Here is a 144,179-nt window from a genome sequence, read left to right as displayed (position 1 = left end):
AGAATAGGCTGACGAGTTTCAGAAGAAAGTATTTTTTTTGACCCTGTAATTGAACCTACAAATGCTGATGCTCCAGATACTCAACTAGTCTAAAGCTAGAATAGTCATTTACAACATTAACTACACTTTATTTCTGATTAATTTCATGTTATTTTAATGGGCAAAAAATGTGATTTTCTTTCAAAAACAAGGACATTTCTAAGTGACCCCAAACGTTTGGACAGTAGTGTACAGTCGTGGCCAAAAGTTTTGAGAATGACACAAATATTAATTTTCACAAAGTCTGCTGCCTCAGTTTGTATGTACTCCAGAATGTTATGAAGAGTGATCAGATGAATTGCAATTAATTCCAAAGTCCCTTGTTGCCATGAAAATGAACTGAATCCCCCCAAAACATTTCCACTGCATTTCAGCCCTGCCACAAAAGGACCAGCTGACATCATGTCAGTGATTCTCTCGTTAACACAGGTGTGAGTGTAAACGAGGACACGGCTGGAGATCACTCTGTCATGCTGATTGAGTTCGAATAACAGACTGGAAGCTTCAAACCATGGTTGCCTGCAAGGAAACACGTGCCATCATCATTGCTTTGCACAAAAAGGGCTTCACAGGCAAGGATATTGCTTCCAGTAAGATTGCACCTAAATCAACCATTTATCAGATCATCAAGCACTTCAAGGAGAGCGGTTGAATGTTTCAGGGCACCCAAGTATGTCCAAGCGCCAGGACCATCTCCTAAAATTGATTCAGCTGCGGGATCGGGGCACCAACAGTACAGAGCTTGCTCAGGACTGGGAGCAGGCAGGTGTGAGTGAATCTGCACGCACAGTGAGGCAAAGACTTTTGGAGGATGGCCTGGTGTCAAGAAGGGCAGCAAAGAAGCCACTTCTCTCCAGGAAAAACATCAGGGACAGACTGATATTCTGCAAAAGGTACAGGGATTGGAATGCTGAGGACTGGAGTAAAGTCATTTTCTCAGATGAATCCCCTTTCCGATTGTTTGAGGCATCCGGAAAAAAGCTTGTCCGGAGAAGACAAGGTGAGCGCTATCATCAGTCCCGTGTCATGCCAACAGTAAAGCATCCTGAAACCATTTATGTGTGGGGTTGCTTCTCAGCCAAGGGAGTGGGCTCACTCACAATTTTGCCTAAGAACACAGCCATGAATGAAGAATGGTACCAACACGTCCTCCGAGAGCAACTTCTCCCAACCATCCAGGAACAGTTTGGTGACGAACAATGCCTTTTCCAGCATGATGGACCACCTTGCCATAAGGCAAAAGTGATAACTAAGTGGCTCGGGGAACAAAACATTGATATTTTGGGTCCATGGCCAGGAAACTCCCCAGACCTTAATCCCATTGAGAACTTGTGGTCAATCCTCAAGAGGCGGGTGGACAAACAAAACCCCACAAATTCTGACAAACTCCAAGCATCGATTATGCAAGAATGGGCTGCCATCAGTCAGGATGTGGCCCAGAAGTTAATTGACAGCATGCCAGGGCGGATTGCAGAGGTCTTGAAAAAGAAGGGTCAACACTGCAAATATTGACTCTTTGCATCAACTTCATGTAATTGTTAATAAAAGCCACTTATGAAATTCTTGTAATTATACTTCAGTATTCCATAGGAACATCTGACAAAAATATCTAAAATACACTGTAACAGCAAACTTTATGAAAATTTATATTTGTGTCATTCTCAAAACATTTGGCCACGACTGTACATATCTAACACAATTACCTCGTACCCCTGCACATCGACGAGGTACTGGTACACCATGTATATAGCAAATTCATCACTTATTGTTAATTTTTTCCTTGTGTTATTATTTTATACTGTTTTTCCTCTGCATTGTTGGAAAGTAAGAATTTCACTTAGTCTCCACCTGTTGTGTAACGAAGCATGTGACACATTTTTTATATACACTGCTCAAAAAAATAAAGGGAACACTAAAATAACACATCCTAGATCTGAATGAATGAAAAATTCTTAGTTGAATGTGCTGACAACAAAATCACACAAAAATGATCAATGGAAATCAAATTTATCAACCCATGGAGGTCTGGATTTGGAGTCACACTCAAAATTAAAGTGGAAAACCACACTACAGGCTGATCCAACTTTGATGTAATGCCCTTAAAACAAGTCAAAATGAGGCTCAGTAGTGTGTGTGGCCTCCACGTGCCAGTATGACCTCCCTACAATGCCTGGGCATGCTCCTGATGAGGTGGCGGATGGTCTCCTGAGGGATCGCCTCCCAGACCTGGGCTAAAGCATCCACCAACTCCTGGACAGTCTGTTGGTGGATGGAGCGAGACATGATGTCCCAGATGTGCTCAATTGGATTCAGGTCTGGGGAGCGGCCGGGCCAGTCCATAGCATCAATGCCTTCCTCTTGCAGGAACTGCTGACACACTCCAGCCACATGAGGTCTAGCATTGTCTTGCATTAGGAGGAACCCAGGGCCAACCGCACCAGCATATGGTCTCACAAGGGGTCTGAGGATCTCATCTCGGTACCTATTGGCAGTCAGGCTACCTCTGGCGAGCACATGGAGGGCTGTGCGGCTCCCCAAAGAAATGCCACCCCACACCATGACTGACCCACCACCAAACCAGTCATGCTGGAGAATGTTGCAGGCAGCAGAACGTTCTCCACGGCGTCTCCAGACTGTCACGTCTGTCACATGTGCTCATTGTGAAGCTGCTTTCATCTGTGAAGAGCACAGGGCGCCAGTGGCGAATTTGCCAATCTTGGTGTTCTCTGGCAAATGCCAAACGTCCTGCACGGTGTTGGGCTGTAAGCACAACCCCCACCTGTGGACATCAGGCCGTCATACCACCCTCATGGAATCTGTTTCTGACCGTTTGAGCAGACACGTGCACATTTGTGGCCTACTGGAGGTCATTTTGCAGGGCTCTGGCAGTGCTCCTCCTGCTCCTCCTTGCACAAAGGCGGAGATAGCGGTCCTGCTGCTGGATTGTTGCCCTCCTACGGCCTCCTCCACGTCTCCTGATGTACTGGCCTGTCTCCTGGTAGCGCCTCCATGCTCTGGACACTACGCTGACAGACCTGGCTAACCTTCTTGCCACAGCTCGCATTGATGTGTCATCCTGGATGAGCTGCACTACCTGAGACGCTTGTGTGGGTTGTAGACTCCGTCTCATGCTACCACTAGAGTGAAAGCACCGCCAGCATTCAAAAGTGACCAAAACATCAGCCAGGAAGCATAGGAACTGAGAAGTGGTCTGTGGTCCCCACCTGCAGAACCACTCCTTTATTGGGGGTGTCTTGCTAATTGCCTAGAATTTCCACCTGTTGTCTATTCCATTTGCACAACAGCATGTGATATTTATTGTCAATCAGTGTTGCTTCCTAAGTGGACAGTTTGATTTCACAGAAGTGTGATTGACTTGGAGTTACATTGTGTTGTTTAAGCCCATTTTCACTAGAGCATTTCCAGAGCAATATGTGCATTGCACATCAAGCTACTGCCAAAAATAATCTGTGGCAGCAATTCTCCCTAGGCTTTGCCACCGCATGTTAATGGTTAAAACCTGGGCATGTATGTTGACATAATTGGAATTCAAACCCAACCCTCGTGTATGTCATGACGAACTCACAAATGATTGGACGTGATTGACGTTATGACCAAAGTTATCCTATCTACACGTTGTAGCAAGTTTTGACACTAGAATACATGTTTCTGACTCACGTCGATGCCATATAGGCTGTTTTCAAACAAAGAAATAGCTTTTTTTTTGGTGCAGTCAATCATTAAAAAGAGTCTAGTCCATGCGAAGGTCTCCTTTACAAGGAGGAAATATACAGCTCTATCCTTGAGAGGCACAGTTTTCAAGTGTCAGCAGGTTTGATCATGACTGAGGCTGCTTTAAAGGCTTTTTATACCTGCCATATATTATGACTTTGTTTTGGCCCCATTTGGTTTGAAAAGCTTTTTCCCTTTTTGGCATTGCTTCTAACTTGCATCAATTTGTCATGGCCTGTCTCGTTTTAGATTTGGAACGATTAACATGTCCCTCAGCCCGAACCTCTACAACTTTCTGTAATGTTTTATTGAACCCTCATTTAACTATGAAAGTGTCAGTTAATAACAAATTCTTATTTACAATGACAGCCTACCCCGGCCAAACCTTAACCCGGACATCGCTGGGCCAATTGTGTGCCGCCCTATGGGACTCCCAATCACAGCCAGTTGTGATTAAGCCTGGAATCAAACCAGGGTCTGTAGTGACACCTCTAGCATTGAGATGCAGTGCCTTAGACCGCTGTGCCACTCGGGAGCCCAATGTTGTTTTATACTTTCTGGCTCCTTCAGGGTCAAAAGCTGAAGTCTTAAAGGGATACTGAGAGATTTGGGGATTTAGGTATTTTGTCTAGTTACACAGAGCCAGATGAACTCATGGACACCATTTGTATGTCTCTGTGTGCAGTTTGAAGATCATTGACGTTAGCATAGCACAATTCCTGGAAATCTCCAGGTAAAGTAGCCAGCTCCTCTCAAGTCAGGGAAATATATATTAACTACTCCAAAGCTATGTATTTGTATATATGAAGTATATATGAAACTATACAAAGTTGATTATAGGTGTTTTAAATGCAGTTTATTTTGTAATTATTTTCTCCAAAGTACGCATTTCATTCATTTGCCCGTGGGTGGAAAGATAGGCTGTGTGTGGTGACCTCTCAAGTCAACACAGCTAGCCAGCTGCGACACCGGGACTGCTTCAGTTTTGAGATTGCTGGTACTATCATCGTTTTTGCAATATGGTTCGTGAGTGTGCTGTGAGAATTGATAAAATATCGACTACTATGTAAGACTATAAATGACCAACCACCCAGCTTTGGAGTACTTAGAACAGGGATGGGCATCTGGTGGCCCCACTTTTGTAGGCTTGTGGATAAATAATAATAACAATATACACTGAGTGTACAAAACAGTAGGAACACCTTCCTAATATAGAGTTGCACTCCTTTTTGACCTCAGAACAGCCTCAGTTTGTGCTTCCCACAGTTGTGTTCAGTTGGCTGGATGTCTTCGTGATACACATGGAAACTGTTAAGCATGAAAAACACAGCAGCATTGCAATTCTTGACACACTCAAACCAGTGCTCATGGCATCTAATACCATAGTCTGTTCAAAGGCACTTAAATATTTTGTCTTGCCCATTCTCCCTCTGAATGGCACACATACACAATCCATGTCTCAAGGCTTGTCTCAAAGGCAATTGTCTATAAAAATCCTTCTTTAGCCTGTCTCCTCCCATTCATCTACACTGATTGAAGTAGATTTAATAAGGGATCATAGCTTTCGCTGGGATATACTTGGTCAGTCAATGTCATGGAAAGAGCAGATGTTCCTAATGTTTTGTACACTCAGCATATATATATATATATATATATATATATATATATATATATATATATATATATATATATATATATATATATATATATGCACTGAACAAAATATAAAAGTTGGTCTCATGTTTCATGAGCTGAAACAAAAGATCCCAGAAATTGTCCATATGCACAAAAACATATTTATCTCACATTTTGTGCAAAAATGTGTATACATCCCTGTTAATGAGCATTTCTCCTTTGCCAAGATAATCCATCCACCTGGCAGGTGTGGCATATCAAGAAGCTGATTAAACGGCATGATCATTACATAGGTGCATCTTGTGGTGGGGACAATAAAAGGCCACTCTAAAATGTGCAGTTTTGTCAAACAACACAATGCCACAACTGTCTCATGCTTTTAGGGAGTGTGCAGTTGAGATGCTGACTACAGGAATGTTCTCCAGAGTTGTTGCCATATAATTTAATGTTCATTTCTCCACCATAAGCCACCTCCAACGTCGTTTTAGGGAATTTAGCAGCACGTCTAACCGCAGACCATGTGTAACCACGCCAGCCCAGGAACCTCCACATAAGGCTTCTTCACCTGCGGGATAGTCTGAGACCAGCCACCCAGACAGTTGATGAAATTATTAGTTTATACAACTGAAGAATTTCTGCACAAACTATCAGAAACCTTCATAGGGAAGCTCATCTGTCTGCTTATCGTCCTCACCAGGGTCTTGACCTGACTGCAGTTCGGAGTCGTAACCAACTTCAGTGGGAAAATGCTCACCTTCAATGGCATGGTTTCAACAATACCGGACAGATGGCAGACATCGTGTTTGGTGTTGTGTGGGCGAGCGGTTTGCTGATGTCAACATTGTGAACAGAGTGCCCCGTGGTGGTGGGGTTATGGTATGGGCAGGCATAAGATACGAGCAACAAACACGATTGCATTTTGTTGATGGCAATTTGAATGCACAGAAATACCGTTATGAGATCCTGAGGCCCATTGTTGTGCCATTCATCTGCCGCCACAACCTTATGTTTCACCATGATAAACCATGGCGCCATGTCACAAGGATTTGTACATAATTCCGGGAAGCAAAAAATGTCCCAGTTTTTCCATGGCCTGCATTCTCACCAGACATTTCACCCATTGAGCATGATTGGGATGCTCTGGATCAACGTGTACGACAGCATGCTCCAGTTCCCGCCAATATCCAGAAACTTCGCACAGCCATTGAAGGGGAGTGGGACAACATTCCACAGGCCACTATACACAGCCTGATCAACTCTATGCAAAAGGAGATGTGTCGCGCTGCATGAGGCAAATAGCGGTCACACCAGATACTGTCTGGTTTTCTGTTCCCTGCCACTACTTTTTTTTTGAAGGTATCTGTGACCAACTGATGCACATCTGTATTCTCAGTCATGTGAAATCCATAGATTAGGGCCTAAAGAATATATTTCAATTGACTGATTTCCTTAGATGAACTGTAACTCTCAGTAATTTATATATATATAAAATTAGGAACTCAGTCGGGGTCTCAACTTACTGTTGAGAGCTAGAATAGTAGAATAAAGGTACAATCCAGGTAAAATTTAAAAATGTGCTTGTGCATCAGCGGTTTTTGTTTGGTTATGACAGTCACTCAATTAGCATATCAGCAAACATTTTTAAGGTTAGTAAGTTAGTCTAGCGGCCAGCTATCCAAACTTGTAGTAATCATGGTCGAATTAATTTTGTTAGTCACTTTCACTCAAATATCATATTAAAAATGGCAAACATTTCTCTCCACTTTATGGCAGAATGTGTAGAATTGCAGCAAACTTGATTTAAAACTGCAACATTTTCTCTACGCCCCATGGCAAAATGTGTAGAATTGCAGGAAAATAAACTCTAAAACAATTTGTTCTCTCTAATGTCAAGAGGAGGGCCACTAAAATGTTTTGCTCGCAAGGTGGCGGGGCCCCGCAACAACATTTTTCTTGGGGCCCCCAAAAAGCTATGGCCGGCTCTGACTGCATGTGTGGGTATACAGACCTGCGAGCTACTGCGGACCCTCATGATGAGATCAGAGTTTTTTGTGGCCCCCACCCCCATCAAAGTTTACCATTCCTGAGTTAAAGGTCTATTTCCATGATTTTGAGAGGAGGACCTGGAAACGTCCAGCAATTGCGCTAAGCTAACGATATACCAACGTCAATTATCTTCAAACTACAAGCAGAGACATACAAATTATATCCATGAGTTCACCTGACTCTGGGTTAGTAAAAAAAAAAGACCTAAATCCCCAAATCTCGCAATACCACTGTACTGTAAGTGGATTTTATTTCTCCCTATAATATAGATCATATTCCCACACACCCAAACTGACCTTCCTCGCATGCACACTTGGACATGTGGCAACGTGGTGTGGCAGGTAGTCTAGCGGTTAAGAGCACTGTGCCAGTTATCGAAAGGTCGCTGGTTTGAATCCCTGAGTCGACTAGGTTGATGTGCCCATGAACAAGGCACTTAATTTCGCTAAATTACTAACATTTTAGGTATATAATATAAACATATATATATATATATATATATATTTATATATATATATATTTATATATATATATATATTTATATATATATATATACATACAGAAATACATTTCTGGTGACACACTGACAGTTATTTAGCGCTTTTAAAACAAGTATGCTTATTTCCATATTCACAGGAGGCCCATCTTATCTATGCAGTCTGCCTGGTATGCCATCCCATGTACATTGCAATCACAGATGGCCAGCTCTGTTGGGATGGAGAGATGAAGGGAAGGGAGTGTTCTGGCTTACCCAGGTGATGCAGACCTGGCGTGGTGAGTTCATGGTACCACAGAGAGTGGCTTGGGGGATTAGGACTGACCGACGGAACCGACCAGGCTCATGGTGTGGCTGAGCCACCTGGTCATCAGTGGGGCCGCAACGGTCCATCTGCCTGTCATCTGGTAAACATGTAGGAGGCCAAGGCTATTCTTACATTTGGTGGCAGCAGTGAGATACAGGCCAGTATCTCTACATCTTATTTGTCTACCTTTCTACTTAAGTGTGAATGTGTACACTCTTCACTATGGATTTAAATGTACCTTCCTTTAAAATCTGTGAATGGAATTGAACAAACGCACACTTAGGGTAGACAGTTAGAGAATCACGACGTTGCATGTGTCATCATAGAGTTCATTCTTTGTTCCACAAGCGGTCTCATCCTTCTTAAAGCAGCTAGAGCATTCATAACAGTATTGTTGCCTATAGTAGAGTATTTCAACCAAACTCGAGACATTTATTCTGGATTTCTGCCAAATCCATGACAACTATTGTTGTTGGTGGCTGTCAAAAATAGTTTTTAATTTCTGTCTCAAGAGTAGGAAGTTGCACAAATGAGAAATGCACAAACAGAGGAAAGAGTGGGAAGAAAACATCAACAGTAAAAATGAAAATGTCTCAGTCTGGCTTGACACGATAGTTTGAACTGTTTGTTTCGACATCAATATCTTTTAGCTGGAAATAGAGCATGAAGAAGTGAGATAAACAAAGTCATGACATTGTGTAAGTGGTCTAGCTTTTTGGATGTCACCTATTTTGTAAATGACTGTCTCTGCATGGGACTACTATATTGAATGTGTTATAATAATTGATTGACTAGATTGACTGATGTTTTTTTGTAAGATTGTCATTGCTTTATTTGTATGGCATTATAATCATATAGTGAAACTAACTACTGTAAAAGCAGGGATTTTGGCAAAATACCTCGTTTCTATCACACATTCCTTGGGAAGCATTGTCTCTCTTAATTGTTCAAAAAAGAAAGAAAGAGAAGACTGGGAAAATGACAAGCTGTCAGACAAGCTGTCAAATATTTTTTATCTCATACACACACACACTAATTAAAAAAATATATATTTTACAGATGAATTAAATATTCTGTGAGCAGGTCAATTTGTGGTTGCGATGCACACGCTGGGAAAGACACACAGACAGTCATATTCATTTTGTCACGTATTGTCATGTTGTGTCTTGTTTCTGTCCTTTCCCTTCACCCTGTCTCCCTCTGCTGGTCGTTATTAGGTTACCTTTTCTCCCCCTCTTTCCCCCAGCTGTTCCTTGTCTCCTCCTAACTACCTCGTCACCCCTTTTCCCACCTGTTCCCTTTTTCCCTCTGATTAGTCCTCTATATCTCTCTCTGTTTTTGTTCCTGTCTTTGTCGGATTCTTGTTTGTGTTTTTCATGCCTGAACCAGACTATCGTCATGTTTGCTGCAACCTTGTCCTGTCCTGTCGGAATCTGCCGGTCCATCTAAGCCTACCTATGTTTTGTTATTAAAGAAGTTCTGTTTACGTTAATTCGCTTTTGGGTCCTCATTCACGCACCGTAACAGAAGAATCCGACCAAGAATGGACCCAGCGACTTCGGATCCTCTCCACTCAGCCGTCGAGATCCAGGGAGCGATGCTTGGCAGACACGAGCAGGAATTGTCTGCTGCTCGACATGCCGTTGAGACCCTGGCCACCCAAGTCTCCAACCTCACAGAACAGGTTCACCATCTCCGCCTCGATCCACCGGCCACTTCCAGGGCTTTCGAATCTCCGGAGCCCAGAATCAATAACCCGCCGTGTTACTCTGGGGAGCCCACTGAATGCCGCTCGTTCCTCACCCAGTGTGATATTGTGTTTTCTCTCCAGCCCAACACTTACTCCAGGAGCACTGCTCGTGTCGCCTACGTCATATCTCTCCTTACTGGACGGGCTCGTGAGTGGGGCACGGCAATCTGGGAGGCAAGGGCTGAGTGTACTAACCAGTATCAGGACTTTAAGGAGGAGATGATACGGGTTTTTGATCGATCTGTTTTTGGGGAGGAGGCTTCCAGGGCCCTGTCTTCCCTATGTCAAGGTAATCGATCCATAACAGACTACTCTATTGAGTTTCGCACTCTTGCTGCCTCCAGTGGCTGGAACGAGCCGGCTTTGCTCGCTCGTTTTCTGGAGGGTCTCCGCGCAGAGGTAAAGGATGAGATTCTCTCCCGGGAGGTTCCTTCCAGCGTGGATTCCTTGATTGAACTCGCTATTCGCATTGAGCGACGGGTTGATCTTCGTCACCGAGCTCGTGGAAAGGAGCTCGCGTTCTCCGTTGCCCCCCTCTCCGCATCACTACCATCTTCCTCTGCCGGCTCGGGTGCTGAGCCTATGCAGCTGGGAGGTATCCGCATCTCGACTAAGGAGAGGGAACGGAGAATCACCAACCGCCTCTGTCTCTATTGCGGTTCTGCTGGTCATTTTGTCACTTCATGTCCAGTAAAAGCCAGAGCTCATCAGTAAGCGGAGGGCTACTGGTGAACGCTACTACTCCTGTCTCTCCTTCAAGATCCTGCACTACCTTGTCGGTCCATCTACGCTGGACCGGTTCGTCAGCTTCCTGCAGTGCCTTAATAGACTCTGGGGCGGAGGGCTGTTTTATGGACGAGACCTGGGCTCGGGAACATGACATTCCTCTCAGACAGTTAAGGGAGTCCACGGCCTTGTTCGCCCTGGATGGTAGTCCTCTCCCCAGGATTCAGCGTGAGACGCTACCTTTAACCCTCACTGTTTCTGGTAATCATAGCGAAACCATTTCTTTTTTAATTTTTCGTTCACCTTTTACACCTGTTGTTTTGGGCCATCCCTGGCTAGTTTGTCATAATCCTTCCATTAATTGGTCTAGTAATTCTATCCTCTCCTGGAACGTCGCTTGTCATGTGAAATGTTTAATGTCTGCTATCCCTCCTGTTTCCTCTGTCTCTTCTTCACAGGAGGAGCCTGGTGATTTGACAGGGGTGCCGGAGGAATATCACGATCTGCGCACGGTGTTCAGTCGGTCCAGGGCCACCTCTCTTCCCCCACACCGGTCGTATGATTGTAGTATTGATCTCCTTCCGGGAACCACTCCCCCCCGGGGTAGACTATACTCTCTGTCGGCTCCCGAACGTAAGGCTCTCGAAGATTATTTGTCTGTAGCTCTTGCCGCCGGTACCATAGTCCCCTCCTCCTCTCCCGCCGGAGCGGGGGTTTTTTTTGTTAAGAAGAAGGACGGGTCCCTGCGCCCCTGCATAGATTATCGAGGGCTGAATGACATAACAGTGAAGAATCGTTATCCGCTTCCTCTTATGTCTTCAGCCTTCGAGATCCTGCAGGGAGCCAGGTTTTTCACTAAGTTGGACCTTCGTAACGCTTACCATCTCGTGCGCATCAGGGAGGGGGACGAGTGGAAGACGGCGTTTAACACTCCGTTAGGGCACTTTGAATACCGGGTCCTTCCTTTCGGCCTCGCTAACGCTCCAGCTGTCTTTCAGGCATTAGTCAATGATGTCCTGAGAGACATGCTGAACATCTTTGTTTTCGTTTACTTTGACGATATCCTGATTTTTTCACCGTCACTCCAGATTCATGTTCAGCACGTTCGACGTGTCCTCCAGCGCCTTTTAGAGAATTGTCTTTTTGTGAAGGCTGAGAAGTGCTCTTTTCATGCCTCCTCCGTCACATTTCTCGGTTCTGTTATTTCCGCTGAAGGCATTAAGATGGATCCCGCTAAGGTCCAAGCTGTCATTGATTGGCCCGTCCCTAAGTCACGCGTCGAGCTGCAGCGCTTTCTCGGCTTCGCGAACTTCTATCGTCGTTTCATCCGTAATTTCGGTCAGGTGGCAGCTCCTCTCACAGCCCTTACTTCTGTCAAGACGTGCTTTAAGTGGTCCGTTTCCGCCCAGGGAGCTTTTGATCTCCTCAAGAATCGTTTTACATCCGCACCTATCCTTGTTACACCTGACGTCACTAGACAGTTCGTTGTCGAGGTTGACGCGTCAGAGGTGGGCGTGGGAGCCATTCTTTCTCAGCGCTCCCTCTCTGACGACAAGGTCCACCCTTGCGCATATTTTTCTCATCGCCTGTCGCCGTCGGAACGTAACTATGATGTGGGAAACCGCGAACTGCTCGCAATCCGCTTAGCCCTAGGCGAATGGCGACAGTGGTTGGAGGGGGCGACCGTTCCTTTTGTCGTTTGGACTGACCATAGGAACCTTGAGTACATCCGTTCTGCCAAACGACTTAATGCGCGTCAGGCGCGCTGGGCGCTGTTTTTCGCTCGTTTCGAGTTCGTGATTTCTTATCGTCCGGGCTCTAAGAACACCAAGCCTGATGCTTTATCTCGTCTCTTCAGTTCTTCAGTAGCCTCCACTGACCCCGAGGGGATTCTCCCTGAGGGGCGTGTTGTCGGGTTGACTGTCTGGGGAATTGAGAGGCAAGTAAAGCAAGCACTCACTCAAACTCCGTCGCCGCGCGCTTGTCCTAGGAACCTTCTTTTCGTTCCCGTTCCTACTCGTCTGGCCGTTCTTCAGTGGGCTCACTCTGCCAAGTTAGCCGGCCATCCTGGCGTTCGGGGTACGCTTGCTTCCATTCGCCAGCGTTTTTTGGTGGCCCACCCGGGAGCATGACACGCGTCGCTTCGTGGCTGCTTGTTCGGTCTGCGCGCAGACTAAGTCCGGTAACTCCCCTCCTGCCGGCCGTCTCAGGCCGCTTCCCATTCCCTCTCGACCGTGGTCTCACATCGCCTTAGATTTTGTCACCGGACTGCCTTCGTCAGCGGGGAAGACTGTTATTCTTACGGTTGTCGACAGGTTCTCTAAGGCGGCTCATTTTATTCCCCTTGCTAAGCTTCCTTCTGCTAAAGAGACGGCACAAATCATCATCGAGAATGTTTTCAGAATTCATGGCCTTCCGTCAGACGTCGTTTCGGACAGAGGTCCGCAATTCACGTCTCAATTTTGGAGGGAGTTTTGCCGTTTGATTGGGGCTTCCGTCAGTCTCTCTTCCGGCTTTCACCCCCAGTCTAACGGTCAAGCAGAACGGGCCAATCAGACTATTGGTCGCATCTTACGCAGTCTTTCTTTTCGCAACCCTGCGTCTTGGTCAGAACAGCTCCCCTGGGCAGAATACGCCCACAACTCGCTTCCTTCGTCTGCGACCGGGCTATCTCCTTTTCAGAGTAGCCTCAGGTACCAGCCTCCGCTGTTCTCATCTCAGTTCGCCGAGTCCAGCGTCCCCTCCGCTCAGGCTTTTGTCCAACGTTGCGAGCGCACCTGGAAGAGGGTCAGGTCTGCACTTTGCCGTTATAGGGCGCAGACTGTGAGAGCTGCTAATAAGCGTAGAACTAAGAGTCCTAGATATTGTCGCGGTCAGAGAGTTTGGCTCTCCACTCAGAACCTTCCCCTTAAGACCGCTTCTCGCAAGTTGACCCCGCGGTTCATTGGTCCGTTCCGTATTTCTCGGATCATTAATCCTGTTTTAGTGCGACTTCTTCTTCCGCGATATCTTCGTCGCGTCCACCCGGTCTTCCATGTCTCCTGTGTCAAGCCCGTTCTTCGCGCCCCCGCTCGTCTTCCCCCCCCCCCCCCCATCCTTGTCGAGGGCACACCCATCTACAGGGTCCGTAGGATTTTGGACATGCGTCCTCGGGGCCGTGGTCATCAGTACCTAGTAGATTGGGAGGGGTACGGTCCTGAGGAGAGGAGTTGGGTTCCCTCTCGGGACGTGCTGGACCGTGCGCTGATCGATGATTTCCTCCGTTGCCGCCAGGTTTCCTCCTCGAGTGCGCCAGGAGGCGCTCGGTGAGTGGGGGGGTACTGTCATGTATTGTCATGTTGTGTCTTGTTTCTGTCCTTTCCCTTCACCCTGTCTCCCTCTGCTGGTCGTTATTAGGTTACCTTTTCTCCCCCTCTTTCCCCCAGCTGTTCCTTGTCTCCTCCTAACTACCTCGTCACCCCTTTTCCCACCTGTTCCCTTTTTCCCTCTGATTAGTCCTCTATATCTCTCTCTGTTTTTGTTCCTGTCTTTGTCGGATTCTTGTTTGTGTTTTTCATGCCTGAACCAGACTATCGTCATGTTTGCTGCAACCTTGTCCTGTCCTGTCGGAATCTGCCGGTCCATCTAAGCCTACCTATGTTTTGTTATTAAAGAAGTTCTGTTTACGTTAATTCGCTTTTGGGTCCTCATTCACGCACCGTAACACATTTGGTGGATGAGCGCCCAGATTTGAGCATGGTCCATCCATGGCGTTGTCCAAAAGACAGGGTAACAGCTTTATCATATGTGGCATCATTAGCCTGTCTCATTGTCAGGAGGGGAACATGTATCATTAGCTTTAACCCTGGACGAGGCAGTGTATTACACCTTTTGACTTTCACTGTGCAACACAAAACATGGCATATACATTGAGTTAGGGAGTGAGGCACAGTTGATTGCGAAATATATTATTCAAAGCTAAACATGGACACACACATGTGCATGTATACACAGACATACACATGTGCATGTGCCAGCAGGGTGTGGGAAGTGCTGGAGCATGGCCCTCCCCTCTCCCCTCTGCAGCAGCCTTCATCTATATTCATGACCTCCCAGAGCGATGGAGGGAAGGAGGAATGGAGAAAGATAAATTATCAGACACACACCTCTCACACATACACTCCTGCCCAGAGGCAGTGTCAGAGGTCTCCCCAGCAAGGGGAAAAGCATTCATTTATAAAGTCAAAATCCCCTGCCCCTTCCCTCCCTTTTCTTACCTCTTATCTGATCACTTCTTATCTCCTCCTCTATCTCTCTTGCCCTCTTTTAACTGTCTATAGCTGTGTATTCTGACAAAAAAAAGACAACTGTACATGTTTTAACTGCTTGTGATAAGAAATGGCTCGGGGTGCATGCACACACCCACAAACATACACATACTGTATCGAAATGCACACACACAATGTATGTACATACAGTACCGTTCAAAAGTTTTAGAACACCTACTCATTCAAGGGATTTTCTTTATTTTGACTATTTTCTACATTGTAGAATTAGCAACAACTTCACAACTACGAAATAACACATATGGAATCATGTAGTAACCAAAAAAGTGTTAAACAAATCAAAATATATTTTATATTCTTCAAATAGCCACCTAGCATTCGCGATTAAACAGCGATTAAACTGAATAATCATGTAACTGTAATTAACTAGGAAGTCGGGGCACCAAGGAAAGTATTCAGATTACAAAGTTATAATTTCCCAATATAACCTTTCAGATATTTTCATATCTGATCACGTTAGTCTCATTCCAAACGTCGTAAATTGTTAGTTATCTGCACAAACCCAGTCTTCACTATGAGTCATCCATACATCAATTGTCGTAAATCATTTATTTATTACTAACTAAGTAATTCATAGAAATGCATAAACAAACAAACATGGTAAATGTGGTTACATGAAATGATAGGAAAATGTGCCCTAGTGGGCTGAACCGGCATGGCGGCTTGTTAGGCAAAGGGGAAATGGGGGGGTCGACTAAGTCGTCACTACAGAGTTAATTATAACAATTAAAATGCTAATCCTTTACACATGAACACTCACTCATTCGGGAACAATTGCAATCAATATATATATTTACGCTCAGTGTGTCGTCTTGAACGCTTGTGAAAAGTCTTTGTCTTTCGTAGGATTGTCCGTCTCTCTCCCTCTCTCTCTCTCTGTCTTGGTTAGAGGGGATAGTTCAAAGTGACATTCGTTGTACAATGGATGTTTTGGCGGTTGTCGTTCTTCTCGTTCAATGATACCGAATTCCTAGCTGCACACTAGTAATCAATATCAAAGACTTGTTCTTATTCTGTTGGTATCGATAGTCTAAGAGTTTAACCACGTGGTATGGTTAAAAGATTCAGCAATGGTCTACAACCTTTGTCCTCCTCTAATGGAGAAAAACGTGGTCTGGTGATAATTTCTCAAAGTTAGGTTTTATTCGGAATGGCAGAAAAGGGCTGTCCCAGGATGTCTAACCCTAACTGGGCTCAGGGGCGGTCCTCTGATTTATTTCAAATTCAATTCCCTTTTTGAGTTTTCCTTCATTAAACAGTCCAAAATCACATTGTAAAATTGTGTAAACAGTATCATACTCACTCATTCATCTTATACAACAATTAGATGTAAACCTCATATCTGAGGCTATTATATAAACAGCGTTATGGTAATGTGGCCACACCGTCTTCCATGAGCTTCCCAAGTTGTGACAAACAGACCAGTTCGTAGCTGGATTCTTCACCGATCTTTTACACTTTCTCCGGAACATGAAATTTGTTCGTACCTCAAGTTTTGTGAGGTGGAAGGATTTCCTTTGACCTCTATGAAAGTTTACCCTATCTCTAATACTGTGTGGCCATGAGGCAGGGTCTTCTGAGGAATTTACGACCTCTGACCACAGCAGCCTAGTTGAAGGAGGAAAGGGGGGAGGCAGGGAGAGGGGGATGGGGTTGCTATACTCAAAGAGGCCAACGTCATGACACTAGCTAACGTTATGTGTATGATCTGTGTAGTAATATAATTCGTATCTCAGAGCCATTTGCATTACTAGTTATAACCTAATGTTAGCCAGCTAACATTGAACCTGGTTGATTAGTTACCTGCAGATTCATGCAGGTTAGTAACGTTATGAGTTGGGATAATGGTTCATTGTTTAGTTCATTGTTTAGCTAGCTAGCTACATGTAGAATAACTGACGGATTTATGAACGCTGAATATGGCCAGTGTCAGTTAACATTGGCAAAAAAGCATAATTAAATTGTTGCCAGCAGCACAGTTGCAGTCACCAGTCACACTCTGGATAACATAAAAACAGCCTAACCAGCTCTGCTAGGGTGAGTAAAATGGTCAGAGTGAGCTGTTCTCTCATTTGTGTCTGGAAGTAGCTAGCAAGCTAGCCAACATTAGCCAGTTGCTTGACTGCTGTTGTTTGGACAGAACGCTCAGATCAACCCTACTCCTCGGCCAGAGCGTCCAGTGTGCGCTCTGAACGCAACGAGAGCTAAATACTCCGAATTTACAAACGGCCAATCTGACAACGCTCTGAATTTACGAACGCACAGAATACACTCTGGCACTCCAGATTACATTTTCATACTCACCTGTAGTATAAGCCAGCCTTCAGTCTTGAAATCTTTGGTTGTTTAGTACATAGCCTCACATGTGAATCCTTAAAGAGATGGATGGGATGTGTGCTCAGCCCCCTCCTGTACTCCCTGTTCACTCATTACTGCGTGACGACGCACATCTCCAACTCAATCATCAAGTTTGCTGATGACATAACAGTGGTAGGCCTGATTACCAACAACAATGAGATGGCCTACCGGGAGAAGGTGAAGAAATTTGTCTTGGCCGCTAAGACCTTCCAACTTTTACAGATGCATCATTGAAAATCAAATCAAATCAAATCTTATTTGTCACATACACATGGTTAGCAGATGGTAATGCGAGTGTAGCGAAATGCTTGTGCTTCTAGATCCGACAATGCAGTAATAACCAACAAGTAATCTAACTAACAATTCCAAAACTACTGTCTTATACACACAAGTGTAAGGGGATAAAGAATGAGTGATGGTACAGAGCGGCATAGGCAAGATACAGTAGATGGTATCGAGTACAGTATATACATATGAGATGAGTATGTAAACAAAGTGGCATAGTTAAAGTGGCTAGTGATACATGTGTTACATAAAGATGCAGTAGATGATATAGAGTACAGTATATACGTATACATACAAGATTAATAATGTAGGGTATGTAAACATTATATTAGGTAGCATTGTTTAAAGTGGCTAGTGATATATTTTACATAATTTCCCATCAATTCCCATTATTAAAGTGGCTGGAGTTGAGTCAATGTGTTGGCAGCAGCCACTCAATGTTAGTGGTGGCTGTTTAACAGTCTGATGGCCTTGAGATAGAAGCTGTTTTTCAGTCTCTCGGTCCCAGCTTTGATGGACCTGTACTGACCTCGCCTTTTGGATGATAGCGGGGTGTACAGGCAGTGGCTCGGGTGGTTGTTGTCCTTGATGATCTTTATGGCCTTCCTGTAACATCGGGTGGTGTAGGTGTCCTGGAGGGCAGGTAGTTTGCCCCCGGTGATGCGTTGTGCAGACCTCACTACCCTCTGGAGAGCCTTACGGTTGTGGGCGGAGCAGTTGCCGTACCAGGCGGTGATACAGCCCGCCAGGATGCTCTCGATTGTGCATCTGTAGAAGTTTGTGAGTGCTTTTGGTGACAAGCCAAATTTCTTCAGCCTCCTTCTTCACAATGCTGTCTGTGTGGGTGGACCAATTCAGTTTGTCTGTGATGTGTATGCCGAGGAACTTAAAACTTGCTACCCTCTCCACTACTGTTCTATCGATGTGGATAGGGGGGTGTTCCCTCTGCTGTTTCCTGAAGTCCACAATCATCTCCTTTGTTTTGTTGACGTTGAGTGTGAGGTTATTTTCCTGACACCACACTCCGAGGGCCCTCACCTCCTCCCTGTAGGCCGTCTCGTCGTTGTTGGTAATCAAGCCTACCACTGTTGTGTCGTCCGCAAACTTGATGATTGAGTTGGAGGCGTGCGTGGCCACGCAGTCGTGGGTGAACAGGGAGTACAGGAGAGGGCTCAGAACGCACCCTTGTGGGGCCCCAGTGTTGAGGATCAGCGGGGTGGAGATGTTGCCTGCCCTCACCACCTGGGGACGGCCCGTCAGGAAGTCCAGTACCCAGTTGCACAGGGCGGGGTCGAGACCCAGGGTCTCGAGCTTGATGACGAGCTTGGAGGGTACTATGGTGTTAAATGCCGAGCTGTAGTCGATGAACAGCATTCTCACATAGGTATTCCTCTTGTCCAGATGGGTTAGGGCAGTGTGCAGTGTGGTTGAGATTGCATCGTCTGTGGACCTATTTGGGCGATAAGCAAATTGGAGTGGGTCTAGGGTGTCAGGTAGGGTGGAGGTGATATGGTCCTTGACTAGTCTCTCAAAGCACTTCATGATGACGGAAGTGAGTGCTAGTCGTTTAGCTCAGTTACCTTAGCTTTCTTGGGAACAGGAACAATGGTGGCCCTCTTGAAGCATGTGGGAACAGCAGACTGGGATAGGGATTGATTTAATATGTCCGTAAACACACCAGCCAGCTGGTCTGCGCATGCTCTGAGGGCGCGGCTGGGGATGCCGTCTGGGCCTGCAGCCTTGCGAGGGTTAACACGTTTAAATGTTTTACTCACCTCGGCTGCAGTGAAGGAGAGGCCGCATGTTTTGGTTGCAGGCTGTGTCAGTGGCACTGTATTGTCCTCAAAGCGGGCAAAAAAGTTATTTAGTCTGCCTGGGAGCAAGACATCCTGGTCCGTGACGGGGCTGGTTTTCTTTTTGTAATCCGTGATTGACTGTAGACCCTGCCACATACCTCTTGTGTCTGAGCCGTTGAATTGAGATTGTACTTTGTCTCTATACTGAAGCTTAGCTTGTTTGATTGCCTTGCGGAGGGAATAGCTACACTGTTTGTATTCGGTCATGTTTCCGGTCACCTTGCCCTGATTAAAAGCAGTGGTTCGCGCTTTCAGTTTCACGCGAATGCTGCCATCAATCCACGGTTTCTGGTTTGTGAATGTTTTAATCGTTGCTATGGGAACGACATCTTCAACGCACGTTCTAATGAACTCGCACACCGAATCAGCGCATTCGTCAATGTTGTTGTCTGACGCAATACGAAACATATCCCAGTCCACGTGATGGAAGCAGTCTTGGAGTGTGGAATCAGATTGGTCGGACCAGCATTGAACAGACCTCAGCGTGGGAGCTTCTTGTTTTAGTTTCTGTCTGTAGGCAGGGATCAACAAAATGGAGTCGTGGTCAGCTTTTCCGAAAGGAGGGCGGGGCAGGGCCTTATATGCGTCGCGGAAGTTAGAATAGCAGTGATCCAAGGTTTTTCCAGCCCTGGTTGCGCAATCGATATGCTGATACAATTTAGGGAGTCTTGTTTTCAGATTAGCCTTGTTAAAATCCCCAGCTACAATGAATGCAGCCTCAGGATGTATGGATTCCAGTTTGCAAAGAGTCAAATAAAGTTTGTTCAGAGCCGTCGACGTGTCTGCTTGGGGGGGAATATATACGGCTGTGATTATAATCGAAGAGAATTCCCTTGGTAGATAATGCGGTCGACATTTGATTGTGAGGAATTCTAAATCAGGTGAACAGAAGGACTTGAGTTCCTGTATGCTTTTGTGACCACACCACGTCTCGTTAGCCATAAGGCATTCGCCCCCACCCCTCTTCTTACCAGAAAGAGGTTTGTTTCTGTCGGCGCGATGCGTGGAGAAACCAGCTGGCTGCATCGACTCCGATAGCGTCTCTCCAGTGAGCCATGTTTCCGTGAAGCAAAGAACATTACAGTCTCTGATGTCCCTCTGGAATGCTACCCTTGCTCGGATTTCATCAACCTTGTTGTCAAGAGACTGGACATTGGCGAGAAGTATACTGGGGAGTGGTGCACGATGTGCTCGTCTCCGGAGTCTGACCAGAAGACCGCTACGTTTCCCTCTTTTACAAAGTCGTTTTTTTGGGTCGCCGGCTGGGATCCATTCCGTTGTCCTGGGTGAAAGGCGGAACACAGGATCCGCTTCGCGAAAGTCATATTCTTGGTCGTACTGATGGTGAGTTGACGCTGCTCTTATATTCAGTAGTTCTTCTCGACTGTATGTAATGAAACCTAAGATGACCTGGGGTACTAATGTAAGAAATAACACATAAAAAACAAAAAACTGCATAGTTTCCTAGGAACGCGAAGCGAGGCGGCCATCTCTGTCGGCGCCGGAGAGCATCTTGTCTGGCTGTATCACCGCCTGGTACGGCAATTGCACTGTCCGCAACCGCAGGGATCTCCAGAGGGTGGTGCGGTCAGCCCAACATATCACTGGGGGCACATTGCCTGCCCTCCAGGACATCTACAGCACCCGGTGTCACAGGAAGGCCAAAAAGATAATCAAGGACCTCAGTCACCCAAGCCACGGCCTGTTCACCCGCTACCATCTAGAAGGTGAAGACAGTACAGGTGCATCAAAGCTGGGACCAAGAGACTAAGACACAGCTTCTATCTCCAGGCCATCAGACTGTTAAACAGGCACCACTAGCTGGCCTCCGCCCATTACCCTGCCCTGAACCTTAGCCACTGTTACTAGCCGGCTACCACCTGGTACTCCACCCTGCACCTTAGAGACTTCTGCCCTATGTACATAGACTCATTGAACAGTGGTTACTTTAATAATGTTTACATTCTGTTTAACCCACTTAATATGTACATACTGTATTCTAGTCATGGCTCATCCTTTATAATTTTTTATTTTTATTTTACTGGATTATGTGTGTATTTTTATTTTATTGCTAGGCATTACTGCACTGTTGGAGCTAGAAACACAAGCACTTCGCTGCACCTGCGATAACATCTGCAAATCTGTGTACGCGAATCTTTGATTTGATTAGGAGGCTCTTCCTGTGCCTCTGACACCTAGATGTTGAGTCTCTCATTAGAACCTGCTGTGTAAGGGCCTGTGGACTAGTCTCACCTGAGCCTATGTGAGCAGTACAACTCTCACCTCACTCTTCCTCTCTTCTCCCTTCCAGCCCTCCCTCTAACATCTCCCAGCCCACACTGCAATCCTACCATCACATCTCCCCCTCCCCCTTGCCCTGGTGTCCCATGGCAACGCGCTAATTAGACCCTGCCACGGCAACAGAGGCGGCTGGGTGTCTCTTCCTCCTCTCTTCCTCCTGTACCTGTCACACCAGCAGCTCCCACCAGCCCCATGCCTGCGGGTAGTGTGTGGGGCCAGATAGGGAGGGGAGTGTGGGCGCTGAAGAGACAGGGGAATGTGGGGGCGGATGGGGAGGAGGGAGCGAGAAGGCCACTGCATGCCACTCCCCGCGGCCACTACAAAAATGCCTTTCAGACCTCCTGATCGATTGAGCGCGCTTTGGGCTGACGCCCTGCGAAGTCTCATAGATAAATGAGACACATCTGAAAGTGAAGAAAGAGGGGGAAGGAGAAGAAACAGATTTGTGTCACTTTTGTTTGAGGGAGGGAGGGTATAGGTAGTCTAAGACAGGTGGATTACGACCAAGGCCAACGCAGAGGAGTTTAATTGACTGATTAGCTATGTATAAAAACACAAATATACAGCCCTTTTATGTTATGGGGATACTCATTAGTGTTTAGTAAGCTATATATTACTTCACTAATTTGAGAGTCTTTGCCTTATTGTCTCATGGATGCTTACATTACTTTGATATGATGAAAAGATGGAGACAGAGAGGAAGAGGGAGAGAGGGATGTATTGTAGATAAAGAAAAAAGTGTTGAAAGGAAAAGGAGAGAGGGTCACAGACATGGGAGAAATAGAAAGAGGTGGAGGAAGCAGGAGCAGGAGGTAGAAGGACACAGATAAGGAAGAGCGGGAGTGAGGAAAGGGGGCATCATTAGTGACAAAAGAGCTCTAGTATCATCCAACAAATGTAAACGCCTGGAGTTTGCTAAACGGTATTGGCACATCGATTGGAACCGGCGCTATGGTCAGATGACATGAAAATAGAGCTCGTTGGCCATGCACACCAGTGGTGGGCTTCACATCGAAATACGGATGCATTAGCAGAAACAAACCACATACCTAGTGTAAAATATGGTGGTGGATCTTTGATGTTATGGGGCTATTTTGATTCCACTGGTCCTGGGGCCCTTGTTAAGGTTAAAACACACACACACACAAAGTCATAAACAAATATGAGAATAATTCCAGACACAAATAAACAGAAACATGTCCTACAAGTCCAATAAAGTGAAAACACATTTCATAAATATGTCAACATTAAAAACACTCCAGTTACAATAACATATACATGCTACACACTATGGTTGCAAAATTCCAGTAAATATTCCCACAAGTGTCAAGATTTTCTAGAAATTCCAGTTGGAAGATTCCTGGAATCAGATGTGAATAAGCAGGAAATCTGTGAATCCTTCAACCGGTATTTCTGGAAAACCTGTGAATAGGGAAAGTCACCAGAACTTTACAACCCTACTGCACATACACACCTCAAACACACATATTTGACACCTCAAATCTCTCCATCCTTGTGAATGATAGCGAATTTCATCCAAGGTAACATTTGAGACAGAGCCTCTCTTCTCAGTGTTGACATCCACAGTATGAAGTGTATACAGCCAGTCAGGCAGTATGCCAGGCCCAGAGAACAGACAACAGGGTTTGAAGAGCTCCTGTTCAACACACAGGCTTTGCTCCATCCATCATAACACCCTGGGCTCCTAGCTACTGTAGCTCCCCTGGCTGGCCCTGTCACTACCAGTCAGCCAAGGTAACGCTCATATCCCTCCGCTTCACCAAACAGGGCCCTGTGGAGAGATATGACTCTGCAGACTTGTGTATTACTCCACTACAACTGTCCTGTGGAGAGTTTTGATTGGGCCTCAGGATGCCTTGGCTTGGGTTTGATTGATGTGGTGGATGTTTGGGTGTTGCTTGTGTTTACTATGTGGATAAATTAGGGCAAGCTGGATATTGTGCTTTCTTCTATGAGGGTTTTTTATAGGTGTTATCTTTTTATCTTGTATCTTGTCTGCAGAAACTGTGTGGCGTAGTGAGGTTAAGGGTGCATTGAAGAACGCTGTGCTGTTTTAGAAGACTTTAGAAGACACTTTGCGAGCTGATATCTGTCATTGACATACCACAGAGCAAACACACACACACACACACACACACACACACACACACACACAGAACGGATGGTTGTGTACACGCGGGGTCAAGTAAATGGATACACACACTGACCACAGCTGTTGACCTCTGCAGATAAACGATGGAAGAAAAACACAAGGGCAGATGAAAAACTTTATTCCTCTCCGTCCCTCCCTCCCATAGCAGCTCGTTCATCATAGCACCTCAGTGGTGATTGGGTGCGGCGCAAAATGTATCCTAGCCTAAAAATATTAAATATGTGTTACGTTTCTAGCGGGCAGGTGTCTCAGGCAGCAGTGAGGCTGTAATCTTGCTGGCCAGCAGAGTTAATTGGATTTATTTGTGTGGGCTTTAATGATGTTGGTGTGAAAATAAACACAGCAGCCATGTTTTTCTGTTGTATTTTTTTGTTGTTGCCACCCCTCTCCTCTGGCTCTGTCATGCCCAAATGCAGAGTTGTGCTGTCGGGAGTGTTGACATTGCGCTCATTCTTTTTCCAGCGAGAATTGTCCGATTTAAAGGCTGAATTAAATGGTAGGTCAGGAGTGAACACTCCTGTAGCATTGTGGAAAATGTGTTATATATGGTGTTTTATTAGAGACAAGCAGGCACACAGAGCTGTTAGAAGCTTCTCCGCTATAGTCAGGTCATTCCACGAAAAGAGTGCCTTTTGAGTCCCTTTGATATGTTAAGTAGAAATAGTGCACCAATAAGGAATTGTACAAGTCTGATATACAGTGCCTTCAGAAGGTATTCACACCTCTTCACTTTTTCCACATTTTGCTGTGTTACAGACTGAATTTAAAATGGATTCAATTGAGATTTTCTGTCGCTGGCCTAAACACAATACCCCATAATGTCAAAGTGGAATTATGTTTTTCGAAATGTTTGCAAATTAATAAAAAATGTAAAGCTTAAATGTCTTGAGTCAATAAGTATTAAATCCCTTAGTTTTGACAAGGCTAAATAAATTCATGCGTGAACATTTGCTTAACAAGTCACATAATATCAATACACTCAGTCACTACAAAGATACAGGTGTCCTTCCTAACTCAGTTCCCGGAGAGAAAGGAAACCACTCAAGGATTTCACCATGAGGCCAATGGTGACTTTAAAACAGCTACAGAGTTGAATGGCTGTGATAGGAGAAAACTGAGGATGAATCAACAACATTGTCGTTACTCCACTATACTAACGTAAATGACAGACTTCAGTCTGTCAGAAGGAAGCCTGTACAGAATACAAATATCCCAAAACATGCATCATGTTTGCAATAAGGTGCTAAAGTAAAATGTCCCCAAAAAGTTTCAATAAATTAACTTTATGTCCTGAATACAAAGCATTATGTTTGTGAAAAATCCAATACAACACATCACTGAATACCAAGTATGGTGATAGCTGCATCATGTTATGGGTATGCTTGTCATCGGCAAGGATTAGGACGTTTTTTGGGGGGGGATTAAATCCTAGAGGAAAACCTGGTTCAGTCTGCTTTCCAACAGACACTTGGAGACAAATTCACCTTTCAGCAGGACAATAACCGAAAACACAACGGCAAATATACATTGGAGTTGCTTACCAAGAATGTTCTTGAGTGGCCTAGTTAGAGTTTAGACTTAAATCGTCTTGAAATATATGGCAAGACTTAAAATGGCTGCCTAGCAATGATCAACAAACAACTTGACAGAGCTTGAAGAATTTTTAAATAATAATGTGCAAATATTGTACAATCCAGGTGTGCAAAGCTCTTAGAGACTTACTCAAAAATGTCTTTATGTCTTTAATGACAGAATGTTAAAATGATGTGAAATCAAACATTTATTTTTTTCTCCAAGATACACTTCTCAAAAGGCACCAAATTGGCACCAGTCGTCAGTCACCCTCCCTCTCTCCTTTCTGGTCTTACAGTCCTGGCAACTCAGGACTGTAAAAGCCCACTCTTAGGCTACCACACACATACACATATGTCCACGTTGGCACATGAACACACACACACACACACACACACACACACACACACACACACAAAGCCCAAAATGAGCGTCAATGTAACCTACAGTAGGAGTGTTATTTTCCCTGTTTTAGCACAGAACTCAAAAAGTACAACAATGGAGCCAGCTAATTTTTGCTTACCACCATGCTCCTTACCAGGTACATAATGCTTTTGTATGATCACGAGAGATGCCTCTTAACTGTGCTGCTTTTATGTCATCCCCCTAACCAACCCTACACGTACTCACCTTACAAAGAGCAAGACCAAAAGTATATCTTACGAACAGTAAGGGCCCCCTCCCAGGATTCCCAGATTTCCTGCTTTTTTGGGGGGAGGGGCTAACTTCCTGCTATTCTACACATTTTGTCATGAGGTTAAGAGAAAATGATGCAGTTTTAAAGCAAATTTCCTGTAATTCTAAACATGCTTATGAATGACTTTTACAGTGCCTTCGGAAAGTATTCAGACCCCTTGAATTTTTATAGCCTTTTTCTAAAATGGATTAAATAAAGACAATTCCTCAGCAATCTACACACAATGCCCTATTATGACAAAGTCAAAACAGGTTTATAGAATATTTTACAAATTAATTTAAAAATCAACAACAGATACCTTATTTACATAAGTATTCAGACCCTTTGCTATGAGACTCAAATTTTAGCTCAGGTGCATCCTGTTTCCATTGATCATCCTTGAGATGTTTCTACAACTTGATTAGAGTCCACCTGTAGTAAATTCAATTGATTGGACATGATTTTGAAAGGCAAACAACTGTATAAGGTCCCACAGTTGACAGTGTATGTCAGAGCAATTTATTTATTTTATTTATTTCACCTTTATTTAACCAGGTAGGCAAGTCGAGAACAAGTTCTCATTTACAATTGCGACCTGGCCAAGATAAAGCAAAGCAGTTCGACACATACAACGACACAGAGTTACACATGGAGTAAAACAAACATAGTCAATAACCAAGCCATGAGGTCAAAGGAATTGTCCGTAGAGCTCAGAGACAGAATTGTATCAAGGCACAGATCTGGGGAAGGGTACCAAACCATTTCTGCAGCATGGAAGGTTCTATGAACACATTAGCTTCCATCATTCTTAAATGGAAGAAGTTTGGAACCACCAATACTCCTAGAGCTTGCCGCCGAGCCAAACTGAGCAATCAGGGGAGAAGGGCCTTGGTCAGGGAGGTGACCAAGAACCCAATGGTGACTCTGAGAGAGCTCTAGAGTTCCTATGTGGAGATGGGAAAACGTTTCAGACGGACAACCATCTCTGCAGCACTCCACCAATCAGGCCTTTATGGTAGAGTGGCCAGACGGAAGCCACTCCTCAGTAAAAGGCACATGACAGCCAATTGGAGTTTGCCAAAAGGCACCTAAAGACTCTCATACCATGAGAAAGAAGATTATCTGGTCTGATGAAACCAAGAATGAACTCTTTGGCCTGAATACCACGCGTCACGTCTGGAGGAAACCTGGCACCATCCCTCCGGTGAAGCATGTTGGTGTCAGCATCATGCTGTGGGGATGTTTTTCAGCAACAGGGACTAGGAGACTAGTCAGGATCGAGGCAAAGATGAACGGAGCAAAGTACAGCGAGATCCTTGATCAAAACCTGCTCCAGAGCGCTCAGGACCTCAGACTGGGACGAATGTTCACTTTCCAACAGGACAATGACCCTAAGCACACAGCCAAGACAACATAGGAGTGGCTTCGGGACAAGTCTCGAGTGGCCTAGCCAGAGCCCGGACTTGAACCCGATCTAACATCTCTGAAGAGGCCTGAAATAGCTGTGCAGCGATGCTCCCCATCAACCTGACAGAGCTTGAGAGGATCTGCAGAGAAGAATGGGAGAAACTCCCCAAATACAAGTGTCCCAAGCTTGTAGCGTCATACCATGGAAGACTCGAGGCTGTAATCGCTTCAAAGTACTGAGTAAAGGCTGTGAATACTTATTTAAATGTGATATTTCATAAAAATGTTAAATTAGCAAATATATATATATATATATAAATAAAAAAGGGTTTTTGCTTTTTCATTATGGAGTATTATGGGGTATTGTGTGTAGATTGATGAGGGGGAAAACTATTTAATCAATTTTAGAATTAGGCTGCTGTTAGGTTCTTATTTTTCAGAGTAAATAACTCACGGACACTAGCGAAGCTTTGACCAAGTTTAATTCTTCCCAAAGGTTCTGTACAGCTGTAATCAGACAGCAAAACATTTCTCTCTCTTGGTTATATACATCCTACTTAAGACACTCCCTCTCTCCAATCCAACGTTTACGCCCAAGAGAATGAAGGTAACCAGATACTAACCCTGATTACTCCCTTGAGGGGAACTGACCTCAACCCTCACCTCCTGACCTCAACCCCTCTTTCACCTAATCCACAGATATCCGTCTGTCTGAAGCCATGACAATTCCCACTCTCTCTTCACCTGACTCTATGCCTCCAGGATAATTTCCTGCTGGGTTCCACATAAATGAAAGCTCTAAAAATCATCCTCATGCGTTCACCCAGTCTTCCCCTTTAGGCCCCAGGTTCCGAGAAGTGTTCCCAAGTCATGTCATTTTCACTTTGTTCCCCATCTTCTCCATTTCACCTGATCGGCACAAACACCTGATATGCAAGTGTGTATCCATAATCCACGTTCCATCCTCTTGAGGGAACTCAGCACTGTATCTGCTCTCACATCAAAGCCTTCAACATTTTGTTCACAGTACAATTACCCCTCTATCATATGATGCATTAACCCATAAAGCAGCTAAACCCCACACCAACTATGATGTTTATAGTAGTTCCCAGACCCAACCAATCTGTATGTCTTACAGTGGAATCTAGTCGCTCTCTCGGTCCGCTTCCTGTGTCATGGTGTCTTCACTCACCCATTATGCAGTTGGACCTCACTTCACGTGAAAACTATGCACCCCCCCCCCCCCCCCCCCCCCCAAGGAGAGACATGATGATCTTAACCACTGCAGGTACTGTTCGAAGTAGTCTGTCTCTCAAATCAATGCTGTTCCAACACCCCCGCCTGGTGTCTCTTGATGTACACTCAATCTCCAGAATTCCGCCCGTGCCCTTGGTTATATCTCTGCTTCCACCTGAGGATATGCACAATGCAACACATGGGTTATTTCCTGACAACATCATTTGTGATATTTGAATAACCGTATCCCCTGTCATTCCATCGGTCCCTCAGTTACTAGTAACCAATCCATGTGACATAAGTCCTCATAAACTGATATCCCAACAATGCTACAAAAGTAACGATTGCTCCTTCCATCATGGCCCATGACTATAGTCTCACAATACCCCTCATTTGCGCAGTTCCATGATATCAATATAGCATTCTTCGCTACTAGTACTGCTCCTTCTGTTACTGTCCCTACAGCGACTGCTGTGAGAATAGCTATTGCTCAGAATTTGTCTCCTGCTCTCCTATTGTCTTCGTGTTTTACTGATAAGTCTAGGACTGAACTTTCAGATACCCCCTACCTGTTTCCCAGTTTATCCCTTGGTCTCTATTCACCAACATCTCCACTGAACTCCTGTATTCTGCTACAGTTGGTACCTGCGGATAATACATGCCTGTGCTCAAGTTAGGTACACATCTCTAATCCCAAGGCCGATCTACCCCTCACCCGTTTGTAAACACCTTTGCTACAGTGTAGACTTTGGGCCCCAACGGTTGATAAGCAGCCACCTTCTGACATTTACCATTTACCGTGGTTCGGTCCCAATCTACTGGGAGGTATGTCAAGTGTTTACTAGCTGTCAGAAATGGGGGAGAAATTTGTGGCATTGGAAGAGTATCCAAACGTACAAAAACTCTGAGTCACATGTCTCTCAATCACACCCTGCAGGAGATGTGATATTACTATCACAGCAAACTTCCCTTCTGGCGATGTGGCCTCCTGTATACAGGGACTGGTTGCTATTCTTTCAAGTGTTCTGTGACAAACTCATTACTGAAAGTTGAAAATAGTGTCTGAAATGACAGCACTATCTCTTCTACTTTCACCATGATTGTAATAGATCTCGTCCGTAGCGAGAAGGATCGGAGGACCAATGCGCAGCATAGTAAGTGTCCATAATATTTAATCAAACACAACAGAACACTGGAAAAAACGTGAATAAACAAAACAGTCCCGTGTGGTAACAAACACTGACACGGAAGACAAACACCCACAACTCAAAATTGAAACCAGGCTACCTAAGTATGATTCCCAATCAGGGACAACGATTGACAGCTGCCCTGATTGAGAAACATACTAGGCCGAACACAGAAATCCCAAATTATAGAAAAACTAACATAGACAACCCACCCAACTCACTCCCTGACCATACTAAAACAAAGACATAACAAAGGAACTAAGGTCAGAACGTGACAATGATCTGGGTATGTGTAATGTTCAACTAAATCCCCATATTGTGTACCTATTAGCTGTCCTCCCTCTCCTATAAGCGATCTCCTGTAACAATATTCAGTCTCTGGGAATGATACTCCTCAATCATTACATCTAACCCATAACACACTATACTCATAATGCACTTTCTACATTTACAAACATTCTAACACATTCTCAACTCAGTCAATATGTATCATTCCCTCCTCTGGAACAATGAAACACCCTCATGTTCCACGAAACCTAAAAACATATTGACTTGAAAAGAAAAGAGAAACAAAGTACATGTTTAATAACTCAGAACAACTCATTACTGCGGTGTAACATAAAAACTCTGAATACAGGGTAAAAAAAATATAAAAAAGCTTTCATGGTTGTCCTAAGCTGTCATCCAGTGATTCCCCCAAACAAATGACCTCCCCTCATGATGACACGTAGAGATACGTTTCTGGAAACTCTCTCGGCCACATAAATGTTAGCAGCGCCCCAGCCCCTCATCGTGCTTTAGCCATTCTCTCTCTCTCAGTATCCCAATCACACACAACGAAAACATTTGAGAACTTATCCAACTCGAATGTAGAATGACTGACTTACTTTGAGACTAAGGCTCAAATTCCAGTTGATCAACTCCGCACACCCCCCCCCCCCCCTGTTAGAACATACATTTATAAACCACCTTTTTTTTGCCGGTCATAACTCTTCTCATTACAGCCCCCCTTTGTCCCTGTTTTCCTGTCATGAGTGGCCTGGTAAAGAAAGATCCGTATCTCAATGCATTTTCAGTTTAAATAGTTAACAGGGCGTCTACCACCACTATCATTCTAGCGTTTCTTCAGATATCGTTTACAGTTCATTTTCCCAACGGCACATGTAACTTTTGCCTGTCACATTTCATGGCCCTTGATCATGTCCCAATTTTAATATCCGTTTCTCCCACGTACACAAGTCGCTCACCTGAGCTTGTCCTCTCTCTCCACGCTCACTCCACACGCGTTCTCAGCACTCGGGCCCTGGTTTATGGCCAGGACTCAGATAGGAGCGGTAATACGTCACCTTCCACGATAACCTGAAAAAAAAACACAGATCACAACAACAGTTGCGTTCATTACATTTCTGTTTCAGGAAACTAGACAAACATTGACTATATGGCGAATTATGACATTAACCTTTTCTTTATACCATCTCTAAAACAAATGTCAAAAAGCATAACATAATGTTACTGCAAAACAAAACATTTTCTAAATTAGTCAGTACTCCCTTACTCTACTGGCGACCTCTCGGAAGAGTTACCAGATCATGAAAATAGCATTACATATATGACAGTCCATTTGAAGTTACTGTCACCCCTTATTAACATATATTTCTCTTTCTATATGCAGCCTGAACACAGTACCACTGTATAAGTACCCCAAAGACCAGGACCTCAGGGAACTGGTCATTTACCCCTTTCAAACACGTGATAAAAAAATAAAACATGATAAATCAAAAATAAACCATTTAGAATTACAACTCTTTATGACTCCCTACAGAAATAATAATTATCTCCTAAAGTAATGGTACAAAATACGTTTTCCTGTGGCAAATTTAGCCAATGTCTAATCGTAAGGAATCCGCAATATACACATGTGGCTCCATGACACTTTCTCTCACCAAGGCAGCCGCCTTAGCCATTTCGACTGCTTTACGATTACCTATGGCGATTTTATCTGTACAACTTGTATGGGCTTCACATTTCACCACTGCTAATTTACTGGTTAACTGACATTGTTCTAATAATGCATCTACATCCAGACCATTGGTGTTCCTGTCGCTGCTAACATGCCCCGTGGTGACCACAATGTACCCAAATCATGAATTACTCCAAATGCTTGCCATGTAACTAGAGCCATCTGTATACAATACTTTTCCTGATTCCAATGCTGTATCTTGCAAATCAGGCCTAGGTTTTGGAGTAATCTGATCTGGGTCACATGTGTGCTATTCACCCTCCCCATGCGACGCTATTAACAACGCAGGATTCAAAGCACCAATCTTATGAAATTGTAGATTTTCCCCATTTAACATTAACTCCCAGTTTGTCCATCTTGCACTAGTAACATGTTGTGCTTGTTCATACATGCTTTATGACCATGTTCCGCTAAATTGTCTACCAATGTGGTGCGGTCTCGCATACGACTTTCTTCGTCTTTTGACGCTAATAACAAATCCTCCACGTGCTGTACCAACACAGAACCTACAATTGACACCCTTTTAACGATTGTTTCAATGCAAAATGATACCACGTGGGATTGTTTGTAAATCCCATCGGTACTCTACTAAAAGTTAGGTCAAACGTGATCTAATACGTCTTCCATCACATAGAAACCGTATTCTCTATGAACCACTTATCGATCGAACAGAACGATACTCTTCTCGGTGAAAGTTCCATTCTTGCTAACCTCAAAACAAGTAGTTGTTGCTCTTTTGAAAAAGATGCCTTCCCTGCTAATGCTCTAGGTTTCAGTATCACCTTACACTCATTCTTCCAATGCCCGATCGTCCCACATCTAAAACAGGGAGCCATCTCCTTACGTTTGGATGTTTTTTCGCTACGGTTCTTAGTTTTATCCTGGTCATTGAAACCATAGTTAGTGATTTTCTCTATGGCCTTATTAACCCCTCGCACGTCTGCGAGGTGAGCGGAGTCATATTCCACTCGCAAAACATCGTCTTGAATTAAATCTACTACCCTCGCAATTACCGTTTTGATCACAGGGTTCAACTCCGTCATCAAAGCAGAAGCGAAAATTTGAACAATTACACTCCCATTCCCAGGCCTTCTGTAGTAAAGTACTGGTGTTACACTTTATGGGTTTATCGTTATACATTTTCTGTTGATAGAATGGTGACATCAAAACGCTGGTATATTGAGCTTTGATTCTGGTTTTATGTCCTTGTGCCAAGTCATAATTGCCTCCCTGAATTCTTTATTTGATTTGAATTCACCGTCAGCAGGAAAAGGTTGTCCAATTTGATCTAATTTGCTCAATTTTACCCATATTCCAGACGAATTGGTAGAATGCTTGTGCACCCCGAATAATAATGAATTGATCACGGCACCTAATACCTTCTATTAGTACCAATACCATAGCGTCCGCAAATTTATTACTTGAGCATACGGACCTTATGTCCTATTCCAGTACTTCCTCAAATATCACTATTATTGATAACCCACATCATCTCTCATCGCGCCCTCTCCTCATTTGGGAATAAACCAACCTTTTTCACACACTCACTCACACCCTGCGCTCTCACGGCCACTGCTACTTGGCCTTTTGCCCTTCTTACGGGTCTATATACCGTTACATTGATTGTTTTACCTTCCACAGGATTACCCTGTTCAGGACGTCCCCTCTCTCTATTTGATTTTACCCTCCACAGGCTTATGCTCGGGACTTTATCTATGAGATTCTACCCTCCACAGGAACTATCCTGCTCGGGACTCATGAGATTTACCCTCTACAGATCTATTCTGCTCGGGACTTACTCGCTATGAGACTAACCCTCCACAGGATCTATCCTGCTTGGGACTTACTCTTTACTTATATGGTACTGGCACATACCACAAAGTTACGACCGGTCGTTACACAATGGGCCTGCTGAATTAACTCAGTCTCTCGAGGTCCGTATCCTATAATTATTCAGCCTACGAATTATTCAGCCTATTTGTTGGAACTTGCCTACCTTATTTGCTGTGCCGGCTCCTGTTCCACTGATCTGGACTCTTTGGTTTAAATCGTGGTGAATCCTGCTGACAACGCCAACTGTTAGGTTCTTAACTCACGGACACTAGAGAAGCTTTAACCAAGTTTAATTCTTCCCAAAGGTTCTGTACAGCTGTAATCAGACAGCAAAACATTTCTCTCTCTTGGTTATATACATCCTACTTAAGACACTTCCTCTCTCCAATCCTTAGTTTATGCCCAAGAGAAAGAAGGTAACCAGATACTAACCCTGATTACTCCCTTGAGGGGAACTGACCTCACCCCTCACCTCCTGACCTCAACCCCTCCTTCACCTAATCCACAGATTATCAACACATCGCTCTCCTCTCCTCCATCAAACACATTCCAAAGCCTTCTGGCTTTTTACAGAGAACCCTTAACTTCTGACACAAAACCCATTCTCTTCCACTCTTCCTATTCAAGGATTCTTCTTCTCTATCATTTATTTAATATCTCAATGTTCAAAGTTTAGCCGATTCCAACACTGTAAATTAACAAAATGTGGAAAAAAATCAAGGGTTCTGAATAATTTCCGAAGGCACTGAGTATACCAAACATTAGCAACACCTTCCTTTGAGTTGCACCCTCCCCCTTTGCCCTCAGAACAGCCTCAATTCATTGGGCATAGACTCTACAAGGTGTTGAAAGCATTCCACATGGATGCTGACCCATGTTGACTCCAATACTTCACACAGTTGTGTCAAGTTGGCTGGAGGTCCTTTGGGTGGTGGACCATTCTTTATATACACGGAAACTGTTGAGCGTGAAAAACCTAGCAGCGTTGCAGTTCTTGACATACTCAAACCGGTGCGCCTGGCACCTACTACCATTCCCTGTTCAAAGGCACTTACATATTTTGTCTTGCCCATTCACAAGTCATGTCTGAAGTGAATTTATCCTGTGACATAAGGGATCATAGCTTTCCGCTGGATTCACCTCGTCAGTCTATGTCATTGAAAGAGCAGGTGTCCTTAATGTTTTGTAGACTCAGTGTACGTACAGAACCTTTCATTGCAAAGTTTGATGTTTTAGTATACCCAGTGCACTCGGGCTCCCGAGTGGTGCAGCGGTCTAAGGAATTGTAAATAAGAATTTGTTTTACAGCACAAAAGGACTTTATTACCGTAACGTCCTGACCTTAGTTCCTTTTTTATGTCTCTATTTTACGGCGTAAGTTGGGGTGGGCATTCTGTTTGGTTCTGTGTTTTATATTTCTAGGTGTTTGGCCTGGTATGGTTCCCAATCAGAGGCAGCTGTCAATCGTTGTCTCTGATTGAGAACCATACATAGGCAGCCTGTTTTCCCACTATGGGTTGTGGGTAGTTTTTTTTTCGTTTCAGTGTGTGCACCATACGGGACTGTTTCGGTTTTCATTTATTCTCTTGTTCTTTTGTATTTAATGTTCAGTTAATTAAAGGAAATATGAACACGTACCACGCTGCGCTTTGGTCTACTCCTTCTTCCTCAGACGAACATAGTTACAATTACAGTCAGAAATACAATGTAACCACCAAACCTGTTTAAAAGAAGGCCACTTTATCGTCCATTTTCCACACACACAGAGACTCCTAAAATACCAGCCAAATACATTTAGAAATAAAGGAAGAAGTATATGCCAAGGAATTATGTTTAATAGATACAACTTATCTTGAATGTGCATCACAGTAATGTAGTTTTTTATGACAGTGCATTGAGCTCGCTCATTTAGCCCTCCAGAGAGCACTGACAATGGTATGCTACTTCCTCAACACCTAATAGTAATTACAGGCGTGCACAGAACTGAGGTTCCACAAGAACTGTCACCGATCAAATAATTTCAAATGCCCATCCCTAGTGTTCAGTGCACAAACCATACTGTAATTGTGTAGTTTCAGGAATTGAAGACACAAAGAGACTGACTGTTCAGGCTGTTTATGTATTCCTGAAAATATTTGTGCAATATATTGTGTAGTTTCCAATTCTTATTGGTTGTGCATATGCCTTTGGAAATACATCTACTGTACAGTTCCACATTCTGATTGGTGTTGTGATTGCCCTTGGAAATACATTTTGGTTTGATTGGTAAATGTGTTCATGAAAAGGTTCACTCATTTGACTGTACTGTGTACAGTTTCCTATTCTGATCATTGTCATGTAAGCCTTTGGGGGAAAAATGACATTTTTTTGGTAAACACCAGAGCTCAAGATCTAATAAACCATTTGCTTCATCAAATTCCATCGAGGCCAACACTCAAGTGTACCAGAGCCCAAGAACAGACTCCAGTTAGTTGAAACTCATGGTACTTTTTCACTCATGGTACTTTTTCAACTCTTGGGGAAAAAGCTAATCCCAAACTGTACCGTTTGTAGGCCTACCAGACTGCAAAAACATTTACCAAGCTGGGTGGTTTGGTTTCAATGGCGTTTGGGGTTTTATAACTAGCCACAATCCCTCAGTGTCACGGGATTCTTCCGTCGAAGGAGAGGAGGACCAAAATGTAGCGTGGTTATAATTCATGGTTCTTTAAAACCTGTTAAGGATATGGCAGACATACGCCCCCTTTGGAGAGATTGGGTACCCCTAGTAAACTGGAAAAAAAATCTGTCAAAAATTGCTAATATATGCAAATAAAAATTATTATTGGATAGAAAACACTCTAAAGATTCTAAAACCGTTGGAATTATGTCTGTAAGTATAGCAGAACTCACAGGGCAGGCATTCTTCCAAACTAGTTTTTGTGGCCATGAAAGTTGGAGCAACTTTGACGTCATGGCCCCCACCCTTCCCAACCAGTTATGATTCTGGGGACACTTTCTATCTCTTCCGCTAGATGTCCTCTTTCAGTAGAGCTTTGAATCGTTCAAATCCCGCGAGAATTGACCCTATGGGAGTGAAATTAGTGCGTGCCACGAGAGAATAGGCTGTGCGTATGGGCGCGAATTGGTCCCAGCCATTCCTTTGTTCCAGCACTCAAGAGAAGGGCAGACGATGGCCGATTGAATTGAAGTTTGTTTTGCGTGTCTAAAACATCCTAAAGCTTGCTTCTGCACTTAGTTTGACCTGTTTAGTCGACATATAATATGTAATTTTGAAGTTTTGATGCGCAACTTTTCCGGACCAGAGGACGTTTTGGGTGCATTTCAGCTGATGTTATTAGCAGTAGCTAATACAAAGACGCAAGACTTGAAACCAAACGATGTATTGGGTAAGTATGAAGCCTTCCAGAACATTCTGAACGAAGACCATCGAAGGTAAGGGAATATTTATGCTTAAATCTGTGTTTCTGTTGACTCCAACATTACGTAGAAATGTAGCTTGGAACTGAGCGCTGTCTCAGCATATGGAATAGTGTGCGATTTCTGTAACGTTAAAAATAAATCTAACACAGCGGTTGCATAAAGAAGCAGTGTATCTTTCTAACTATATGTAGAACATATATATTTAGTCAAAGTTTATGATGTCTATTTACGTTATCTTGCCGCGCTACATAGATTTCCTGCGGGCATTTTTGAGTAATTTCTGAACGTGAACTCACTGTAAATGGACATTTATGGATATAAATGGCATATTATTGAAAAAAAAAAAATATGTACTGTGTAACATGTCATATTACTGTCATCTGATGAAGATTTTCAAAAGGTTAGTGAGCGATTTATTTTTTAATCCTGCGTTTGTTGATTGCATGTTTTGGCTATTCAAATGAGCTGTGTCTGGTGGTGGTTTTACATATATATGTGCTATGTTTTCGCCGTAAAACATTTTAGAAATCTGACTTGCTGGCTAGATGAACAAGGTGTTTATCTTTCATTTGAGCTATTGGACTTGTTAATGTGTGGAGGTTAAATATTTTTAAGAATATTTTTGCGTTCCATGCGCCACCGTTTCAGCTGAACGTGGGAGGGTTGATTCCCAATTGGGAACCAGTATCGTAGACAGGTTAATAAGAAAACTCCCACATGCACAAACTACAAAACAACGTGAAAACCCGAAAACAGTCCCGTGTGGCACAGACACTGACACAGGAGACAACCACCCACAAAAACCCAACACAAAACAGGCTACCTAAATATGGTTCCAATCAGAGACAATGACTAACACCTGCCTCTGATTGAGAACCATATCAGGCCCAAACACAGAAACAGACAAACTAGACATCCAACATAGAATGCCAACTCAGATCACACCCTGACCAAACAAAACATAGAAACATACAAAGCAAACTATGGTCAGGGTGTGACACTCAGTGGTTTTGGCCAAAAGATAGCACTGAAATGCCGGGGACATTTCAGGCAGCTTTCGTAAACAATCAAGACTAAGATGAATAATATCATAATATCATTGTTTTCTTATTCCTTTTCATCTCGCCGACTATGATTGGTTTGTGTTCCCTAATCTGCTGACGACACCGTCGATGAGATCATCAGGCTTAATTGTCATTTGAATTCAAATGATTCTGGAACGAGGCTCGCAACATATCCAAGGATGTTAGACAAACAATTACTGTTGATTTTAATAAGCTTGATGACAGTTTGAAGTATTTTCATACTATCAAAATATGAGCAACTCTATCAAACTTGTTACGGTGAGTGAATGAGGACCCAAAAGCGAACTAACTTAAACAGAGCTTCTTTAATAACCAAACATAGGTAGGCTCAGATAGACCGGCAGATTCCGACAGGACAGGACAAGGTTTACAGCAAACATGACGATAGTCTGGTTCAGGCATGAAACACAACAAACAAGAATCCGACAAGGACAGGAACAAAAACAGAGAGAGATATAGGGACCTAATCAGAGGGAAAAAGGGAACAGGTGGGAAACGGGGTGAATGGGTAGTTAGGAGGAGACAAGGCACAGCTGGGGGAAAGAGGGGGAGAAAAGGTAACCTAACAACGACCAGCAGAGGGAGACAGGGTGAAGGGAAAGGACAGAAACACACAACATGACAATACATGACAGTACCCCCCCACTCACCGAGCGCCTCCTGGCGCACTCAAGGAGGAAACCTGGCGGCAACGGAGGAAATCCTCGATCAGCGCACGGTCCAGCACGTCCCGAGAGGGAACCCAACTCCTCTCCTCAGGACCGTACCCCTCCCAATCAACGAGGTACTGGTGACCACGGCCCCGAGGACGCATGTCCAAAATCCTGCGGACCCTGTAGATGGGTGCGCCCTCGACAAGGATGGGGGGGGGGGGGGAAGACGAGCGGGGGCGCGAAGAACGGGCTTAATACAGGAGACATGGAAGACCGGGTGGACGCGACGAAGGTATCGCGGAAGAAGAAGTCGAACTGCGACAGGATTAATGACCCGAGAAATACGGAACGGACCAATGAACCGCGGGGTCAACTTGCGAGAAGCCGTCTTAAGGGGAAGGTTCTGAGTGGAGAGCCAAACTCTCTGACCGCGACAATATCTAGGACTCTTAGTTCTACGCTTATTAGCAGCCCTCACAGTCTGCGTCCTATAACGGCAAAGTGCAGACCTGACCCTCTTCCAGGTGCGCTCGCAACGTTGGACAAAAGCCTGAGCGGAAGGGACGCTGGACTTGGCGAACTGAGATGAGAACAGCGGAGGCTGGTACCCGAGGCTACTCTGAAAAGGAGATAGCCCGGTCGCAGACGAAGGAAGCGAGTTGTGGGCGTATTCTGCCCAGGGGAGCTGTTCTGACCAAGACGCAGGGTTGCGAAAAGAAAGACTGCGTAAGATGCGACCAATAGTCTGATTGGCCCGTTCTGCTTGACCGTTAGACTGGGGGTGAAAGCCGGAAGAGAGACTGACGGAAGCCCCAATCAAACGGCAAAACTCCCTCCAAAATTGAGACGTGAATTGCGGACCTCTGTCCGAAACGACGTCTGACGGAAGGCCATGAATTCTGAAAACATTCTCGATGATGATTTGTGCCGTCTCTTTAGCAGAAGGAAGCTTAGCAAGGGGAATGAAATGAGCCGCCTTAGAGAACCTATCGACAACCGTAAGAATAACAGTCTTCCCCGCTGACGAAGGCAGTCCGGTGACAAAATCTAAGGCGATGTGAGACCACGGTCGAGAGGGAATGGGAAGCGGCCTGAGACGGCCGGCAGGAGGGGAGTTACCGGACTTAGTCTGCGCGCAGACCGAACAAGCAGCCACGAAACGACGCGTGTCATGCTCCCGGGTGGGCCACCAAAAACGCTGGCGAATGGAAGCAAGCGTACCCCGAACGCCAGGGTGGCCGGCTAACTTGGCAGAGTGAGCCCACTGAAGAACGGCCAGACGAGTAGGAACGGGAACGAAAAGAAGGTTCCTAGGACAAGCGCGCGGCGACGGAGTGTGAGTGAGCGCTTGCTTTACCTGCCTCTCAATTCCCCAGACAGTCAACCCGACAACACGCCCCTCAGGGAGAATCCCCTCGGGGTCAGTGGAGGCTACTGAAGAACTGAAGAGACGAGATAAAGCATCAGGCTTGGTGTTCTTAGAGCCCGGACGATAAGAAATCACGAACTCGAAACGAGCGAAAAACAGCGCCCAACGTGCCTGACGCGCATTAAGTCGTTTGGCAGAACGGATGTACTCAAGGTTCCTATGGTCAGTCCAAACGACAAAAGGAACGGTCGCCCCCTCCAACCACTGTCGCCATTCGCCTAGGGCTAACCGGATGGCGAGCAGTTCGCGGTTTCCCACATCATAGTTACGTTCCGACGGCGACAGGCGATGAGAAAAATACGCGCATGGGTGGACCTTGTCGTCAGAGAGGGAGCGCTGAGAAAGAATGGCTCCCACGCCCACCTCTGACGCGTCAACCTCGACAACGAACTGTCTAGAGACGTCAGGTGTAACAAGGATAGGAGCGGATGTAAAACGATTCTTGAGGAGATCAAAAGCTCCCTGGGCGGAAACGGACCACTTAAAGCACGTCTTGACAGAAGTAAGGGCTGTGAGAGGAGCTGCCACCTGACCGAAATTACGGATGAAACGACGATAGAAGTTCGCGAAGCCGAGAAAGCGCTGCAGCTCGACGCGTGACTTAGGGGCGGGCCAATCAATGACAGCTTGGACCTTAGCGGGATCCATCTTAATGCCTTCAGCGGAAATAACAGAACCGAGAAATGTGACGGAGGAGGCATGAAAAGTGCACTTCTCAGCCTTCACAAAAAGACAATTCTCTAAAAGGCGCTGGAGGACACGTCGAACGTGCTGAAGATGAATCTGGAGTGACGGTGAAAAAATCAGGATATCGTCAAGGTAAACGAAAACAAAGATGTTCAGCATGTCTCTCAGGACATCATTGACTAATGCCTGAAAGACAGCTGGAGCGTTAGCGAGGCCGAAAGGAAGAACCCGGTATTCAAAGTGCCCTAACGGAGTGTTAAACGCCGTCTTCCACTCGTCCCCCTCCCTGATGCGCACGAGATGGTAAGCGTTACGAAGGTCCAACTTAGTGAAAAACCTGGCTCCCTGCAGGATCTCGAAGGCTGAAGACATAAGAGGAAGCGGATAACGATTCTTAACTGTTATGTCATTCAGCCCTCGATAATCTATGCAGGGGCGCAGAGACCCGTCCTTCTTCTTGACAAAAAAAAACCCCGCTCCGGCGGGAGAGGAGGAGGGGACTATGGTACCGGCGTCAAGAGCTACAGACAAATAATCCTCGAGAGCCTTACGTTCGGGAGCCGACAGAGAGTATAGTCTACCCCGGGGGGGAGTGGTTCCCGGAAGGAGATCAATACTACAATCATACGACCGGTGTGGAGGAAGAGAGGTGGCCCTGGACCGACTGAACACCGTGCGCAGATCGTGATATTCCTCCGGCACCCCTGTCAAATCACCAGGCTCCTCCTGTGAAGAAGAGACAGAGGAAACAGGAGGGATAGCAGACATTAAACATTTCACATGACAAGAGACGTTCCAGGAGAGGATAGAATTACTAGACCAATTAATGGAAGGATTATGACAAACTAGCCAGGGATGGCCCAAAACAACAGGTGTAAAAGGTGAACGAAAAATCAAAAAAGAAATGGTTTCGCTATGATTACCAGAAACAGTGAGGGTTAAAGGTAGCGTCTCACGCTGAATCCTGGGGAGAGGACTACCATCCAGGGCGAACAAGGCCGTGGACTCCCTTAACTGTCTGAGAGGAATGTCATGTTCCCGAGCCCAGGTCTCGTCCATAAAACAGCCCTCCGCCCCAGAGTCTATTAAGGCACTGCAGGAAGCTGACGAACCGGTCCAGCGTAGATGGACCGACAAGGTAGTGCAGGATCTTGAAGGAGATACAGGAGTAGTAGCGCTCACCAGTAGCCCTCCGCTTACTGATGAGCTCTGGCTTTTACTGGACATGAAGTGACAAAATGACCAGCAGAACCGCAATAGAGACAGAGGCGGTTGGTGATTCTCCGTTCCCTCTCCTTAGTCGAGACGCGGATACCTCCCAGCTGCATAGGCTCAGCTCCCGAGCCGGCAGAGGAAGATGGTAGTGATGCGGAGAGGGGGGCAACGGAGAACGCGAGCTCCTTTCCACGAGCTCGGTGACGAAGATCAACCCGTCGCTCAATGCGAATAGCGAGTTCAATCAAGGAATCCACGCTGGAAGGAACCTCCCGGGAGAGAATCTCATCCTTTACCTCTGCGCGGAGACCCTCCAGAAGACGAGCGAGCAAAGCCGGCTCGTTCCAGCCACTGGAGGCAGCAAGAGTGCGAAACTCAATAGAGTAGTCTGTTATGGATCGATTGCCTTGACATAGGGAAGACAGGGCCCTGGAAGCCTCCTCCCCAAAAACAGATCGATCAAAAACCCGTATCATCTCCTCCTTAAAGTCCTGATACTGGTTAGTACACTCAGCCCTTGCCTCCCAGATTGCCGTGCCCCACTCACGAGCCCGTCCAGTAAGGAGAGATATGACGTAGGCGACACGAGCAGTGCTCCTGGCGTAAGTGTTGGGCTGGAGAGAAAACACAATATCACACTGGGTGAGGAACGAGCGGCATTCAGTGGGCTCCCCAGAGTAACACGGCAGGTTATTGATTCTGGGCTCCGGAGATTCGAAAGCCCTGGAAGTGGCCGGTGGATCGAGGCGGAGATGGTGAACCTGTTCTGTGAGGTTGGAGACTTGGGTGGCCAGGGTCTCAACGGCATGTCGAGCAGCAGACAATTCCTGCTCGTGTCTGCCTAGCATCGCTCCCTGGATCTCGACGGCTGAGTGGAGAGGGTCCGAAGTCGCTGGGTCCATTCTTGGTCGGATTCTTCTGTTACGGTGAGTGAATGAGGACCCAAAAGCGAACTAACTTAAACAGAGCTTCTTTAATAACCAAACATAGGTAGGCTCAGATAGACCGGCAGATTCCGACAGGACAGGACAAGGTTTACAGCAAACATGACGATAGTCTGGTTCAGGCATGAAACACAACAAACAAGAATCCGACAAGGACAGGAACAAAAACAGAGAGAGATATAGGGACCTAATCAGAGGGAAAAAGGGAACAGGTGGGAAACGGGGTGAATGGGTAGTTAGGAGGAGACAAGGCACAGCTGGGGGAAAGAGGGGGAGAAAAGGTAACCTAACAACGACCAGCAGAGGGAGACAGGGTGAAGGGAAAGGACAGAAACACACAACATGACAATACATGACAAAACTACCGCTCAAAGTCTCAGACTGTGATTTGATGACTGTGATGTTTATCACCAAACAGCATCTTAAAAAGGAAACACTCTTTACATAAATATGCTCACACTAACTTATGACTTGAAAACGCTGATGAATATTTGTGAGACATACAAAAAAAAGAGACAGTTTCAGCCATTTCCCTCACACACACACACACACACGCACACACACACACACACATTTATTGGGCTATAAATTCTGGTAACCACACCCCACACCAAATCTAATGACAAAACTATAAAATCTGAAAATGTGGATGTTTACATCAACAAATTACCTTAAAATCATTGCATTGTCATCTCTCTTATCAAAATGAAGACAACAAATACATACATTTACTCAAAAACATTTGTATTATCCCATAAAATTATCTGTACTCCTAATTTTTGGTTCCCATTCTTATTTTTCTTTGCGACTCGACTGCAATTCCCCCGCGACCCGGACTTACAGTTGAAGTCAGAAGTTTACATACACCTTAGCCAAATACATTTAAACTCAGTTTTTTTCACAATTCCTGATACTTAATCGTAGTAAAAAATCCCTGTCTTAGGTCAGTTAGGATAGCCACTTTATTTTAAGAATGTGAAATGTCAGAATAATAGTAGAGAATGGTTTATTTCAGCTTTTATTTCTTTCATCACATTCCAAGTGGGTCAGAAGTTTACATACACTCAATTAGTATTTGGTAGCATTGCCTTTAAATTGATTAACTTGGGTCAAACGTTTCAGGTAGCCTTCCACAAGCGTCCCCCAATAACTTGTGCGAATTTTGGCCCATTCCTCCTGACAGAGCTGGTATAACTGAATAAGGTTTGTAGGCCTCCTTGCTCGCAAAAGCTTTTTCAGTTCTGCCCACACATTTTCTAATGGATTGAGGTCAGGGCTTTGTGATGGCCACTCCAATTCGTTGACTTTGTTGTCCTTAAGCCATTTTGCCACAACTTTGGGTCGTTGTCCATTTGGAAGACCCATTTGCGACCAAGCTCTAACTTGTCTTGAGATGTTGCTTCAATTTATCCACATAAATTTCCATCCTCATGATGCCATCTATTTTGTGAAGTGCACCAGTCCCTCCTGCAGCAAAGCACCCACACAACATGATGCTGCCACCCCCGTGCTTCACTGTTGGAATGGTGTTCTTCGGCTTGCAAGCGTCCCCATTCTTCCCCCAAACACAACGATGATCATAATGGCCAAACAGTTCTATTTTCGTTTCATCAGACCAGAGGACATTTCTCCAAAAAGTACAATCTTTGTCCCCATGTGCAGTTGCAAACTGTATTCTGGCTTTTTTATGGCGGTTTTGGAGCAGTGGCTACTTCCTTGCTGAGCGGCCTTTCATGTTATGTCGATATGGGACTCGTTTTGCTGTGGTTATAGATACTTTTGTAACTGTTTCCTCCAGCATCTTCACAAGGTCCTTTGCTGTTGTTCTGGGATTGATTTGCACTTTTCGCACCAAAGTACGTTAATCTCTAGGAGACATCTCAGCGTCTCCTTCCTGAGCGGTATGACGGCTGAGTGGTCCCATGGTGTTTATACTTGCGTACTATTGTTTGTACAGATGAACGTGGTACCTTCAGGTGTTTGGAAATTGCTCCCAAGGATGAACCAGACTTGTGGAGGTCTACAATTTGTTTCTGAGGTTTTGGCTGATTTCTTTTGATTTTCCCATGATGTCAAGCAAAGAGGCACTGCGTTTTGAAGTGCTTGAAATACATCCACAGATACACCTCCAATTGACTCAAATTATGTCAATTAGCCTATCAGAAGCTTCTAAAGCCATTACCTAATTTTCTGAAATTTTCCAAGCAGTTTAAAGGCACAGTCAACTTAGTCTATGTAAACTTCTGACCCACTGGATTTGTGATACAGTGAATTATAAATTAAATAATCTGTCTGAAAACAATTGTTGGAAAAATGATTTGTGTCATGCACAAAGTAGATGTCCTAACCGACTTGCCAAAACTATAGTTTGTTAACAAGACATTTGTGGGGTGGTTGAAAAACTAGTTTTAATGACTCCAACCTAAGTGTATGTAAACTTCCGACTTCAACTGTATGTGGTACATTTTCACAACTCTTAAGGACAAAAATCTAAACACATCATCAAAATGACTCATATTTCTAAGTACAACAAACAAATGAATAAAGTCCCTTGTTCACTCTTTCAATTTGGATACATATTCAATCTAAGTATTTGCTTCTAACATGCAATATTCACTTTACTTTTTGCACGATTTTCTTGTAATTTGTCAAAATAAAAATAACTATAAAATAATCAACCTGCTCAAAACTGCTAAATACTGAAACAAAATTATGTAGTGCCTAGTTACTGTAACGTGTATAGTTTGATAACTGCTGAACACTACATTTCAATATTTTTACCTCAGAAATGTATAAATTTGACATAAATTTATTGGTACACCCAAATGATACATATATATATATCAATGTGGCTATAAATACCACATCATCATTCTCCATCTGCTTAAATAGGACAACTTGGAAAGAGTCACTATGTGCTACCATTTGGAATTATAGTAGTAAAATGTACTGCTGAAATACCTGAGTTGTTTAAAACAATATATTCAATGTGTGTCAGTGCACATACTGTACCTCCTGCCCCTGTCTTACTGTGGTTCCGGCCATGCCGCTGGAACATTAGGGGCCGCATCCCCCCTCCCATCTGCCCCCGCCTTGAAGTCTCCAGGCTGCGGGCTCCGACAGGCAGCGTTGCCGTGGTGATGGATGACTGTGCGCTGAGTTTCAGTGTCAGAGTGTTGCTCGGTTGCTACCTGCCGTGTGTGTCCCTGTCTCAGCCTCACAGTCAGGTCAACTCTCCTCTTCTCTGCCTTTACTTAGAGAGCCCCACTTTACAGGGAGCAGAATACCTTGTTTAGTTTAGTTTATTATGGTCCCCATTAGCTGTTGCACATGCAGCAGCTGCTCTTCCTGGTTTGACATGCGTCAACGAATGGTGATTGTTTGCAGGTGCTATCTGTTGGAGTGGGGCGGGGTTTTGCCTTTAGAGCACTGCAACCTATACACGGATCAAATAAATTAACTAAACACTGGGCATTTAAAGCCAAAACCCCACCCCACTCCAACAGGTAGCACTTGCAAACAATCACCATTAGTTGACGCATGTCAAATGAGGAAGAAAGAGAGGAAGTACAGTATACAGAGGTAGACGGTGGAGTTCAGAACAACAAAGCTGGGTAGAGGAATGTAAAAGAGGGTTTCAATTAAGGGAGCGATGCTGGTGATGCTTTATTCAAATTGTCCCATGTAGATGGTTTGTAGATTGTTTGTAGATGTTCAATAGCTGTGAACAACATTTCAACTAACTATCCACTAACCCTAACCCTTACCCTAAACCTTACTCTAAACCTAACTCTAACTGAAACCTTAGCAAGTAGTTGCTTATCAACAGATAGTTTGTTGATAGTATGACCATCTGTAGATAATCTATATGGGACTGTCCAAATAGTGGGACTGCTACCTATGAGGAAGCCAGGGTCTCTGGGGAAAAAGAGGGTTTGGAGTTGACGTGTGTCTGGCACAACATTCATCACAGGGCCTCATTAATTAGGGCGAGCCGCCCCGCTGTCGACAAATTCCGGTGAGAACGCAATTCAAATAAATAATCATAAAAAATATGGATATTAAACATTTAGGTACATACAAGTGTCTTATGTCGGTTAAAAGCTTACATTCTTGTTAATCTAACTGCACTGTCCGATTTACAATAGGCTTTACAGCGAAAGCATGCCATGTGATTGTTTGAGGACGGTGGCCCACCAAACTATTTTTCCACCGGCACATGCTTCATAAAATCACAAATAGCGATTAAATATTCACTTACTTTTTGAAAATCTTCCTCTGATTTGCAATCCAAAGGGTTCCAGCTACAACATGTAGTGGCGTTTTGTTAGATAAAATCTTTCTTTATATCCCAAAAAGTCAGTTTAGTTGGCGCCATCGATTTGAGTAATCCATGCAGAGAAAGGAATCCAAAAAGCTACCGCTAAACTTTGTTAAAACAAGGCAAAATACATTTCTATTAAATTCTCAGGTACCCTAAAATGTATTTAAACTATAATATTTCATACGGAAAGAAGTATGTTCAATAGGAAAACGATATTAGCAGGTGCGCATCCTCTTTATCGCACGCACAGACTGATTTCCAACTCTGAGTCCCAATACTAAAACTCAGAATTCTCCCTTGTTTTGGAAGAAACAAGCCTGAAACCTTGAATAAAGAGTGTTGACATCTAGTGGAAGTCATAGGAATTGCAATCTGGGAGCTGCATTTGGATATGCCCCCATACTTTCCATTGTAAGAGCATGGGCTCTCTCAAAAAAATAACTATCTGGTTGGTTTTTCTTTGGATTTTCTCCTACCATATCTATTGTGTTATAGGCTCATATGTTAGTTTAACATTTCTACAAACTTCAAAGTGTTTTCTATCCAATGGTACCAATTATATGCATAGGCAGTTTACTTTGGGCACGTCAGTCAGACAGGAAGTGGAGAAAAATAAACCCTAGCTTGAAGAAGTTTTAAGTTCCATAGCGGTACATACTGGCACTCGCACACACACAGACATGCACGCACGCACGCACACAGACACAGACAGACAGACACACACACACATGGGCCCTCATGACAAAGAGACACTTTGTCAGCCATCTTCCTCAGCCAATCTTCCAACCTTCATCAACTCAATTAGCTATTCCCAAGGTGCTGAGGATCACAGACCTAAATGGAGATACATGTACACATGTAAACTTTTGTCTGTCTACATGATGCTACAGTTCAGTGACATGCCTCAATTCACTGAGGAGCAAGTCACATAGGGCAAATTAAGGGGATGGTATAAATATACAGCATGCTAACCCCTACCACTCTCATTGGTTTACACTCCATGGTGTTAATGCTAAGATGTAACCAATGAGGCAAGCAAACAGTTTTGATTGTTGATTCTCTGGGGCCATACATAAACAATTTTCTAGGTATCCGCCCAATTTTGGTTTTGGGATCCTGGTACTCTCCTGACACAAGAGTTGTGAGTTAAGGTCATCTCTCCTTGACTGTAAAGCATTTTAGGTTTCAATGATGGGCTCCCGAGTAGAGCAGCGGTCTAAGGCATTGCATCTCAGTACAAGAGGTGTAACTACAGTCCCTGGTTTGAATCCAGGCTGCATCACATCTGGCTGTGTTCGGGAGTCCCATAGGGCGGCGCACAATTGGCCCAGCGTTGTCCGGGTTGTGGCCGGGGTAGGCCATCATTGTAAATAATAATTTGTTCTTAACTGACTTGCCTAGTTAAATAAAGATGACATGGTCTACTACAATGGCTTATGACTGCCAAGTTAAGGCTATACCAAAGCCCAATGGCTCCCTCTGCCTTCCTTTGCAGGCACTCTCATTCTCTCTCTCTCTCTCTCTCTCCCCTGTTGCTCTGCTAGTATGGTCCCGGGGGATGACGTCATCAGCGGTAGGGGGACAGCCAGCACCATTCCTGGTCACCATCTGGCCCAGAGTGTGGGGAGGGCACAGCAATATGACCCACGGGTGCCCACGCGAAAGCAGGCAAATGCCACACATGCCTTCTGCTGCCAGGTTAGAAAACACCGCCACCCCTTCTGGACTATATATCCCAATGTCTGTGGCTTTGCACTCTGCATAGTCAGACTTGAGATTCATTTTTTGATGCTTTATTGACTTAAAGGATAGTATGGGATGTATCTACTTCCCCAGAGTCAGATGAACTCGTGGATACCATTGTTATGTCTCTGCATCCAGTATGAAGGAAGTTAGAGGTAGTTTCGCAGACCAATGATAACTAGCATTAGAGCAATTACTTGAAGTCTGTAGGGACAGCTAATATGCTATCTATTCACATGGTTAGCAATTGCGCTGACGCTATTTAGCAACTTCCTTTAAACTACACACAGAGACAAAAATGGAATCCACGAGTTCATAGGACTTGTGGAAAGTAGATAGAAGGGGTTAATTGCCAAAATTCTGAACTATCCCTGTAAATCCATATTAAGTCAACTTATCTCAAGTCTGAATAGTGAATGTGGTTAAATGTAGTAGAGTTAAAATGGTTATTCCATCAAACTTCAAATTATTAGAATAGTACACAACGCAGAACAGAACAACCAGGTTGAGGGTCAGTGGCCAAAGCCCGGGAACAGGAATATTCCAAGTTCAGACAGAAGGGGGGAGTCATATCGCTATGATCGGCAGGAACTTTACTTTTGGTGTCTATTTTTAATTGTTGCGCTACTGGTGCTGCTTGTTGATGTTAGGTAGGCATCTATAGTAGCTGAATGATGTTAACATCTTCAGGTTTTGTTTCATTAAATGTATTTTATTTCATCTGGGTGCTTGTGTCACCTACTAACACCCTGGTATTACCCATAGCTCCCGTTCTCCTCGGTCCCAGAAAACACAGAGAGAAAGGTATGTGTTGCAGATTACTCCTTTGTAGAAGTCCATAACGTGAAATATCCCAAAGTTAATGCTGTATATATTGTTATAAGGGAGTGTGAGACTATTGAATCATGTAACCTTCAGAGTTTTATTGTTGTTATTAATATAGTTTACAGAGTGCTAAAAGTGCTGCTGTTGCTAGCTAGCATGCCGTTTTGTGATGCAGACGGTTAGTTTAGCTGCCGGCTGGTGCTGGCGTTGCATTATGGGAGATGTAGTTTGGTCCTCTACGGTCTGAATGGAATAGAGGTGATTTCACGTTGTAACTTTATGTTGTTTATGTTGCAGTGTTTTTGTACATGAGTTGTTGTATTTTGGTACTGTCAACACTGAAAGCACCTAGCAATGTATTGGAGATGTGAGACAGGATATGTGTTTTACCTTTCTTCATGCTCCCGTATAGATCAACTTGTCAGATGGTGCATTGGAGACTGATGTTTTCCTGTCCTGTCTTTTCACACTACTATTGCAGGTATGGTTCTATTGTCTAATAACTAAGATTATACATTATTTCTATTAGGGAGTGGTTATTATTTTATAGTATACATTATCGCTTTATGTATGATTGTGATTGTGTGAGTCCGAGAAAACACTGAGGGTGAAAGAACAACTTGTCAGATGGTGCGTTGAAGACTGATGTGTTCCAGTCCTATCTTTTCACAATACTATTGCAGATCAACATAAAAGCCTAAAAGACAGCCGTGGTGTCGATCTTCATTTCTTCGTTCTCCTGTGGTACATCAGAGACTGTTACGTTGATGCTGTTGACCCGGATCACTGGTTGCTGCGGAAAAAGGAGGAGGTCAAAAGGAGGGTGAAAAAAGAAGCGGATCAACAGATCAGCTGCAGCAGATCGCCGGGGGAACCCCTACACAGAACTGGATCGACATCACACTTTTAGAACATTTGAGGGCAAGGTGAACTTTGGACAATATGTTGGGTACACCTCAGTTGTATGAGATTACAGAACAGGAGAGAGAAGACATGTCAGGTTTTGGTGATAACAATGTACATGTTACTCCGGTTGGTGTTACTGTGAGAGAGATCCACAAGGTATTGCCACTGGGGTGGGGCGGGGGGCTCAGTTGGCCAGTATGGTGGAACATAGTGCTAGAGCCAGTCCTCTTAGATACCCAGCAGTCGATACTAGAGTGCCAAGTGTTAGCAGTAGCCAACCAGAGCATGTTAGCAGTAGCCAATCAGGCAACGATAACAGTGAAGAGTCCCAGAAAGCCTAGTAGGGGGTGAAAATGAAAACCTAACCCAATTGCAAGCCCTAGCAGAGTTAGTCAAACAACTGGGCAGTGAAATGGGAAATCAATTGCCGCTAGTCTAGCAGGGGCTGGTGCAAGCACTCCCCCTCCCCAACCAATAGTAGAAATACCTGATTGGTCAAAGGTCAACCTAATTCTGAAGTCAAGACGTCAGAGAACCACCCCACTTCCGGGGTGATCGCACAGACCGGTGCACAGCGACTGAATGGCAATAACTTATGCAAGCTTACTTGAAAAAGAAGGGATGCAGTATATCAGAACAGGGGCAAGAGATACAGGATAGACCTTTGGGGCGGGTTAAAGACATAGTCAGAATTGGGCTCCGTGGAAACCCTCTCGTTAACATAAGCAGAGACCCTGAAGCCATATACAATATCTTGAGGCAGCACTTTGGAGAAGCAATCTCGTCCACAATTGCATTAGGATACTTCTATGAAACCTTTCCAAGACAGTCGGAGAGCTGCTTGGATTATTGGGTTAGACTGAACAAAGCAATTGACCTTGCCAAGGAATGCTTGCAAAGACAGGGAAAAAAAGTGGGTGATCCAGGTCATGAGGTGACCATGATGTTTGTTAAGCACTGCCCTGATCCAGCACTGCATGCCGCTCTTAGGTGCATGCCTATTGAAAATTGGACCGTTGGGAGATTTGCAGGCAATGATTGACAGCCATCACAGAGACAAACAGTCAACCAGACACAGGGCGCAAAGTACTGCCAAGGTAGAAGTTGTGATCACCCCCGATGCTTGGTGTATGACTCAACCAGAAGCAGTCGGTCATGATAATTCAGCCACGCCCACTAACAGTGATCAGGCTCCATTGAACAAAGTGATTTCTCTCCTAGAAAAGCTCCTGTCAACCCAGGAACAGAATCAAAGGAGAACTTCGGCCAGAACGCCACAAACTAATACAGCTGCTGGTCCCTGTAGAATTTGTAAGGCCTCAGACCATTCAACTCAGTCGCACTGCTTTAAGGAGGGCTTATGCTTCAAGTGTCACAGGACAGGCCACAGAAGCTTTGAATGTCCATCAAGAAAACAAGTTGGAGAGGCAACTGCTGAGGCTCCCCCTGGGCCCGCTAAACCAACATGCTCACACCAAGAGGGGGGCAGTGTGGGCGAACATGTTACACCCCCGCAGAACATCACGGATATAAGGACTGGAAACACAATGAAAACCGAGGCGATTTATCAGAAAATAGAGAGTATTGACAGTCTTTTCTATGATCCAGTAAGAAATTGTAGAACTTCAAGCTCTGATAGATAGTGGGTCTATGACCTGCTCGTTGAGTGAGTCAGCTGAAGACACACTTCTGAGATGTAATGTAATGAGTCTAGAAAGCCAACTCAAGCAGTTCTTGTAGGCTGCGGGGGCAACCAGGCACAGCCTAAGTATGAATATGACTTGAACATAGATCTTTTAGATTGCGAGATGGCAGTGTCTGTTTTAGTTGTACCTGGACAGACAGACGATATGATAGTTGGATCGAGCGCCATAAAACACATAATGCAACGGGTTAAGAAAACAAAGTGGTATTGGGACAGCCTCTCCAAACCTGCCAGAGGAGATTCACATGGACTTTTACTCAGCATGCCAGCCAACGTGAACCGCTGGCACGGTGGCAAAATACCAGACAAAGTGGGAACTGTAATGCTCAAGCAGAGTGTGACTCTCATGCCTCAACATGAACATTTGGTCTGGGGAAAACTGAAAGAAAAGGTGCCGCTATCAGTTGGTAGTACTGTAGTCATAGAGGCCACTACAGCACGATCTGCACCAAGAAGTGTACTAGTAGGACGCACTGTATGTCCTTTGAGGGGTGACAAGTGGGTCCCCATGAAAGTGATCAACATGTTGGACCACCCTATTGTTCTCCAAGTTGGCTGATGTTCACCCATGCCTAGCCCTAGAAGACTCAGAGCTCTATTCCAGCCATGCTGAGAACTCCAGTAAGGTCCAGTCTGCTCTTCAGAATGTCACCCAAGCTGGGAAAAATGTTCAGTTAGTGGAAAAAGGACAAAGGAGTATCTGCAAAAGTTGGAAGAGTTGGGCTTAACAGAAGATAACATAGAGTCCTGTGAAGTGTCTGTTATGTGGAAAGGAAAACTAGTGGACCTTATTGCTCAGTATGAAGGCATCTTCTCCAGGGACCGACTTGACTGTGGAGAAGCAAAGAACGTCATCCACCGTATCCGACTCAAAGATGAAAAGCCTTTCAGGCTGCCGTACAGGAGGGTCTCTCCATCCGACTACCAGAAACTGAGGCAGACGTTGGAGTTAATGGAGGAGTGTGGAATCATCCGAAAGTCCAGTAGTGAGTGGGCCTCCCCCTTGTCCTGGTTTGGAAGTGATTTCAGATTGTTGAACCAGAGGACAGAGAAAGATGCATACCCATTGCCCCATCAAGCCGATGCTCTCGCTGATTTTGGAGGGAACTGCTTCTTCAGTACTATGGATTTGACTTCGGGATTCTACAACATCCCCATACATGAAGCTGACCGCAATTACACAGCGTGCACAACACCCACAGGTTCATTTGAGTACAACAGAATGGCTCAGGGGTTATGTAACAGCCCAGCAACATTCGCCAGAATGATGACCTCGATCTTCGGCGACCAGAACTACTTGTCCCTCCTGTGCTACTTCAATGATCTCCTGGTTTTCGGGAAGAGTGAGCAGGAAGCCCTGGACCGTCTTGAAATGGTGTTCTCCCGCCTTAAGGAACACAACCTGAAGCTAGCTCCAAAAAAATGTTACCTCCTCAGAAAATCTGTCAAGGTTTTAGGCCATTTTCCATCAGGTCAGCTGCTGTGATGTCGTTGATTGCAGACACTTTTCCTGGGTCGGTTGCAATGCCCTCTGCCGTGACGATATGGCCTAAAAACTTGACAGATTTTCTGAGGAGGTAACATTTGTTTTGAGCTAGCTTCAGGTTATGCCTGTTTATTGCAATCCACCCCATGAGTGCACAAAAAATCAGTAGGCTAGTTATTGGTTTTGTAACACCATTGCTTAAAAACCTAAGCCCTCCAGTTTGGTTCTAGTCTTCAGAGGATTGTTATAATTGAGTTTCTCATAATTACTGAGGAGCTAATGCATCTTAAATGGCCTCTAAATCAAGGGTAAATATTATTTTGGACACCTTCCACCTATACTTATTGTGTGCTTTGGGCTTGAAGGAGCTCCCTTATTACTATGTATAAGAGATTGGTATCTGTGTGTGAGTGAGTGTGTGTGTGTGTTACCATGTTTGTTTTACCGTGTATGTGTTTATTAGTGTTTTTGTTTCAGTGCACGTCTACTGTTGATGTGTGTTGTTGGCAAGAGCGAAACCGACAGAGAAAACCAGACAGCTACTTGCAAGAGAATAAAGGATGAATAAAACAAGAGACAAAGAAGGAGGAGAAATGACATATCCCGTGAGATCGCTCTCCCTCCCTCTCTCCCTCCCTCCCTCCCTCCCAATTTGTCTCTCCCTCCTTCGCTTTCTACTGTACATTGAATCCCTCCCTGCCGCTCTCCCTTTCTCACTCTCCCTAGCTCCTTCTCTACTGTACTGAATCCCTCCTTCACTCCCATCCCAAGTCTGTCCAGGACTACTGCTCTAATCCGGGAGTATGCCGATGGGGTGCCCAGGGGAACAACCAGGCCTGCTGGTCTGTTTTTATTCTCCATAATACAGCCGGGCCTGCTGGCCTACTCTGCCTACTCAGAAGCCATGAGCGTGCTGGGAAACATAGGCTTTTCACTAGGCATACAGGTTGACACTCCTCTCCTTCTCTCCCAACACATGAATGAATTGGAGGCTGATTTGCCCCGAGGAGAAACAGTGAAAAGACAGCAAGTTTGTGTTGCAAATGGCACCCTATTCCCTATGTAGTGCACTACATTTGACCAGGGCCCATAGGACTTGGTCAAAAGTAGTGTATTACATAGGGAATAGGGTGCCATTTGTGACAAAGTTCCCAGTATATCTCCAGTTCCCAGTATATTTCCAGGGGCGACTCCCTGTATGCTCTCCCACATGAAAGATACAAACTCTGTATGTATACGTGCACATGAACAACTACATATACCAAGTTGCAGGTGTACCATAGCCACAACCCATAGCCAGTTGCAATAAGTTAACAGAGAGCTTTACCTAGATCCACAGATGCCAAACAGTCTTCCTCCCCTTGGCCAGCCAAACAATCTTTTTTTTGTCGTTTTTATCTCTTGCTAATCCCCTACTCATTGAAAGAAGTCAGAGTAGGATTACCCCATGTAACAGGAAGTGAGTTGGACTAGAACAGCTGGGCCCATTTTAGCATGTCCTCTTCTCCTCACTCCTCCTCCCCCTATCCTCTCCTAATATGTGAAACGCAACTGCCCGTATCCGATGCCCAGGGTCTGGGAGTGACGAGAGCGATGAGAGTATCAAGAGCGACGAGAGCGATAACAGCCTGTGTTAACTGCGTACAATGTTGGGCGATGAAACAACGGAAGCCACTAATTTTCAATTGAAGAAAAGTGATGAGAAGCGAAGTGGGCAGGAGACCATTGGACAATGCGAGCATGGGCAAGGCATCGTGAAAAGGGTGTGAGCTGAACTTTATGCAAATACTCCAATACCTCAGCATGATTGACCAATCTAAGTTCACTATAGCTTCCAACCCCTACTTGGCTATTGATACCTACCTGTCGGCTTGATAGCAACAACATGGTGAGCCACTCTGGACGAAGCATGGCTAAGCAATGCAAGAGCCACGAAAGCAAAAAGAGCTATGAGAGCGATAAGAGTGACAAGAGCGACGGGAGCATGATGCTGTCTTCGTGGCCTTCTCTCTTTGCGCGCTGTCATGTCTTCTTATTCATTTGGATTTGAAGCCCCCTCTCTCTCTTGCCTGTTGTGAAATTGCTCTCTGGAGACAAGGGTCTCCAAGATTAAATCAGGTGTTGTTCTATTTTTCCTGTCAAGCTGCTTTAGATTGTAGAATTCGCCCGGCGGAGGGATTGCATTGACTCAAGCAGAGATCTCTGTTGATGTGCCAGGTTTGACAAATAGCCTTTGGTCAAGAGGCAACAGCAGTGTATTATACGAGTTTGTTTCAAACAGTAAAAAGTTTATTTCGTTACTTTCATTGTTTTGTTTGTCACCTATGCTCTCTATCGCCCACACCTCTGTTTGTTGAGAATAACAATTGTATGTTTGTGTGTTTGTGTAATTATTATTATTATTATTACTACTGCTACACGCTATTAGTGTATGCTGAGCCCAACTGACAGCCATGCAACACGGTCAAGCATCTTGTGTATGTGTGGGGTGAGTGAAGGGGTGTGAGTGTGTGGTGGGTTTTGTGTGTGTGTGTGTGTGTGTGTGCGCGCGCGCGGCCAAGACATGCACAGAAAACATTATACAAACACACACACATACACACCACTATTCTAGCCACAACAAGCTGTCAGAGCCCTTACGTCTCTCTGCAGTCTCTTTTAATTAGATCTTAATTGCCTGATTAACTCTGTCCATCGATGAGAGAGGGGAGACGGAGAGGGAGAGCAAAAACAGCTGAGGCATCGAGAGAGCGAGGAGGAGCGATGGAGGATGTATAGAGACATACGTACATAGAGAGACGATTCAACTTCAAAGAGGGGGTCAGTTCCAAAAGGAGTGAGAAGTCCCGGGCCATAAGAAAGCATAACGCGGTTAAAGATATGACCGCTGTTTCCATGATGGATACCCTGGAATTCCATCCATGTTAATTTCTGACCCCTAGCCTCAGGATGCCATTTGGTTGTACAGTACATGATGAAACACATCATTACTCAGTTGTTTTTGCTCTGGCCTCAATTGTAGTATTACACACACACACACACACACACACTCACTAAACCCCCCCACACACTCACACCCCTCTACGCACCCCACACATACACAAGATGTTTGACCCTGTTGCTTAACTGTCAGTTGGGCTCAACGTACACCAATAGTGTGTAGTAGTAGTAATAATAATATATTTGGTTGGTGGGTGCTTATATTTGTCCTGTTAGTTATTTAGCAAATTCCAACTCCCCCTGACACACCCTCAGAGAGTGGGGACACAGCCAGGGTCAGCCATTATCAACAGCGACCCTGGAGCAATTAGGGTTAAGTGCCTTGCTCAAGGGTACATCAACTGATTTGTCAGCCTTGTCAGCTCTGGGATTCAAACTAGCAACCTTTGTTGTTACTGGCCCAATACTCTAACCGCTAGGCTACGTTCCACCCTATTCATGCAGTTCCCTGTATGAATGTGAATGTGAGCCAACAGATCCAGCTGTGCCATCCAGCCATGAGAGACCAAGTAATCCCCACTTTATTTTGATCTCTCTTTTGAACGTTTTCAATGAAAGATCTCTTCTTTTGAAGGCCTAATTGATAGATGCTACTAAGTGCAGGCCTAGAGCATAGGTCTCTGTTTTCTTAGTGTTTTGTCAGTACAGGTAAAATATATTTTCTTATTTAAAATGTATTAAGTTCTGTCCTTGAGATGTTCTTGTCTGTTAATATTGTATATTAGGTCATGTTTTATGTTTTGCGTGGACCCCAGGAAGAGTAGCTGCTGCAATAGCAACAGCTAATGTGGATCTGAATCAAATAACAAACAAATCTCATCATTTTTTTTCCATTGTATCTATGGGGTGCTATCATAGTGTCATAGTGTACATGCTGCATGCGCAGTGGGAGGATGGGAGTGAAGTATTCATGTGGGAACTCCGTCTTTGCTAGAAGAGAAGATACAGTAATGTACCTCCCTTTTACCTCTCCTCTCTCTCTCTCACACACACACACACACACACACACACACACACACACACACACACACACACACACACACACACACACAAACCTCTCTACCACCCAGCCCTAGATAGATACTTTCAACATCACCCACCCCACAACGTGGGTGGTACCACAGATACAACTGAAAAGGAGAGTGCTGTAAAACTAACGAACAGGTTGTTTTTATTGAATTGTGTGTGCACGTGTGTGTGCGTGTTTGAGAGAGAGAGCGAGAGACTACAGTTTATTTGTAAGATGATGTCATGCAGACAATAAAATGCATTTAAAAAATCAAACATACATTTGCAACAATAACATAGCGATCTATTAGAGTGTCAAACTGGGATTGCCAGGATTATTTGTGGAGCATTTATATCATTATTTCAGTACTCAAAGAAAGCCGACAGATTCCATCCAAGAAATGCAGCTGGGATGAGAAGAAGATTAAGGGAGGGTTTTCTTGGCTTCTTTTGTGGTTTTGATTTGTATTGGCCAATATTGGGTGCTTTCTTAGCTGGAATGCCTTTCCCCACCTCTTTTCTTCCTCTCTTTCCTCCCTCCCTCGCTCCCTCTATCTGTGTATTTGTGTGTGTGTTTGTGTGTGTGTGTGTGTGTGTGTGTGCGAGCGAGCCAGTGGAGCGCACTATAGAGACCTCCTGTCTGTCACAATTGCACATGTTTCCCATTAATGTGACAAACACACTTGACATCCCATTTCCCCACACGCAACACCAAATGGATTATGGGAAGTTGATATCCCGCCGTCGCCGAGCAGCGCATACATGATACAGTCCCATCTGGGATCCCAGAGGAGCGGCAGCGGCTGCCACCGCCACAAACCAAGATGGCTGAAATGCTTGACTGGCACCTGATTCCATCCCGAGTGAAGGGCAGCGTCAAAGGGGGCAGGAATGCGTTGTGGCACTCTTTATTAGGCCGACCAGACGTTTCGGTGCGTGACATGTGCTGCTTGTTGACATGAGACAATGTCTTGGGAATGTGGTGGACATGTGGTGTCAGAAAGTTCTGAGCTCCACCTAGTATTGTACTGAGTGTGTGTGTGCGTGTGCACGCTCGTGCGTGCGTTGTCACTGCTCTACTATTACTGATGTCAGTGATTGCTCTTTGTTGCTCGTGAAGGTGAGGTGGGCTGCTGTAGCTGTGGATGGTAGTTAGCTGTTGAAGGTAGTGGTGGGAATGTCTCAGAAGCATTCAGTTGCTGCCATCTACTGGTTGAAATGGCGACCTGCATATTTCTGCTCTAGTTGCTGCTCTTCTGAGTCAGTAATGTGTCAGTCGCATCCTGTGACCACCTCACTTATTGGTACTGGTGAGTAGCTTGTAGCATTGAATGGCAAAAGATGATGCAGTTTACATGTAAAGGGTATTTGATTTAGCTTCTTGAACATAGATGTACTTAAACGCCAAACTGTTTCTAATCTACTGAACACAGACAGTGGGTGGTTAGGAAGGTGGGTGGTTAGTGGAAGGTATAATTTCTTAGGGATTTAAAATTGAGCTCTATCATGTCAATACAACATAAGGCCCTAAAGCCAATCTTCTGAGTGTAGGCCTATATGGCTGCATTTACACAGGCAGCCCAATTCTGATCGTTTGCCATTATTGGTCTTATGACAAATTAGAGCATTTGGCAATAATTGGGCAAAATATCAGAATTTGGCTGTGAACAACTGCACTTGATACACTGATACAATCAGATCATAAAGCCTTCCTAATGAGCAAGGACTGTGTATACGTAGCGCGATTCCATCACAGCGTGCCCTAAAAAAATACTTTTGATATCTCTGATTATTCCGGCAGTTCTCACAGAGAAACTTCATTGAGAGGAAGGATGTTTGACAGTCTTTTTACATTTACATTTTTTGAAAATAGTGAAGAATGATACAGATCAGGACATATTGGTGTCATTATACTCCTTATAGTGGGCTTTAAAATATTGAGTATGTCTAGATTCTGAATAAAAAAAATAAAAAAACATTAATTTATGCAACATAAAAATGATTCATATGAATATCTCCAAAGTACCCTTTTTGACTGGCTGATTCAAAATGGCTACTGTGGGATCCTTCCGTTTCTTGTTGTTTTCCCATGTATGAAATACCACATTCATTAATACAGCATCATTTCTTGCTTTCATGCTCAGTCTCTCTTCTTCTGTGCTGTCTAAATTGATGGATCAATAAGCGTGGTTACTTTGCTTCCAACAACACCTCCTGATGTTTTCACCCGTTCCATTCTGCACAATGTAGATTGGACCCCCTCTCTGGTTGGCTGTGCTTGGAATCAAAAAGGCAAATTACATCCCCTAATTAGTTTCTGTGGTAAGGGTTCTAACGTATTTAAATTGATTGCCGGTAATAGTATTTTGTGAGACCACATAGCCTTCGACTGTTAAAGGAGGATTTAACCAAATCAAATCATTTGCTTCTCTCCTATCCTTCTCTCACACACTGTCCGTGTCCAAATACCCATACTTGCATCCTAAATAATGTGCTGTTTGAGTATTTGAGAAAAAAAAATGGTTTAATAGTATGTGACATTTCAAAAAATCAAGCATATTTGAAATGCCTAGATCTCTTCAAGTAAATAACAAAACAACTTGAAAGATGGCAAAAAGCGAATCTTCTGCGGTGGTGTTCAAATGTAAGTCGTTTTTGTTTTCCTTAAAATGATCATAACTTTTTTAGCGTAATGCTACATCATTGAAAAGAGATCTGCAGCCTGCAGCCTGCCATGCCTTTAGCTAGCTACAGTGCGTGCTATAGTAGGACTAGAAGTAATAACTGTTCGAACAGTTACGTTAGCTTCAGGGTTACTTGCTTGCTGTTGAGTGACAACTTCATATTTAACTGTGGCTTGCTACTTGTTGTCAATACCATGGCTTGTGTTCAAATTGTCACAGGCTGATGACAATACCAGGCATTTCATTCAGTTAGCGAACACGGCAGGAGAAATGCTACAAAAAAAAAGGTTTTGAGTAAGTCATGTGGCCATAGTTAGCTCTCTAGCTAACGTTAGAAACGCAGTAGCCTACATTCCTATTTTCCACAGCGGTGCTGGTCCCAACACTTTTTCATGTCGGTTTATCTGTGTTGACCTGATTGTAATGTTAATGCAATATTAGTTTCTACCTGGACGGTTACAGCCTGAATGGGTCTAGCTAGTTTCATTGCACATACCATTACTTACAACATAACAGGTTAAGGTGCACTTGTTACTGTTTCACCTTGGCTCTCCAATTTGATAAAACATGTTTCAGTCTAGCTATATGCAGACAGTTCACACAACTCTACTTTGCTCATGTTTTGGTTAATGTTTTAATTCATCTTATATCAAATCAAATGTTATTGGTCAAATACACATGGTTAGCAGATGTTATTGCAATTGTAGCGTAATGCTTATGCTTCTAGACAGTGGAGCAGTATCTAACAGGTAATATCTAACAATTCCACAACAAAACCTAATATCTAACACATTCCACAACAAAAACTAATATCTAACACATTCCACAACAAAAACTAATACACACAATCTAGTAAAGGGATGTGATAAGAATATTTAAGTATAAAATATATGGATGAGCAGTGACAGAGCGGCTAAGATGCAATAGATAGTAAAGAATAGATATTGAAGGATACAGTATACATTATATACATACAGTTGAAGTCTGAAGTTTACAAACACCTTAGCCAAATACACTTACTCAGTTTTTCACAATTCCTGACATTTAATCCTTGTAAAAAGTCCTTGTCTTAGGTCAGTTAGGATCACCACTTTATTTTAAGAATGTGAAATGTCAGAAAAATAGTAGAGAGAATGATTTATTTCAGCTTTTGTTTCTTTCATCAGTGGCTCAGAAGTTTACATACACTCAATTAGTATTTGGTAACGTTGACTTTAAAATTGTTTAACTTGGGTCAAATGTTTTGGGTAGCCTTCCACAAGCGTCCCACAATAAGTTGGGTGAATTTTGGCCCATCCCTCCTGACAGAGCTGGTGTAACTGAGTCAGGTTTGTAGGCCTCCTTGCTCGCACACGCTTATTCAGTTCTGCCAATAATTTTTTTTATGGCAGTTTTGGAGCCGCGGCTTCTTCCTTGCTGAGCGGCCTTTCAGGTTATGTCAATATAGGACTCGTTTTACTGTGTATATAGATACTTTTGTACCCATTTCCTCCAGCATCTTCACAAGGTCCTTTGCTGTTGTTCTGGGATTGATTTGTACTTTTCACACCAAAGTACATTCATCTCTAGGAGACAGAACGCGTCTCCTTCCTGAGCGGTATGACGGCTGCGTGGTCCCATGGTGTTTATACTTGCGTACTATTGTTTGTACAGATGGACGTGGTAACTTCAGGTGTTTGGAAATTGCTCCCAAGGATGACCCAGACTTATGGAGGTCTACAATTGTTTTTTTGAGGTCTTGGCTGATTTGTTTTGATTTTACCATGATGTCAAGCAAAGAGGCACTGAGTTTGAAGGTAGGCACTGAGTTTGAAGGTAGGCCTTGAAATGCATCCACAGGTACACTTCCAATTGATTCAAGTTGTCAATTAGCCTATCAGAAGCTTCTAAAGCCATGACATCATTTTCTGGAATTTTCCAAGCTGTTTAAAGGCACAGTCAACTTAGTATATGTAAACTTCTGACCCACTGGAATTGTGATACAGTGAAATATATGTGAAATAATCTGTCTGTAAACAATTGTTGGAATAATTACTTGTGTCATGCACAAAGTATGTCCTAACCGACTTGCCAAAATTATAGTTTAACAAGAAACTTGTGGAGTGGTTGAAAAACGAGTTTTAATGACTCCAACCTAAGTATATGTAAACTTCTGACTTCAACTGTATGAGATGAGTAATGCGAGATACGGTGAGTAAACATTCTTAAAGTGGCATTATTAATTTAACTTCTTATGGCTGCATGGGCAGTATTAGCTTGGATGAAAGGTGCCCAGAGTATTGGATAGAAAACAGTTTCTAAAACTGCTTGAATGATGTCTGAGTATAACAGAACTCATATGGCAGGCAAAAACCTGAGAAGAAATCCAAACAGGAAGTGGAAAATCGATTTTCAACCAAGCCCCTATTGAATACACAGTGGGATATGAATAAAGTTGCACTTCCTATGGCTTCCACTAGATGTCAATCAATCGTCTTTAGAAACTTGAATGAGGCTTCAACTGTGTTGTGGAGCCGGATTGGAGCTCTTTGAGTCAGTGGTCTGGCAGAGAGCCAGGTCCTGGTCACGCGCTTTTCACATGAGAGCGACCTGCGTTCCATGGCTTCTCTACAGACATAGGAATTCTCCGGTTGGAACTTTATTGAAGATTTATGATAACAACATTCTAAAGATTGATTCTATACTTAGTTTGACAAGTTTCTTCGACCTGTAATATAACTTTTTGAAGTTTTCATCCGATGTTCAGATGGACCTGCACGAGCGTTTGGATTTGTGTACTAAACGCTTAGCTACTTGGACATAAATAATGGACATTATCGAACAAATCTGACTGAGCGGTGGTAGGCAGAAGCAGGCGCGTAAACATTCATTCAAACAGCACTTTTATGCGTTTTACCAGCAGCTCTTCGTTGTGCGTCAAGCATTGCGCTGTTTATGACTTTAAGCTTATCAACTCCCGAGATGAGGCTGGTGTAACCGAAGTGAAATGGCTAGCTATTTAGCGCGCGCTAATAGCATTTCAAACTTCACTGGCTCTGAACCTTGGGGTGGTTGTTTCCCTTGCTCTGCATGGGTAACGCTGCTTCGATGGTGGCTGTTGTTGCGTTGCTGGTTCGAGCCCAGGGAGGATCGAGGAGAGGGACGGAAGCAATACTGTTACACTGGCAATACTAAAGTGCCTTTTAGAACATCCAATAGTCAAAGTTGAATGAAATACAAATGGTATAGAGGGAAATAGTCCTATAATAACTACAACCTAAAACTTCTTACCTGGGAATATGGAAGACTCATGTTAAAAGGAACCACCCGGGCTTTCATATGTTCTCATGTTCTGAGCAAGGAACTGAAACGTTAGCTTTCTTACATTGCACATATTGCACTTTTACTTTCTTCTCCAACACTTTGTTTTTGCATTATTTAAACCAAATTGAAGATCTTTCATTTATTTGAGGCTACATTTATTTTAACTTAATATAATACATCAATAAAATAAGTGTTCATTCAGTATTGTTGTAATTGTCATTATTACAAATACTTTTTTTTTTTTAAATCGGCTAATTAATCGGTCCTCCAATAATCGGTATTGGTATCGGCGTTGAAAAATCATAGTCGGTCGACCTCTAATTCAGATATATACAAATAATGTTTATTTGTCAATCTCTAAAATACAGGGGAGTGTACAATATTTAACTCAAAGAGAACTTCGTATGCAACAATAATGTTATATAGTAAAAGTAACATACAGAAAATACAGCATGAACAGAGTAGTACAGAGAACTGTAGATACAGATTGTTACACTAGATAATGTGATTTAACCAAAGATTTTTGGTATCATTTACTGGGAGTTACAGGATAGGTACTGTTTGGTGTAGCACAGCTGGGCGTCTACCTGCAAAGTGCTGCATGTCATGATGACAGACACCCGTGTCGATCAATGAGATAACGGAGCATTTTCTGAATTAAAACTGACTCCCGACAACTGGTCACAGACATTTTATGAGAGTCCTGTTCAAGGATGAAGACAGCATCGCTAAGGTTGGTCAAAAATGATCTGTGCTACTACACCAAACAGTAACTATCCTGTAACTCCCAGTAATGGATACCAAAAAATATTTGGTTAAAACCTCTTGTAACTACCCATCCCAGATCCGGGAGAATTAACTACCCATCCCAGATCCGGGAGAATTAACTACCCATCCCAGATCCGGGAGAATTAACTACCCATCCCAGATCCGGGAGAATTGTCATCAACTGACACTAAGTAGCATAACGCAACGGACAAAAAATCTTACTAGAAAATATTCATATTCATGAAATCACAAGTGAAATATATTCAAACACAGCTTAGCCTTTTGTTAATCACCCTGTCATCTCAGATTTTGAAAATATCCTTTACAGCCAAAGAAAGACAAGCATTTGTGTAAGTTTATCGATAGCCTAGCATAGCATTATGCCTAGCTAGCAGCAGGCAATCTGGTCACGAAAATCAGAAAAGCAATCAAATTAAATAGTTTACCTTTGATGAGCTTCGGATGTTTTCACTCACGAGACCCCCAGTTAGAGAGCAAATGTTCCTTTTTTTTGTAGACAAAAATAGCTCTGTTAGTTCTTCAAGTTTGGCTGAGAAAACGACCGGAAATTGTGGTCACGACAGCGCATAAAAATATAAAAAATTAACTCCATAATATCGACAGAAACATGGCAAACGTTGTTTATAATCAATCCTCAAGGTGTTTTTCAAATATCTATTCGGTAATATATCAACCGGGACAGAGCTTTTTTCAGTAAGACCGGATGGAAAAATGGCTACCTCTGTTTTTTGCGCGAGAAATACACAAAGAGCCATCAGGTGGACACTGATGCAATGTTGTCGCTCAGGCTCATTTTTCAAAATAAATGCCTGAAACTATGTCTTTTGATGCTAGACACATTAAGGAAGCCATAGAAAAAAATTCTCGTTGATATCCCATTCACTGCTCAATAGGGAAGCATAGGAAGGGACTCTTATTTAGAAACCGCTGCGTTCCTGATTGGATTTTTCTCATTCTTTTGCCTGCAATATCAGTTCTGTTATACTCACAGACAATATCTTTACCGTTTTGGAAACTTTAGAGTGTTTTCTATCCTAAGCTGTCAATTATATGCATATTCTATTTTCTGGTCATGAAAAATAGCCCGTTTACTTTGGGAACGTTATTAAAAAAATTTAAAAAATTCAATTACCCCTAGATTCAACAAGTTAAATCACTATCTGGTGTAACAATTTGTAGCCAAGAGAACTGGTGATCAGCAAATGATGGGAGAGGTGCTCATGATGAAATTGCCATTCACAAAGAAACATACAGTAAGATACAGTATGTAAAGTTCAGGGAATACTTGCACAGCCTGTGGGAGGAGTGTTGTCATGATCAAACTGCCATTCAGCTCCCCTTGAGTCATCTTCTGCTTCAAATCCAGCATAATGTCCAATCCATCAAGAGAGATACAGTTCACGGGATACGGTTCTGATACAATAACACACACAGACAAATTCATTCTGTTTACGTGCCATCTTCAGGAAGAATCCCAGGCACCAAATGGTATGGTCTGTAAGACAAAAAAATATAATAAATGATAGTCTATTGTACAGTTTGAATGACAGTTGAACTGTACCAGCATCAACATCAACATTAGCATAGACTAATTGAACATGCATACATGTACACAGGCAAAGAGATTACATTTAGAACAATATCTAGCCTAATAGAAAGAAAACAATAACAAGTTAGCAGGCAACAGGCTAACTAGCTAGACAACTCCAGTTATGTGCTAACATTTGCTGGTAAACCTAGCTTTAGGTGGCTGGTTGTAACCAGGTGTTGTAACTGGTTCAGGGAACAGAAAGTAAAACTGGAAAATAATGAAATTATTTGAGCAACAAAACTAGAACCAAGAACGAAAGTGATCTATACGGTTCCAGAACAGAACCATTATTTTAAAAGCATAGGAACCAGATAATAACTTTATTTTATATTCCGGGCATTTTTATTCCAGTCCCACAAAAAAAAATGCAACAAAGAGCCAATGCAAAGCCCTCACAGTCACTCAGAAACGTTTTGCAGTGTCAGTCCGTCCAGTGTTATTTGACGGGTCAAATAGGGTTATTTAATCTGTATGTTTTTGATTCGCAACGACCCGAACAGACTTCCATAGTTGGTGTGTGTCTAAGTTATTAGATGAGCGTGTAGGCTATCTGCCCCTCTCCCTCCCTCCGAAGAATGCATAGTCTACTGTAGCTAATGGCATTACAGGCGTGATTCAGAAATTAAGGAGATATATTTTTAATTAGAGAATGGATAAACATTTTCAATGCTAGTTAAGGATACTATTAGTTATCACGTTTCACATTAGATGTATTAACTACAAAAGGTAAGATGTGTTTTCATTTTAATTCTAGTGACGCTCTGCACACACAAGCTTGTTAGCTAGCTAAGGTAGCTCTGGTCTAGTTCTCAAAAACTCTAGGTGGCATTATGTGTAATGTAATGGAAATGTGAGTCACGATCAAGGGTTAGCTCTCGTCCAACATTAGTTAAGGCAACTCTCTAAAGTTCAAAGACATTCAAAGAAGCCACTCCTCCGTAGGTATAATTCCATGGGCCTAATTCAGATAATGCATGTCATAACAACAAGTTGCACAGCACTCTCCTCACACGCAAAATGTCAGTTGCATGTCGCACCCTACACTACACGTGTCTGTCCAATGCATGCGCATAGCTTTCCCACTCAATTGCAAGCTGCTCTATCCATTGGTGAAGTAATGTAATGTTGATTACACAGGTTTAAAAAGGGGCAGAAAGGAAAGATATAAACCATTATTTTTTGGGGTTTGAACCGATTCTGAACATTCATTTGCTGGTCGGAACAGTGGAACAAAACGATTAAAAATAATTTGTGTTCCAGCCCTTGGTTGTAGCATTGTAGCTTGCTGTTTAGTAAACATACAGTGCATTCAGAAATGATTTAGTCCCCTTGGCTTTTTCCACATTCTGTTACATTACAGCCGTATGCTAAAATGGATTACATTTTTTTTCTCCCCTTATCAATCTACACACAATACCCCATAATGACAAAGCAAAAACATATTTTTTATAATTTTTTACAAATGTATTTAAAACAGTTACTTAAGTATTCAGACACTTTACTCAGTACTTTGTTGAAGCACCTTTGTCAGTGATTACAGCCTCGAGTTTTCTTGGGTATGACGGTACAAGCTCTACAGACCTGTATTTGGGGAGTTTCACCAATTCTTCTCTGCAGATCCTCTCGAGCTCTGTCAGGTTGAATGGAAGCATCGATGCACAGCTATTTTCAGGTCTCTCCAGATAGAGAGTCCGGGCTCTGGCTGGGCCACTCAAGGACATTCAGAGACACCTGTGCTGTCTTGGCTGTGTGTTTAGGGTTGTTGTTCTGTTGGAAGGTGAACGTTTGCCCCAATCCTAAGTTCTGAGCACTTTGGAGCAGGTTTTCATCAAGTATCTCTCTGTTCTTTGCTCCATTCACCTTTCCCTCGATCCTGACTAGTCTCCCACTCCCTGCCACTGAAAAACATCCCCACAGCATGATGCTGCCACCATGTTTCGCTGTCACGTCCAGACTTGGCCAAAGAGTTCGACCTTGGATTCATCAGACCAGTGAATCTCAGGGTCTAAGAGTCCTTTAGGTGCCTTTGGCAAAGTCATGTGCCTTTTACTGAGGAGTGGCTTCCGCCTGACCACTCTACTGTCCTATAAAGGCCTGATTAGTGGAGTGCTGCAGAGATGGTTGTCCTTCTGGAAGGTTCTCCCATCTCCACAGAGAAACTCTAGAGCTCTGTCAGAGGGACCATCAGGTTCTTGGTCACCTCACTGAACAAGGCCCTTCTCCCCTGATTGCTCACCATGGCCGAGCGGTCAGCTCTAGGAAGAGTCTTGGTGGTTCCAAAATTCTTCCATTTAAGAATGATAGAGGTCACTGTGTTCTTGGGGACTATCAATGCTGCAGACATTTTTTGGTACCCTTCCCCAGATCTGTGCCTCGACACAATCCTGTCTCGGAGCTCTACAGACAATTCTTTCCACCTCATGGCTTGGTTTTTGCTCTGACATGCACTGTCAACTGTGGGACCTTATGTAGACAGCTGTGTGCCTTTCCAAATCATGTCCAATCAATTGAATTTACCACAGGTGGACTCCAATCAAGTTGTAGAAACATCCCAAGGATGATCAATAGAAACAGGATGCACCTGAGCTCAATTTCGAATCTCATAGCAAAGGGTCTGAATATTTATGTATTTTTTTATACATTTGCTAAAATTTCTTAAACCTGTTTTCACTTTGTCATTCTGAGGTATTGTGTGTAGATTGATGAAGAAAAAAAGGAATTTAATCAATTTTAGAATAAGGCTGTAACATAACAAAATGTGGAAAAAGTCAAAGGGTCTAAATACTTTCCGAATGTCCTGTGTCTACGACTAAAAAGAGAAGAGATTTTACTAATAATAACAATTTCCCCCTACTGTGATATAGTATGTTAACGTTAGTCAGCAAAACACAAAATGGGTTTTAGTAGTTAATCTAAAGTTAGCTAGCTAGGTGGCTTGCAGTAAGAATAACTTACTTAGCTAGCCACCGTATTTGTCATCTGCCCTCTTGCTGCCGGCATCAGCTGTAGCTCAGCTTCTAGCTAAATCCAACTATTTGTTTTGAATCGTCTTCCGGGTGAAATATCTATGGTTGAATGTCACCATGGAGCTAAATGAACATAAAAAAAATGCTCCATTGTCAAATTCGTGTTGATGAGAGGAATCACTTGAAGTCATTGCAGTCTGGTCAGTTCTTTCAATTTTGCCCAAAGGATAGTGCTGTTAGTGTCTGCCTCCCTTTCAAAAAAGCCTGCCTTGGGTGAGAGATGGGGCCCAGAGCACAAGGCACCACCCCACACGAGTTGTAGTCTTTCAGAGACCAGAAAAAAAATGTGTCGGCTTGTTAATTTAGCAATTCATCCGCCAATAGGAACATCACAGAAAGACGTCCAATGGCTTTATCGAACAAGATCAACGATATCTACATGTACAAAAATGTAAACAGATGTAGGATCTTAATTTGAACACTTTTGTCGATGAGAATTTTCCTGCATAGCAGGAAATGCAAACTTGTAGTGTATTCAAGGTTTAAAAATTCTTCTGAAGTTTGTAATTTCCACTTAAAAATGTCAGACTTGATTTGCCCTGATGTAAAATGTATCAGTCTCTACAAAAAAATGCCATTAATTATAATCCACATAATAATTCACATTTCCTGTTACTGCAAGATCATTTTCCTGCTGTAGCAAACTGGCTCAAATTAAGATCCTACATCTGGAGTGTGATCAGTATCACATAGAGCCCCCCCCCCCCCCCCGCCACATTTGATCACCCTGTTGCAGGGGAGGTTTTAAAAAACTTCTGAAGTTTGTAAAAAGTGGAAACACTTTGAAATTTCAGACTAGATTTTTGTTTTGTATCAACCCCTACAAGGATTACCATCCAAATAACAATTAACATATCCTGTTGCTGCAGGATTATTTTCATGCTGTGGAAAAACTGTCTTAAATGAAGATGAATCACTGTGCATGACAATGATTAAGTTGCTTTGATATGTTTGTGGGAAAATGTGTGCTGAATTGCCAAACGGAATTAACTTTTGGCCTTGCAAAGTATATACGTTTTGTTTACTTCTGGATCTGCTTCAATCCAATAGGAATGTTTACTCAGTACACAAAGGCCCTTCTGTCTGGGAGGGAGTATACACAGTAAAGCTGTAGTTTAATATCAGCTGATCATGTTTATCATTTGAGTAATATGCTGTTGGGATAGACACTGCTAGTAGGGTCTATTTAATCTGTATCGCTGAAGCGTTACCGATTGCGCGATAGAAATTTAAAGGTCATTAAAGCAGTGGATGAAGTCTCCATTAACACAGGAAAATTGCTTTCAAATTTCAGTCAAGCTGAACTTCCGCAATACGGATTGAATAGAGCTCTTGGTTATTAAACTATAGATATAGTTGTGATCTAATGCTATGGTAACTTATGAGATAGTAAGCGAGTATAGATATACAGTAGTTGTAATAGACACTGATGCCCGCAAGACTCACCCTTAGACCAGGGGGTAGCTGGAAGCCGTGGCGATGCCACACTGGTTGTGCTTATTCCTGGACATCATTATGTAGCCCTTCTCCCCAGTCAAGGCCCCAGCTAGAACACACACATCAAGCAAACACTTAGCATTTAGCAATGACATAGCAACATTGATAGTGTGTTGGACTGCTTAAACCACCTTTTTTAAGCATCATAGTTTGTTCTTGGCACATTAGATCCCATTCTAACTAATAAGAGAGCCCGTCTCTGACAGTGCTGAGATTAGGAAATGCAACTGCAACACCATTGGCTTATGGTTGCTCTTGACCAATCAGATAGGCCTAGCTTGATTTCATACAGCATGTTGTTTACCTGTTCTTCACCAGCCAGTAGTCCTGGCCATCATCACTAGTGCCATAACCCACAGCCAGCACACCGTGATCCAGCTGATCGCTGCTGCAGTCTGGCTCATCATAGACACCTGGGAATGAACAACAATTCAGTTATTCTCAATATACTGTACACACAATCAGCCTGGTATCAGTTTATATGTGTCACATATTTAATATTTTGCAAAGGTTATGTATCATGACTGTTGACGCCCAAGTCAATACATTGCTTTCAATGTACAAAACACACAGGGAGTATTACTGTACATCTAAGAAAGAAGATAAGTCACAGATCATTCAGTACACAGTTATGAACCATAACTTATGGAGTCTCAATGAAGCTTTCATAAGCCCTTTATAAGGCCTACCTACATAAATGCTTCAGAAATCATTCATGAGAAAATGTCATACTAATTAAAGGGTAGTGTAAAACCAATGCCACATTTGTTAAAGAACCAGATGTCACGACCTGTTATTAGCTAAAGGGTTAAGGTTATAAATGGTTTATAAAGGGTTTATGAAGGGTTTATTACGCTTTATAAGTTATAGTGTGTTTAAAGTTTGACCAAGATGACAAGTGTAGGTCGAGGTTGGAGAAAGTCGTGTCTTAAAAATACTAATTTGATTAATCTAGAGAGAGCCGGTTCTTAAAAGGTCTTACCTTATTCATCTGGAAAGAGGCATGTCAAAAAAAAAAAGACAGCAGCAATAGCAGCAAAACTTCAGTAGAAAATCATTATTTAGACTGTATGTTAAAATATTAAGTATTCTTAAAATTGGCCAAAAATAGCATATTATTGCCAAAGGGTATAAGTAAGCACATATATTATATTCACACCTAAACGTGTAATTGTAAAATAATGCTCTCAACTGTCTGCTCATTGTCGTCTGATTATATTGCACCACTAAGCATTTGCACTAGATGTCACTGTTGTGCTTCTTCCTTGAGTCAGGAGGTGGTCAATTCAGAATGTTGGAATTGACTCCAATTCAATTCATGAATTGAATTAGAATTGAAATGGCCATACCCCACAAGATGTAGACTTAGAATTTGAGTGACAGGAAGTAGAAATTAATTCAGTGCAATTAAAATAAATTCCACTCAGTCATAGAACATGAATTTCATTGAATCTGACAGTTCATTCTTGCAGATACTACACCTATTACGGAATAGAATAATTTGAATTTAATTGAATTTCACTTCAATTCTATTTCCTTTCATTCAAATTGTAATTGCAATTTTGTATCCTGTTTACTACTTCAATTCAAATTAAATTCAAATTCAAGAATTGAATCGGAATTTATGAGGCATTCTCATTTAAATTGTGAATTGAGACTAACCCTGCAGCCTACTACTGCTCTGTGTGGGGCTGATGTGGGCTGGTGTGAAAGAAGGATGAATTTGATCCTATCTATACACTGATCTAAGGTCAGTTTGGCATTTCTCATTTCTAATGCTTAACCATTGGCTCTCCCTAAAGCCCATCTGATGCAAATCTGTACCTAAAGACAACTTCTATCAAGATCTGGGGTGTATTCATTAGGTAAAAACTGCCCACTTCGTGCAAATCTGTGTGAATGTGGTATATTTTCCTGTGAAATGACAGCCTACGTTTCAGGAATGGGTTAATTTGAATGTTTCCACCTACCAGCATGGCATTGCATATTAATCAGAAACAGATGCAAAGTTATTCCTATTTTTGACTGAGATGAGCCAAAGAGCCTTGTGTCCACTTGGCTGCCTGAGCCTTGGCCTAAATGAAAAAAGGAGGTGCAAATTTATGTTTTCGGACCTATACTTTTTCCCCCAGAAAATTATCATTATCCATTGGATAATTTTGTAAATTCTCACTTATATTTGATGTAGTCTGTATTAAATATCTGTATATACAGTGCCTTGCGAAAGTATTCGGCCCCCTTGAACTTTGCGACCTTTTGCCACATTTCAGGCTTCAAACATAAAGATATAAAACTGTATTTTTTTGTGAAGAATCAACAACAAGTGGGACACAATCATGAAGTGGAACGACATTTATTGGATATTTCAAACTTTTTTAACAAATCAAAAACTGAAAAATTGGGCGTGCAAAATTATTCAGCCCCCTTAAGTTAATACTTTGTAGCGCCACCTTTTGCTGCGATTACAGCTGTAAGTCGCTTGGGGTATGGTATCAGTTTTGCACATCGAGAGACTGAAATGTTTTCCCATTCCTCCTTGCAAAACAGCTCGAGCTCAGTGAGGTTGGATGGAGAGCATTTGTGAACAGCAGTTTTCAGTTCTTTCCACAGATTCTCGATTGGATTCAGGTCTGGACTTTGACTTGGCCATTCTAACACCTGGATATGTTTATTTTTGAACCATTCCATTGTAGATTTTGCTTTATGTTTTGGATCATTGTCTGGTTGGAAGACAAATCTCCGTCCCAGTCTCAGGTCTTTTGCAGACTCCATCAGGTTTTCTTCCAGAATGGTCCTGTATTTGGCTCCATCCATCTTCCCATCAATTTTAACCATCTTCCCTGTCCCTGCTGAAGAAAAGCAGGCCCAAACCATGATGCTGCCACCACCATGTTTGACAGTGGGGATGGTGTGTTCAGTGTGATGAGCTGTGTTGCTTTTACGCCAAACATAACGTTTTGCATTGTTGCCAAAAAGTTACATTTTGGTTTCATCTGACCAGAGCACCTTCTTCCACATGTTTGGTGTGTCTCCCAGGTGGCTTGTGGCAAACTTTAAACAACACTTTTTATGGATATCTTTAAGAAATGGCCTTCTTGCCACTCTTCTATAAAGGCCAGATTTGTGCAATATACGACTGATTGTTGTCCTATGGACAGAGTCTCCCACCTCAGCTGTAGATCTCTGCAGTTCATCCAGAGTGATCATGGGCCTCTTGGCTGCATCTCTGATCAGTCTTCTCCTTGTATGAGCTGAAAGTTTAGAGGGACGGCCAGGTCTTGGTAGATTTGCAGTGGTCTGATACTCCTTCCATTTCAATATTATCGCTTGCACAGTGCTCCTTGGGATGTTTAAAGCTTGGGAAATCTTTTTGTATCCAAATCCGGCTTTAAACTTCTTCACAACAGTATCTCGGACCTGCCTGGTGTGTTCCTTGTTCTTCATGATGCTCTCTGCGCTTTTAACGGACCTCTGAGACTATCACAGTGCAGGTGCATTTATACGGAGACTTGATTACACACAGGTGGATTGTATTTATCATCATTAGTCATTTAGGTCAACATTGGATCATTCAGAGATCCTCACTGAACTTCTGGAGAGAGTTTGCTGCACTGAAAGTAAAGGGGCTGAATAATTTTGCTCGCCCAATTTTTCAGTTTTTGATTTGTTAAAAAAGTTTGAAATATCCAATAAATGTCGTTCCACTTCATGATTGTGTCCCACTTGTTGTTGATTCTTCACAAAAAAATAGTTTTATATCTTTGTTTGAAGCCTGAAATGTGGAAAAGGTCACAAAGTTCAAGGGGGCCGAATACTTTCGCAAGGCACTGTATATACAGTGGTCCAGTGCATTTGGAAAGTATTCAGACCCCTTGACTTTTTCCAGCCTTATTCTAAAATGTATAAAATCGTACCCCACAATAGCCCACAATGACAAAGCAAAAACAGGTTTTTAGAAATGTTTGAAAATGTGTAAAAAATATTTTAAAAACGGTCATATATTACATTTACAAAGCAAAAAAGAGTTGTTGTAAAGCAAAAGAAAATCTACGTTGTTAAAAACCTGTTACGGCTAGACATTCCGCTAGCGGAACCCCTCGACAACATCGAGCTCCAAATTCAAATACTATAAATATTAAACTTTCATGAAATCACACATGCAATACACCAAATTAAAGCTACACTTGTTGTTAATCCAGCCAATGCGTCAGATTTCAAAAAGGCTTTACGGCGAAAGCAAATGCAATTATCTGAGGATAGCACCCCACCAAACAAACACATGGCATTCATATTTCAACCCGCCAGGCACGACACAAAACGCAGAAATAACGATATAATTCAGGCCTTACTTTTGAAGAACTTCTTTTGTTGGCAATCCAATATGTCCCATAAACATCACAAACTGTCATTTTGTTTGATAAATTCTGTTGATTTATCTCCAAAATGTATATTAATTTGGTGCGTTTGATCCAGAAAAACACCGGTTCCAACTTGCGCAACATGACTAAAAAATATCTAATCAGTCACCTGTAAACTTGTTCCAAACATTTCAAACAACTTTCCTAATACAGCTTTAGGTATTTTTTTACGTAAATAATAAAATTTAAGACGGGATAAACTGCGTTCAATAGCGGATAAAAACAAAGTGGAGCGAGGTTTCAGGTCGCGCGTCCCTAACAAACAGTACACGAGACTCGACACTTGTTCTGAACAGCACTACTTCTTCATTTCTCAAAGGAAAATCATCAACCAATTTCTAAAGACTGTTGACATCCAGTGGAAGCGATAGGAGCTGCAAGCGGCACAGAAATCTAGATCCACATAGAAACCCCATTTAAAAGAGAGTGACCTCAATTTTTTTCCTGAATGGATTTCTCTCAGGTTTTCGCCTGCCATATGAGTTCTGTTATACTCACAGACATTATTCAAACAGTTTTAGAAACTTTAGAGTCTTTGCTATCTCAATCTACCAATTATATGCATATCCCAGCTTCTGGGCCTGAGTAGCAGGCAGTTTACTTTGGGCACGCTTTTCATCCGGACGTGAAAATACTGCCCCCTATCCCGATTAAAGCACCTTTGGCAGCGATTACAGCCTCAAGTCTTTGTTGTTATGATGCTACACGCTTGGCACATCTGTATTTGGGGAGTTTCTCCCATTCTTCTCTGCAGTTCCTCTCAAGCTCTGTAAGGTTGGATGCACAGCTATTTTCAGACTACAAAGGGAAGCACAGCCGCGAGCTGCCCAGTGACACGAGCCTACCAGACGAGCCAAATCACTTCTGTGCTCGCGTCGAGGCAAGCAACACTGAGGCATGCATGAGCATCAGCTGCTCCGGACGACTGTGTGATCACGCTCTCCGTAGCCGACGTGAGTAAGACCTTTAAACAGGTCAACATACACAAGGCTGCGGGGCCAGATGGATTACCAGGACGAGTGATCTGGGCATGTGCTGACCAACTGGCAGGTGTCGTCACTGACATTTTCAACATGTCCCTGATTGAGTCTGTAATACCAACATGTTTCAAGCAGACCACCATAGTCCCTGTGCCCAAGAACACAAAGGCAACCTGCCTAAATGACTACAGACCCATAGCACTCACGTCTGTGGCCATGAAGTGCTTTGAAAGGTTGGTAATGGCTCACATCAACACCATTATCCCAGAAACCCTACAACAACTCCAATTTGCATACCAACCAAACAGATCCACAGATGATGCCATCTCTATTCCACTCCACACTGCCCTTTCCCACCTGGACAAAAGGAACACTTATGTGAGAATGCTATTCATTGACTACAGCTCAGCGTTCAACACCACAGTACCCTAAAAGCTCATCACTAAGCTAAGGACCCTGGGACTAAACACCTCCCCCTGCAACTGGATCCTGGACTTCCTAACGGGCCGCCCCCAGGTGGTGAGAGTAGGTAGCAACACATTTGCGACGCTGATCCTCAACACTGGAGCTCCCCAGGGGTGCATGCTCAGTCCCCTCCTGTACTCTCTGTTCACCCACGACTGCATGGACGGGCATGACTCCAACACCATCATTAAGTTTGCAGACGACACAACAGTGGTAGGCCTGATCACCGACAACGACGAGACAGCCTATAGGGAGGAGGTCAGAGACCTGGCCTGTTGGTGCCAGAATAACAACCTATCCCTCAACGTAACCAAGACTAAGGAGATGATTGTGGACTACAGGAAAAGGAGGACTGAGCATGCCCCCATTTTCATCGACGGGGCTGTGGTGCAGCAGGTTGAGAGCTTCAAGTTCCTTGGTGTCCACATCAACAACAAACTAGAATGGTCCAAACACAACAAGACGTGAAGAGGGCACGACCAAGCATATTCCCGCTCAGGAAACTAAAAAGATTTGGCATGGGTCCTGAGATCCCCAAAAGGTTCTACAGCTGCAACATCAAGAGCATCCTGACTGGTTGCATCACTGCCTGGTACGGGAAATGCTCAGCCTCTGACCGCAAGGCACTACAAAGGGTAGTGCGTACGGCCCAGGACATCACTGGGGCTAAGCTGCCTGCCATCCAGGACCTCCAGGACCTCGGTGTCAGAGGAAGGCCCTAAAAATTGTCAAAGACCCCAGCCACCCCAGTCATAGACTGTTCTCCCTACTACCGCATGGCAAGCGGTACCGGAGTGCCAAGTCTAGGACAAAAAGGCTTCTCAACAGTTTTTACCTCCAAGCCATAAGACTCCTGAACAGGCTACCTGGACTATTTGCACTCTGAGCAGAATTGTTTTGGTACCCTTCCCCAGATCTATGCCTCGATCAATTGAATTTACGACAGGTGGACTGAAAGGGGTCTGAGTAGTTATGTAAATGAGGTACTTCTAATTTTTATATACATTAGCAATAATGTCTAAAATACTTTTTGCATTCCAAATCAATTGTATTTACCACAAGTGGACTCCAATCTAGTTGTAGAAACATCTCAAGGATGATCAATGGAAACAGGATGTACCTGAGGTCAATTTCGAGTCTCATAGCAGAAGAGAAGGTCGATCACACAGTCGTAGACCCGTACCCGGAGAGGTCCGAGGCTTCCTCCGAGCCCACAGGAAGATGTCCCTGGGCAGGCTGCGCCGACTTCAGGCAATGAGCATGGCAGAATGGGCTCCAGCCCATGATAGCACCAGCAGTCCAATCGATAAGCGGATTGTGTCACTGGAGCAATGAAAACCCCAATACCACGGGTACTGGAGAAGACTTGATGAACATGAACTGCATGGACTCACTGTGGTTCCCTGACACTGGCAGGTTGATACGAGTAGTATTGTGGGTGACTCTGCCTATTGAGCACCCATCCAGCGCTCTGACGTCCATGGGAATGGAGAGGGGCTGAATGGGGATACCCAGCTCTGACACCAGGGTAGTGTCCATGAAACCCTCATCGGCCCCAGAGTCAACGAGTCCCCGGAGAGATTTTGACTGTTCACCCCACAGCAGGATGGCATGGAGAGGGGTACGAGAAAGGGGAGAAGGAAAATTCTCCATATGGCCCACCAGAGTACTTGTACCTACTGATGAGCCTGGTATTTTAATGGACAGGTAGACACGTAATGACCGGTAGTCCCTCAATACAGACAACTCTTGGTGTTGTTGGGTTTTGAGAATGTGAAATGGTAAGTCCCGGAAGGTAAACCCGAACTGGTTGGTACCTGTAGGGTAAGTCCTAGGGGGTAAATCCCTAGTAGGTTGGTTCCTGCTAGTACTATAAAGTATAGGGTAAATTCCGGAAGGTAAACTCGAGCTGGTTGGTACCTGTAGGGTAAGTAGTAGAGGGTAAATCCCGATTGGGTTAGTTCATGTGACTGCTATAAATCCCGAGCAGAATAGATCTGTGGAGGGTAAAATTTCAAGAGTAAGTCCCAAGCAGAATAGATCTGTGAAGGGTAAAAATATCATAAAGTCCCGAGCAGAAAGCCTGTGGAGTGCTAAATTTCATATAGAGGGGGGGAAGTCCTGAACAGGTGTAAGGGCTGTTGTTGGTGGAAGAAGAGGAGGAGCAATGCGCAGCGTGGTAAGTGTCCATTATTTTTTTATGAAACAACTGAACCCCGAACAAAACAACAATGTGAATAAACGAAAAACCGAAACAGTCCTGTAAGGTGATGAAAAAACACTAAACAGAAAATAATCACCCACAACTAAAATGGGGAGAACAGGCTACCTAAGTATGATTCTCAATCAGAGACAACAATCAACAGCTGCCTCTGAGAACCATACCAGGCCAAACACAGAAATACATAATAGAAAAAAAGAACATAGACTACCCATCCCAACTCACACCCTGACCAAACTAACACAAAGACAAAATAAAGGAACTAAGGTCAAAACGTGACAACAGGGTAGTCCTGTGGAGGGTAAAACCCTAGTCTAACGGTTTATTGGCCAGACCTGTAAGAAGGGTGGAAGCACAGTTGCAGTGGCTGTGAGACCGCAGGGTGTGAGTGTGTGTGTGTGTGTGTGTGTGAAAGAGAGGTTAGTTTTATGCCCTGTTGGGGTGGTGAACCATGAGAGATTATGTGGAAATATGGGTTATCAATAATAGTGATATTTGAGGAAATACTGGAATAAGACATTAAGTCATCCGTATTCTCCAGTAATACATTTGCAGACGCTATAATAACGGTTCTAATACAAGGTATTAAGTGCCATGACCAATTAATTGTAATCCGGGGAAGAGGGTAGTGCTACCTTGGAAAATAGTTACTAGAAGGTGTGTATTATAGACAGGAGTGCATTGATAGAATTTGCACTTCTGCTTTGATGGCAGGTTTGAACCCTGTGATCAAAACAGTAACTGCGGGGGTAGTGGATGAAATAGGGCAGGATGTTTGGAGTGGAACATAACTCCGCTCACTTCGCAGATGTGCGAGGGGTAATAGGAGCATAGGGGAAATGACTAACAATAGTTTCAATGGCCAAGGTAAACCAAAGAAACGTAGCGGAAAAACGTCAAAGCGTAGGGAGACAGAGTCTTGTTTTCGGTGTGGGGCTTTTGGTAATTGGAAAAGGGAGTGTAAAGTGGGTATGGAGCCTGCTGTAATCAGAGAAAATGCTGACAGGCAAGCGTTTGCATTGTTTTCAAAAGAGCAACAACAAATCCTTTTGAGAGAAGCAGGAGAGGAAATGTCACATATCGGTGTGTAGCCTCGGTTCGATCGTTAAGTGGTTCATATAGATTACAATTTCTACGTGAAGGAAGACGTATGAGATCACGTCTTACCTAACTTTTTAGTAGAGACCAGGGATCAAATATCGCAGATTCCTTACGATGAGAAATTGGCTAAATCTGCCACAGGAAAACGTATTTTGGGTTGAATAATCTAGGCGAAATGCCAGGGGAATGGATTCTAAAGGTAACACATTTAATTATATGGCCAAACACTCCTTGCAAACTCAGAAAGCCGTGGGGGGGGTTTTATGATCTCATGAGACATTTTATGTGGTTTTATTTGGAAATAGATACATATTTCATGTCGTCTTTTTCTGAAATAGATTTCTAGAATGGACAAAAGGTTGGAGGGGTCACGAGGAATTAGTATAGGGGTTACCAAACCTAAAGTTAATTAGTTTATGTGGTGCGGTGGTTACGTTAGGCTCGGTGACAGGATAATGTCGCCGTGTCTAAGACATGCTAAATAAAGGATGGGGTGGATTAAAATAAACATTTCATGATTGAGGTAAGGAGAGCAGTTAGTGATATTTGGCAGTTTTAAGTATAAAAGTATCTGGATTAGGCCATAAATGGTGTCCCAGATAAGTGAGGCCCATTCATGTGTGTTCTGGACCTACAGTTCACCAGAACACACACACTGGTTATGAATATGCGTTAGTGGTGTTGATATTGTGGGGTTTATTTTGGATGGGGTCATTTCAATTCAGTTTTAAATTGGGTATGCACTAGAATGGAAATGTGTGGAAGGTTGTGAAATGGGTTCTGAAGGACAGGGAAAGAAAAGGGAGAGGAAATATTTTAATGGTGCCGAATGCTCTGAATCCTGACTTTCTGGTGAGGCCTGATCAATCTCACTAGAAAAGATCTGAACAGGTGGGATTTAATTATATAATGAATGAGAAACACCAGACTCTATTCAAAGTGTACCATTACTTAGAGATACTATTACTTTCCTTAGGGAGTTATAAAGAGTTGTAATTCTAAGTTGATTAGTTATTCGAATTGGTTTATTTTTTATTTAACATGTTGTTTTTGAATCCTGGGTTCCCCGGGTCATGGTCTTTGGGTAAATATACAAAGGTACTTTGTTCAGTCTGCATATAGAAGGGAAAATATATGTTAACTTCACTAGGGTAGGGGGCAGCATTCGGAATTTTGGATGAAAAGCGTGCCCAAAGTAAACTGCCTACTACTCAGGCCCAGATGCTAGGATATGCATACAATTGGATAGAAAACTCTAAAGTTTCCAAAACTTTTAAAATAAATGTCTGAGTATAACAGAACTGATATGGCAGGCGAAAACCTGAGAAAAATCCATCCAGGAAGTACTATTATTTTGAAAGGCTGTTTTTCCAGTGAAAGCCTATACACTTTAGGCATTGTTTCAGGCTTTTTCAATGAGAGGACAGCGCGTGATCAGGAGGTTCTTCTTTTCTATTGACGAAGCTTTTGTCCGGTTGAAATATTATTGATTATTTATTCAACCTTAGGATTGATTTTAAACATCATTTGACATGTTTCTATTAACTTTTATGGTACTTTTTTTATTTTTCGTCTGTCTGTTGTGACCGCGCTTTGTTCCAATGGATTGCTGGAAAAAAAACGCACCAACAAAACTGAGGTTTTTGGACATAAAGAGGGACATTATCGAACAAAATGAACATTTATTGTGTAACATGGAGTCTTCGGAATGCAACCATATGAAGATCAAAGGTAAGTGATGCATTTTATCGCTATTTCTGACTTTTGTTACTCCTCTTCTTGGCTGCTAACTGTTTGTAATGATTTGTCTGCTGGGCGCTGTTCTCAGATAATCGCATTGTTTGTTTTCGCCATAAAGCCTTTTTGAAATCTGACACAGCGGTTGGATTAACCTCTCTGATCTCCCCATCCCGGATCCGGTATCGTGAATACAGACTCAAGCTCATTACCATAACGCAACGTTAACTATTCATGAAAATCGCAAATGAAATTAAATAAATATGCCATCTCTCAAGCTTAGCCTTTTGTAAACAACACTGTCATCTCAGATTTTCAAAATATGCTTCTCAACCATAGGAAAACAATAATTTGTGTAAAAGTAGCTAGCTAGTGTAGCATTTAGCGTTAGCATTAGCGTTAGCATCCAGCACGCAACATTTCAACAAAAACATAAAATCCTTAAAATAAAATAATTTACCTTTGAAGAACTTCGGATGTTTTCAATGAGGAGACTCTCAGATAGCAAATGCTCAGTTTTTTCCAAAAAGATTTTGTGTATTAGAAATAGCTCCGTTTTGTACATCACATTTGGCTACAAAAAAACCCCGAAAATTCAGTCCTCAAAACGCGAACTTTTTTCCAAATTAACTCCATAATATCGACTGAAAACATGGCAAACGTGGTTTAGAATCAATCCTCAAGGTGTTTTTCACATATCTCTTCGACGATATATCGTTCGTGGAAGCATGGTTTCTCCTCTCAATCAAATGGAAAAATACTTGCAGCTGGCTTTGCGCACCAATTTCGACGCAGAACACCAGGCGGACACTTGGAAAATGTAGTCTCTTATGGTCAATCTTCCAATGATATGCCTACAAATGCGTCACAATGCTGCCGACATCTTGGGGAAACGGCAGAAGGTCTAAGCTTATTCCTGTCGCATTCACAGCCATATAAGGAGACATTAGAAAACAGAGCTTCAGAAATTCTGCTCATTTCCTGTTTGACGTTTCATCTTGGTTTCGCCTGTAGAATGAGTTCTGGGGCACTTACAGACAATATCTTTGCAGATTCTGAAACTTCAGTGTGTTTTCTTTCAAAAACTGTCAAGAATATGCATAGTCGAGCATCTTTTCGTGACAAAATATCGCGCTTAAAACGGGAACGTTTTTTATCCAAAAATGAAATAGCGCCCATTAGAGATCCAACAGGTTAACAAGAAGTTTATCTATGAGCTGGTGTATAACATTTGTATCTTTTATGTATGTTTATTATGAGAATTTCTGTTTTGAGTTTCACGCTCTGCAATTTCACCGGATGTTGTTTGAGACAGTGGATTATTGAACAAAACGCGCTAACAAAACGGAGGTTTGTGGATATAAACATGGACTTTATCGAACAAAACAAACTATTGAGTAAATGGGAGTCTTGTTAGTGCAAACATATGAAGATCATCAAAGGTAAGTGATTCATTTTATCACTATTTCTGACTTGTGTAACTTCTCTACTTGGCTTGTTACTGTTTGTAATGATTTGTCTTCTGGGCGCTGTTCTCAGATAATCGCATGGTATGCTTTCGCCGTAAAGCCTTTTTGAAATCTGACAACGTGGTTGGATTATCAAGAAGTTTCCTTAAACCCATGTATAACACTTGTATGTTTCATACATTTTTATAAGACTATTTCTGTTTTTGAATTTGGATGTTGGCCAGGTGGGAGGCTAGTGAGGTTTAAAAAGGGATGACAGTTACTACAAATAGATTGTGATATACAATTGAAGACGGAAGTTTACATACACTCTGGATTTGAGTAAATTAAACTTGTTGTTGAACCAATCCACAAATTTCCTGTTAACAAACTATAGTTTTGGCAAGTCAGTTAGGACATCCACATTGTGCATGACACAAGTCATTTTTCCAACAATTGTTTACAGACAGATTATTTCACAGTATCACAATTCCAGTGGGTCAGAAGTTTACATACACTAACTTGGCTGAAAAAAAATTGTAGACCTCCACAAGTCTGGTTCATCCTTGGGAGCAATTTCCAAATGCCTGAAGGTACCACGTTCATCTGTACAAACAATAGTATGCAAGTATAAACACCATGTGTCCACGCAGCCGTCATAGCGCTCAGGAAAGGGACACGTTCTGTCTCCTAGAGATGAATGTACTTTGGTGTGAAAAGTACAAATCAATCCCAGAACAACAGCAAAGGACCTTGTGAAGATGCTGGAGGAAACAGGTACCAAAGTATCTATATCCACAGTAAAACGAGTCCTATATCGATAAAACCTGAAAGGCCGCTCAGCAAGAAGCCACTGCTCCAAAACTGCCATAAAAAAACTGAAACTGAAAAAGATCATACTTTTTGGAGAAATGTCCTCTGGTCTGATGAATCAAAAATAGAACTGTTTGGCCATAATGACCATCGTTTTGTTTGGAGGAAAAAGGGGAGGCTTGCAAGCCGAAGAACACCATCCCAACTGTAAAGCACGGAGGTGGCAGCATCATGTTCTGGGGGTGCTTTGCTGCAGGAGGGACTGGTGCACTTCACAAAATAGAGGGCATCATGAGGCAGGAAATTTATGTGGATATATTGAAGCAACATCTCAAGACATCAGTCAGGAAGTTAAAGCTTGGTCGCAAATGGGTCTTCCAAATGGACAATGACCCCCAGCATACTTCCAAAGTTGTGGAAAAAAGGACAACAAAGTCAAGGTATTGGAGTGGCCATCACAAAGCTCTGACCTCAATCCTATAGAAAATGTGTGTGCAGAACTGAGAAAGCGTGTGCGAGCAACGAGGCCTACAAACCTGACTCAGTTACACCAGCTCTGTCAGGAGGAATGGGCCAAAATTCACCCAACTTATTGTGGGAAGCTTGTGGAAGGCTACCTGAAACGTTTGACCCAAGTTAAACAACTGAAAGGCAATGCTACCAAATACTAATTGACTGTTTGTAAACTTCCGACTTCAACTGTATGTATTGCTGATATTCATTTTTTGTTTTTGTTTCGATACATATTTTACCAGATTGGGATACTGGAGTGTGGGATTTCTGCGAGGGGTTAGGGTGCTAACTTCATGATCTGGTAACTCTTCCGAGAGGTCTCTAGTAGAATAAGGGAGTATGGACAAATTTTGAAAATGGTTTTGGCAGTAATAGTATATTGCTATGCTTTTTGACATTTGTCGTAGAGATAACGTTATCAAGAAAATAAAGTAATAATTTGTCATATTGTCAATGCTTGTCTGGATTTCCTGAAACATAAATTAATTGAACTAAACTGTTGTTCTGATCTGTGCTTTTTTTGAAGTTGTCATGGAAAGTGACGTCAGAGCGTGTCTTAATGCATGGTAGGAATAATTTGACCACAAACAGGATGTGTGAACCTCAAAACCCTCCCTAACCGGCAGAAGAAAGAGAGACAAAGGCGTGCAATGCGACAGTGACTTTTAACACTTCTATCTGAGTCTGAGCCATAAACCGGGGTGCAGGCAGCAGGAGTGCTGAGAACTGCTCAGGTGAGAGACTATTGTACGTGGGAGAAACGGATGTATCTATTTGGATATTGGAATCCGGACATTAGCTAGGGCCATTGGGAAGATGAACTGTAAACAATATCTGAAAAAGACACGATAGAATGATAAGTGCCGGGAAAAGGACAGGGTGGTCTACACATTGTGAACAATTTAGACTAAGGATGCATTGAGATACTGGTCTTTCATTACCAGGCCATTCGTGACAGGAAAACAGGGACAAAGTGGGGCTGTAATGAGAATTACCGACAATAAAAAGGTTTTGTTTATAAATGTATGTGCTAAGAGGGATGATGTGTGCTGAATATAGAAGCTGGAATTGAGGTCTGTCATTCTAAATTTGGGTTGGATAATTGATAAAAATGTTGTATGATTTGAATACAGCAAGAGAGAGTTACTACAGAACGGCGAGGGGTGGGGGCTGGATGATAGCTTTGGTGAACCATAAAAAAAATGTTGTTCTCTTTTGTTTTACCATCAGAATTATAATGTTCGTTGCATCACCGGTGATGTGAAATTATTAAACATGTACTTTTTTCTCTTTTCTTTTCAAATCAATATGTTTTTAGGTTTCGTGGAACATAAGAGTGATCATTTTTTCCAGAGGAGGGACTGATGTATATTGACTAATTGATTTGAGAATGTTTTAGTATGTGCAAATGTATATGTAGCAGGAGGCGAGGGCTGTTAAGTGGGGTGGAACGTGACTGCAGTGGAGATCTTGTGGGGCTCAGTGGGGCTCATAAATTAAGTTTGTGGTGACAGAGGAGTATCATTCCCAGAAACTAGGAATATTGTTACAGGAGATAGCTATCCTCCCTCTCCCATGAGCTAACTGTGCACAATACAGGGATTAGTATGAGTTCAATTGAACATTACACATTCCCGGATCATGGTTAGAGTAGAAGAGATAGTGGTGGAATTTCAGACACTATGGTAAACCTTCAAGAACCCTGTGACTCAGAGTATTGTTAGGTTGGGTATTCTTCCAACTCATTAATCTCTCTCAATTTCTAACAGCAGGCGAACACTTGACAGATTACATACAGTAGTTATTCTCACGGCAGTCGCTGTAGGGACCGTAATTGAAAGATGCTATAGTCATGGGCCATGTTAGTAGTAGCAGGGGTTACTTTAGTAGCATTGTTGGGATATCAGTTAATGAGGACTCGTGCCACATGATTGGTAACTGGGAGACCGATGGGAGTACAGGGGAGGCTGTTATTCAAATGTCACAAATGAATGATCTTGCCATAACAGGAGAGTCTAGGTTGTCAGGAAATTACCCATTTGTTGCAGTGTGTATATCCTCAAGTGAAAGCAGAGATAACCAAGGGCACGGGCTGAATTCTGGGGATTGAGTGTACATCAAGATGCACCAGGCAGGGGTGTTGGGACAGCGTTGGTTTGGTTCACACACAGTACTCCTTACAGCACCTGCAGCGATAAAGATCGTCATGTCTCTCCTCGGTGGGTGCAAAGTTCTCACGTGAAGTGAGGTCCAGCTGCATAATGGGTGAGCTTGAAGACACCATGACAGAGGAAGTGGAGAGAAAGAGAGACTAGATTCCACTGTAAGACATGCCGATGGGTTGGGTCTGGGAGCTATTTTATACATCATAGTTGGATTGGGGTTAGCTGGTTTATTGGTTAATGAATCATATGAAAGAGGATGTTGGGGTAATTGTACTCTAAACAACAGGTTGAAGGCATTGATGTGAAAGCATATACAGTGATGAGCACAGTGCTGAGTTACCTCAAGAGGATGTAGGGTTGTGGCAATGGAGGAGATGGGGAACAAAGTGAAAATGGGAACACCTCGGAACCTGGGGCCGAAAGGGGAAGACTGGGCAAAAGCATGAGGAGGCTTATTAGGGCTTTCATTGTAGCTGGGACCCTTTGGATTGCAAACAGAGGAAGATCTTCAAAGGTAAGTGATTTATTTTAGCGCTATTTCTGACTTTCGTGACGCCTCTGCTTGGTTGGAAAATGTTTGTAATGCTTATGTACGCGGGATGCTGTCCTCAGATAATCACATGGTGTGCTTTCGCCATCAAGCCTTTTTGAAATCTGACAAAGCGGCTGGATTAACAAGAAGTTAAGCTTTTAAACGATGTAAGACACTTGTATTTTCATGAATGTTTAATATTACGAATTTTGTATTTTGAATTTCGCGCTCTGCAATTTCACAGGATGTTAGCCCAAAGAGGTAGTACGTTAAAGTATTTTGACTTCAAATATATGTACCTTGGCATAGTTTTAGGACCACAGCCCACAATTTTTGGAAAACAGCCGAATACAAACATTTTAACATTTACAGACTGGAGATATAAGATTCACCACCCAAACACACACTCATTGTTGTTTCGCTCTCACCACATGATACAAAGGTAAAAGAGTAGAACAGGCTGAACAATTACTCTACATCTAAGTAGAGCAGAGTCTATACAGTAGTTAACTCACTCTTAACCCCTTCCAACCCTCTCCCTCCCTTACCGTGCTGAAAGCCCAGCAGGAGCCACAATCCTTCTGATCCTTGATGGAGGTGACATAGCCCTCGTCCCTCCAGTCCATGGTGGTAGGCAGATCATTGTCCCCAAGCATGGGTAAGAAGGTAGAGCCGCCACGGGGCTTGGAGGCATTGAAGGAGCCCAGGCAGCACTGGGAGATGATGCGTCTGTCCTCCTCATTTTCCTGTGATAGTGCATGTCTATTGTTGTGCTGAGTGTAGAAAAAGTTAGGTAATACCTACTCTTTCCATGAAATAGACTGTCCAGGCGAATCCAGGTGAATGCCATGATCCCTTATTGATGTCACTTGTTTAATCCACTTCAGTGTAAATGAAGGGGAGGAGACAGATTGAAGAATGATTGTTGATCCTTAAGAAAATTGAGACATGGATTGTGTATGTGTGCCATTCAGGGGGTGAATGGGCAAGACAAAAAATGTAAGTGCCTTTGAACAGGGTATGGTAGTAGGTGCCAGGCACACCGGTTTGTGTCTTGAACTACAACACTAGTGGGTTTTCCCACAGTCAACAGTTTATCCTGTGTATCAAGAATGGTCCACCACCCAAAAGACATCCAGCCACCTTGACACAACTGTGGACAGCTTGTGAGTCAATATGGGCCAGCAGGGAGTGAAGAGGCGACTCTCACAGTGAAGAGGTAACTCTGGGATGCTGGCCTTCTAGGCAGAGTTGCAAAGAAAAAGCCATATCGCAGGCTGGCCAATAAAAATAAAAGATTAAGATGGGCAAAAGAACACAGACACTGGACAGAGGAACTCTGCCAAGAAGGCTAGCATCTGGTGTTTTGCAGGTACTATTTAATGAGGCTACCAGTTGAGGACTCGTGAGGCGTCTTTCTCAAACTAGACACTTGTCCTCTTGCTCAGTTGTGCACCGGGGCCTCCCACTCCTCTTTCGATTCTGGTTAGAGCCAGTGTGCGCTGTTCTGTGAATGGAGTAGTACACAGCCTTGTACGAGATCTTCAGTTTCTTGGCACTTTCTCGCTTGGAATAACCTTCATTTCTCAAATCAAGAATAGACTGACGAGTTTCAGAAGAAAGTTATTTGTTTCTGGCCATTTTGAGCCTGTAATTGAACCTACAAGTACCGATGCTCCAGATACTCAACTAATCTAAAGAAGGCCAGTTGTATTGCTTCTTTAATCAGGACAACAGTTTTCAGCTGTGCTAACATAATTGCAAAAGGGTTTTCTAATGATCAATTAGCCTTTTTAAAATGATAAACTTGGATTAGCTAACAACAACGTGCCATTGGAACACAGGAGTGATGGTTGCTGATAATGAGCCTCTGTACGCCTATGTAGATATTCCAGAAAAACAGATTCCAGCGATAATAGTCATTTACAAAATTAACAATGTCTACACTGTATTTCTGATCAATTTGATGTTATTTAATAAAAAATAAAAATAAATTTCTTTCAAAAACAAGTAAATGTCTAAGTGGCCCCAAACTTTTGAACGGTAGTGTATGTTGTGGGCATTCTAAACTGAAATTCCTCTCCATTTATTTAATATAATATATGCCATTTAGCAAAAGCTTTTATTCAAATCGACTTACACTCATGGGTGCATAAATGTTTTACGAATTGGTGGTCCAGGGATCGAACCAACTTTCCTGGTGTTGCAAGCAACAATTTTTCTTGTCTCGCTTAGGGCAGCATATACGCCTGGACCGGGCCTTTCTCTACCAACTGAGCTGCAGAGAACCAGTTCCTGTATTGACATAAAAGTACATGACCTATTGTTATGCACAAGTACACTGAACAAAAAACAAACACAACATGTGAAGTGTTGATCCTTTGAAATAAAAGATTCCGTAAGTGTTACATACGCACACCAAGCTTGTTTCTTTAAAATGTTGTGCACATATGTGTTTACATCCCTCTTAGTGAGCATTTCTCCTTTGCCAAGATAATCCATCCACCTCACAGGCATGGTATATCAATAAGCTAATTAAACAGCATGATAATAACACAGGTGCACCTTGTGCTGGGGACTATAAAAGGCCACACTAAATTGTGGAGTTTTGTCACACAATGCCGACACAACACAATGCCACAGATGTCTCAAGTATGCAATTGGCATGCTGACTGCAGGAATGTCCACCAGAGCTGTTGCCAGAGAATTGAATGCTAATTTCTTTATCATAAGGCCAGTTCATAAGGCCATCACACATAATGCCAAATTCTCTGAAATGACTTATGTCCAACTGACCTCACAGCCCCATCCCATCCTACCATGTGGGAGATTAGTCTGCTGAGTGCCCCATGCTGGCGGTGGGGTTATGGTATGGGCAGGTATAAGCTACGGACAACAAACACAATTGCATTTTATCTATGGCAATTTGAATGCACAGAAATACCGTGATGAGATCCTGAGTCCCATTGTCATGCCATTTGGCGGCAGGTAGCCTTGTGGTTAGAGCGTTGGACTTGTAACTGAAAGGTTGCAAGATCGAACTCCCGAGCTGACAAGTAACAAATCTGTTGTTCTGCCCCTGAACAAGGCAGTTAACCCACTGTTCCTAGGTTGTAAATAAAGGTAAAACTATATATATATAAAAAATTCATCCTCTGCCATCACATGTTTCAGCATGATAATGCATGGCCCCATGTTGCAAGGATCTGTGCACAATTCCTGGAAGCTGAAAATGTCCCAGTTCTTCCATGGCCTGAATGCTCAACATACATGTCACCCATTGAGCATGTTTGGGTTGCTCTGGATCGATGTGTATGACAGCATGTTCCAGTTCCCGCTAATATCCAGAAACGTCACACAGCCATTGAAGAGGAGTGGGACAACATGCCACAATTAACAGCCTTATCAACTTTATGCGAAGGAAATTGTTGCGCTGCATGAGGCAAATAAATTGTCACCAGATACTGACTGGTTTTCTGATCCACTCCCCTACTTGTTTTTTTTAGGTATCTGTGACCAACAGATGCATATCTGTATTCCCAGTCATGTGAAAGCCATAGATTAAGGCCTAATGAATGTATTTCAATTGACTGATTTTCTTATGTGAACTGTAACTCAGTAAAATCTTTGAAATTGTTGCATGTTGCATTTATATATTTTTTGTTCAGTATACTTTACTCGCACTGGCAGATGGCATTTTGTTTATCTGGAGTGGTAATGAGAACTCTCCACCAGAAGGCAGCACTGTCCACACTTACTGCAAGGTAGTGGTTTGCATTGACACCTCTGCCTCAACACATGCAAAACAATTGTTTTTGGAAAATCTATAAGGGAAGTGAAGTGAGAAGTTCACTACCAGGCTAATGTAATATGATTCCCATGCAATGACCAATTAAAATGGGAACATACACTGAGTATACCAAACATTAGGAACACCCTCAATTCTTCGAGGCATGCTGGCCCATGTTCACGCCAATACTTCCCACAATTGTATCAAGTTGACTGGATGTCTTATGGTTGGTGGACCATTCTTGATACACATGTGAAACTGTTTAGCGTGAAAAATCGAATAAAATCAAAGTTTATTTGTCACGTGCGCCGAATACAACAGGTGTTGGGGTGAGATCTTACGTGGAGCCCCAGATTGAGGGAGATTAGTGGTCTTGTATGTCTTTCATTTCCTAATAATTTCTCCCACAGTTGATTTCTTCAAACCAAGCTGCTTACCTATTGCAGATTCAGTCTTCCCAGCCTGGTGCAGGTCTACAATTTTGTTTCTGGTGTCCTTTGACAGCTCTTTGGTCTTTGCCATAGTGGAGTTTGGAGTGTGACTGTTTGAGGTTGTGGACAGGTGTCTTTTATACTGATAACAAGTTCAAACAGGTGCCATTAATACAGGTAACGAGTGGAGGACAAGGGAGGCTCTTAAAGAAGAAGTTACAGGTCTGTGAGAGCCAGAAATCTTGCTTGTTTGTAGGTGACCAAAAACTTATTTTCCACCATAATTTGCAAATAAATTCATTAAAAATCCTACAATGTGATTTTCTGGATTATTTTTTTCATTTTGTCTGTCATAGTTGAAGTGTACCTATGATGAAAATTACAGGCCTCTCTCATCTTTTTAAGTGGGAGAACTTGCACAATTGGTGGCTGACTAAATACTTTTTTGCCCCACTGTACATGTAGGTATGGTTAAAACCCAGCAGCGTTGCAGTTCTTGACACAAACCGGTGTGCCTGGTATTTCAATGTTTTGTTTAGCCCATTCTCCCTCTGAATGGCACACATACCCAATCCATGCCTCAATTGTCTCAAGACTTAAAAATCGTTCTTTAACCCTCTAGAATCTAAGCCCTGTCTAAGCTGGAGGAGGGAGAAGGGTTCTAAAGCAAACATTTTGGAATTGTTTTAAGATGGTCATTCCAAAGATGATTTAACTGTTTGATTTAGTATTTTAAGAACCCTGTCAAAAATATATATTAAAAAACTTAATGGATTATATATTGAATTTGGCAATACTGGTATTAACCAATAGAAACGTATTGAATAACAGATTCCCTACATGGAACAATTAAAACATTATCTGAAGGAAGTTGGTTCTGAAGTGTCTGTCCTATATCTGGGAGATATAAGACAGATCAAGAAACGATTTGTATTTCTTTATTTACATGTATTTATCCCCTTATTTTAGGCACTAAACTATCTCCATAAATACCTCCATTCAGTCTGTCATGGAAGGGGCAGGTGTACATCTCTTTGGGGGACACTAAGGATAGTCTAACTGGTGTAGCTGAACAATATGCTGTTACATGTTCTTTAGGTCATTACAGTTGTAGTGGCAGATTTGATATATAAACATTTCTATGCTTACATCGTAGAATTACATCTTAGAACTCTAATTAATTCATTGTAAGTACTTGAATATGATCTTTGTGGCTTAAATGGGATATAGTATAACCTATGCTTATACCGCTTACAAAATGGTATACCTTATAACATACCTTTTGTAATTGTGTACATGCATGGCTTTAAGTTGTCTGGCAGAGGGTGCTTTTAGCAACAAAATACAGTTCCTCGACAAGTCATTCCAACTTGATTACTTTCCGTGTTTTTCCAAGCCTCGGGGCCATGCTTGTGTCCCAAATGGCACCCTATTCACTACTTTTGACTGGGGCCCATAGGGCTCTGGACAAAGGTAGTGCACTGCATAGGTAATAGGATGCAATTTGGGACTCCACCAGTGACATACTTGGCTGCTCCCGAGTGGCTCAAACATAATGTCCATCTAAATGAACATGTACGATGCTTGGCATACTGACACAATTTGATTATCATCTGGATCAATAGTGCAGCAACACTTGTGCATAACTGGGAGTGTTGGAGTCATCTCGGATTACACATAATTGGAATTCAAAGCTTGTTTCCACTTCATAGGTGTCAAAGTGTCAAATGGAAGTAGAACAGAATGTCTTCGGAGGTGTTTGGATTATTTGAAAAATAACTTCAATGTTTAGATTTTGGAATTTAATTCTGTTTTAAATTTACGCCCCACAAAACTATGTCGTTTACATTGATAACTCAATCACGGTCATTTCAAGTGTAACATATCTTCAGGCTCATCATTGCAACCAGTTTGCCACTGGGTTATGCTGACGGGTCCATATACTTTTTAAAAATCACTCAAATAATTCTGTACAGATATTGAAAGACAGTCTTGAATTTACCATAAAAATATTTATTGACAATAATGTTATTTCTTGACACAAGCAAGAGAATGCACGCCCTGAATAGCACTTCTACGGTCCACATTTTTAAAACGGCTACAAGTCACATGTATGACGAAAGGAACATCAATGGAACACATTCAACTGATTAAAAGCAAATGTGGTGTCTGATCAATACTTGATCAACAGCTTATAAAATGCTTATTATTGACTATGCTGATCGTTGACATACATTGTAGTGTTTCCTTTCCTCAAACTAAAAGGTTAGTTCATAGCTCAACAAATACTGTCAAATAACGCCTTTTATAGCCTCTCGCAATCATTCTTCAAGAACTTCTCAACCAGCTTTTAACAAACCACAACCGGAGTATTTCCAGAGCACTGGCCAAATGAAGATTTCATTTCAGAAATGCATATTAAAACACAAAATAAATAGAAAAAAAAGAAAGAAAATAAACATTATGATTACAGTCACAATCCAAAACCATTCACAGCCAGTCCAATCATCGCATGTCCATTTGACGAAAATGCAGATAACTGCCCAGATAATATAGATGACGAGTGCCGTGTCAACACAGAGAAGAGAACCTGCAGTAGGGAGGGGTGTAGTGAAAGATTGGGCGACCGGTTTAAGCATTTCAATGTTAGTCTACACCTGTTGTTTACGAAGCATGTGATAAATACCATTTCATCTCATCCGTCTTTGTTTGCACTTCCCCTGTGTCCAAAGGAAGTTTCTTATGAGCCTGTCCCTCTCTCTCTCTCTATCCAAACCAGGACACTGTTGTTAGCACATTGCTAGTGGCCTCCAATGGTCTCTATGCTGCTGCACCACACAGATGAGCCCTGAGCAGGGATAGGAGAGGAGAGGGATAGGCCAGTCATCACAGAACACAGAACAGTGGTCTCCAAGGCTGTACATCTTCTCTCTCTGCTCTGCTCTCCATAAGCCCAGCCTCTGAGTCTTTATCTCCACGGTACACACATGCCGACCTGGAGCCTCTCGGCTGCGCTGGCACCGTGGGCCTGGGGGGAGGCGAGGGCAAATGAGGGGGGACGAGGGCGGTGGTGGGTGAGTGATAAAGGGGGGTGAGGGAACGGCGAGGAGGGGGCGCTTCAATGGTACAGGTCCAGACGTCCTAATTGGATCCGGTAATGGCTGGTCGATGGCAAAGGAGGAGGGTTGTTAAAACCAGTACAGGTCCTTCCCTTTCTTGTGATGCTGGAGGCCTGGGGATGTAGAAAAAAAAAGAAAGAAGATACAATGGAGGAAAACAATGAGAACGAGGCACAATGGTTGTCATGGCTGCTCCTGCTCTTTAATCCAAACAGCTTCCATTTTTTTTTTAAAAGGCTATTGATGATGTGTTTTCTCTGACACTCATTTTCTGTTTATGCCATACAACAGCAGCAGAGAAACATACAGTAGGACAGCTCACAAATGTGACCTAAAAGTGACAAATGTAGCTGAAAGAAATAAACTGCTGAGGTGGCTTGGAGGACCAGGTTTAATGTAGAGGTGTAGTGTACCGAGTCTGAAGACTAAGGTGTGGGTGGGTGTTAATCGCCAAATTGGACTCTGGTTAGAGAGTGAGGTGGACAAAACTACAACAGTTTATTATTGGCACTAAACCGTCCCAGCACAGAGGGCAAAACACACTGATAGAGAACTGGTAAAAGTATGTTTTTTTTTTTGTTGGTCAATAACGCATACTGGTGGATTCTCGGGTGGCTGCCACACCAAATAAATGTTTGGTGTGCTCGGCAGCCATCGTTATACGGTCAGGTGACAGGTCGTCTGGTGGGAAACTGACATTTAATAGTGTTACATGATTGATCAGCTTACATTGTAGAATTCGGAAACAATCGCACAATGACAACTGAAATGACTAAGCCGTGTTGACAGATGATATTGAAAAGTCCATTTCATTGGGGTTGCGGGTTCACATTCATCTGTATTATAATACTTTCTGTGGGCTCAAAAAGCAGCTTTCCAATGTTAATGTCAGTGGTCAAAAGCCTGTCGAGCGTTTGAGGTTCATGGTGTTAACCGATATTGCAAATTTATGGGACTGTGGACACGCAGGTGGCTGTGGCTGTGGCTGCAGCAGAGAGGACTGCTATTGAAAAGCTGCAGGTGGCTGTTGTTGTGGTTGTGCTTGTTGTGGTTGCGGTAGGCTCCGCTGAAGTAGAGAAGCGACTCCATACCTGCGTCCATGTTGAGGGCCATCTCTCCGGGGGGCAGCAGGCCCGGCCAGGGCGCGGTGGGGTCCAGCTTGGTGACGTCATAGGGGTGGTGCACGGGGAGGGAGCCCAGGTGGTGGGGCCGCACGGTGGGCATAAGCAAGGGGCTGTAGGGGTGGTGGGGCTCCAGGCCACCAGGAGTGTAGAGTTCGTGGAGGGGCCTGGAGGGCCCGTAGGCCTGGCTCGGGGTGTAGCCCCACCCCTCTGATGGGTGGAGGTGCGAGTGGGGGTGACTGTGAGGATGGGCGTGAGGGTGCGGAATGCCCGGGCGGAGTCCGGAAGCGTAGGGGTCCATGGAATAGGTGGGCATTCCGGGTTCGCAGTGGGAGCAACTTTGGGGGGAGGAGTAGTTGCTGTCCCAGAAGGAGGGGGGGAAGCTTCGGCGACTACTGGGTGAAGGGGTATCTGAGAGAGAGAGAGAGAGGGAGGGGGGGGGGGGGGTTAGGCATATGTCACAGACAGTTGTGTTACTGTATGGCATGATTTACAGACACATATGGAATAGCCCATGAGAGATGGATGCAAATCATGAAAACAACATTAGGTCATATGGTTTTTACACATATGTACATACAGCACACAGTCCTACCAACAGTAGTCTCCTGCAGGCCACAGAAAGAAATACCAGAGAATCTTAGAGAGAGAGAGGGAGAGAGAGAGAAACAAATAGACAGACCGAGTCTGACACCAAGACTGCTAACAAAATGGCGACATGGACTGAGTTGACCTTGTATTTTTATACTGACTCTACACACTCACACACACTGACGCTCCAACACACACCCACTCACTTAATTTGCTCACACACACACATAACATGCACACATATTTATACTGACTCTACACACACACACACACATTCACATACAATCATCATACTGTACATACTGTATATCCTGATGCCCAGTCATCTTACCCCTATACATATCAACCTATATCACTCCAGTATCCCTGTAAATTGGTATTGGAACAGACCCTGTATATACAGTAGCTTACTTCTCATGTTCTTATTTCTTATTTGTATTTGTTGTGCGTTTTTCTTCTACCTTGGTATTTTTAGTACCACATTGATATTGATGACTGTGTTGTCGGGTTTAGAGCTGGCAAGAAAGGCATTTCACTGTACTTGTTTGTGCACGGGACATTAAAACTTGAAGCAGAGAGAGATACAGACACTCACTGACACAGAGAGGAAGAGAACCTTGGCCCTGTGCCCTGCCCCCCCCCCCCCCCCCCCCCAGCCCCCTTACTTACCCCCTCCTCTGGACCTGTACACGAACCCCCCCCCAACACACCCCCCACCTGTTGTTTCTTCTGCACCACTCCGTTCGCCCGAAGCAGAATGTCAGTGGGACAGTTTTAGGCTTTTAGACGTTACTTTTTATATTTAGAATTACTCTGAAAAAAGACACTGTCGTGCGGCAGTGCACGCAGCAGCCCCAATCAAACCAGTTGTGTGATAAATCAGCAGCGGCCATTGTGGGGCCGCCCGGAGCCATTTGAAGGCGATATGCCGGCCCGCGGGGTTCAACGCTTACGGCCGCGTATAAACATAGTATCTGTTGTCAGGCAGGAAGACGTCCAACGAGAGAGGGAGAGGGAGGATCTAAGTCCTACATGGAAATCGGGAGGACAGGCAGAGCACAACTCGAGTTTGGGTGACTACTTTGGCGAATGTAATAGTGGTACCGTTGATCGAGAGAAAGTTGAAACCATTTGTAAAAAAAAAAAAAAGCTGTAGAATACAATTCATGTGAAGACATTGGTTGACGCTGTCTGCACCTGTTGGTGATTGTCGAGAAAACGTCCACTGATTGTTAATAACCCATTCATCTGAGTAATGTCAGTCTCTTTTGTGTAAAACAATCTCTTTACTTGGTTCTCTCTATAATATCAGTTTCATTTATGACATACTGCCTACCATTGGGTCATTTCTTGGCCCAAATCCTGAACTTTGTTGATCTTACCTGTATCTGCATTAATATTCTTCTGAAAAATCATCAAACTACACTTAACTGCCCAAAAACACACTTAACTGATAGAATGAAGCATGTCACACTTGTCTAATAATATCCCTGACCCTTGACCCTCAAGCCTTCCTAACCTCTGACCCCATTAGGGCAGAGGACAACAAGCACCACTAAACAAGCACCCTTCTGTCCATTTCTTTGCCCTTTTGGTTTGCCATTTTATATCTACACACACACACACACGCTACCTGTGCCCAGGTCCGATGCCCTCCTCTTGCCCTCTCCCTCCATGTAGGAGCTGAGTGCCCTGGAGAAGTGTTCGTCTACCACACTGCTGATGTCCCCTTGGTAGTACGTGAAGAGGACACAACGAGACGTCAGGTACTCAGCCTCGGGCACTTCCTGTTTCTCCTTATGGCACTCCTCTGGTCGAGTGGCACGGGGATATGAGGATGAGGAAGAGGCGGAGGAGGAAGAGCCAGGGCCCGTGCTGGTGCCCGCCGATACCCCCTCCGGACACCTTGTCATCTCCGCGCTCTCCATCATGAAGTCTCTGCGGCGAGGAGAGGGGCTCCTCAGACCAATGGGTGCCTGAAGGGGGGGAGGAAGGGGGGCAGGGTGGGGTCAATGGACAGTTGTTAGAAGGGAGAGATCTGGAAGACCAAGTCTATTGTGACATAAGACGTGTGTGTGTGTGTGTGTGTGTGTGTGTGTGTGTGTGTGTGTGTGTGTGTGTGTGTGTGTGTGTGTGTGTGTGTGTGTGCACGTGTGTGTGCACGTGTGTGTGTGTGTGTGCATTGACAAATAGTCTTGTGGTCATGACACTGTTTTCTCCACAACTATTCAAACGAAATCAGTATGTGCCAATTGGTAAGCCCTCTGTCATACAAATGCCGACAACATTCATCCACTGCTTATGGGTCTGATAAACTACCAACATTAGACAAAAAAAAATGTGAGATCCATAGCATTGATCATGGAAAATTTAGAAACAGAGAAGTGCAGGTTTTGGAAACATTTTTTGGAGACATTTGGTTTCTTACAGACCTCGTTGATAATCTGCCCATAGATCCAACATTTTGTGTAGGTAAAACAATCAAATAGGTTACTTTTTTACGCAAATAAACTTATTCTCGGAAAACAAAGTTTCTCTCGCGCGTTTAATTAGTTCATTCGAAAATATTTGACAGCGCCTCCTTACCTGGAAGCTGTTGATGAACGCGGGGGCGGCTGGAGCGTACGGTGCGTAATGTCCATAGGCTGGGTACATAACATCCAAACAACTCATGGTAATGACACGGTGTCCTCTCAGGCCAGGGAAGGGAAGTGTCGCACTGTCATATGGAAACCAACGTTGTAAGAGAGCGACAACATTCCGCTACCAGCAGCAGCAAGGCAACTAGAGAAGGCGCTCGGTCAGTGGCAATGCGCAGCAGGCAGCACGAGGCTCGACATCACTCCAGAGAGCGCTCTCTGCTACGCTGCGCAACAGCAGCTGCGCTCTCAGATTGTGGTGAGAGAGGTTTATAAAACAAAACACACACAAGAGTGTCCTGTAGCTTGTCCAATAGCTTCCCGCTAAAATAAATGCTCTGATTTGTAATATTACATAAGCCTAAGCTGTTTAGTAAAGAGCACGAAAATATATTACGATTTCTTTCTATTAAGATAAGAATTGTAGGCTATTAAGAAATGTAGCCAATGATAATTTGTGAGTAATCGGTTCATGATTGTAAAATAAATCTATTATTATCGAATGACCTATTGTCCATGCACGTTTTCCAATGTCCATAATGTAAGATGATGTATGTATGATCCTTAACTTCTTTGACCCCAAAATAAACTTTTCCAAGGGTTACACAGAGGGTCATAGGCCAATAGGCCCACCGCAGAAGTAGATTCAGTTATGGTCGTAGAGGCAATAGAGTAATTTAACAAGCAAGTGACTTCATTAAAGAGAAGGTGCTCGGTCAGTGGATATAGGAAATGTGTATTATATTCCCATTTTAAAGTGTCAAGTCGGCCATCCTTTAAAACATGGGGTAGCCAAGTAAAGTCTGCGGACATTGGAGCTATTTGGTGGAATTCTCAGAATGACACTTAGGTGTCAACTGTAGGGTGCACACACTGGCCATACCAACACCAGGAGAAAAGAAATACACAATTCCATGACAAATTATCACCCATCAGTTACACAAACAAGGAGCTTTCCTCGCGTAGTATGTCATCTGATGTCATAGTACGATTTAAAATAACAAAAGAAAAATATGAATCAATTTACCCTACATGAATTATTTTACTTTGATAGGTTAGATGTCCTATCAGAAATGTGACCCATTAAAACCCATAACAGTCTAAGCCCTCTCTAAGCCCGAGGATATGTTTTTTAAGCTGTATGGAATTGTTATAAGAAGGTCATACCAAGGATCATTCATCTATTTGATTTTGAATTTTAAGACCCCTTGAAGTATCTAAGAAATATATACAAAAGTTAGTTGATGAATTTACTTATTTATAATACTTATTTTCCACCATAATTTGCAAATAAATTCATTAAAAATCCTACAATGTGATGTTGTGTTTTTTTTCTCTCATTTTGTCTGTCATAGTTGAAGTGTACCTATGATGAAAATTACAGGCCTCTCTCATCTTTTTAAGTGGGCGAACTTGCACAATTGGTGGCTGACTAAATACTTTTTTGCCCCACTGTACATAAGTATTCACACCCTTTACTCAGTACTTTGTTGAAGCACCTTTGGCAACAATTACAGCCTCAAGTCTTCTTGGCTATGATGCTACAAGCTTGGCACACCTGTATTTGGGGAGTTTCTCCCATTCTTCTCTGCAGATTCTGTCAAGCTCTGTCAGGTTGGATGGGAAGCGTCGTTGTTCAGCTATTTTCAGGTCTGTCCAGAGATGTTTGATCGAGTTCAAGTCCGGTCTCTGGCTGGGCCACTCAAGGATATTCAGAGACTTGTCCTGAAGCCACTCCTGCGTTGTTTTGGCTGTCTGCTTAGGGTTGTTGTCCTGTTGGAAGGTGAACCTTCGCCTCAGTCTGAGATCCTGAGTGCTCTGGAGCAGGTTTTTATCAACGATCTCTCAGTACTTTGCTCCGTTCATCTTTCTTCAATCCTGAATAGTTCCCCAGACCCTGCAGCTGAAAAACCTACACACAGCATGATGCTGCCACCGACCATGCTTCACCGTAGGGATGGTATTGGCCAGGTGATGAGCAGTGCCTGGTTTCCTCCAGACGTGACACTTGGCATTCAGGCCAAAGAGTTCAATCTTGGTTTCATCAGACCAGATAATCTTGTTTCTCATGGTCTGAGAGTCCTTTAGGTGCCTTTTGGCAAATTCAAAGTGGGCTGTCATGTGCCCTTTAATGAGGAGTGGCTTCCGTCTGGCCACTCTACCATAAAGGCTTGATTAGTGGAGTGCTGCAGAGATGTTTGTCCTTCTGGAAGGTCCTCCCATCTCCACAGAGGAACTCTGGAGCTCTGTCAGAGTGTCCATCTGATTTTCCGTTTGGTCGGGCTGCCAGCTCTAGGAAGAGGAAACTTCTTCTATTTAAGAATGACGGAGGCCACAGTGTCATTGGCGAACTTCAATGCTCTACAGACAATTCCTTCGACCTCATGGCTTGGTTTTTGCTCTGACATGCACTGTCAACTGTGGGACCTGATATTGAAGGTGTGTGCCTTTCCAAATCATGTCCAATCAATTGAATTTACCACAGGTGGACCCCAGTCAAGTTTTAGAAACATCTCAAGGATGATCAATGGAAACAGGATGCAGCTGAGCTCAATTTCGTGTATCATAGCAAAGGGTCTGAATACTTATTTAAATGAGGTATTTCTGTTTTATTTATTTTAATAAATTTGCAAAAATGTGGAACATTTTCTGAAATGCTGTTTTCACTTCGTCGTTTTTGGGGTATTGTGTGTAGATTGACGAGGAAAATAGTTTATTGAATCCATTTTTTAATAAGGCTGTAACATAACAAAATGTGGTGAAGGTGTCTGAATACTTTCGAAATGCACTGTATATATACTTTTGTACAGAATATTTTGAAACCATACTGGAGGAGCTTCAGACGAGTGTGACGCCTGTGGGCGTCCTAGAGCAAAACACCTTTCCACAGAGTGGTCATATTAGTGAGCAGCCCAAACCATTCAGACACTACAGACGATTTTGTGAGAAGACTGATTTTCAGGATGTCTCACTGTCTCTTTCACCTTTCACCACAGATACGGAAGTGCGAAAGTGCGACACACTGGCGGATGCGGTGGATTAAGCCATATGCAATGCAAAAACACAAATATCTCTAGCTTAAATGGACAGATTTTTATGGGGATTTGTTTATAATGCTAATTCAATTTCCATGGAGGCGCGGACTTTGACTCTGGGGGGTTTTAATAGTTTAAAAGAACAAGGTGGCGCTTTCATTTTTAAAGGAGCTAATTAGATTTACATGGAGGCGCGGACTTTGACTCTGGGGGGGTTTTAATAGTTTAAAAGAACAAGGTGTTGCTTTAAGTTTTAAAGGAGCCTGATTTGGACGGCATTCCAGTCTTTTTGACAGACACTCGGGACTGCCTGGGAGAATTGTGTGGAATATTTGCAGAATTCCTTCGACGAGTGTCAGATTGAGTTGGAATGCCTCTGATGTCTGTTAGCAGATGAGGCCGGTGGGAAGTTTGGGTGAAGTCGTGTTGCTGCTTAGGTGGGTGGGTGGATGTTGATGTGTAGAATCCCTGTGATACAATGTCTACAGAAGGTAGAAACATTGCAAAGGACATTTTGGATATCGTGTTGCTGTGTTTATGTGCTGCGTATCAACTAATGCTTTTACTTTTGTAGTTTAAGCTCTGATTCCGCACTGCTGTGGCATTATTTCATTTATTTTGTCTTTTTCTTTCTTTACAATGCTCTTTTGATGTTGTCGTCTGCCTAAATATTTAACATACAGGACGGAGCTGGGCAGAGCCGGCGGCTGGGGTGCTGGAGCCAGAGCCGTGTGTGATGCAATGTTGGTGCACTCCAACTTACAGCGTGATAAACAGCTGCTGCTGATGGAATGGAGACTTCTAGTATTAATGACCATGACTTTCTATCTCCCTCTTCCCTCTCTTCCCCAGCAACACATAAACCTCATCGTTGTCTTACCTCACTCTGCCTTTCCTCCGAAACAATCATCTACAGTCATTTGTCACTATTTGGCAACAGTATGTGTGTGTTTGTGTGTGTGTGTGGTTAGCAATGCAACAGTTGTCATATACTGACCACACTAGGAAAGGGAGGAGGGCGAGTGACGCAACCCCTTGACTGGAGCAGAGAATAGAGGTGGGGCACAAGCAGGTTAAAATAGGTTAATGTCTGCATACATCATTATGAGCATTAGTGTCCATTATTTGTGCATAATGATTGCTCATTTAGGCAATGGATTTATAAATAATTAATTGTATTGATTTATACTTTATTTATTTGAAGGATTTATTGTGTATTAAAGCACAATAATGTGTATGTGTTTGCGTGTGTGTGTCCGCGGCGTGCGCTAGCTGAAAATAAACAAGTTACATCACTGTTGCATATGACCCCGGACATCCAAACCCATCCTCTTTCTACCCAGGCTAAAGGAGAACTGCTCCGACGCCTCTGATTGGCTGACCTGTTGAAAGAAGTAATGGCACCAGCTTTATTTAGACCTCCAATATGATCGTGACACCAGGAATACTTTATAATCCATGCTATCAATCACCGTTGAACAAATTCTAAAAAACAAATTAAGTAACATCCAAGAACAGTGGCCAGCAAAGCATGACTTGCACACAACACACAGGCTATATACAGTACTGCATGTTTGGACAGAGCACAGATAGATACCATGGTTAAAGCAGACAACCATTGTTTTTACTTTACTTCAATTGCGAACGCAGCGTTCATTCTGGTTTAACCCGGCTATGGAAGATTGAACCATAACCCCTGAAACAACAACGCCTTTTTTAAGGTCTCTGTCTGGCATGGACCCAAGGGGGTCACTCTGCCTCTCACAGCATTCCACACTTGTTTATCCTATTGGCCTGCTTTAGCTTTAGCTACACAAATCCCCCCTGCTCCATGCAGCATGTGTTAGAGAGACATAGACATAACAGCTGCTCTCTTGTCCTGGTCTTCCCAGTGGCTCACAGTCCCTCCAGCTGTCCTGAGCCATCCCAATAGGTCTGACAGTGAAAAACACACACGCACACACACATACACACATACACACACTCACACACACACACACACACACACACACACACACACACACACACACACACACACACACACACACACACACACACACACACAGTTTCAGACTCTTAGACAGGTCTGGCTGGTTCACAGACAAAGGTAGCCCAGACTGAATGCTGCACTCACCATTGTTTTACCTAAACCAGACTGTATCCATGACAATATATTGAATATAGGAAAACTGCATTATCAGGCTTGAGTTATTAGGTCTATTGTTACGATAACCAATAACTAGCCTACGGATATTGTTGCGCTCACTTTGATTAGAGGTCCTAGGCCTAGTTACATGGTCTGTAACCTGAATGAATGTGTGCATCTATGTGAGAAATCGGCGTTTGAGAGGACCGTGTTGGATGCACATGTGCCCATGGAGACAGTAACATTACCTTAGGTCCAGGGCCAGTTGACTCCTTTGGGTCAGAGAGCCCAAGCCGATTATGTTCAGATGGTGGCAGAAAAAAACACATACAAAAAAGGAAAACTACAAACAGGCGAAACCCAGCAGCCTCACAGCTCTGCCAGCTGGGACACTCACTGATGATCACCTTCATTTGCAGAACATGTCCTGATCAAGGCTTGGCAGAACAACACTTGGACCTGGGTGCTGGCAGCTGCCCCCTGGGGGGAATAGAGTGTGGAAGTGGTAGTGGTAGTGAGCTAAAGCGTGCAGTGTGAACTACCTAACCTATTCCATAACACTATAGTGGCTGTTATAGGGTTGATCTAATTTACATAAGTGTTCACACCACTTAGTCAATACTATGTCAAGGAGCTTGGGGGGGCGATTACAGGTTTGAGTCAGTCGTCTTGGGTATGTCTGTATCAGCTTTGCACATCTGGATATGGGGATTTTCTCACATTCTTTCTTGTAGGTTTTTGTCAAGTTCTGTTATTAAGTTCGATGGGGAGCAGCGGTGAACAGCAATCTTTAAGGTTTTCCACAGATTTGAATGGGATTCAAGTTGCATGGCCACTCAAGGACTTCTTCTACATTCTTGTTCTGAAGCCATTCCCGCATTGCTCTGGCTTGTGTGCTTGAGGTCCTTGTCTTGTTGGAACGTACATCTTTGCCCCCGAAGGTCATTTACACTCTGAAGCAGGTTCTCATCAAGGGTTTGCCTATGCTTGGCTCCATTTATTATTCTCTCTATTATTACCACTATGATGCTGTCATCACTATTCTCATCAGACCACAGAATATTTTGCCTTAAGATCTCAGAGTCTTTCACAATACTTTTTGCACATTCCAAGGTGTGCTGTTATGTGCCTTTTTCTCAGAAGTGGCTTCCGCCTGGCCACTCTCCCATAAAGCCCAGATTGGTAAAGTGCTGTAGAGACTGTTGTCCTTCTGGCAAGTTCTCCCATCTCAGCCAAGGTACTCTGTACTACTGAAAGAGCTGCTTCCTGTGCTTGGCCCTCCTATGCTGAACATAATAAACGTCTCTCTATCCCACCAGATGTGTACCAAACTCAGTAAAAGTGACAGGAATAAAGCCTCCCTTGAAAAATCCAAACCTTGACCCAGAAAATATTTTAAAAACTATCGGCCTATATCGAATCTCCCATTCCTCTCAAAAAAAAATGAAAAATCTGTTGCGCCGCAACTCACTGCCTTCCTGAAGACAAACAATGTATACGAAATGCTTCAGTCTGGTTTTAGACCCCATCATAGCACTGAGACTGCACTTGTGAAGGTGGTAAATGACCTGATCTTGGTGTTCCTCAAGGTTCTGTTTTAGGACCACTATTGTTTTCACTATATATTTTACCTCTTGGAGATGTAATTCAAAAACATAATGTTAACTTTCACTGCTATGCGGATGACACACAGTTGTACATTTTGATGAAACATGGTGAAGATCCAAAATTGCCCTCGCTGGAAGCCTGTGTTTCAGACATAAGGAAGTGGATGGCTGCAAATGTTCTACTTTTAAACTCAGACAAAAAGACAGAGATGCCTGTTCTAGGTCCGAAGAAACAAAGAGATATTCTGTTGAATCTGACAATTAATCTTGATGGTTGTACAGTCGTCTCAAATAAAACTGTGAAGGAACTCAGCTTTACTCTGGACCCTGATCTCTCTTTTAACGAACATATTGTAATGGCTGTCTTCCTCCTCCTCCGACGAGGAGGAGTAGTAAGGATCGGAGGACCAATGCGCAGCGTGGTACGTGTTCATGCTCTTTATTAAAACAAGGGAACACTGAAACAAAACAATAAACGAGACATGAAATAACCAACCCCCCCCCCCTAAAGGTGCGGACTCCGGCCGTAAAACCTGAACCTATAGGGGAGGGTCTGGGTGGGTGTCTGTCCGTAGTGGCGGCTCTGGTGCGGGACATGGACCCCACACCATAGTCTTTGTCCGCCTCCGTGGTCTCTTTTGAGCGGCGACCCTCGCCGCCGACCTCGGAATGGGGACCCTAGTAATGGGTCCCGAATGGTCAGGAGATTCCGGCAGCACCGGACAGACGGGAGATTCTGGCAACGCCAGAGTGAAGGACGACTCCGGCAGCACTGGAGTGACGGGCGATTCCAGCAGCTCCTGGCTGACGGACGGCTCTGGCAGCTCCGGACAGACGGGCGACTCTGGCAGCTCCGGACAGACGGGCGACTCTGGCAGCTCCGGACAGACGGGCGACTCTGGCAGCTCCGGACAGACGGGCGACTCTGGCAGCTCCGGACAGACGGGCGACTCTGGCAGCTCAGGACAGACGGGCGACTCTGGCAGCTCAGGACAGACGGGCGACTCTGGCAGCTCAGGACAGACGGGCGACTCTGGCAGCTCAGGACAGACGGGCGACTCTGGCAGCTCAGGACAGACGGGCGACTCTGGCAGCTCAGGACAGACGGGCGACTCTGGCAGCTCAGGACAGACGGGCGACTCTGGCAGCTCAGGACAGACGGGAGACTCTGGCAGCTCAGGACAGACGGGAGACTCTGGCAGCTCAGGACAGATGGGAGACTCTGGCAGCTCAGGACAGACGGGAGACTCTGGCAGCTCAGGACAGGCGGGAGCACCTGTAGGGAGGAGACGGAGAGACAGCCTGGTGGGGGGGGGGGGGGGGCTGCCACCGGAGGGCTGGTGCGTGGAGGTGGCACCGGATAGACCGGACCGTGAAGGCGCACTGGAGGTCTCGAGCACCGAGCCTGCCCAACCCTACCTGGCTGAATGCTCCTCGTAGCCAGGCCAGTGCGGCGAGGTGGAATAGCCCGCACTGGGCTGTGCTGGCAAACCAGGGATACCATGCGTAGGGCTGGTGCCATGTACCCCGGCCCGAGGAGACGCACTGGAGACCAGATGCGCTGAGATGGCTTCATGACACCTGGCTCAATGCCCAACCTAGCCCGGGCTATGCCTGCGCACCGTGCGCCTCACGGCATAACACGGTGCCTGCCCGGTCCCTCTCTCTCCACGGTAAGCACGGGGAGTTTGCGCAGGTCTCCTACCTGACTTCGCCACACTCCCCGTGTGCCACCCCCCAATACATTTTTGGGGCTGCCTCTCAGGCTTCCAGCCGCGCTGCCGTGCTGCCTCCTCATACCACCGCCTCTCGGCTTTCGCTGCGTCCAGCTCCACCTTGGGGCGGCAATATTCTCCAGCCTGTGCTGGGTCCCTTGACATCCAGAATCTCCTCCCATGTCCAGGTGTCCTGAGAGCGCTGCTGCTGCTGCCCGTTACCACGCTGCTTGGTCCTTTGATGGTGGGTGTTTCTGTAACGGCTATCTTCCTCCTCGACGTCGAGAAGGAGTAGTAAGGATCGGAGGACCAATGCGCAGCGTGGTACGTGTTCATGCTCTTTATTAAAACAAGCGAACACTGAAAGAACACAATAAACGACACGTGAAATAACCAACCGAAACAGTTCCGTGTGGAACACACAGACACAGAAAATAAACACCCACGAAACACAAGTGGGAAAGGCTACCTAAGTATGATTCTCAATCAGAGACAACTAACGACACCTGCCTCTGATTGAGAACCATACCACGCCAAACACAAAAACACAACATAGAAAACGGAAAATAGACAACCCACCCAACTCACGCCCTGACCATACTAAAACAAAGACATAACAAAGGAACTAAGGTCAGAACATGACACATATCAAGACTGTTTGAAGGACAGCTTTTTTCCATCTATGTAAAATTGCAAAAATCAGACATTTTCTGTCCAAAAATTATGCAGAAAAATGAATCCATGCTTTTGTCTCTTCTAGGTTAGACTACTGCAATGCTCTACTTTTTGGCTACCCGGATAAAGTACTAAATAAACTTCAGTTAGTGCTAAATACGGCTGCTAGAATCTTGACTAGAACCAACATTTTTTATCATATTACTCCATATTACTCTGCTAACCTACAAAGTATTACATGGGCTTGCTCCTACCTATCTTTCTAATTTGGTCCTGCCGTACATACCTACACGTATGCTACGGTCCCAAGACGCAGGCCTCCTAATTGTCCCTAGAATTTCTAATTAAACAGCTGGAGGCAGGGCTTTCTCCTATAGAGCTCCATTTTATTAGAATGGTCTGCCTACCCATGTGAGAGACGCACTCGGTCTCAACCTTTAAGTCTTTAATGAAGTCTCATCTCTTCAGTAGGTCCTATGATTGAGTGAAGTCTGGCCCAGGAGTGTGAAGGTGAACGGAAAGGCACTGGAGCAACGAACCGAACCGCCCTTGCTGTCTTTGCCTGGCCGGTTCCCCTCTCTCCACTGGGATTCTCTGCCTCTAACCCTATTACAGGGGCTGAGTCACTGGCTTACTGGTGCTCTTCCATGCCGTCCCTAGGAGGGGTGTGTCACCTTAGTGGGTTGAGTCACTGACGTGGTCTTCCTGTCTGGGTTGGCGCCCCCCTTGGGTTGTGCCGTGGTGGAGATCTTTGTGGGCTATACTCGGCCTGGTCTCGGGATGGTAAGTTGGTGGTTGAAGATATCCCTCCAGTGGTGTGGGGGCTGTGCTTTGGCAAAGTGTGTGGGGTTATATCCTGCCTGTTTGGCCCTGTCCGGGGGTATCATCGGATGGGGCCACAGTGTCTCCTGACCCCTCCTGTCTCAGCGTCCAGTATTTATGCTGCAGTAGTTTGTGTTGGGATGCTAGGGTCAGTCTGTTATATCTGGAGTATTTCTCCTGTCTTATCCGGTGTTCTGTGTGAATTTAAGTATGCTCTCTCTAATTCTTTCTTTCTCTCTCTCGGAGGACCTGAGCCCTAGGACCATGCCTCAGGACTATGTGGCATAATGACTCCTTGCTGTCCCCAGTCCACCTGGCCGTGCTGCTGCTCCGGTTTCAACTGTTCTGCCTGCGGCTATGGAACCCTAACTTGTTCACAGGACGTGCTACCTGTCCCACACCTGCTGTTTTCAACTCTCTAGACACAGCAGGAGAGGTAGAGATACTCTCAATGATCGGCTATGAAAAGCCAACTGACATTTACTCCTGAGGTGCTGACCTGTTGCACCCTCGACAACTACTGTGATTAGTATTATTTGACCATGCTGGTCATTTATGAACATTTGAACATCTTGGCCATGTTCTGTTATAATCTCCTCCCGGCACAGCCAGAAGAGGACTGGCCACCACTCAAAACCTGGTTCCTCTCTAGGTTTCTTCCTAGGTTTTCCTAGGTCTTCCTAGGCCTTTCTAGGGAGTTTTTCCTAGCCACCGTGCTTCTACACCTGCATTGCTTGCTGTTTGGGGTTTTAGGCTTGGTTTCTGTACAGCACTTTGAGATATCAGCTGATGTAAGAAGGGCTATATAATTTATTTATTTTTTAGTTGATTTGATCTGTAGTTCTGTCAGAGTTTTAAATGGGTTCTTGGTCACCTCCCTGACCAAGGTTCTTCTTGCCTGGTTGCCCAGTTTGGTCGGACGGACAGCTCTAGACAGAGTCTGGGTAGTTACATATTTTTTCATTTCCCAATGATGGAGACCACTGTGCTCTTACAAACTTTCAACACTCTAGAAATAGTTTTGTACACTTCTCCGAATATATGTCTCTTCACAATTCTATCTCACAGATATACGTACAGTTCCTTGGAAGGACGGTCAAAGGAAATTGGATGCACCTGAGGTCAATTTGGAGTGTCATAAGAAAGGGGTGTGAATACTTACGGAAATTAGATATTTCTGTATTTCATTTTCAATAACATTGCAAACAGTTCTTAAATGTTTTTTCACTTTATCATCATGGGGTATTGTGTGTAGATGGTTAACAAAAAATGTATGTACATGTATGTATATTCAAGGGTTTGTCTTTTATTTTTTACTGTTTTCTACATTGTAGAATAATAACACATATGGAATCATATAGTAACCACAAAAGTGTTAAACACTTCAAAATATATTTTATATTTAAGATTCTTGAAAGTAGCCCACCCTTTGCCTTGATAACGGCTTTGCACACTCTTGGCATTCTCTCAACCAGCAACATGAAGTAGTCACTTGGAATGCATTTCAATGAATATGTGTGCCGTGTTAAAAGTTAATTTGTGGAATCTATTTCCTTCTTAATGCGTTTGAGCCAAACAGTTGTGTTGTGGGAAGGTAGGGGTGGTATACAGAAGACAGTCCTATTTGGTAAAAGACCAAGTCCATATTATGCCAGGAACAGCTCAAATAAGCAAAGAGAAACGACAGTTCATGTTCCTTTAAGAAATGAAGGTCAGACAATATGGAACATTTCAAGAACTCTATGATGACACTGTCTATCATGAGGAACGCCACAGGAAAGGAAGACCCAGAGTTACGTCTGCTGCAGAGGAGAAGTTCATTAGAGTTAACTGCACCTCAGATTGCAGCCCAAATAAATGCTTCACAGAGTTCAAGTAACAGACACATCTCAACATCAACTGTTCAGAGGAGACTGCGTGATTCGGGCCTTCATGGTCAAATTGCTGCAAAGAAACCACTACTAAAGGACACCAATAAGAAGAAGAGACTTGCTTGGGCCAAGAAACAGAAGCAATTGACATTAGACCGGTGGTAATCTGTCCCTTGGTCTGATGAGTCCAAATTTGAGATTTTTGGTTCCAACCGCTGTGTCTTTGTGAGATGCAGAGTAGGCGAACGGATGATCTCTGCACGTGTGGTTCCCACCATGAAGCATGGAGGAGGAGGTGTAATGGTGTGTTGGTGCTTTGCTGGTGACACGGTCTGTGATTTATTTAGAATTCAAGGCACACTGAACTAGCATGGCAACCACAGCATTCTGCAGCGATACGCCATCCCATCTGGTTTGCGCTTAGTGTGACTATAATTCGTTTTTCAACAGGACAATGACCCAAAACACACCTCCAGGCTGTGTAAGGGCTATTTGACCAAGGAGAGTGATAGAGGGCTGCATCAGATGACTTGGCCTCAACAATCGCATCGGTTTTCAACCAACAAGTGCTGTGGGAACTCCTTCAAGACCATTGGAAAAGCCTTCCTCATGAAGCTGGTTGAGAGAATGCCAAGAGTGTAAAAAGCTGTCATCAAGGCAAAGTATGGCTCCTTTGAAGAATCTAAAATATGTTTTGTTGTGTTTAACACTTTTCTGGGTAATACATGATTCCATATGTGTTATTTCATAGTTGTGATGTCTTCACTATTATTCTAAAATGTAGAAAATAGTAAAAAATAAAGAAAAAACCTTGAATGAGTAGGTGTGTCCAAACTTTTGACTGGTACTGTATATTTAATCGATTTTGATTTCAGGCTGTAGCACAACCAAATTAGGATTAGTCAAGGGGTATTGATACTTTCTAAAGGCACTGTAGCTAACTAGGAACACAACCCAGCTTCATAGGCTGCCCAATTCTGATCCTTTGTCACTAATTGGTATTTTAACCAATCAGATATATGCCAATCAGGCAAAATATCAGAATTGGGCAGCCTGTGATTTCCAGGGCCTATATTATTTTTACATTAAAAAAATATTAACACACTGCTCAAAAAAATAAAGGGAACACTAAAATAACACATCCTAGATCTGAATGAATGAAATATTCTTATTAAATACTTTTTTCTTTACATAGTTGAATGTGCTGACAACAAAATCACACAAAAATTATCAATAGAAATCAAATGTATCAACCCATGGAGGTCTGGATTTGGAGTCACACTCAAAATTAAAGTGGAAAACCACACTACAGGCTGATCCAACTTTGATCAAGTCAAAAAACAAGTCAAAATGAGGCTCAGTAGTGTGTGTGACCTCCACGTACCTGTATGACCTCCCTACAACGCCTGGGCATGCTCCTGATGAGGTGGTGGATGGTCTCCTGAGGGATCTCCTCCCAGACCTGGACTAAAGCATCCGCAAACTCCTGGACAGTCTGTCGTGCGTGGATGTCGTTGGTGGATGGAGCGAGACATGATGTCCCAGATGTGCTCAATTGGATTCAGGTCTGGGGAACGGGCGGGCCAGTCCATAGCATCAATGCCTTCCTCTTGCAGGAACTGCTGACACACTCCTGCCACATGAGGTCTAGCATTGTCTTGCATTAGAATGAACCCAGGGCCAACCGCACCAGCATATGGTCTCACAAGGGGTCTGAGGATCTCATCTCGGTACCTAATGGCAGTCAGGCTACCTCTGGCGAGCACATGGAGGGCTGTGCGGCCCCCCAAAGAAATGCCACCCCACACCATGACTGACCCACCGCCAAACCGGTCATGCTGGAGGATGTTGCAGGAAGCAGAACGTTCTCCAGGGCGTCTCCAGACTCTGTCACGTCTGTCACATGTGCTCAGTGTGAACCTGCTTTCATCTGTGAAGAGCACAGGGCGCCAGTGGCGAATTTGCCAATCTTGGTGTTCTCTGGCAAATGCCAAACGTCCTGCACGGTGTTGGGCTGTAAGCATAACCCCCACTTGTGGACGTTGGGCCCTCATACCACCCTCATGGAGTCTGTTTCTGACCGTTTGAGCAGACACATGCACATTTGTGGCCTGTTGGAGGTCATTTTGCAGGGCTCTGGCAGTGCTCCTCCTGCTCCTCCTTGCACAAAGGCGGAGGTAGTGGTCCTGCTGCTAGGATGTTGCCCTCCTACGGCCTCCTCCACGTCTCCTGATGTACTGGCCTGTCTCCTGGTAGCGCCTCCATGCTCTGGACACTACGCTGACAGACACAGCAAACCTTCTTGCCACAGCTCGCATTGATGTGCCATCCTGGATGAGCTGCACTACCTGAGCCACTTGTGTGGGTTGTAGACTCCGTCTCATGCTACCACTAGAGTGAAAACACCGCCAGCATTCAAAAGTGACCAAAACATCAGCCAGGAAGCATAGGAACTGAGAAGTGGTCTGTGGTCACCACATGCAGAACCACTCCTTTATTGGGGGTGTCTTGCTAATTGCCTTTAATTTCCACCTGTTGTCTATTCCATTTGCACAACAGCATGTGAAATTTATTGTCAATAATTGTTGCTTCCTAAGTGGACAGTTTGATTTCACAGAAGTGTGAATGACTTGGAGTTACATTGTGTTGTTTAAATGTTGCCTTTATTTTTTTGAGCAGTGTATATATTATTGTTATTATTATTTTTTCACCTTTATTTAACTAGGTAGGCCAGTTGAGAACAAGTCCTCATTTACAACTGCGACCTGGCCAAGATAAAGCAAAGCAGTGCGACAAAAACAACAACACAGAGTTACACATAAACAAACGTACAGTCAATAACACAATAGAAAAATGTATATACAGTGTGTGCAAATGTAGAAGAGTAGGGAGGTAAGGCAATACATAGGCCATAGAGGCGAAACAATTACAATTTAGCATTGACACTGGAGTGACAGATGTGCAGATGATGATGTGCAAGTAGAGATACTGGGGTGCAAAATAGCAAGAGGATAAATAACAATATGGGGATGAGGTAGTTGGGTGTGCTATTTACAGATTGGCTGTGTGCAGGTACAGTGATAGGTAAGCTGCTCTGACAGCTGATGCTTAAAGTTAGAAAGGGAGATATAAGACTCCAGCTTCAGTGATTTTTGCAATTCGTTCCAGTCATTGGCAACACAGAACTGGAAGGAAAGGCGGCCAAAGGAAGTGTTGGCTTTGGGGATGACCAGTGAAATATACAGTGCCTTGCGAAAGTATTCGGCCCCCTTGAACTTTGCGACCTTTTGCCACATTTCAGCCTTCAAACATAAAGATATAAAACGGTATTGTTTTGTGAAGAATCAACAACAAGTGGGACACAATCATGAAGTGGAACGACATTTATTGGATATTTCAAACTTTTTTAACAAATCAAAAACTGAAAAATTGGGCGTGCAAAATTATTCAGCCCCCTTAAGTTAATACTTTGTAGCGCCACCTTTTGCTGCGATTACAGCTGTAAGTCGCTTGGGGTATGTCTCTATCAGTTTTGCACATCGAGAGACATTTTTTCCCATTCCTCCTTGCAAAACAGCTCGAGCTCAGTGAGGTTGGATGGAGAGCATTTGTGAACAGCAGTTTTCAGTTCTTTCCACAGATTCTCGATTGGATTCAGGTCTGGACTTTGACTTGGCCATTCTAACACCTGGATATGTTTATTTTTGAACCATTCCATTGTAGATTTTGCTTTATGTTTTGGATCATTGTCTTGTTGGAAGACAAATGTCCGTCCCAGTCTCAGGTCTTTTGCAGACTCCATCAGGTTTTCTTCCAGAATGGTCCTGTATTTGGCTCCACCCATCTTCCCATCAATTTTAACCATCTTCCCTGTCCCTGCTGAAGAAAAGCAGGCCCAAACCATGATGCTGCCACCACCATGTTTGACAGTGGGGATGGTGTGTTCAGCTGTGTTGCTTTTACGCCAAACATAAGGTTTTGCATTGTTGCCAAAAAGTTAAATTTTGGTTTCATCTGACCAGAGCACCTTCTTCCACATGTTTGGTGTGTCTCCCAGGTGGCTTGTGGCAAACTTTAAACAACACTTTTTATGGATATCTTTAAGAAATGGCTTTCTGCTTGCCACTCTTCCATAAAGGCCAGATTTGTGCAATATACGACTGATTGTTGTCCTATGGACAGAGTCTCCCACCTCAGCTGTAGATCTCTGCAGTTCATCCAGAGGGATCATGGGCCTCTTGGCTGCATCTCTGATCAGTCTTCTCCTTGTATGAGCTGAAAGTTTAGAGGGACGGCCAGGTCTTGGTAGATTTGCAGTGGTCCGATACTCCTTCCATTTCAATATTATCGCTTGCACAGTGCTCCTTGGGATGTTTAAAGCTTGGGAAATCTTTTTGTATCCAAATCCGGCTTTAAACTTCTTCACAACAGTATCTCGGACCTGCCTGGTGTGTTCCTTGTTCTTCATGATGCTCTCTGCGCTTTTAACGGACCTCTGAGACTATCACAGTGCAGGTGCATTTATACGGAGACTTGATTACACACAGGTGGATTGTATTAATCATCATTAGTCATTTAGGTCAACATTGGATCATTCAGAGATCCTCACTGAACTGAAGGGGCTGAATAATTTTGCACGCCCAATTTTTCAGTTTTTGCTTTGTTAAAAAAGTTTGAAATATCCAATAAATGTCGTTCCACTTCATGATTGTGTCCCACTTGTTGTTGATTCTTCACAAAAAAATACAGTTTTATATCTTTATGTTTGAAGCCTGAAATATGGCAAAAGGTCGCAAAGTTCAAGGGGGCCGAATACTTTCGCAAGGCACTGTACCTGCTGGAGCGCGTGCTACTTGTGGGTGTTGCTATGGTGACCAGTGAGCTGAGATAAGGCGGGGTTTACCTAGCAAAGACTTATAGATGACCTGGAGCCAGTGGGTTTGGCGACGAATATGTTGTGAGGCCCATTCAACGAGAGCATATGGGTCACAGTGGTGTTAAGTGTATGGGGCTTTAGTGACAAAATGGATGGCACTGTGATAGACTGCATCCAATTTGCTGAGTAGAGTGCTGGAGGCTATTTTGTAAATGATATCGGCAAAGTCAAGGATCGGTAGGACAGTCAGTTTTACGAGGGTATGTTTGGCAGCATGAGTGAAGGAGGCTTTGTTGAGAAATAGGAAGCCGATTCTAGACTTAAATTTGGGTTGGAGATGCTTAATGTGAGTCTGGAAGGAGAGTTTACAGTCTAACCAGACACCTAGGTATTTGTATTTGTCCACATATTCTAAGTCAGAACCGTCCAGAGTAGTGATGCTAGTCGGTGGGAGGGTGCAGGCAACAATCGGTTGAAGAGCATGCATTTAGTTTTTCTAGCATTTAAAACCAGTTGGAGGCCACGGAAGGAGTGTTGTATGGCATTGAGGCTCGTTTGGAGGTTTGTTAATAACACAGTGTGCAAAGAAGGACCAGATGTATACAGAATGGTGTCTTCTGCGTAGAGGTGGATAAGAGAATCACCAGCAGCAAGAGCAACATCATTGATACATACAGAGAAAAGAGTTGGATGGAGAATTGAACCCTGTGGCACCCCCACAGAGACTGCCAGAGGTCTGGACAACAGGCCCTCCAATTTCACACACTGAACTCTATCTGAGAATTAGTTGGTGAACCAGGCGAGGAAGTCCTTGTGAAACCAAGGCTATTGACTCTGCCGATAAGAATGCAGTGATTGACAGAGTCGAAAGCCTTGGCCAGGTTGATGAAGACGGCTGCACAGTACTGTCTTTTATCGATGGCGGTTATGATATCATTTAGGACCTTGAGCGTGGCTGAGGTGCACCCATAGTGGAGAAGGTACGGTGGGATTCGAAATGGTCGGTGATCTGTTTGTTAACTTGGCTTTCAAAGATTTTAGAAAGGCAGGGCAGGATGGATGTAGGTCTATAACAGTTTGGGTCTAGAGTGTCTCCCCTTTTGAAGAGGGGGATGACCCCGGCAGCTTTCCAATCTTTGGGGATCTCAAACAAGAGAGGAAGAGAGGTTGAACAGGTTAGTAATAGGGGTTGCAACAATTTCGGCGGATAAGTTTAGAAAGAGAGGGTCCAGATTGTCTAGCCCAGCTCATTTGTAGGGATCCAGATTTTGTAGCTCTTTCAGAACATCAGCTGTCTGGAGAAGAAGCGGGGGGGGGAGCTTGGGCAAGTTGCTGCGGGGGGTGCTGAGCTGTTGGCCGGGGTAGGGGTAGCCATGGCCAGCCATAGTAAAATGCTTCTTGAAATTATCGATTGTCGTAGATTTATTGGTGGTGACATTGTTTCCTAGCCTCAGTGCAGTGGGCAGCTGGGAGGAGGTGCTCTTATTCTCCATGGACTTTACAATGTCCCAAAACCTTTTGGAATTAGTGCGACAGGAGGCAAATTTCTGTTTGATAAAGCTAGCCTTAGCTAGCCTTAGACTCGGCAAGCAGTGTTGTCTAGGACCAAAAAGCTCCTTAAGAGCTTCTACCACCAAGCCATAAGACACCTGGACTATTTACATTGACCCACCAATTTGTTTTTACACTGCTGCTACTCGCTGTCACTTTACAAATTACTTAGACTAACATGTACCCCCGCACATTGACTCGGTACCGGTACTCCCTGTATATAGCCTTGTTATTGCTATGTCATTTTCTTGTGTTACTTTAATTTATTTTTTCACTTTAATTTATTTAGTAAATGTTTTCTTAACTCTATTTCTTGAACTGCATTTTTGGTTAAGGGAACCTGTTTGGGGTAGGTGGCAGCATTTTCACTTTTGGATAAATAGCGTGCCCAAACTGAACTGCCTCCTACTCTGTCCCAGATGTTAATATATGCATATTAGTATTAGTATTGGATAGAAAACACTCTGAAGCTTCTAAAACTGTTTGAATCATGTCTGTGAGTATAACAGAACTTATTTAGCAGGCGAAAGCCTGAGGACAAACCATTCAGATTATTTTTATTTTTAAGTCACTGTATTTTCAATACGTTTTCATGGGGAATCCAGAATTCGAATCGACTTTCCTGCAGTTCCTACCGCTTCCACTGGATGTCACCAGTTTGAAGGAATTGGTTGAGATTTTTCCTTTGTGTAATGAAGAAGTACCATAGCTCAGAACGAACGTCACTTCATGTGTACCTTTTGATAGAGGCACGTACCAGAAAAGTAGCGTCAGTTTGTTTTGCTCCTGTATTGAACACAGATCATCTCGTCTTCAATTTGAAGATTATATACATTTAGAAATACCTAAAGTTGTATTACAAAAGTAGTTTGAAATGTTTTGGCAAAGTTTACAGGTAATTTTTGAGATATGTTGTAGCGACGTTGCGTAAGTTGGAAGCAGTGTTTTTCGGGATCAAATGTGCCAAATAAATGGACATTTTGGATATTTATCGACGGAATTAATCGAACAAAAGGACCATTTGTGATGTTTATGGGACATATAGGAGTGCCAACAAAATAAGCTTGTCAAAGGTAAGGCATGATTTATATTTTATTTCTGCGTTTTGTGTCGCGCCTGCAGAGTTGAAATATGCTACTCTCATTGTTTACTGTTGTGCTATCATCAGATAAAAGCATCTTATGCTTTCGCCGAAAAGCCTTTTTAAAATCTGATGGCTGGATTCACAACGAGTGTAGCTTTAATTTGCTATCTTGCATGTGTAGTTTGATTTTTAAAGAAATGTATTTGAATTTGGTGCTCTGCATTTTCACTGGCTATTGGCCATGTGGGACGCAAGCGTCCCGCCTACCCCAGAGAGGTTAAGGGCTTGTAAGTAAGCATTTCACGGTAAGGTGAAAATTTGATTTGGTTTTGATTTGTTTTCCAGATGATAGCCTGAGGGAGTAATAGAAGATATGACCTCAGTCACCACAGTGAAATGTCATTAGCATAGCAAGACAAAGCAGTATACAAGATAAGGGTATTTTGATGGCTATAAAGTTGATTGATTGTGAGACCAGTGTCCAATGCAAGACCAGTATTCAATGTGTCCAATGCGAACCCAGGCAGTCGGCAAATACAGCCACTTTCCCCTCACTTTGTCTGTTTATTAAAGACTAACCCTCTCAAATGGACAGAATGCGAATTAACAGATTGACAGGAGTAGCTGGCGGGTGCCACATTCCTCCCACTGTATGGCCATGCATCGCAGTCCGTCCCCCCCCATTTGGCGTGCATGCAGCGCTGCCACCGGGTCGCTCATGTCACATACACTGCTGTGGGGACAGGGGATTGTCACCTTCCCAACGGACATTCTTCCAGGGGGGGAGATCGAGCTTCAGAGGGGGGCTGTGGAGGTTGGTGGTCAGCTCCCAGTGAAGAAGACATGGATAGGGGAATGAGGCAGGGAAATGGGGGTGGGGGGGGGGGGGGGGTAATACGGGTGTAAGGGGGAGGTGGGTTGGGGGTGCCACACAAATGTGGCATGTCACATGGTCAAACAGAGTCTGATTTACAGGCGATCGGATTCCGTGTCAGAATGCCAAGTATGGAGGAGTGATGTCAGGGGGGCGCTTTTAGATGGTGCCTTTCTAACCAAGCAGGGTTCAAGATGGCAGAGATGTTTGTGCACCCAGGGCCCCCAAGTATCTCTCGTCTTGCCTCTGCATCCTTTCCTGAATCACCCTGATTCTCCAAGGTGCCCTGGGTTCTGTCGGTTAGTCCTATGTACCACATGGCATGCAGAGTGAAGCACTCGAAGGGTGGCAAGGCTGGTGAAACACTAGAATGCAAGCTGAGAGGTGGAGGGAGAGCGATCAAGGCATTGAGAGAAACCCAAGGGGGGGAGGGAGGGACACAAATAGAAAGGAGGAATGTGAGAAAAGGAGAGCGAGAGAAAAATACGAAGTGACCAGCCGCATAACGAGCGAGGTTGGGTGAGGGGTGGCACCTGCTGTAAATAGTGAGGGAGAGAGACAGAGAGAGGGAGTAAAAAGAGAGAGAGAGAGACTATAGGAAAGAAGAGGTGGATAATTAGGGAGGTATGTCCCCTACCCAGAGCAGCTACAGACAGTCAACCCAGAGAGCTTAGAGACAGTGATTTACTTTGCGGTGACATCATGGAGACCGCAGCTATTTTTATTAGCCGGTAAAAGTGCCAGATCAGCTCCACACTACACCACCTGTTCAATCCAAGCCAGTCACAAAAACCCTTGGGAAAAAGTCAAACACAGAAAATGATTGGGAGTTGAAAGGAGCAATGTGACGCTGTGCATGTACGTGCTACTGTTTGGGAAATGTTCAACGAGACAAGCCAAGTTTGGAGTCTCGGTTCTTCCACAGCCTTCGCTTCCTGGTGCATGTGGTTTTTACATACGTGGTATATCTGTATAAGTAGGGTTTGAATTATACATCGACTCAAATTATTCACATACTAATTTCATACGTGAAGAGCACCTATTTCAACTCAGTCCCTCCAGTTCTTTTGTGTTAGCAGCAGGCCGGGAAGAGGTAACTTCACCCTATGCGTGACGCACACACTTTTGGGAACGGGTGCACATGGAATGTTAAATATAAGGCCTACCTGTAGAAGAGGCCTCATGAACCACGGCTTACTCCTCACTCCCCCTCCTTATACAAGTGGGGGAAGGTAGGGGTGGGGTTATTCCTGGCCCCCTGCCCTAGTCATCTTATGTGCCAGTCACATGCCGTCTGACTCTGACCCCTGAAAACGATCAGTGGTAACCGGAGTTCTTCATACAACTCCCGGTAGATGATGTCACCTCCCTAGATAGTGATTGGCAACTTTAAAAAGACTGGGCGGAAGAGAAAATGTGTGGTGAAGTTAAACAAACTTCATAGCAAGATAATAAACAAGGTAAAGACAGACATGGACAGTATTGATCTACAATGTGGAAAATCTCAAATCTGAACAAACATTTATCGACGGCCCTGTTTGTTTAATTCAACTATATTTTATTTCAGACATTTTTTTTTTTTTACCTCTAAATGGTCTAAATTTGACCAATTGTATAATGCGTTCTGTAGTGTAAACCTTTCCATGCATTGGCACATGTCTGCAGGTTTCAATCCCAAATGATATAACTGTCCCCTTTTTATCCTAAGATCCAATTTGTGACAACAAGAGGAGAAAGACAGACTGACAAGGATCAATATGGTCTGTCAATGCGAGCAGGCCTTTTGTATTGAGAGGCAGGTGTGTGGGTGTGTGTGGGGGTGACATTGTAGTGGAGAGAGAGCTGAGGGTATGTAGCAGTGATAAACCAATGCTCTCATTAAACTGAGGTACAATGGATGGATATATGAAAGGTAGTCTGAGAAGTCTGCTCCATAGATCAATATAAACCACGTTCACTGTTCAATCCCAGTAATGAGGGCCATTCGTAAGTGTGTGTGTGTGTGTGTGTGTGTGTGTTTGTTTGTGTGTGTGTGTGTGTGTGTGTGTGTGTGTGTGTGTGTGTGTGTGTGTGTGTATGTGTGTGTGTGTGTGTGTGTGTGTGTGTGTGTGTGTGTGTGTGTGTGTGTGTGTGTGTGTGTGTGTGTGTGTGTGTGTGTGTGTGTGTGACTGTGTGTGTGTGTGTGTGTGTGTGTGTGTGTGTGTGTGTGTGTGTGTGTGTGTGTGTGCGTGTGTGTGACTGTGTGTGTCTGTGACTGTGTGTGTGTGGTGGAATTGAAAGGGTCGCTCCTAGTCGTCTCTCATATGGGACCCTGCACAAGCTGCAAGCGCTGCTGGTCATGTTCTGTCCATTGCGACAAAGAGGCCATCTTGTGGTCGGGACATCGATTTACTGTCATTCCACAACTCAGTCAAACTTTTGGTTGGTTCAGCATCACATTTTTATCAGAAGCTGGGAGTCAAATTAAATAAATAAGGCCTAATCAACTAAAAATAATTGTAACAAAAAAAATCTGTTAATCTAATCTGTGTTCTCCAATGTAGCTTCAATATTCCTCTGAATTGAGGGGTATTTTTTGTCTGTAATAAAGCCCTTTTGTGGGGAAAAAGTCATTCTGATTGATGCTCATTGGCGTCTATTTCGTATTTTTTATTTCATTTCCATGATTGCAGAACATTTTCTGAATGTTTCATACTCACGAAATAGCCTATAGGCCTACAACAAGTTAGGATATAGGCTACCATTTGTCCCATCTCTCATTTAATTGGACCCACTTCACTGTAGTAAATCGATAAGCCTTTTCAAGTATTTTGCTCTATCTATGCGATCCGATCCGAAGCGCAGTCAGTAGAACAGACGGTTCACCTTTTTCATTGACGTTTGTAGACTACGTCTGAATAGCCTACTGTAAATGTCACATTTCTCAAGTAGACAATATTTCATTAATAAACATAATACATGCACTGAGTGTACAAAATATTAGGAACACCTTCCTAATATTGAGGTGCACCCCCTTTTGCCCTCACAACAGCCTCAATTCGTCAGAGAATGGACTCTACAAGGTGTGGAAAGTATTCCACAGGGATGCTGGACCATGTTGACGATAATGTTTCACACAGTTGTGTCAAGTTGGCTGGATGCCCTTTGGGTGGTGGACCATTCTTGATATATACGGGAAATTGTTTTTTGCAGTTCTTGACTCAAACCGGTGCACCTGGCACCTACTACCGTGCCCTGTTCAAAGGCACTTATATATTTGGTCTTGTCCATTCACCCTATGAATGGCACACATACACAATCCATGTCGCAATTGTCTCAATGCTTAACATCCTTTTGTAACCTGTATCCTCCCCTTCATCTACACTGATTGATGGATTGAACAAGTGACATCTATAAGGGACCATAGCTTTCACCTGTAGCCTATTCACCTGGTCAGTCTATGTCATGGAAAGAGCCTGTGTTCCTGATGTTTTGTACACTCTGTGTACATCATAAACATTGCAGAATCAATTCCTGACCTTTCCTGGCAATGATGAGTTCATATTCCCGAAGAAGCCATACATCCATGTGCATCTCTCATTTAATTGTGCCTATTATAATTTCTATTTTGTTCTCTATGCATGCAAAATGAGCGCAGTTTATAACATACAGTAGAATTGAACAGGTGAACAGACAGTTGATATTTTGCATTGAAGTGTGTAGGCTACTGTAAGCAGGCCTAGCCTACTGTAGTTTAAAGACAATCTGAGCAGGCAATGTTTCAGAATTCACAGGCAGTGCAGGGGGGGAGTCAAATCAAGACAAACAGACACCTTAGAAATGGGGGCCTGCTGTCATGAGTACCCAAGGTAGGTAGTTTGAGTCCTTGCATGGGATGGGGCGGTTTACTCACCTCAGTGGCAGCGGCAGTGTTTCTTTTGTTGTTGTTTGTTGGTCTGTTGCCGGTGTTGTTTTGTGCTGAAATAAATAAAAAAACGCAGATTTGAATTAACGTTCAAAAAATATGAAGGCTATCTGTTGTTATAGTTATGCAGCCATATAGCCAGTGTTGCTATAGCCAGTGTTGCTATAACAAATAACTCTGCCTCCTGCCTCTCAATAGCCAATGTTTGCTATTGACTGCCTGTCAGTGTCTTGCATGCAGTAATGCCTAAATAGCTGCATGTAGGCTAACTCCCCTCCTGAAAAAAAAGAAAAAGAAATCGCTAGACTGCCTGTTGTGTCGTGCTTATGTTTGCATTAGATTACTGTTAAACAGACAAAGAACTACGTTTGTTCAAGCTGTGTTTCTTGTTCAAGCGGCAGCGGAGTCACATATTGAGCACTGAGCAGCAGGGGAAAGGGCTCGAAGGGGGAAGCGGTAACGGATCCTGCTGCACAAGTGCAGAAATCTCCATATCATTAGTCCAGAAAAGACCTGTTCCAGAAAATACGGAACCGCAGCCACTCCGTTGTTTTTATTTCTATTTTATTGCTATAATGTGATCACATGGTGGCATATGCATATTAAAATCCTAATATTTGTTTTATTGCACTCACAATATATATGAACTTGTATGAGAGAGAGAGAGTGTGAGAGAGAGAGAGAGAGAGAGAGAGAGAGAGAGAGAGAGTTTGTATGTGTCCAATCTCCTTAAGTAATAAACACTATAATTAAAATAAAAAATGTAACAACAAAATGACTACATCGGGCTACATCACAACATGCGTATGTATTAATAACAGAGTGCATATATGCAGAGATGTTGCTATACACTGTTGATGGCGCAACAGAGCAGCTTGTGAACAGACAGGTGTATTGGCCCAGGGTCCTCTGGGTTAGGGTTTGGCAGGGGAAAATAAGAATTTGTTCTTCACTGACTTGCCTAGTTAAATAAAGGTTAAATAAATGAATAAAATACATTAACAGGGTTAGAAATGTCCCTGTTGAGTTGAGGGACTCACCAAAAGTAGTTGTTTTTATGTTGCCATGTGTTCAGAGTGATCTCTACTGGCGTAATATGGGACTGCTGTTCTGTGGTTACATCCTGGGTCTTTTACATTCTCAGCTTAGTTATTTTTACCATTGCTGGAGGTAGCTATGTATTATTGTCCATTGTATTTCAATATTTTTTTTGATATACTGTATAACTTGTTGTAAGTTGCAAACCTCTAAAGTGCTATACTCGTTATTTATGTTAGCGTGTTTCGTGATGGTTTAATTGGACTTTTGTCCAGTAACTGGACATTTCGCATTTCACCTCAGTTAGCTATGCTAGCTCCGTCCTAGCTCCGTCCATTGGTTAATATGGTTATGCTATAGCTATGCTCACATTAGCATTGGTTTCGTGAAAAGTGACATATGATTTTATTTTATCTTAATACCCAGATTCTGTTGTAAAAACTGCAGTCGCCAAGTATTCACCAAGACACGTTTGTTTGTGTGTGTCTTTTCCAGGTATGTCACGCAGGTATTTTAATGCAGCGATTCTCAACTGGTGGGTCACGATGCAAATTTGGGAGGTTTTGAGTGGGTCTCGGGTGTCTTGAGTAATTCAAAGAAAATACAATTATAAGGATTTATTTATTTTTGATGGAAAAAATAATACTCCAGCCTGAACTTAAATGACTTAAACCTGCTAAAATGTGTGTATAAATGATAATGTACTTAATTTATTTTTAACTGAATCTCTGAAGAAAAAAAATTCAATCACAGTGTTTTCAACATAGATCTTTTAGCAGCACTAGTTCGTTGATTTTGTGGTCTCAAGTGAGTGAGTTTATTAACATTCTTCATCAAGAATATGGACAAAATTGTATTATTGACAATGAAAGAGGTTGGAATGTTGTTCCCTTGTCATTTCATTGTAGGACTTGCAAAGCAAAAGCCCCATACTTCTGACTTTTTATTATATTATACGTTTATTATTGTATCTCATAGGACTGAATGTTTTAGTTTACCACACCAGTTATGGAGATCCTATTATAAGAACTGCAGTCACCAAGTACTCAACAACACACTGTCTGTGTGTGTGTGTGTCTTTTACCAGCAATTAAAGATATCAAATTTAAGAAACAAAGCGCTCCTCTGTCAGCCTCCTTCCATTTGAGAAAAGAAAAAAGAGATCCGTTTGGAAGACTTTACAGTAGTGATACGCAGGGTTAGAAAAAGAGGAGGAAATGTTATCTGAACCGCCTGAAGAAAGGAAGAGAGATGAATGATGAACCTGGGATGATAAAATGGGGGTTTGAAATATAATGCAAACAATGCTGGAGTTTTTAGGAATGATGAAGTTTGAGTGTTACATTCTAAGTGAATCCAACCATGTACAGAAGCAGTGACTCAAGAGAGGCATGGAAGATATGCATTTTAAAATGAGTGAACTCGCTATCAAGCAAATCAAATTGATAAACAACCGGTATTAGCATGCTATAACAAAACAATATTATTTTATTCAACTCAATTATGCTAAATAAAACTGACATGTACAGGATGTTCCATTCAGTGTATTGAGTTCATACAGAACGATAATTACAGTCACAACAATGACATAACTAAACATTAACATGAATATTTATAAAAACCAAGGATAAGAAATGACGAGATACCTCTTTGAGATCCCTCCAAATTAAATGTTTTTACAGTGCAGAGTGGTCAACTACGATGGAATACATTCAACTACAGTGGAGTACAGTGGGGCAAAAAAGTAGTCAGCCACCAATTGTGCAAGTTCTCCCACTTAAAAAGATGAGAGAGGCCTGTAATTTTCATCATAGGTACATGAGAAAAAAAATGAGAAAAAAAATCCAGAAAATCACATTGTAGGATTTTTAATGAATTTATTTGCAAATTATGGTGGAAAATAAGTATTTGGTCAATAACAAAAGTTTATCTCAATACTTTGTTATATACCCTTTGATGGTAATGACAGAGGTCAAATGTTTTCTGTAAGTCTTCACAAGGTTTTCACACACTGTTGCTGGTATTTTGGCCCATTCCTCCATGCAGATCTCCTCTAGAGCAGTGATGTTTTGGGGCTGTTGCTGGGCAACACGGCGTTTAAACTGTATATTCAACTACTGTGGTCAACTACATTGGAGTATATTAATGATTATGTACAGTACATAAACAGATGTTAACTCATGACTTGAGTGTGTTCACGTGTGTGTGGTCAAGTTCAAAGTGAAACCTATTCCACCATGACACATGGTTGTGTTTGAACAGGAGTTTGACTTCCCTGACAGTTTTCAACTCTTGACTTGAGCATGTGTGTGGTTGAGTTCAAAGTCAAACCTATTCCATTATGACTGTAACATGTGCGCTGGGAGTCGGGAAGTAAGTTCAGGGAGTGAATGAATGAAACGTAACAAGAACCACGAACAACGCACAGACATGAAACAGAAACAGAAACAATGAGGTGATGGAGTCCAGGTGAGTGTCATTCAGCGCAGATGCGCGTAACGATGCTGACAGGTGTGCACCATAACGAGCAGCCTGGTGACCGAGAGGCCGGAGAGGGAGCACAAGTGACAATGACACATTGTTGTGTTTGAACAGGAGTTTGACTTCCCTAAAGACTCGGGTGTTGCTCCAGGACAGAGGAGGCTGTTCTACCCACAGGGACACTGACGAGTCGAGCCGAAACCGAAACCCTGGGTAGAGGGGTTCAGTGAATGCGGAGTAGAATGTGTACAGGCGGATGAGTGTTTTGGATGAGACACTGTAGAAGGAAAGAGTGCCGGCCACCCTGTCCGGATACACTCCTACTCTGTTAGAGTGGGAGAAGGAGGCAGGTATCCTAGTGGTCTTATTATTGCGATGGGCATAACAGTTTTTATGCAAGTAGAATAGAATCCATGACTTGTCATTGCGTCCGAGACTTGAATCGTGACCTCCCTGCCTCCTGCTGATTGCTTTATATGTCACTCCTATCTCAGCCCCATCCCTCCACTCTACCTCCCAGTAACAGTGCCCAGACAGCTCCTCTTTACCCAGCACCTGTGGCTCTATCCAAAATATAGCTGGGTGATCAGGATACTGCTGCTTCTCTTTCTCCCGTGGCACCTTTCTCTTCTCCTCAGGCAGTGAGAGCAGTTTGTGTACTGTGCGTGTGTCCAGTGTGAGCTCACAGGCATCTGATGGGGGAGACCAAGGAACAATACATTTACAAATCATCATTATTCATTATCATCATTATTATTGTTTTTTTTATTTTTTTACTGTTAATGAAATAATATAATTTTTCTACTTACATCTCTTTGCCCAGGTTTATCAGCCCTGCACTCTCCACGGTCCATACTACGGTAAAAACAGAAGAACAGCATGTGATTGACATATGCATGCGCACACTCACGCACACAACAGCCTATGTGGGCCTATACAGTGCTGTGTGCAAACTGAGCTTTTCGACGAAGAGAGAGAGAGGGTCAAAATATTATACATAGACGCTAACTGTATAATTCCGTGCATTGCTGGATATTCACATTAATAAAGTTGAAGATCAGGTCTAGCTCTCTCATGTGTGAGGGGTTTCACTTCAGAGCTGAGGCCAGAGAAGCACAGCCTTCCTCTTTGACTCCACAGAATGACAACCTGCAGAGAGTTTAATATGATTTCAATGACACCACTACCCTCTGGCGGTGGACCAATTCGCCCTTTTCCATGAAACGGTTTCTTATTCCCAGAAATATTCAATATCTTTATGAAAGTCAACACATTATTTGATTTCATTAATTTAAAGTTATTTTTTCGGGAACTATGAACATTCAGTTTAGCTGAACCGAAAAACACTGGGCCAATATAGTGCCCTAAAAGTCATGTGAAAGAATCGTGAAAATTATGTTGAACAAGCACAGCAAGACTTACCTCAGTATCTCAAGTTTACAGTGTGCATTCGCCAGTTCAGCAGAAAGCAGCTTCACTCCTGAATCATTGTCACTCAGTTCCAGCTCTCTCAGGTGTTGGGAATTAGAGCTGAGAGCTGGGGCCAGAGCCTCACAGCAGTTGGCGGTAAGTCTACACATATTCAACCTAAATAAATTATATAAATTGAATTGGAAAAGGAGACCCAAGCTGCAGAGCATGCCTTTGTCTCAACATGCTACCTTACAAAAGACAGTCATGTGAGGTCTCTATTGTACTGAACCACACAATTTCACCAAATCATGTTGACACAGGTTTACGGCTCATGTTGGCACAGGCTTAAGGCTGGTTTATACTTGGTCTAACGACATGTCTGTAAACAATTCAAATGCGACAAGTTTTGCTGCCAAAACAACATTTAATTTATACTCCGGTGGAATGTCTGTAGACCGTTACTGCGACTGTCGGTTTCCTTGTCACACAGACATGAAAAAAAGTTTAAAAGCTGGTATAGCTGTCCACATGTCTGTAGACAGTTGTGGCAGTGACATAACGAAAATACTATTGTCGCCCGACATCGAATTTGTCATTGCCGTTATGAAAAAGTATAAACACAAGTCTCTGCATGACATCAGAAGCCTTGTACTCCAAATAGCATACTTCCTCTATTTTAACACCAATAAACTCATCCATTTAAAACATATTTTGTATATGCAAGCCAGGCAACTAAAACAACTTTCTGAACTATGTCTTGGTTCATTGGTAGCTTGTTAGCTAGCTAGCTGACATTTTGACTCTAGCACATTTTTATGCATTATTACAGGAATAGACTCACAGCAAGATCATTATTGACAAGGTAATGGCGAGCCATTATGATAACAGATGACAATAGAATGTTCATGATGTCGCTGTGACAGTTGCCTACAGACATGTCAACAGACGAACTGTAAACCTACCTTTACACTTACAGTAATTACTGCAGTTTAGCTTCTTATTCAGTTGATTATTTACATTGATGATCAGAATTTAGGAGGTCTGTGATAATTATCTACTCTGATGACAGGACCCTGGATACAAATATCCAGTTTAGCGGTAATAAAGCACATTAGCACATTAGGCTGACATTGTGCTCTATACACCCATGGAAATCTTGTGAGCAAATAACACTTGTTGAACCAGTTAGAGTTACTGACCTCAGTTTCTCCAGTTCACAGTGAGGATTCATCAGTCCTCTACTAGAGAGCAGCTTCACTCCTGAATCTTTCACGTCAGCTCTCTCACGTATGAGGGGTTTAAGGTCAGAGTTCAGACCAGAGGACTACAGCATGTAGTTTACATTGACTTAACCTGGACAAGACGCGTTAAAAAGACAATGGGTTTTGCTTTTGAGGATGTAACACATGATAAATATCCCTGCTCATCAGATTTTAAATATAATGTGCATACTTACATAGCTGTCTTCACAACATTGACTACAGGCAGCAGGCTCAGAAGACATTCTTCTGATCCGATGTATTTCTTTAGGTCAAACATGTCCAGGACCTGTTCTGAAGTCAGCAAAACAAAGGCCAGAGCTGACCATTGTGCAAGTGAGAGTTATTTTCCACCTGAGCTCAGGTAGGTTTGGATCTCCTCCATTAGAGAATGGTCATCCAGTTCATTTAGACAGTGGAACAGATGGATGCATCTCTCTAGAGAGGGATTCTCCCTGATCTTCTCCTTGATGTACTTGACTGTCTCCTCATGACTCTTTGAGCTATTTCCTGACTGTGTCAGTAGGCTTCCTAAGAGTTTCTGATTGGACTCCAGTGAGAGGCTCAGAAGGAAGCGGAGGAACAGGTCAAGATGTCCATTTCAGATTTGTAAGGCCTTATCAACAGCACTCTTGTGGAAGACTGTCATCGGGTCTGTCTCAGAAATTAGTCAAATTTGACTCGTGCATTCACATTGTTGTTGATGAATGAGAGAAAAACATATAGAGCAACAAGAAACTCCTGAATGCTCCGATGTACAAAACAGTACATCTTCTTCTGGACCAGTCCACTTTCCTCCCCAAATATCCCTGTGCACACTCCTGAGTATACAGAAGCTTCAGTGACATCACTGCCACACTTTTCCAGGTCTGCCTCGTGGAAAATCAGGGTGCCGTTTTCCAGCTGTAGAAAAGCCAGTTTCCCCAGTGCCAGGATGCTCTCTTTATCCTAGTGTGTATCTACCATGTTTTTTTTCCACGATATTTGGCTATTTTCTGTTTGGCTTGAAATACCAGGAAGTGTGTGTACATCTCTGTCAGAGTCTTCGGTATCTTTGCTCTCTTATCTGTATTCAAAATGTACTCAAGGACTGTAGCACAAATCCAACAGAAGACTGATATGTGGCATATGATGTGAAGACTACTAGATGTCTTTATGTGGGATACGATTCTGTTAGCCAGGCTCTCATCACTGAATCTCTTTCTGAAGTATTCCTCGTTCTGTGGTTCATTGAACCCTTATAGTTTTAAACCAGAAATCTGTGTATAATGATGAGATGTTCATTGCTTACATGGAGCACTCCAAACAAAATACTTTATTTTGTTGACAAAACTCGTAAATGATGGTTATGAAATAAACCCAAACTTGTTTCTCATAAGTGTAGCAGGTTGTGAACTATTCAAACAATTTCCACTACGGTAATGAGAACGGTAGGCTAAATTGTTGTAATTAATATCTGTATTAACAGATATTAATGTAACCAAATGGTGGTACATTTACTAGGCCTACACTGGTGACATGTAATGGGGAATTTATTTTAAAAAGTGTGCTGTGCAACTGTCCTTTCCAATTCGAAAGAGGCTGAAACCAGAGATCAATATATAATGACGAGATGCTCATGTCTCAACCCTAACAATGGGAGTCGTCGCAAAGGCAAGCTTAGGTCTGCACAATATGCCCATAAAAACGTATTGTATGTATTCTGGACAGATGTTGGCAAGAGTGAGCCCTCTCGCGTCGCCTCTTCCTCTCTGCTGAAACTATCACTGGAGAAAGCATCTGAGCGACCTCAACAGCACCCCTCTGCCTTACTAAATGTAGCACATGTATCTGATCCTGTCTGGACAGAAATATGACATGCCATACTCTTCTTGTCCAGACAGCATCAGATACAGAGCGCTGTTTCGCTTGATCGGATGCTTTATCTGAGATTGATGCTTCGTTCTGTCGGTGTCTCATTAAATAAATTATCAATATTTCAATATTTTATTTGGACAGGCAAGGAGGTACGGTAGGGCGGGCTAGGACCCCTAAGGCCTGACCATAACTAAAATCAAATAAAATTGTATTTGTCAAATGCGCCGAAAACAACAGGTTGTGTGTATTACAGTGAAATGCTGACTTACAAGCAGTTAACCAACAATGCAGTTTTAAGAAAAAGAAGGGTTAAGTCAAAAATAGGTACGGATCCAACGTATATATATATATATACAGTTGAAGTCGGAAGTTTACATACACCTTAGCCAAATACATTTAAACTCAGTTTTTCACAATTCCTGACATTTAATCCAAGTACAAATTCCCTGTTTTAGGTCAGTTAGGATCACCACTTTATTTTAAGAATGTGAAATGTCAGAATAATAGTGGAGAGAATTATTTATTTCAGCTTTAATTTCTTTCATCACATTCCCAGTGGGTGAGGCTACCTGAAACGTTTGACCCTGAAACGTTTGAAGTTAAACAATTTAAAGACAATGTTACCAAATACTAATTGAGTGTATGTAAACTTCTGACCCACTGGGAATGTGATGAAATAAATAAAAACTGAAATAAATCATTCTCTACTATTATTCTGACATTTCACATTCTTAAAATAAAGTGGTGATCCTAACTGAACTAAGACAGATAATTTTTACTCGCATTAAATGTCAGGAATTGTGAAAAACTGAGATTAAATGTATTTGGCCAAGGTGTATGTAAACTTCCGACTTCAACTGTATATATATATATATATATATATATATATATATATATATATATATATATATATATATATATATATATAATGTATAAGTCCAAAGACGGATGTAGCAACTGCCCCTTTAAGTCTATCAAAAGTGTGCAAGTTTGAGCATGTGTCCATTAGGCCTATGGATTTTCTTTTTGATCAGCATGAATTAGATTGAGCTATAAAAGCCCCACTTTTATTCCATAGGCTGGGATCCGCACTTTGCAGCTGTTGCAAGACCACATTTTTCACTGGCTGTCCACTGGTTTCAAAAACAATGATTGATAGGAAGCTTAAACTTCTTGAATTCAACCATTATTGGGTTCAAATACAGCCATCCACAACAACCACAATCCGTAAGACGCAAATAGCTAAATGAGAGAGAAGCAGTGTGATTTACATCATTGCGCTCTGTAGATATAAATAATAAGTGATATCCGTATCGTCGTAGACTACACCCTTGCTGTCATCCTTACCTCCAAGTGTTTATTCAAGTTGGATAATCTTTGGATGCCGACAGCAGTCGCAACATTTTCAAGACATAGCTTAGACTGTAGCCTACAAAAGCCTATTCCTGCTCTTTTCCCACGAACACATTTGGTGTGTCATCATAGTGGTCTCTGACTTGTGGTCAGACTCGCTTAGGTGGAACAAACTTAAACTTGCGCCTTTTTTCAATGCTGATTTGAATGTCATTGAGAAAACAGAGAAGTGTCATAGATTTTTTTCCGCAGATATCCTTTCTGAATTTAAAAGTAATCCTCGAAGTAATCATGTAATTTCTCAAAAGTTTCTGTTATCTGATTACAATATTTCTGCTGGTAACGTAACGGAGCACAGTTACCGTTGTTTCTTGCTGATCAACAAATAAAAATGTAACGGACACATGCTCAAACTTGTACACGTTTAATATACTTAAATCTCTAGTTGCCACTTACGCTTTTGGACTTATATATACAGTGGGGAGAACAAGTATTTGACATGCAAATTAATTACTTAAAAATCATACAATGTGATTTTCTGGATTTTTGTTTTAGATTCCGTCTCTCACAGTTGAAGTGTACCTATGATAACAATTACAGACCTCTACATGCTTTGTAAGTAGGAAAACCTGCAAAATTGGCAGTGTATCAACTACTTGTTCTTCCCACTGTATATACACTACCGTTCAAAAGTTTGGGGTCACTTAGAAATATCCTTGTTTTTGAAAGCAATGTGTCCATTAAAATAACATCAAATTGATCAGAAATACAGTGTAGACATTGTAGCTATTGTAGCTGAAAACGGCAGATTTTTAATGGAATATCTACATAGGCGTACAGAGGCCCATTATCAGCAACCACCACTCCTGTGTTCCATTGGCACGTTGTGTTAGCTAATCCAAGTTTATAATTTTAAAAGGCTAATTGATCATTAGAAAACCCTTTTGCAATTATGTTAGCACAGCTGGAAACTGTTGTGCTGATTAAAGAAGCAATAAAATAGGCCTTCTTTAGACTAGTTGAGTATCTGCAGCAGCATTTGTGGGTTCAATTACAGGGTCAAAATGGCTAGAAACAGACTTGTCAGTCTATTCTTGTTCTGAGAAATAAAGGCTATTCCAAGAAACTGCCAAGAAACTGAAGATCTCGTACAATGCTGTGTACTACTCCCTTCACAGGACAGCACAATCTGGCCCTAACCAGAATAGAAAGAGGAGTGGGAGGCCCCGGTGCACAACTGAGCAAGAGGACAAGTACATTACAGTGTCTAGTTTGAGAAATAAATGCCTCAAGTCTTCAACTGGCAGCTTCATTAAATAGTACCCACAAAACACCAGTCTCAACCTCAGCAGTGAAGAGGCGACTCCGGGATGCTGGCCTTCTAAGCAGAGTTCCTCTGTCCAGTGTCTGTGTTCTTTTGCCCATCTTAATCTTTTCTTTTTATTGGCAAGTCTGAAAAATGTATTTTTCTTTGCAACTCTGCCTAGAAGGCCAGCATCCCGGAGTCGCCTCTTCACTGTTGACGTTGATATTGGTGTTTTGCCTCCATTGGCATTTTTAGCTCAGTGTGACCTCATTTTCAAGCTTCAGCCCTCCTACTTCCCCTCGGATTGCTCCAAAATAGCCATCCTCGTCACACTGATGTCTGGAAGGGATTTCACCTGGGCTGCCGCCTTATGGGAACAACAGCAGGCCATATGCACGAGCCTGAAGGAGTTTGTGGGAGAGGTGAGGAAGGTCTTTGATGTCCCGTTCTATGGGAGAGAAGCTGCCCAGAAAGTAATCCAGCTCCGGCAGGACGCCCACACTATGGCTGACTGTGGTGGATTTCCGTACGTTGGCAGAGGACAATGCATGGAATCCAGAAGCACTGTTCCTCATGTTCCTGCACGGCGTCTCAGAGGAGGTTAACTTCTTTGGGACAGGGGGCAGTATTTTCACGTCCAGATGAAATGCATGCCCAAATTCAACTGCCTGCTACTCATACCCAGAAGATAAGATATGCATATTATTAGTAGATTTGGATAGACAAAAACTGGTTGAATCATGTCTGTGAGTATAACAGAACTTATTTAGCAGGCAAAACCCAGAGGACAAACCATTCAGATTTTTTGTTGTTGTTGAGGTCACTCTCTTTTCAATGGGTTTTCATTGGGAATCCAGATTTCTTTCATTAAAGATGTATAAAGATAACCATGCTGCATTTTGGTCCTCCTCTCCTTCCCAGGAAGAATCCCATTACAGAACCACACACCACAACAGGACCAAGCTGCGTGGTGACAGGCAGCGGCAGCAGGAACAGCGGCCAGCTTCACAGGACTCCTGGACTTGGGAGGAGATCTTAGACGGGAGAGGACCCTGGGCACAGCCAGGTGAATATCGCCGCCCCAAGGAAGAGCTGGAGGCGGCAAAGGCGGAGAGGCGCTGGTATGAGGAGGCAGCACGGCGACGTGGATGGAAGCCCGAGAGTCAGCCCCAAAAATTTAAAAAACAGATAAAACATTTCTTGGGTGGTGGCACACAGGAAGTGTGGGGAAGCCAGGTAGGAGACCTGCGCCAACTTCCTGTGCTTACCGGGGGGCTAGAGAGACCGGGCAGGCACCGTGTTATGCTGTGAAGCGCACGGTGTCCCCAGTGTGGGTGCATAGCCCGGTGCGGTACATACCAGCTCCGCGTATCGGCCGGGCTAGAGTGGGCATCGAGCCAGGTGCCATGAAGCCGGCTCTACGCATCTGGTCTCCAGTGCGTCTCCTTGGGCCAGCATACATGGCACCAGCCTTGCGCATGGTGTCTCCGGTTCGCCTGCACAGCCCAGTGCGGGCTATTCCACCTCGCCGCACTGGCAGGGCGACCGGGAGCATTCAACCAGGGAAGGTTGGGCAGGCTTGGTGCTCAAGAGCTCCAGTGCGCCTGCACGGTCCGGTCCATCCAGTACCACCTCCACGCACCAGCCCTCCGGTGGCAGCTCCCCGCACCAGGCTTCCTGTGCGTGTCCTCGGCCCAGTACCACCAGTGCCGACACCACGTACCAGGCCTGCAGTGCGCCTCGCCTGTTCAGAGCTGCCAGTCTGCAAGGAGCCGCCAGAGCTGCCAGTCGGCAAGGAGCCGCCAGAGCTGACGGTCTGCAAGGAGCCGCCAGTCTGCATGGAGCAGCCAGAGCCGCCAGTCTGCATGGAGCAGCCAGAGCCGCCAGTCTGCATTAAGCAGCCAGAGCCGCCAGTCTGCATGGAGCAGCCAGAGCCGCCAGTCTGCATGGAGCAGCCAGAGCCGCCAGTCTGCATGGAGCAGCCAGAGCCGCCAGTCAGCATGGAGCAGCCAGAGCCGCCAGTCAGCATGGAGCAGCCAGAGCCGCCAGTCTGCATGGAGTAGCCAGAGCCGCCAATCTGCATGGAGCAGCCAGAGCCGCCAGTCTGCATGGAGCAGCCAGAGCCGCCAGTCTGCATGGAGCAGCCAGAGCCGCCAGTCTGCATGGAGCAGCCAGAGCCGCCAGTCTGCAAGGAGCAGCCAGAGCCGCCAGTCTGCATGGAGCAGCCAGTCAGCATGGAGCAGCCAGAGCCGCCAGTCAGCATGGAGCAGCCAGAGCCGCCAGTCAGCCAGGATCCACCAGAGCCGCCAGTCAGCCAGGATCCACACATACGATAACATACGCACTATACATACATGGATTTAGTAATGTAGATATGTGGTAGTGGAGTAGGGGCCTGAGGTCACACAGTGTGTTGTGAAACCTGTGAATGTATTGTAATGTTTTAAAATGGTATAAACTGCCTTACTTTCGCTGGACCTCAGGAAGAGTAGCTGCTGCTTTGGCTAATGGGGATCCATAATAAATAAAAATACAAACTAAACTAAATGACTACCGCCCTGTAGCACTCACTTCTGTCATCATGAAGTGCTTTGAGAGACTCGTCAAGGATCATATCACCACCTTACCGGCCACCCTAGACCCACTCCAGTTTGCATACCGCCCTAACAGGTCCACAGACGATGCAATCGCCATCACACTGCACACTGCCGTATCCCATCTGGACAAGAGGAATATGTAAGAATGCTGTTCATTGACTACAGCTCAGCATTCAACACCATAGTACCCTCCAAGCTCACCATCAAGCTGGAGGCCCTGGGCCTCAACCTAGCCCTGTGCAATTGGGTCCTGGACTTTCTGATGGGCCGCCCCCAGGTTGTGAAGGTAGGAAACAATATCTCCACTATGCTGACACTCAACACTGGGGCCCCGCAAGGGTGCGTGCTCAGCCCCCTCCTGTACTCCTTGTTCACCAATGACTGTGTTTGCAGACGACACAACAGTAGTGGACTGATTACCAACGACGAGACAGCCTACAGGGAAGAGGTGAGGGCACTCAGGAAAACAACCTCTCACTCAACATCAACAAAACCAAGGAGATGATCGTGGACTTCAGAAAACAGCAGAGAGAGCACCCACCTATCCACATCGAAGGGATAGCAGTGGAGAAAGTGGAACGTTTTTTAAGTTCCTCAATGTACACATCAACGACAAACTGAAATGGTCCACCCACACAGACAGTGTGGTGAAGAAGGCGCAACAGCGCCTCTTCAACCTCAGGAGGCTGAAGAAATTTGGCTTGTCACCCAAACCCTGACTAACTTTTACATATCCACAATTGAGAGCATCCTGTCGGGCTGTATGACAGCCTGGTATGGCAACTGCTCCGCCATCAACCACAAGGCTCTCCAGAGGGTGGTGCGATCTGCACAATGCATCACCGGAGGCAAACTGCCTGCCCTCATGACACCTCATGACACCACAGGAAGGCAAAAAACATAATCAAAGACAACAACCACCCGAGCCACTGCCTGTTCACACCGCTACCATCCAGAAGGTGAGATCAGTACAGGTGCATCCAAGCTGGAACCGAGAGACTGAAGAACAGCTTCTATCTCAAGGCCATCAGACTGCTAAACAGCCATCAATAACTCAGAGAGGCTGCTGCCTACATGGAGACCCAATCACTGGCCACTTTAACAAATGGATCACTAGTCACTTTAAACAATGTCACTATAAATAATGCCACTTTAATAATGTTTACTTGTCTTACATTACTCATATCATATGCACAGTATATACTGTATTTTATACCATCTATTGCACCTTGCCTATGCCACTCGGCCATCACTCATCCATATACTTACATGTACATATTCTCATTCACCCCTTTTGAATTTCTGTGTATTAGGTAGTTGTTGGGGAATTGTTAGATTACTTGTTATATATTACCGCACTGTCAGAACTAGAAGCACAAGCATTTCGCTCCACTCGCATTAACATCTGCTAACCATGTGTATGTGACAAATAATATTTGATTTGATTTGAATTTCTAAACTAAACAAACAGCAGGAGGCAGGGCTTTCTCCTGTAAAGCTCAATTTTTATGGTTGGCCTATCCATGCAGATTCAGTCTCGACTTGAAGTCTTTACTGAAGACTCATCTCTTCAGTAGGTCCTATGATTGAGTGTAGTCTGGTCCAGGGGTGCCAAGGTGAACGGCAAGGCACTGGAGTGATGAACCGCCCCTGCTGTCTCTGAGTCACTGTCTTACTAGTGCTCTCCCATGCCGCCCCTAGGAGGGGTGCATCACATCGTGCCAAGCTTTTTTTTGCTGTACTCGTTTTGAGTTGGTTGACTCACTGACGTGATCTTCAGGTCCGGTTTTGCCCCCCCCCCCCCCCCCCCCCCCTCAGGCTTGTGCGATGGAGGAGATCTTTGTGGGCTATACTCAGCCTTGTCTCAGGGTAGTAAGTTGGTGGTCAATTGATACCCCTCTCGTGGTGTAGGGGCTGTGCTTTGGCAATATCGGTGGGGTCATATCCTGGTTGACCCTGTCCCGGATATCGCTGGACAGGGCCACAGTGTCTGGTGTAATTATTCTGTCTTATCTGGTGTCCTGTGTGAACTTAACTATGCTCCCTCTAATTATCCCATCTCTCTCTTTCTTTCTTTCTCTCTCTCTCTACCCTCTCAGAGAACCTGAGCCCTAGAACAATGCCTCAGGACTACCTGGCCTGATGACTCCTGGCTGTCCCCATCCCCAGTCCACCTGGTCATGCTGCTGATCCAGTTTCTGCTGTGTTGTGGCTATGGAACCCTGACCTGTTCACCAGATGTGCTACCTTGCCCCAGTCCTGCTATTTATGGCCCTCTCCCTCTCTCTCTCTCCCTCTCTACCGCTCCTGCTGTCTCGACCTTTGAATGCTCAGCTATGAAAAGCCAACATGTAGTCCTGAGGTGCTGACCTGTGACACCCCCTACAACCACTGTGATTATTATTTGACCCTGCTGGTCATCTATGAATGTTTGAACATCTTGAAGAATGATCTGGCCTTAATGGCCATGTACTCTTATAATCTCCACCTGGCCTCCCCTCAGAGCCTGGTTCTAGTTTTCTTCCTAGGTTCCTGCCTTTCTCTGGAATTTTTCCTAGCCACCATGCTTCTACATCTGCATTGCTTGCTGTTTGGGTTTTTAGGCTGGTTTTGATTTGATTGATTTGATTGATCCACACCCCTACCATTTTTTGTGACCAACAGATGCATATCTGTATTCCCAGTAATGTACAATCCATAGATTAGGGCCTAATGAATTCATGTCAATTTACTGATTTCCTTATATGAACTGTAACTCAACAAAATATTTGCAATTGTTGCATTTTGCATTCATATTTTTGTTCAGTGTAGTTATACAAGTGCCGCATTCAACGGCCACCAGTTAGCAAGTTGGACATTCCTGAGTTTCCTAGATCCGTCTAGCACATGAACACGGCATTATAATGCTCATTCACATGCGCAGTTTTACTACAGGTCTGATTTATAACGGGAAACAACTATGGCATGCGCCAAGTTTTTGTGCATGTGCAATCTTTTCAGAAATGGAGCACCATTGAGTACATTAGTGTAAAATGTACTCAATGGTTATAGAGGAGGGCCCACACTTTTAAGTTGGGGCCTCCTAACTCCTCTAGCTCCACAATGAGAGAGGGTGCAGGCAAGGCAGCAGGCTGTTAGTCAGCCTGCCAGCTTAGTGGAGTCTGCCACTAGCACAGTCACTGTAGTCAGCTCAGCTATCCCCATTGAGACCGTGTCTGTGCCTCGATCTTGGTTGGGCAAAACTAAACATGGCGGTGTTCGCCTCACATCTCAAAATAGGGCTACTTATTGTTAGATCCCTCACTTCCAAGGCCATTATAATAAATGAACTAATCACTGATCTTGATGTGATTGGACTGACTGAAACATGGCTTAAGCCTGATGAATTTACTGTGTTAAACGAGGCCTCTCCTCCTGGTTACACTAGTGACCACATCCCCAAAGCAACCCGCAAAGGTGGAGGTGTTGCTAACATTTACGATAGAAAATTTCAATAATTTTTTTTTAAAGACTGCATTTTCGTCTTTTGAGCTTCTCGTCATGAAATCTATGCAGCCTACTCAATCACTTTTTATTGCTACTGTTTACAGGCCTCCTGGGCAGTATACAGTGTTCCTCACGGGCAGATAATGGAAGATAATATTACACTTGTTGGTGACTAATATTCACTTGGAAAAGTCCACAGACCCACTCCAAAAGGCTTTCGAAGCAATCATTGACTCAGTGGGTTTTGTCCAACATGTCTCCGGACCTACTCACTGCCAGAGTCATACTGTGGACCTAGTTTTGTCCCGTGGAATAAATACTGTGGGTCTTAATGTTTTTCCTCATAATCCTGGACTATCGGACCACCAATTTATTAAATTTGCAATCACAACAAATAATCTGTTTAGACCCCAACCAAGAACCATCAAAAGCCGTGCTATAAATTTCCGGGCAACCCATAGATTCCTAGATGCCCTTCCAGACTCCCTCCACCTACCCAAAGACGTCAGAGTACAAAAGTCAGATAACAACCTAACTGAGAAACGAAATTTAACCTTGCGAAATACCCTAGATGCAGTCGGGTCTTGTTGATACTGTGGGTCTTAATGTTTTTCCTCATAATCCTGGACTATCGGACCACCAATTTATTAAATTTGCAATCACAACAAATAATCTGTTTAGACCCCAACCAAGAACCATCAAAAGCCGTGCTATAAATTTCCGGGCAACCCATAGATTCCTAGATGCCCTTCCAGACTCCCTCCACCTACCCAAAGACGTCAGAGTACAAAAGTCGGATAACAACCTAACTGAGAAACAAAATTTAACCTTGCAAAATACCCTAGATGCAGTCGCACCCCTAAAAACAAAAAACATTTGTCATGAGAAACTAGCTCCCTGGTATACAGAAAATACCCGAGCCCTGAAGCAAGCTTCCAGAAAATTGGAACGGAAATGGCGCTCCACCAAACTGGAAGTCTTCCGACGAGTTTGGAAAGACAGTACTGTACAATATCGAAGAACCCAAGCTTCTGCTCGATCATCCTATTTTTCCAACTTAATTGAGGAGATTAAGAACAATCCTACATGTATTTTTGATACTGTCACAAATCTAACTAAAAAGCATTCCCCAAGAAAGGATGGCTTTCACTTCAGCAGTGATTAATTAATTAACTTCTTTGACGAAAATATCATGATCATTAGAAAGCAAATTACGGACTCCTCTTTAAATCTGCGTATTTCAATTCAATTTCATTTTAATTCAATTCAAGGGCTTTATTGGCATGGGAAACATGTGTTAACATTGCCAAAGCAAGTGAGGTAGACAACATACAAAGTGAATATATAAAGTGAAAAACAACAAAAATTAACAGTAAACATTACACATACAGAAGTTTCAAAACAATAAAGACATTACAAATGTCATATTATATATACAGTGCCTTGCGAAAGTATTCGGCCCCCTTGAACTTTGCGACCTTTTGCCACATTTCAGGCTTCAAACATAAAGATATAAAACTGTATTTTTTTGTGAAGAATCAACAACAAGTGGGACACAATCATGAAGTGGAACGACATTTATTGGATATTTCAAACTTTTTTAACAAATCAAAAACTGAAAACTTGGGCGTGCAAAATTATTCAGCCCCTTTACTTTCAGTGCAGCAAACTCTCTCCAGAAGTTCAGTGAGGATCTCTGAATGATCCAATGTTGACCTAAATGACTAATGATGATAAATACAATCCACCTGTGTATAATCAAGTCTCCGTATAAATGCACCTGCACTGTGATAGTCTCAGAGGTCCGTTAAAAGCGCAGAGAGCATCATGAAGAACAAGGAACACACCAGGCAGGTCCGAGATACTGTTGTGAAGAAGTTTAAAGCCGGATTTGGATACAAAAATACTTCCCAAGCTTTTAACATCCCAAGGAGCACTGTGCAAGCGATAATATTGAAATGGAAGGAGTATCAGACCACTGCAAATCTACCAAGACCTGGCCGTCCCTCTAAACTTTCAGCTCATACAAGGAGAAGACTGATCAGAGATGCAGCCAAGAGGCCCATGATCACTCTGGATGAACTGCAGAGATCTACAGCTGAGGTGGGAGACTCTGTCCATAGGACAACAATCAGTCGTATATTGCACAAATCTGGCCTTTATGGAAGAGTGGCAAGAAGAAAGCCATTTCTTAAAGATATCCATAAAAAGTGTTGTTTAAAGTTTGCCACAAGCCACCTGGGAGACACACCAAACATGTGGAAGAAGGTGCTCTGGTCAGATGAAACCAAAAATGAACTTTTTGGCAACAATGCAAAACGTTATGTTTGGCGTAAAAGCAACACAGCTGAACACACCATCCCCACTGTCAAACATGGTGGTGGCAGCATCATGGTTTGGGCCTGCTTTTCTTCAGCAGGGACAGGGAAGATGGTTAAAATTGATGGGAAGATGGATGGAGCCAAATACAGGACCATTCTGGAAGAAAACCTGATGGAGTCTGCAAAAGACCTGAGACTGGGACGGAGATTTGTCTTCCAACAAGACAATGATCCAAAACATAAAGCAAAATCTACAATGGAATGGTTCAAAAATAAACATATCCAGGTGTAAGAATGGCCAAGTCAAAGTCCAGACTTGAATCCAATCGAGAATCTGTGGAAAGAACTGAAAACTGCTGTTCACAAATGCTCTCCATCCAACCTCACTGAGCTCGAGCTGTTTTGCAAGGAGGAATGGGAAAACAGTTCAGTCTCTCGATGTGCAAAACTGATAGAGACATACCCCAAGCGACTTACAGCTGTAATCGCAGCAAAAGGTGGCGCTACAAAGTATTAACTTAAGGGGGCTGAATAATTTTGCACGCCCAATTTTTCAGTTTTTGATTTGTTAAAAAAGTTTGAAATATCCAATAAATGTCGTTCCACTTCATGATTGTGTCCCACTTGTTGTTGATTCTTCACAAAAAAATACAGTTTTACATCTTTATGTTTGAAGCCTGAAATGTGGCAAAAGGTCGCAAAGTTCAAGGGGGCCGAATACTTCCGCAAGGCACTGTATACAGTGTTTTAACAATGTACAAATGGTTAAAGGACACAAGATAAAATAAATAAGCATAAATATGGGTTGTATTTACAATGGTGTGTGTTCTTCACTGGTTGCCCTTTTCTCGTGGCAACAGGTCACAAATCTTGCTGCTGTGATGGCACACTATGGAATTTCACCCAGTAGATATGGGAGTTTTTCAAAATTGGATTTGTTTTCGAATTCTTTGTGGATCTGTGTAATCTGAAGGAAATATGTCTCTCTAATATGGTCATACATTGGGCAGGAGGTTAGGAAGTGCAGCTCAGTTTCCACCTCATTTTGTGGGCAGTGAGCACATAGCCTGTCTTCTCTTGAGAGCCATGTCTGCCTACGGCGGCTTTTCTCAATAGCAAGGCTATGCTCACTGAGTCTGTACGTAGTCAAAGCTTCCCTTAATTTTGGGTCAGTCACAGTGGTCAGGTATTCTGCCGCTGTGTACTCTCTGTGTAGGGCCAAATAGCATTCTAGTTTGCTCTGTTTTTTTGTTAATTCTTTCCAATGTGTCAAGTAATTATCTTTTTGTTTTCTCATGATTTTGTTGGGTCTAATTGTGCTGCTGTCCTGGGGCTCTGTAGGGTGTGTTTGTGTTTGTGAACAGAGCCCCAGGACCAGCTTGCTTAGGGGACTCTTCTCCAGGTTCATCTCTCTGTAGGTGATGGCTTTGTTATGGAAGGTTTGGGAATCGCTTCCTTTTAGGTGGTTATAGAATTTAACGGCTCTTTTCTGGATTTTAATAACTAGTGGGTATCGGCCTAATTCTGCTCTGCATGCATTA

General features: G+C 43.5%; 1 protein-coding gene, 1 long non-coding RNA gene and 1 pseudogene across 2 annotated transcripts; 1 reads left to right on the top strand and 2 right to left on the bottom strand.

Annotated features, from left to right (window-relative positions):
* The first annotated feature begins 36,720 nt into the window (after positions 1 to 36,720).
* On the top strand, positions 36,721 to 58,669 carry LOC149972042 (uncharacterized). Its single transcript, XR_016491880.1, has 5 exons — positions 36,721 to 37,349; positions 49,265 to 49,418; positions 50,229 to 50,267; positions 50,701 to 50,769; positions 50,972 to 58,669. It is a non-coding gene; the product is annotated as an uncharacterized LOC149972042 (long non-coding RNA).
* A 12,393-nt stretch (positions 58,670 to 71,062) lies between these two features.
* LOC110504181 (cathepsin L-like peptidase) lies at positions 71,063 to 89,822 on the bottom strand (annotated as a pseudogene).
* A 4,067-nt stretch (positions 89,823 to 93,889) lies between these two features.
* Positions 93,890 to 99,679, bottom strand: LOC110505279 (transcription cofactor vestigial-like protein 2). The gene is made up of 4 exons (XM_036962946.2): positions 99,315 to 99,679; positions 98,362 to 98,704; positions 96,108 to 96,548; positions 93,890 to 95,129 (listed from the first exon to the last, which is right to left on the bottom strand). The coding sequence occupies exons 1-4, from the start codon at positions 99,399 to 99,401 to the stop codon at positions 95,086 to 95,088; spliced, it is 915 nt and encodes a 304-aa protein (XP_036818841.2). The 5' UTR covers positions 99,402 to 99,679; the 3' UTR covers positions 93,890 to 95,085.
* Between the last annotated feature and the right edge of the window lie 44,500 nt (positions 99,680 to 144,179).

This window comes from Oncorhynchus mykiss, chromosome 25 (assembly GCF_057628025.1).
Source record: "Oncorhynchus mykiss isolate SJ-2025 chromosome 25, ASM5762802v1, whole genome shotgun sequence".
Classification (NCBI taxonomy): Eukaryota; Metazoa; Chordata; class Actinopteri; order Salmoniformes; family Salmonidae; genus Oncorhynchus; species Oncorhynchus mykiss.
This window is presented reverse-complemented; position numbering and strand designations above follow the sequence as displayed.

What these genes read in the sequence shown, in the direction of transcription:
- LOC110505279 (XM_036962946.2), bottom strand. Translation starts at nt 99,401, where the DNA reads ATGAGTTGTTTGGATGTTATGTACCCAGCCTATGGACATTACGCACCG. An exon ending in GGCATCGGACCTGGGCACAG is followed by an intron (nt 96,549 to 98,361) that starts GTAGCGTGTGTG and finishes TCTCTCTCTCAG; the next exon opens with ATACCCCTTCACCCAGTAGT. An exon ending in GGCCCTCAACATGGACGCAG is followed by an intron (nt 95,130 to 96,107) that starts GTATGGAGTCGC and finishes CTACATCCCCAG; the next exon opens with GCCTCCAGCATCACAAGAAA.